The sequence below is a fragment of the Silurus meridionalis genome, chromosome 22 (assembly GCF_014805685.1).
Source record: "Silurus meridionalis isolate SWU-2019-XX chromosome 22, ASM1480568v1, whole genome shotgun sequence".
NCBI lineage: Eukaryota > Metazoa > Chordata > Actinopteri > Siluriformes > Siluridae > Silurus > Silurus meridionalis.
The window spans coordinates 19390010-19534188 of NC_060905.1; the positions used below are offsets into that span (position 1 = coordinate 19390010).

Genomic DNA, 144179 nt, shown 5'->3' on the forward strand with positions numbered 1-144179 from the left:
GATAAAAAATGCATTCTTGCTTCGTTCTGTCACCGCCGAGAGCAAACGCCTGCACAAGCTCATGTTTTAACTGGTTGAATGATTTCTCTTCACTGACACACATTGGCACTGCTGGGAATTTCACTGGCTTCGGTATTGCTAAGACATTTGGGTTGCATATCAAAAGACTACTTTGAGACCTATGAAGAGAATTCCTAAATACAAAATCCAAAGTCAGTGGCATCACCAACAACCTCTACAGAGAAGGATTTAAGGTCTCACAATTCACCCTTGAAGACATCAAGAGCAGAAATATAAAGGCCATATCATAAGATGCAACCTTCTAATCAACGGTAAGAATAATAGAATAAGACCGGATTGGAATTTCCAAAGCAATACAGAGATGTAAAGTTAAGCAAGTGACATGAAAGTCTGGGAACAAGTCATGAAATTACATGTGTCCAAACTCTCCACTCTATGATTTCAGGGAAATCAACCAGTGTGAGTCAGATGATCGGGTTATGTAGCAGCAGAATTATGGACACCAACAGGTAGTGTGTGATGATTTTCACCTGTGTGTGATTATGAAGAGATTTTTTATGTATGCTTAATTGTTTCCTTTCAGGTTTGAACATGTGCAGAGGAGGGACATGGGGTATATCAGTAGGAGAATGCTGAGGATGGAGCCTTCAGGAAGGAGGAAAAGAGGAAGACCAAGGAGGAGGTTTATGGATGTGGTGAGGGAAGACATGCCGGTAGCTGGGGTGAGACGGATGATCCGCTGGTGAGACCCCTAATGGGAGAAACTGAAAAAAGAAGAAGAAGAATTGTTTGCTTTCAGAATTAAAAAATAGTGTGTAGCCGAGAGGGAGAGCATACACACACACACACACACACACACACACACACACACACACACACAAATACACTCATACATTAAGGTGTGAGTTTGGAAAGTGCTGAGGGGCTTGAGTGAGCCCCAGAATAATACCACCAATTATTGCCAGTACATATCGCAAAAGTCCTCCTTCATACAGTACACACCACGTTCTCCATGCCCTGAGACAGGGAGTCACTCCTGAAGGTACTTCTGGCTGAGTAAGTGATCAGCATACCAGAGGTGTTTTACAGTCAGTATTGTCTCCACACGCTTTCATTTCACACAAGAATCTGCCACAGGATTGGGCAATGCTGCCTCTTGCACTTGATACCTTAGCATGCTGGAGATTCATGTTTTTTTTTTTTTTTATGTTTTTTTATAGCACTGCATGTCAGACAATATTGACCTTGTTCAAACCTTTTGCTTTAACACATATTTTCACAGTTAACGAATAGGCCTCAAATGCACTGAATGTAAAATAGTGATGTGCTCAGGATCGTAGAAAAACATAAAAGAAACTAATCACAATGTTATCCAGTGTTAGTCATCAACTGCATTTCTTTCCCCATCTCTTATCCCTGGCAAACATTCTTCTCATAACTTCCCTGAAAAATGGCAAAGCTTTAAAAACATTACCTTTACTTCACAAAAACCACAGAAACATATCTTTCCTGCTCATCTGATAGCGAGATCAGGAGATTCCACAGTAACAGTGAGAACAGCACTCGTGCCAGGCTTCCGCTCCATTCTCTAAAATATATTTCAGCAGATTATCAGAAGATTGTTTTTTTTCCCCCCCTGTATTTTTTTACTACGTTTATAACGAGCGTGCTCCTGTTTTTTGGCCCTGTGCATCATCCATGTGCGCTCATTTTGGCACAAAGCCAGCACCAGAAATTGAGACATGTCGGTTCTTGTCCTAAATTTGCTATAACTGAATTTGTAAAGATTGCAAGGCCATGCACTCGGGAAGGCAGGTTTTAGCACATTGCTGTTCTGCTGAGGTCTTAAAGTATTTGATAAGCTTTAACCGTGTAAATGTTAGTGGTATCTACAGTGCTTGTAGTCATTCTCTGGAAGTCTGCAACGTTTAGTGATGAAAGCACTGTCCTAGTATCTATGTACAAGGTGATATCAAAGAGTTTAGGGACTGAGGGTGTGACTGGTGCTATTCTGACTACGTGCATTACCATGTCTGGGATTTCATTACAGAAAGTTAGAACAAAGAGCAAACTTGAAATTCTACGTGAAACGTCACAAATGTGCACTTCAAGAGAGGAAGAACATCACCGGAAGATGATGAGAATCAGGAAGTCATTCAACAAGCTTCAACAAAATCAACCATTCAGCAACTCGTGCATGACGATCGTCGGAGGACTTGATCCCACTTCCGCACCTACCCTACCTGACAGATTTTTTTTCTCATTAGAACTTTGCCCTCTTCCCGGAAATCAAGATCCAGCTCGAAGGCTGCCGTTTTGACATCCGCAGTGAATCGCAGCAGGCGCTTCGAAAAGAAGACATCCAGGACACGTTCCAAAAGAATGCTGGGAGTGCTGTAATGTTGTGCAAAGGGACTATTCTGAAGGTGAGGAAGTGTGGAAACGTAGATAAATAAAGTACTTTCTTGTAAACCGAGATCTTCTTTATTACCACCATTCCAGTTAAAGGTTTAACTACTGTATCGTTACGAGGCCTTTACAGTAAGAGTTTGTATTGACCGCATGGGTCTTATCTCACAGTCTGCAGGGGCTGTTCTGCAGTTCCTGTTATTACAGTCTTGTGTCACGGTGGCTGAGCCATGCGCCTGACCCGGCTCACTTACCATCAGAGACCTTTTCTTTTCACTTCTTAACAATCGAGATGTAAAAATTACTATGGAGGAAAATACAAACGATGTGTATGTGGTTTAGCTTAGAGAACAATGACTATAAGAAAGAACAAAAGAACCTGACTAAAACACCAACCATCCAAACATCTCTACCACACCTGTTTTTGTTGTTGTTTTTTTAATTCAACCTTCTCAGATGTCTAGAAAGCTTGATTTGGTCGCTCAATACATTTTGCGTTGACTGAAGAGCCCCATGAGGGAATTTTAGCAGAGTAGCAGTGAGAAACACAAAATGCAAGGACGCAGGGCCATATTTAGAGATGACTTACCCCTTCAGGATCAGTATTTCTGCTTTCATTCTTCTGATTGAAAACTACTGAGCTACAATTGGCTTTTATGTGTTTGTTTGTTTATTAAATTATTTATTTAGTAATTTATTCACCAATCAATTTTCGAACATTCATTCATTTGCTTTGTGAGCTACACTATATTTCCAAAAGTATTGAGTCCCCTGATTTTTCCTGCTTATATGTGGTTCTTTTCCAAACTGTTACCACAAAGCTGGAGGCACACAATTGTCTTTAGATGCGCTACAATAACATTTTCGGATCATGGCAATGCTCCTGTGCACAAAGTGAGCTCCATGCTTTGGAGAGGATCTTGAGTGGTCTGCTGTAGAGTTTTGATCTCATCCCTACTAAACACCTTTGGGATAAATGTGAACGCTGACTGCACCCCAGGTCTCCTCACCTACATCAGTACCTGACTTTTGTAACACCCTTGTGGCTGATGAACACAAATATCCATAAACACACTGCAAAAATCTAGTAGAACATCTTCCCGTAAGAGTGAAGGGAATTAGAAGAGCAAATTGGGACTAAATGTGGAATGCAATGCTCAGAAAATCACACACCTTACCTATGACCAGGTGTCCCATATATAGTGTAAAATATAGTGTATTTATAAATAATCATATATAGTACTATAGTCGTCTTGTTGTACGGTGAAGTCAGTTCCAGTCCAGACAGAAGTATGGAGTGGGAGCCATTTTGGCTCAGGATTCTTTTCATTTTCTGGAATCTTCCCTGCTCCAAAACAACCCCGAACCATTAAGCTTCCATCTCCATGTGTGACTGTGTGGGTGAGGGAGTCTCATCACATCTTCTCTCCTGTTCTGCATCTTACACATGTTCTCCTGTTATTATGGTTTGATTTGATCCAATGCTCTCAGGGTCTAACATTCAGTTCTCCTAAGATTCAACTGGTCCTTCACAAGTTCAAAATCTGCCACAAAGGAGATTAAATTCTCTTTTAAGTCCCAGTGCATTCTGCATACTGAGTTCTGTTTCAGTTTTGTCTTACCGGTGTGTTTGCTCTTGTCTAAACATCACTGTGTTTGTGTTTTTTCAGCGAGACGAGATTAGCGCTTGAGGACTTTGAGAATGCAAATGATCGTGATGCTGTTCGTCGCTCATTGTTGTCTGATGTTCCTGTTGCTTTTACTTCATCCTGCAACTGGTTTCAGGTAGCTGCTTCGAGACTCTCTTAGCTTCTTCATCATTTGATTTTTTTTCCAAACTAGAGTCGAATTATTTAGGAATCATCTTGTTTGTCTTTATATTTTTTCCTTATAAAACCACATCTTTAAAAAAAAAAATTATATATATATATATTGTAAAGTACAATAAGTGCAGAAGACATCAAATGTGTATGTCTGTGTATTTGACATTATAATCAGACTGATTAGACTGGAAAGGTGTGTGGATGTGTGGGGGAGTGAAAGAGATGATGGCTGAAGTGCTGGGGAAACAACAGGAAGCCTCCTCTTCTTGTTTTGACTCATGAGGGACCAGGGGGAGAGTGGTGGACTGGGGTGGACCGGGGTGGACTGGGGTGGGGGTGGTTATTAAGAGGTGTTAAGAATTTGGAACTCCTGAATCTTGTGCCTGCACTCGGGCCGAACTCTGCACCCAGGACCAAATATCTGACATTCCTTTTATAAGTAGACACACAAGTATTGGCAAAAACCACTGCCCTGCTCTGATCAAGTGTTCCACTGACTAAATAAGGGTCCTCCGAATCGTCCTTGTGTCTATTATTATTGTCCCCCATATTATTCATCGAAAAGAATGTAGGTGTCTGAAAAGGCCTAGAAAGTGACATGCCCTCATTCTTTGTCAAAATTCATGAGGTCTTAGTTGTTTTAGTCAGGACCTTTGTGTGCAGGCTGTTAGGATGAGTGCATTCTTGAGACAAGGATGTCTTCTTATCATCCTTAACAGATACAAGTGAGTGATAGAATACAGCTAGCTGGAACTTGTGGGAAGCTGTTTATTTTTCGACACTGCAAGGCCAGGTTTTTTTTTTACTTGTTGTGGGATTTCTCTCTATCGAAGTCCTTGGTCGCTTTGCAGAACCTTTCCTTTCCCTTCCTGGCTTTCCTAAAGACATGTCTCACTAGTTAATGACACCTATTCTCCTGTACTTCCATCCCACAAACCTCTTTTCATCTCGTACTCCAGTGGCATGCGGCTTTGAAAGACTCTCTGGCTTCTTATCAGTCTGTATTGTTGCTAAAGACGGCCGGCTTGATATTAAAGTATTTTAATGCTTCCTTTTATTGTGAACACGAACTCGAAGCTGCTGTCGTATTTTTGAGGACATGAGCAGGAAACGTGAGTCATTTCAGTCTGTGATTGATGTGAATTTTCTTCTTTTTTTTTTAATTAGTCGCTTTTGTCTCAAATCACCACAGAATGCAGAACACAAGGCCATGTGATGCCTATTTTTCGAGTTTTGCTGATACACCCTGAACAACAATAGCTTCAAAAACTCTCTGGTGGATCGATGTCACTAATGTTTACGTACGCATTTTGTCACTCATGTTCAATAGCTTTGACCTTTAACCTCACAGAAGTGCTTCCAGGTGGTGGCACTCCAGCATTACCTTTCATGTCGTCCTGTGGCGGTGTCCGGCAGTCCACTAGCATGTCGCTAATTATAAATATTATGTTACCTTCTCACTCAAATATCCTCTCTGATTCCAGGCACTCACCAAATTCCTCGTGAAGATAGCAACAAATACTCTGCCCCCAATATGTGGGTAGAGGTGTGTGTGTGTGTGTGTGTGTTGGGGGATTAATCAGTTCAACCAGTTAGCATGTTAGCAAGCCTAAAGGGTGTTAGCAGTGCAAGAAGGATTTAAAATTGAAAGGAGATTATTTTAATTAGTTTAACATATACATAGTTTAATTTATTCATATATAAAAAGGTGTCACAAAGAAGCTTTAGATAAATATATAGATTTTATATTAAAGGTCACGTGTGTTGTGGTGAATTCGAGTTTCTTCATCATTTATTCCTCACTAAATGTTCTGCTTGATGTAGAACTGATGTTGAACTGTATGTTGGTGATCAGTAGATACACCAAATGCCGATCAGAACACGTGTAAAACAGAGCATGCACTCGACCCTAATTGGTGTAAACAGTTACGTTTTTATCCTCGTAAATAAAAAGGAGCAATTTGACTAAATGTAGTAAAAAGTAAAATATTTGAGTTTTAAATGAAGCTACAGTAAAAATCTCCACAAATGGAAAAACTTCAGTAAAGTAAAAAGCTACTTAAGTAGAGAAAGTAATAATCTTTTCTTCCTTCTGTCCACCAGTGATTTCCATTTAAAGTACACACTCTCCAACTTTCCCAGTGGCGTTTTCCCATACCAGTGTTTTTACCATAATGGTCACATAAATATTGTGGTCTTAGACCATGTCCACTCTAATAGGTTTTCGTTTTAAAAATGCAAATTTTCTCTCCATTTTGTCCTTTTGTCCACACAGAGACAGTGTTTTTAGTCAACAATAACATGGCTTCAAGCATTTCAGTGAGGATCAGCAACTTTTGAGAAACGGTTAGTGCAAACGCAAAGCGTTTTTGAGACACTGTTTTCAAATTGATCCGGATTAGCGTTACTCCTAGAGACTTGTCACCTGAGGTCAGGAATCTCTTACCGGACAGACACCATGGTTCACACAGCAAGTGCTAAGCTTTTCTTTTTCTTTTTTTGCTGCATTTTCCCATTAAGCAAGTATTTTGAGCACAGACACTTACAAACTAGATTCAGCTAAACAAGCTAACGCAGTGTGTGTGTGTGTGTGTGTGTGTGTGTGCATGTTAAATCTCCTCTTTGATTCACCCCATTAGTGTGCGATCTGATACGATTAAACACAATGCAGTATAATTCAATGAAATGTAATATTTAATATGGAACCAACAATACACGTTTGTATTCGTTTGGTTCAGACAGACAGCAAATCATCAATTTACTGAAGTGACTTCTGACTTCTGACGCATGGCCCCTTTTACACACACGCCTTTGGAGTGCAAAAATAAAGAAAAATATATAAAACCAGACGTTCTTTTCCTGTTCTGTCTCCAAGAAGATGCAGCTCTACCTCTGCCATGTTCTATTCTCAGGACCTGCCTTGGTCTCCGTAGTTTTGTGATAAGTCGAAATCAATCAACATAAAAAATATTGGTCACTTTCAAAATAATAAAAGTTTAGCGCATCTACTAATGATTCTAAATAAATTAGTTTTTTTTTACAGATGCCAATATGTTGCATTGTGAGTCAAATGCCAACTTGTATCTGATATACACTTTTTTATATCAGTGTATCACATCGTTAACTTACAGTGCATCCGGAAAGAACTCACATTTTCCCCATTGTTATGTTACAGCTTTATTTCAAAATGGATTCAATTCATCATTTTCCTAAAGTACATGTAAATAAATATTCACAGCTTTTGCTCAACACTTTGTTGAAGCTCATTTGGGACCAGTTGAAACCTTAAGTTTTTTGAGTTTCATGCTACAAGCTCACCACCCATTTTTGAGCAGTTTCTCCCACTGTTCTTTGCAGAACCTCTCGAGCTCCATCAGGTTGGATGGGGAGTGGCAGTGCACAGACATTTTCAGATCTCCTGAGATGTTTCATCAGGTTCAAGTTTGGACTCTGGCTGGGCCACTCGAGGACATTCACAGAGTCCTGTAGAGACTCCTTACGTTATCTTGGCTGTTTGCTTTAGGTTGTTGTCCTGTTGGAAGATGAACCTTTACCCCAGTCTGAGGTCCAGAGTGCTCTGGAGCAGGTTTTCATCAAGGACGTCTCTGTACATTGCTGCATTCATCTTTCCCTCGATCCTGAGTATTATCCCAGTTCCTGCCGCTAAAAACATCCTCACAGCATGATGCTGCCACCACCCTGCTTCATTGTAGGGATGGTATTGGCCAGGTGATGAGCAGTGCCTGGTTTCCTCCAGACATGACGTTTGGCATTCAGACCAAAGATTTCAATCTTTTTTTTGGGCAAACTCCAGTAGGGTCATCATGTGCCTTTTACTGAGGATTGGATTCTCCCCTGTTCACTCAGTTTGGCCGGGTGGCCTGCATTAGGTAGAGTCTTGGTGGTTCCAAACTTCTTCCATTTGGAGGCCATTGTGATCATTGGGATCTTCAATGCAGCAGAAATGTTTGTCTCCTTCCCCATATCTGTGCCTTGATACAATCCTGTCTCTAAAGTCTACAGACAATTTCTTGGGCTTCATGGCTTTGTGCTCATTGACTGTTAACTGCAGGACCTTCTATAGACAGGTGTGTGCCTTTCCAGATCATGTCCAATCAAATTAATTCTCCACAGGTGGACTCCAATCAAGTTGTAGAAACAGCTCAAGGATGATCAGTGGAAACACGATGCCCCTGAAATTTGTAATAAATTTGCACAGATTTCAAACAAACCTCTTTCATGTTGTCATTATGGGGTTTTATTTGTAGGATGTTAAGGAAAATAATAAATTGAATCTATTTGGGAATGAAGCTGTGACATAACAAAATGTGGAGAAAGTGAAGTGCCACAGGAAACTGTATCTGTGGTTGCCAAACTTGTAAAAAAAAAAAATTAAGTATTGTATGTTGTTTTGTTTAGCTGTGTAAAGGGCCAGGTTGTGCAGCTATGCTAGGCTAATATCAAATATTTTTTTATATCTCAAAAGATCTTTAGATCCTAGAAAAAGTTGCATGCTCATGTTTCTATCAGAAATAACATTTATGAAATGTATTAGTCAGGATTTAAGAGTAATTATACAGTAGCACAGAGACAGTGGTAAATGACCCGCTATTGCCCTCTGATCACTGATACACAGTTGTATGCATTAGCAAGGCCAGGTTAGAGAACTTTCTAATAATTCTGATAAGACAGAAGAACTTGGACCATCAGCCAATCTGCCATGTGTTAATCCCCATACAAAACAGCTCTATAGTGTAAAATAATCCTACAAATCTATTTCTATATCTAAATATATCAATTTCTTCTTCAGTGAAACCTGCTCCTCTGGGTTACATAAAATATATACAATAAAAACAAGACCAAAATAAGAAAGGTTCATATGCATTGCAGGGAGAGGCAGAAAAAACAACAGGGCCTCTACCTAAACAATAAAGAAATTAAAAACTAAACAATAAAACGAAATTCTAATAACAGATATGAAAGTGTAAATGACTGCAAAAACGCAGGAATAAAGAACTCCAAAAACAAATATAAAACGATTTATATTATAATAATAAATATACATCAAATAATAATAATAGAAAATAATAAAACAGCAATAATAGTACAAAAGTGGGTTTAATTTATTTGGTGTGTGCAGGTGCACTGTGCAAAATTCAGTCAGAAGTCATGTAGAAAATATTATGAAATATAGTAGAAAATATGAGTAAATGTCAGACAAAGATGTTGATACACATCTGCTGCCTATGTGGTTAAACACTTAAACACATGTTTGCATAATAGGGTGCATGAAGTTCATCCAAGTAACACAAGATAAGATATACACTGGCGATCAACATTAGAGAACAATTTATAAACAATTGAACAATTCTGAAATAATGTCATCTTCACTGCTCAACAGTTGAAGGAGTTTTTGTCCTGTCTATACCATGCTACCAGAACACCTTTTCCAAAAAAATAACTAAGGCATTTAAAAAAAAAAACATTATTTTGCAGAAAACACACTGATCAAAATTAGAGAACACTTTCAGATACCTCCCAGTTATTGGTTTCAATCTGGCACCTGGTGCTAATTTCCTTGATTATCTGTAAACCCCTATTTAACTGGCAGCCTACCTTCCAGTTTCACTGACTCTGCAAGATGGTGGGCCGTTCTAAAGTGACTGAAAGCAGCAGGTTGTCCAGATGAAGGCCAAAGGGATGACCCTATCAGCCATAGCAAGACAAGTTGGACGTTCCAAATCTGTGATTTCAAGAATATTGAATCTTTACAACATCACAAACTCATTCAAGTCCGCCAAGAAGGCTGGTCGTCCACAGAAGACAAATACAAGAGAGGACAGGATACTGCAGAGGATCTCAATGGGCAATCGTTTCCACACTGCAGCTGGAATTGCTCACCAGTTCAGCGCTGAACAGGGTAAGGATCTGTCCCGTCATACAGTCTCTCAACGTTTAAGAGCATTTGGACTGAAAGCCCACTCTGCAGTGACCAAACCTCTCATTAACAGAAAGGAACAAAAGGCTAGACTAAGCTTTGCTGAGGAGCATATTGTGTGGACAGAGAAGAACTGGTCCAAAGTTCACTTCAGTGATAAAAGCAAGTTTAATTTATTTGGGTCCGATGGGAAACGTTATGTTCGGCGACAAACTGGAGAAAGACTGAACCCAAAGTGTGTAAAGAAGTCAGTGAAAAGTGGAGGAGGAAGTGTCATGGTTTGGGGCATGTTTTCTGCAGCAGGAGTTGGGCCTCTTATACAGCTACATGGCAGAGTGAATGCAAATGTTTATCAGAACCTTCTTCAGCAACATATGTGTAACAAACTCACTGACCCCGTACTGGAAGAAAGACAGACAGGCAATAGTTCACCAAGCAGAGCCACATACTCCCACCGCCCGACTCAGGCCAGGGAACCGTCGGGCCTAAACTGACTCCCCCCTCGCGGCACGAGAGGCAAAAGGTAGCGAAGGGTGCTCCCAGATTCCGAGGAACGGGCAGGTGTCTGGGGAGAAGAAGAGAGAGAGAGAGAGAAACTGCCTGTCCCTGGGTACAGTGCCATCTGGACTTCCCTGAAGTGGCGTGGCAGACGATGGAGTGACTGTTGCAGCAATCCTCGTTGACCTGGTCCTGCTCCCTCCATGGCGTAGTCTCCCTGGCGTCATACCCCTCTTCCAGTCCCGGGTTTTGGCACCACTGTAACAAACTCAATGACCCCGTACTGGAAGAAAGACAGACAGGCAATAGTTCACCAAGCAGAGCCATCTTTATTTACTTTCGTTTTCACCCTGACGCTTTCCTCTCCAGTATTCACACCAGGGCTCACCCACACACTCACGGTTCGGGACGCCTTTCCTTCCCGACGTTTGCCGGCAGTCTCTCCCGGATTAGCACGCGCTTCCTTCGGCGTCTGCCCGTCTCACTCGCGGACCGGCCGCTTTCTCTCTTAGCGCGCCCGAGTTTCCTCATGGACCAGCACGCCTTTTCTCGCGTCCACCCGAGATCACCAGCCGGCTACCACGTCTCTTCTTCCTGACGTTTGCCGGCACCCGCTCGCACTTAGTCCCCGTTCGGGGACCCTTCTTCTCGTCTCTCTGCTTGGTGACACTCTCCTCGAGGTTGGCATCTCTCTCCTCTTTATTGGTGTTGCCGGACTGAAACAGAGTGCACTGATAACTCTCATCAGCTGCAGATGTTTCTTACCGCTCATTCCTTCCGGCTCCGCCCTTCACTCGTGCCCCGATGCCACAATATGGTTCTTTCCATGCGTTCATCACCCAATCAGCCTGCAGTGTTCATGCAGGACAACGCTCCATGTCACACAGCAAAACGGGTAAAGCAGTTCCTTGAAACTGAAAACATTGAAATAATGACATGGCCTGCCCAGAGTCCTGATCTCAACCCAATAGGGAACCCCTGAAAAATCCTTGGTGACAAAGTTATGGCCAAGAAACCCACTACAGTCACCAAACTGTGGAGGAGACTGGAAGAAGAGTGGACCAAAATCACACCAGAGCAGTGTGAGAGACTAGTGCTGTCCTGTGGCTGCAAATGTGCTGAAGTCATTCAGAGCAGAGGCCTGGACACTTCCTACTAATTGCTGACTGTTGTAACCTTCAGAAAATATTTTTGTAATCTTTTTCCATGCTACAGTCATTGTTGTTCTCTAATTTTGATCAGTGTGTTTTCTGCAAAATAATGTTTTTTTTTTAAATGCCTTAGTTATTTTGTGGAAAAGGTGTTCTGGTAGCATGGTATAGACAGAACAAAAACTCCTTCAACTGTTGAGCAGTGAAGATCACATTATTTCAGAATTGTTTATAAATTGTTCTCTGATTTTGATCACCAGTGTACCTTTATTCGTCCCACAGTGGGGAAATTTCTTATACAGCATAGATCAGCTTCAGCTATCAGTAGTAGAATCTAGTAATATATAATATCATTTAGCAATACCTTCAGGTAAAATATAACATTTCTTATATTAGTTTAAATTCAAGATTAATGCATATAACCATTACTCAACATTTATATAGTATAATACTCAGCTTTTCATAGAGAGTTCACAATAATCCTGCTTTAGAGTAAAGTTTAGTATAAATCAAAATCATATAATCAAAATGTTAGTAAATGTAATACATGTTATAAAGGCCGGTGGATTAGATTAGGGTTAAAAAAAATGCGGCAGTTGTACTCAAATAAAAATAGTAAAATAAGCAAACAGCATGCAGGCAACATGCATTAACTATACTCAAACAGCATATATGCATATATATTCAAAGCACAGGTAAAAACCTAAGTGGAAAAATCATATACAAAATATATAAAAAATAGGATATAGGATAATAGGCAGAACACCTCATCAGGTAATAAAGAATGTAGGAGAATAGTTGCAAGAACTTGTATAAGAGATCCAGTGCCCAAAACACACATTTTTTGATGATCCCACTAAGAAGGTGAACCTGTGAATTTGCTTTAAAATACATTCTAAATTGCTCTGGAATGTAAAACTTCGCTCGAATATATCTTACACATGAAAACCTATATTTAAAAAATATTATCATAAATAACACTTCTACAATAATAAAAATGTTTTGAAGTGTAGTAGAAACAGTAATTGAAAGAACTATATTACAATATGAAAGATAAATTAAAGCATAATAAAGCGTAAAAAGATGCCAAAGCCTCCTTATTATATTGGTAGATTTTTGTATTTTTCTTGTGTGTGTGTGTGTGTGTGTGTGTGTGTGTGTGTGTGTGTGTTTCTGGGTCACTGCTTCTGAAAGAAAGAATGGAAGACAAAGAAGGAGTCTTTTAAACTAATACTAACAGTACTGAATTTTACTTCTTAGAAGTTTGACCCAAGAAATGAAGTATCCTTAATTAAAGTGATTATTTGAAGTCAATTAAAGCCTTTAAGTCTAAATTAACTTTTCTTTTATTTATTTTTATTTTTTTTTGGACTAGCCTTAGCTAGCATAATTGAACCATAACATAATTGAAACAAAAAGCCGTGGTTTTCGTATTGGAAAATGAGATTGCTTTGGTGATCCTGCAATACAGCTTCCTTCCATCAGCCTCCTAATGAGCTTCATCCTCCCACCAGCGAACCCTCCCCTCTTAGACACACATTGCTTATGTGTACTGATCATTGTGAACGTCTCTCTTCACAGGTCATCCGTGAAAGGAAGCTGTTTGTTTTCTTTCTGCTAGAATCGTCCCTCACCATACAAGGATACAAGCACTTTGACGTGGAACGATGAGGGAACGTAAACAAAGAGCATTCCAGGGTGAAGGATGATGGTATGGTTTGCTCAGGACTTCTTTGAGTTTGAGGCATTTCTCCTTATTTTAGAGGAGTTTTAATATCCAAATTATTGTGGTAGAAACTTTGAGTTTGAAGAGGTAACGTGTATCCCTCTCTAACTTCACCCATCCAGGCCAGATGAAAAGGTGCCCCCCCATCCCCCTTGGGTGGACATGTCTTCATTGTCGTGGTTAAAGTGCTTGAGTTAGAAGATAAAAGCGTAGTCAACTGAAGGCTTTAGCGGATGTCTGAACGAGGTCTGAATGAAAGCAATGGATTTTTAGACAGGATGCGCTGACAAGGTAGAAATAAAAGCAAAAAGGCTGAAAGAGGTGTCAGGTTTTGCTCTCACTCTCTGTGTGGACAGGACAATTTGTTCCTATTAGTCCTGCTTAACATTCTGTCTTAATCTGTGTCACGCTGCTGGAATTGAAAAAATATTTCTTGCTTGTCCACAAATATAACCCTGTCCCTTTCAAGGCTTTTACTTCCTTCATTTTATCCAAAAATACAATAAATCTGTTTTAATCTGTTTTGATTCTTTGTGCTATTCAAATATTGTCTTCCCTGGAAAAACGAAATAACATGTAGTACATGAACATGTCAAAGCAATGATTTCAAAATTCACCGTTAAAATAGTTTTTAAACAGGTCTTTGTTTTCTGAATTTCACTGATGCTCATTGAAATGCTCCTGTAGCACTTTAGAACGTTTCTGTGGTGACGTGTTCTTTCTTTCACGAGCCCAAATGTATTGAAAAAAAAATCTTCTGAAAAAATTTTCTGTTATTAGAGCGAATCTTTCTTGGATTGTACCGCAGATGTAAAACAAATTTTATGTTGGGATATACGTTTTAAATTTCATTCTTAATGGTCTTAAAAAGTCTTACATTTGACAAATTCAATACAGCTATATGTCATACCACTTCATACTGTATCATACTTATATAAAACCCACACTATATATACCCTTATTCAGTTATATGTACATATTACTACACCTTCTGTATAACCACATACCCTTATTTATTACACTGCCACCTGTAAATAAGCTATTGTTAGGCGAGTGACTGAGGCGGAAGCCGATGCACCAAAACCCAAATCCTTTAATGGCAAAATGCAGCAAAACACACAGACACCAATGCAAACAATAACGGACGCTAAAGTGGGGTGAGAGAGGCGGTTATATGGGCATGACAAATGCGAGGCAGGTGGTTGTAATCAGTAGGATGGTGATGAGCTCCGAGCGGGCAGGGCACGCGCAGGCGAAGAGGAAGGGTGCTCCCTGACAGCTATCTATGCACTTCTGGTTTGATGCTAACTGCATTGTATTGGCTCTGTACATGTACCCTGCACAATGACAATAAAGTTGAATCTAATTTAATCTAATCTAATCTAATCCAAATTCAGCATCATTTCATAATTTATCTCTTTTCCTCATACCCGTACACTGGATCCCTTATTTTCACAGCCAGTATGCTCACACTTACATACCTACATCTATTGATTATACAATATAATAATAATTGAAGCGTGTCAAACACCTTCTGCGAGTTGCGCCGGATCTCCACAATGTTGTCAAAACAGCGACCTTTGAGCAGCATCTTCATCTGCGGTAACAGGACGAAGTCCGCAGGAACCGCATCTGGCAAGCAGGGTGGGTGCAGAAGTGAGATCATGTGGATCGTTCTCCGCCGATCATCATGCACCAGTTGCCGAATGGTTTGTCAGAGGCTTGTTGGAGCTCGTTGAAGGTCTTCCTGATCTCGAACGACTCGTTGCAGCAGCAACGTGTGTCAAGCGTAAATCTAGTGACTCATCTTCCCAGAAGAGTGGGGGATTATTATAACAGCAAAATGGGGAATAAATGTGAAACAGGATGTTCAAATAGGACATAATCTTATCCTAAGGTGTCACTTTTTCATTTTTCATTTTAAGTATTGCAATGTGTGATGCTTTTAATGATATTATGGTTATAGATATATATTTTTTCATTAATAACTATTAAAAATCAAGTTTTGGTCAAAACATGTTCTCTCATTTGAATTTTCAGTTTTTTGTTTACGCACTTTTGAACAGGTCTTTCGGGAAAATTAACTATCATATTTATTTAATAAAATAATTCATATTTTTGTCCAAACATCAATTGCCCTTTTACCATTTTGAAGGTGGAATAAATGGTAAAAGGGCAAATCATGTTTGGACAAAAATATGAATTTTCTTTATGATGAAAAGTCATATCTTTGTCAAAAAAATTCATATTTTTTCTCATTTTTTATATAAGAAATACAGTTATAAAAACACAATTTGTCTTGTCCCTTTTTTCGTTTAAAATAAAATTTACTTATGAATATGAAAATACATATTTTAAGAATATAATTTTTTTAGAAAAAAAAAGTTGTATTGTAAAAAAGATTTAGAATGTCACATCTTTGGTTTTCTGTTTCAAGTATTGCAATTTGTGATGCTTTTGATGTTCAGGTTCATTAGAAATCAATATGACATGCTTGAGAAAAAAGTACTATTATTTTGTGACACGAAAAGCAAACCACATTACACTTTACACTGCCAAACAATAAGCATCGAAATATAGGAAATGAATGCATGATTTAAGAAGATACAGTCTAGAACAGGAGTGGCCAACCAGTCAGAGACCGAGAGCCAGATTTTTGACTGTGTTACCGCAAAGAGCCACATCATACACATGGGCACACATGAACATCACCCATCCCTTCCTCTTACACTTACACACACACACACACACACACACACACACACACACACACACACACCTCTGCTCAGCCAGATATATTGTAAATGTCACACACCAACATAATGACAGAAATTGACTCCTACAGTTCTAAGACCACAGTCCAGTCATTTTTAACAATGAACATTGTGTGCACTGTCTCACACACACAAACTCTTAGTTTAAGCAAGTCCACAAACAAATATATAATAATTTACAATAGCGTTTTTCTTTTACTGTGCATGTTACTTAGTGGGACTTTCGGCATTCCCTGCCTTGAACAATCCCCTTCAAATCTGCCTCGTATTCCGTTGTTGCCACTCGAAGCAATTCTTTCACGTGTGTGTCAGTCAGAACAGATCGATGCTTTGATTGCACGTGTTTCAGGGTAGAAAACAGACTGTTTGTGTGTGTTTTTTATGTGCGTGTTCCCTTCGCTTGAGTTCAATACGGTATTTTCGTCAAATGCGCATGTGCGTGAGATGAATATACCGCAAAGTTTCCCAGTACGGGTAGGGGCAAGATCATTTAAGTCTTAAAAATACCGTATTGAACTCAAGCGAAGCGAACACACACATTAAAAAAAACACAAACACAAACTTCGATATGAACGTAAGAGCCGCATGAAACCAGCCAAAGAGCCGCATGCGAGCCACAGGTTGGCCACCCCTGGTCTAGAAACAAGATTTCAAGATTTCCTGAAATAAGAAAACATATCTAAACAAAAAGTCTTCAAATAAGCATCAAAGCGCTTCTTCCTAAAGGTCAATTTAGTCTAATAACTGGAAAGTTGATTGTTAATAATTTTTTGAAACAGTTTGCTTTTCTTAATTTGTGTGAAAAAATGTTAAAAAGAAAATCCCTCTTAATTTAAGAATCGTCATCATTTTATATTCTGTCTACAAAAATAAATTAAAAAAGAAACAAAGCAAAATCATTACTTAGATCTGAACACTGAAAGAACTTTAACATGAGGAACTGAAATCAAACTACAGAATTGTTTATTACTGTAATAAATACTTGGTATGAAGAACAAACTTCCAAAAAATAATAAGTGTACTGGCGTATAAATAATGTTTATAAAGAGTGTAGTGAATTAATACTACAGACTCTTATCATTTGTTATTAAGTTGTAAATAAATATGTTAAAACACGCGTTTGGAATAAATAATGCTAACAACAAGTCTAATTATTAAGCGTTTTTACTGGGCAACTGAACAAACTCAATGTACCGGTAAAATAAAGAATTTTAAGCTTTACTAACTAACCAAGAAAACCAAGATAAATAATCTTAAAACATAATAATAATCCTAATAATTTTACGCAATCTGCTTTTGCATCATATTTTATTCTTAAGATCAATAAGCCTAGAAATAAGATTGGAAGTCTTAAATAGATGATAGATCAGCTCAATCATGTCTAAAAAAGAGTGTTTGTTCCACCCAACTTGTGTTGGTAAGTTGTTATTGGTTGGATCCTTCTGCTTCAAGCTTGGATAAGTTGACATGACATTATTTCTGCTCACCACGTTTGCTAAGAGTAATTATTGGTTACCAAAGCCTTTCTGAAACTCTGGTTTGATTGAGGTCTGACGCATGTTTGTGCTGCTGCCATGTGATTGGCTAATTCAAATACCTCACTTTACTGGTGTTTCTATTAAAATGTACACTCACCGGCCACTTTATAAGGTAGACCTGTCCAACTGCTCGTTAACGCAAATTTCTAGTCAGCCAATCACATGGCAGCAACTCAATGCATTTAGGCATGGTCAAGATGATCTGCTGCAGTTCAAACCAAGCGTCAGAATGGGAAAGAAAGGTGATTTAAGTGACATAATTATGGTGCCAGACAGGCTGGTCTGAGTATTTCAGAAACTGCTGATCTACTGGGATTTTCATGCACAACCATCTCTAGGGTTTATAGAGAATGGTCCGAAAAAGAGAAAATATCCAGTGAGCGGCAGTTCTGTGGGCGTAAATGCCTTGTTGATGTCAGAGGTCAGAGGAGAATGGCCAGACTGGTTAGAGCTGATAGAAAGGCAACAGTAACTCAAATAACCACTTGTTACAACCGAGGTATGCAGAAGAGCATCTCTGAACGCACAACACGTCCAACCTTGAGGCAGATGGGCTACAGCAGCAGAAGACTACACCGGGTGGCACTCCTGACAGCTAAGAACAGGAAGCTGAGGCTACAATTCGCACAGGCTCACTAAAATTGGACAATAGAAGATAGAATACATACAAGTCTCGATTTCTGCTGCGACATTCGGATGGTAGGGTCAGAATTTGGCGTCAACAACATGAAAGCATGGATTCATCCTGCCGTGTATCAACGGTTCAGGCTGGTGGTGGGGATGTAATGATGTGGGGGATATTTTCTTAGCACACTTTGGGCCCATTATTACCAACTGAGCATTGTGTTAATGCCACAGCCTACCTGAGTATTGTTGCTGACCATGTCCATCCCTTTATGACCACAGTGTGCCCATCTTCTGATGGTTACTTCCAGCAGGATAACGCGCCATGTCATAAAGCGCCAATCGTCTCAGACTGGTTTCTTGAACATGACAATAAGTTCACTGTACTCAAATGGCCTCCACAGTCACCAGATCCTAATCCAATAGAGCACCTTTGGGATGTGGTGGAACGGGAGATTCGCATCATGGATGTGCTGCAGACAAATCTGCAGCAACTGCATGATGCTATCATGTCAATATGGACCAAAATCTCTGAGGAATGTTTCCAGTACCTTGTTGAATCTATGCCACGAAGGATTAAGGCACTTCTGAAGGCAAAAGTGGGTCCAACCTGGTACTAGTAAGGTGTACCTAATAAAGTGGCCGGTAAATGGCCGGTAAAGTAGCCAAACCAGAGCATTCTTGACGCTTTATCAATTTTCCCTTTGGTTCTTCTCCATAACCCCAATTTATTTTCCTTTCTCTCCTACACAATTAAACAAAACCATTTTTCCTAGAATCTCAGAATCTCAGGCAAAAGTCACCAGTTGCTCTGACATTCTCTGCATGTCTCTGATGTCACACTGCTATGCTTTTGTTTGGGTTGAAAGACTTTAATCAGGTTTGAGGAATAGTTGTTCAAATATTATGGAACAGGCTGCTACGGTCTGCAAGCAAAGCGAAGGAGTTATTTTATCTTCTTCTGTCATAGTGCTCACTTACAGTGCAGCATGTTACGTCATGTGATTGATGTGATATTATTATTATTATTATTATTATTATTATTATTATTATTATTATTACTCAAAGACGCCTCACAATAAAGAACAATAATATACAATCAGACAGTCATGGACGTGGACGTGGACGTTGTACAGACGGCTCCAAAAGCACACGCAATATAAGCACATAAACAAAATAAAAGGTGAAGGAAACAAATACACATTATGACTGTCATGCTGGGGGAATAAACAGGTCTTGATTTACATTGAGCAATTCTATATAGAGCACCAGGGGGAGTCGAGTCTCAGAAGATCGACATGATCAGATGGGATTATGAGGGGAAAGTAACTCAGATATTTAATCCTAACATTTGGATTCAATATAAAAATTTACTGATAATTCCACAGTCTGAAGCTCTTTCAGATCATTTCCTTATTTCTTTTCAAATCTGCCTCAATCATAGCATAAGTACCTTAAGCACAATCACGTCAACTACCGCATTATCAATACCCTTCCAGAGTTATCGACATTCTGAAATCAGAACGTGAATGGCGTCAAAACCAAATTGACAGTATTTCAAATAGCATTGAAGGAGAATCTCCTGAGTTCTAGAAAAGTCTCTTAGTGCTGCTAGATCAGCATATTTCTCCTCCCTCATAGAAAATAACAAGCAGAATCCTAGATTTTTATTCAGCACGGTAGCAAAATTAAAAGAAAATAAAAGCACTGCACTCACACGTTAGGTCGTAATGATTTCATGAAATTTTTTAATAATAAATTTCAAAATATCATTTTTAAAAAATCCAGACTGTTAATATAAATTTAAACTATTTTAAAAATAACCTTGTAGACAGCAGTGTAATTATACCAGACAATCAATTACAAACTTTTACTCCTATTTAAGAGAATGACTTCATTTCCTGTATTTCCTCATCAAAATCAACTTGTGTACTTGATCCCTTGCCTTCAAGTTTCTGTTCTAAAAATAATAAACTCTTCCATTAGCACTGGTTATGTACCTAAATCCTTCAAACTGCAGTTACAGAATCAACCCTCTAATTAGGAAACCTTGTCAGCTGTCCAACTACAGTCCAATATTGAACCTCCCCTTTATCTCCAAGATTCTAGAATCTACTGAGGAATAACATTCATGAAATGTATCAGTCAGGATTTCGGCCTCATCATAGTTAAAGTGGTAAATGACTGTTATTGGCCTCTGATCAAAATAAAACATCATTCAGAATAAGATAATAAATAAAACAGAAATAATGTGTTATGTATTCTTTCTATGCGGCCCGGTACTAATTGAAATGTAAGCAGGAGAATTTTTATATACAACACTAAATGCATAAAGTAGCCAGTGACGGTTTGATAAAATAGGAGTAATATGAGCAGAGTGTTTAGTGCGAGTTCATACTCTTATATAACGATGCAATCCAAAAAAAAAGATCTCATCAAAATATTTCTCTGAATAAGAAAACATTCATGAAGGGTCTGAAGGCTATGTTGTTCCATTCGTTGTCATCTTCAGCAGTAAAAAATGTTTGGGTTAATGCGAGCAGGGAGAGGTTTCGGTTGTTGGAGTTATTTTCGAGGCGAAATCTTGCAGGTGCGTCTGTTCATGTTTTGGTTCATTTGTGAGATAAGAGTGTCCCATTTTCCCTGCCAGGGTTGAATTCTAAATTGAGGAGCAACTTGTAGAGAACAAGGGGAGATTAAATAATTCCTGCTTTAGATCTGTTGAAATAATTGTTTTAACAGTTAAAAATATATACAGTGGAACCCGGTTATCTCGACCTCGGTTACCTCGACAACCCTATTAAGTCGACGTTTTTGAAGTGGAACCGCCAAATTCTCGCTTTGTCTAAGCATTTTTTATCGGTTATGTAGACTTTTTTATGTCGCTGAACCCTGATATCTCGAGCACAAGGGGGGAATTTTAACGTCAGTTATCTCGTTTGGCGCTGTGCAGCCGCAGAAGAACTCACGAAAGTGGCGGAAAAATCAAACCTTACAGATACTACAGGTGTTAGTAAGTGCACATATGCATTTTTTTTGTTAAATGTTATGCGGCGCTCCCGGCTTCAACTCCTTACCGAGCGCACGCGCGAGCAGGGTAAGGAGCACGGCTCTCTCGGTAAGGAGCACGGCTCTCTCGGTAAGGAGTTGAAGCCGGGAGCTTCAGAGAAAGCGGCAGAGAAATCACCTGCCACGCCCCCTTCGGCCGTTCACGTTTGAGACTTTTCTGTCCCTCGTTTTTGGTTTCGGGTTCGGTTTTGGATCTTCCGGGTTTTTTTTCCGGCTTCTCTCTCTCTCTCTCTCTCTCTCTCTCTCTCTCTCTCTCTCTCTCTCTCTTTCTCCCCCCCCTCGGCATCGCGGACGTAAGTTTTTTCGGACACTTTGCTTTGTGTGTTTGTGTGGATTACTTCAGCCTGATGGTCATAAGTTTTCAGAAACTTAGTTACTGTTTATTTTTCTTTTTTTCCACATGTGGACTAAATGTGAGACGGCACTGTGCAGCCGCTGTTTTTTTTTTTTTTTTGAGTGATCTGTGTGTTTATAATGTTGGAGAATATAATAAAGGTTTGGATGGAGAATGGACGGTGGTTTGTATTGTATACTGGTAAATCTCTGCTATTAGTAGGTGCACTTATGCCTTTTGTTGTTAACAAACGTATGTACATTTTTATAGCATGACTTCATCAAACAAATCGCAGCTACGCTGTTGTGTAAAAACCCCTCCAAAAACACGTGCATGCACATTCTCATTTATTAACGCACATCATGTACATAAAGAAATTTCAAGCACGTTAATATACTGCCGCCATTTTGTTTTCGTTTATCTCGATCATCGGTTACCTCGACGCTTTTGGCACCCCTAGGACATCGACATAACCGGGTTCCACTGTATATATAATTTTTGGAATATTACAGCCGCTGTACAAAACGAACACCATTTCTCTTCCAAAACTCCAGCAGCTAGTCTCCTCAGTTCTTAGAAGTATACAGTTTATTCTCTCCCCATCTCAAGGCATCCTGAGGTTGCTCCAGCTCCAGTCATGTCCCACCTCATGAAGATTGTGGACCTTTAAAGAAGTAGATGTCGAACTCGCAAACATCCTGAACCATCTAGAGACTTACCAGTGCCAATTGGATCCCACTACATGTGTGGAGTTTTTGGACCTCCTGCAGTGTTTAAAGGCTCTGGCATGGAGAAGCTGGTGTTGGATCTTTGATTATCTTAAATGTTGAGCTATTTTATGAGTTGCTCAGTAAATCCTAGTTTTATAACCATAAAGACTGTATAAGACTGTAGAAAGATCATTACTTATAATCTTATAATCCAGTGCTCATGTTAGTATTGTTGAAAGATTTATGATCTCACTCTTGATGTCACCCAAATGAGGATGGGTTCCCCTTTTAAGTCTGGTTTCTCTCAAGCTTTCTTCCTCATAACATCTTTTCATAACAAGTTTTTCCTTGCCACAGTCGCCACAGCTGCTCATCAGAGATAAAAACACATCGTTCACCTTAACTCTTAAAGCTGCTTTGAGACATTGTCTGTTGTGAAAAGCGCTATAGAAATAAACTTGACTTATTCAGACTCGTTTCTATTAATTTTTCCACTTCAATTCATGTTTATTTGTGTTGCGCTTTTACCAATGAACATTGTCTAAAAGCAGCTTTACACAGATAATGTGCTGATAAAAATGTATATGTTCTTTATAAGTGTAAGTTTGTCCCTGATGAACAAGCCGGTGGCGAATGTGGTGAAGGATAAACTTCCAGAGATGGCATAAGGAAGACATCTTGAGAGGAACCAGACTCCTGAGGGAACTCATCCTCATCTGGGTTACACCGAATGTCCATTTATTACAGATAAACGATGTTGAGGTGTGCAGTGATGGTGATCAGAAGCAAACTGTAGTCCTGAATCAGTGTAGCAGACTGTTGATATTAACTACAGTCCAAATCCATCCTCAAAGCTCTTGTCTTACTCCGGAATTTAACGGATCTTCAGGCTGTTGATGTGAAACATCCCCAGCTGCACAGAGTGGCCTCCAATCGAAGAAAACACCATCCAGAGGCAGACCAGGGTAAAGTGGGCAGATCCGAGAAGGGAAGAGGGGCAGGAACAGTGGTCACTGGAACCTCAGGAGCATGTATAACTCGACCAAGAGAAAGAAAGACAGACAGAGAGAGAGAGAGAGAGAGAGAGAGAGAAAGAGAGAGAGAGAGAGAAAGAGAGAGGGGGGGTAACAGGGAGAGAGGGATATGGATTATTATGTGTCCTTATTGAGGTATAAACATTAGGGACACTGTACAGTTGAGACTCTGGTAAGATTCACTCTGGCAGCAGAACTAAAAGGAAGAACCAGAAGGTAACACCAACATGACGGATCTCAGAGATAAGAGATGACCCACCACACCACCATCAACAAACCTGAATGAACGTGAGAGAGTGAGGGGACGACAGCATACAAATATCCTAGTTCACCAAACACTCGAGATCCATGATCCCTGCAGATCTGCTCCTTTACCTCAGAAATATCTACTGATTTGAACACTGAGACTGTGTCTGAGTCCAAACACTGATTGGAAGGTTGTTTCATAACTGTGGGGCTTATAAGAGAAACATGTCCTGCTGTAGTCTTCATTATTTGAGGTACCAACAAATAGCCTGCACCTTTTGATTTAATTAGGCGTACACCCCATCAGGGTTGAACTTGAAGTGTTACACAACTTTATACTGGTGAATTAAAGTTGTGTAAACACAGAGGATATAAATGGAACTAAGCCACACTACCAAGGGCAGGGTAGCTGTGTCCTTTACCAGACTAAACTAGAGTGCTATGTGTTTTCTCATGAGAGTAAGGTATAACCTGATAAGTAGATCCCACTGATAAATATCCACAGGGTCTTTCTTGACATTAATTATGCCCAAATAATCTTAGGGGCTTATTTTTCTTAAAGAACCAAGGAAACTTTACAATCTGCTCAGCAAACCTGTTCAGAAAGGCCACCTGCCATCCAGTATGGAGATCTGAGTAGTCCACCACCATTGTAGGAACAAGTCAACATTTGCAGTTAATCACCGTTAAAAAAAATGGCATTATCGCTTTACATGTTGCACCTGACCTTAAGTTTCCATTCCTCATTTCAAAGTGTAAAGTTTTTCATTTCCACTGATGGGGCAGTTTTTCAGTCCAACAAGTTCTAATGCTTGGGTGGTGGAAAGGAACAAAACAATCCAGCAGGAAACTTCACAGGAGGGAGGACATTTCACAGAGTCATTATCAAGGTGCCTCATCCAGTTAATAAACCTCCACTTGACAAGCACATTCTAAAGACTGCAAAATCATCAGAGAAACACAGAGGATGGTGCTGCCTGAACCTCTTTAGACTAGTTAAAGACACCTGATAACACTTTAGACTCTTGGCCATGTTCCTCAAAGAATTTGTGGATGTTAAGGGTGCTTTATCCTGCTAAAAGTGGTTCCTGCCATCAGGGAACACTGTTACCGTAAAGGGGTGTAACTAACCCTAACCCTAATCTAAGACCTAAGGTTTCCCAGCAGAACATAACCCGGAGCATCACACTGCCTCTGTCGGCTCTTTCTAGTGATCTTTAACTAAGTGACTGTCTAGAAAAAGATCTTATTAATCTGCCCAGGACACCTATTGCTCCTTGATCCAGTTGTGATGCTCACCTGTCCATTGTAGGAGCTTTTGGTGGTGTAGAGAACCACTCTGCAGCTGCACAGCATGTCTGGCTGGAACAGTGTTTGAGAAATAATTCTGTTAAACCTATTATTTTTATGTTGTATTGTGGACAAGAGCAGTACTGCAGTCTAATCTGTTCTTGCTGTTTGGAGTTTCTCAGCTCATCATGTGACAGAAAGGAATTCTCACCATGTTTTTCAGGGAAATTCCATAATAGCTTTTAGTGTATGCTTTACTGCTGATGGGCATGTCTACAGGCTGAGCAGAGTGTGTGTGTGTGTGTGTGTGTGTGTGTGTGTGTGTGTGTGTGTGTGTACATTGTAAAAATAGGATAAAAAATGTCCTAACTGAGTGTTAAATGAAATTTCATATCTAGTCCACATCATCGCTTTCAACAAGAAGCTGTGTCAGATCAAGCCGTTAGCATTCACATATTTGATAGACACTTTTGGGTTTAGATGTATCTGCTGTAGACCATGTTACCTGATGATTTTTGAGATGGGGTGCTTCTGGGCGTCGAACGTAGATGTGTCCTTGAGTGTTGAACGATTAACGGTAATTACACTGAGCGTACAGTAGATGCCTTACTTCTGAAGAATTTGACCTGTGTCTGCTTTCAGACAGTTTGTGTGAGAGTCAGGCAGTGTCTGAACAAGGGGGCGGGGGGGGGACTCGTTGGCAGCACTACGGAACATCGAAAGGTGAAAGCCTGACTGCCTCTCCCCAGCGATTCACATTGTTCTCGCCATGCGAGCAGAATTCCTGTTGAGGTGAAGACATTCCTCTGTGTGTAATGGGCTATTATGTTTGCTTAGCTCCTATTCAAACCCTAATGACTTACGCCAGAGCCAAGGTCCTCAGAGACCGCCGTGCTTGTCTTGATAGGAGGACAAGGTCTTTGTGTTTGGTTTCAAAGCTCGATCAGAAGGTATTTAATGCCGTCGATTACCACATCTCTGGAAGCAAGCTATACCATCTTAAGATTGTCCTAATCCCCTATTGGGAATACGGCTCTCATTGTAAGCGGTATTGTGGATATGTATTGGTATCGGAAGATTATGATAATGATAATTGTGTTGACAGCTTAATCAAATGTATGATTTATTGCTATCGCATCATTTCTTTAGCTAGTGGAAAAGCTTTACTGTATGTACAATATTGAACTTAACACCATCACCTCCAGCCGGATTATTTGATTCAATCGAATTTAATTTAAGTTTGATTTCAAGCCATTGTAAATGAATATAACATGGAGAAAAGTCACCTTCATTTTATATAATATTAATGATTTATTTCCTATAATGCAGACCACCATCGTGGCTACGTAACGACAGCATTTCACAGAAATATCACCACGGCTTGGGCCAATATGGCCTGCTTTTAAATGCATTCTTCCACAAATGCTTTTATAAATATGCATTACAGGGATTATACAGTAGTTTCAGCTCTATCGCTACACAGCTTGGAAAAGAGATCTGAACCACAGCAAAATAAAGGTCGAAGCACTGTATATGGATGTAGCACATGATTGTTCCTGGTTAAAAAAAAAAAAAAGTCTTGAGCTGTTGAGATTAACTTCAGGATTTAAAAAAAGGTCCTTGTTTTCTCCAAAAAAAAAAAAAAGTCCCAAAGCTTCCCAGTGAAAGCTTGTCAGGTGTGTCTGTGTGTGTGTCAAGGTCCAAGCATTAGTTCTTCAGGAGAACGTTGTCTACGTTCGGAAAAGCCAATTTCTCGGCGTGGCTCGTAAAAGTCCTGCGCCGTGCGTCCGCCTCTAGGATGGCATACTCTCATCAGTCCGGTCTCGTGCTCTGTGGGACAACCTCGTTCGCCATTTCTCCAGGAGAAGCCGGAGCTCCATAGTGGCCCTTTTGCGAACCCTGGAAACAGAAGGAGCACATCTGGGTCACTTCAGCTGCTTCACTTCAGTGCTTTTATGGCTTTATAGGATAATCGATAGAAACATTTAAGATTTGGAGAAATCCGAGTTCATCACAGATGAAACATCATTTCTCTTTCATCACAATCTAGATTTTGTTTATAAATGAAATCCAATGGCGGGTTGAAAAAGATTGTTTATTCTACTGTACATTTAGTTTCCCAGGGTTCAGTGGTGTCTTACCTTTTTCTCCCAGACGTCTTGGCAGCCAGATCGTATTTACACTTCTTCTCGGCACAGTCATGGCCTCCGGCGAGAGGGATCACCTTGTCACGCGCTGTCTTACGACTGAGAGAGAGAGAGATAAAGAGAGAACGAAAGAGAGAGAGAGCATGAACATACCAGGATATATGAGAAGAGCAGCTCAGTTGCGCGTGGAATGTCTCCGGTATTGAAAGCGCGATGCATAAATCCCCCCAAAACAGCAAAATAAAAACCTGCCCCTGCAAGCTCGCGCGCTCTGGGTTTATTTTCGGCCACGTTTGCATGTGGATGTGTGGAATTACCCCCTCCCACGTGCTTACCTCGTTGTGATGCGCGTGCGGCAGAACCACCCGCACGTGCCGTCGGTGCTGTCCGCGCACTCGCAGCGCGCCGGCTCTCGCGCTGAGCGCTTCCTGCGCACCGCGCTGCCCAGTCCGTACGACACCGTGCGCCTGGAGGAGGAGGAGGAGGAGGAGGAGGAGAGGAGCAGAGCACAGGTCAGTATTCATCAAACCTGCAGCCATCACATCTCTCCGTCTGACCACACACTTACTCCGGAGTGTTGACCCAGATGATGTCCAGGTGGCAGAAATACACGCACTCTTTATCCAGCAAAGTGGCGCACGAGCATCGCTTGGGTCTGGAGTGGCGCGTGCTGAGTGCGGCTTCACCCACAGACTGTAGAGCTGGGATTAAAAAGTAGAACATTAGAAAGAAAGAAAGTCTGCACTCCATCTCCTGATTGTCTCCAGCAGCATGCACAAAAATCTAGGTTTTAAAAAATATATAGTTTTCCTTAAGAACGTTATTGCATGCAGTATTTTGCTTACTATATAAAAAAATCTATATTTCCGTTTAATGTTCCAATAAAATCTAATCTGCAGGTGAAATGTAATTCCTAAGTTGAAGGTACATACCTGTGTGAAAGATTCCTGAAGAAAGCACAGACATCATGGGGAAAAGAATCCGTAATTCCATGATAAATAGGGAATTAAATAAATAAATAAATAATATCAGCTCTCTTTTTAATCCGATTTATGCATGAACGCATGCAAATGTAAAAAAAAAATGAAATGAAATGAGCTTGTTGGAGCAGTGTGTTATTTGCGCAAAGTATTCCTGTTGATGCGACCTGCTGTAAGACCTCCACCTGCCTCCCAGGCTGGCTTTATATATCCAGCGCCACGGACCACCTCCTGCCTCGCGCCCGTGCGTCGCGTGTAAACAGTCCTGTCCGAGACAATGTTGTTTGTTACCGGTCACTGACACGCAACGTGGAGGTCGCGATAAGAACTTCTCGAGTTCCAAGATTCCAGGCGCTGCAGCTCGAGCCAAAACTCTGCACCCTTCCCAAAAAACAAAACAAAATAAAAACATTGAGGTGCAAAGCTTAGGTAGGACCAGTAGGTGGCGTCCGAGTACATCAAGTAGACAGGTCGGGTCTGAAGTAATTCTAAACCAGTAGGATTGGTCATGTATTTGTAATAAATTGACAGAATACCTGCTGGTTCTCAGAGCTTCAGTACAGCACCATGAACATGATTACTGCTGAAACATCTCATACGCTTTCTAATAAAGCATTTAATAATCTAGTGCTCGTGATGATCACGTCCTGCTGCGTACTGGATGAGCTTTAGACTAGACACCTCACAGCTGTTTTCTTCACTCAAATGAGGAAGTCCAGCACTGGAGTGTAAAATGATCCTTTCTAATCTTTTGTTAGTAAAATAAAAAAAAAAAAAAGGATCATCCCAAATAAATGAGACCAGAAGACTTTTAATGACAAATTTGAACATCTCAGATGCTTTGCAGGTCATCATGTTCAGCACCAGTCCAACTAGTCCAAGCTAGCATCTACCACTACACCTGAACGTGTAGAAATTCTAGAAATTGGGGTTTTTAAAATCATTGTACTAAAAAAAAAACAGATGATGTGTTGAAGTCATCATAGAAGGTTTCATTAATGCAACAGCTTAGAAGCTTTCTCTTTCACGTATATGCCCAATGAGGAATCTCAGCACATCAAGGGAGGTTTGGAGTCAAATAAGGCTGAAGTTATACAACATGCCGTGTTTTGGAAGGTTTCAAGGGCGTTTTTTTAGATTTTTTCAATTGCGATTCCTGTTTTTGACAACTGTCGTCAACTATCGTTCTCAGATAAACCAAGCATTCAATAGTATTTAAGTGTTTCTCCCACTTACAGTGGGTCTGGTATCTAGGCAACATCCTCCCCACCCACTTGGGTTTAGGTTCTGCCTGTTCTGTACAGCATGTCCTCTGTGTTTGTGCTGCAGTAACACTTTCCAGCCACACAGTGTCACTATGGGCTAGCCTCAATGCTATGGAAGAGGCACGCACCGCCACCGGTATAGCAGCATGAGTCATGATCGAGCTCCATCATGAAGACATTGTTTAGGCGTACACCGTATATATGATCCGAAATGACCTTAGTGCGGGATCAGTGTTCAATCCTGAAAGAAGCTAGTTTTCTCGAAGAAATACAGAAACGTCTGCAAAAAGCTGACGAACACGGTTGAGTACAGTTGTAAACAATTTTTTTTACTGATACATTTTGATTGTGTAGATACATCCATGTAAAGTGACCATTTTACACATACTCATGGACTTATGGAGATCAACTGGGCACTAGATGTAATATAATAAATAGATGAACACAACATCTGTACACCAAAACACTTCCCCAAAAGCCATATAAATGTTCATATATCAGTACAACATTTATTTACCATTGACAACCATTTGAAAATAAAATGAATTTACCTCCATAGTTTTTTTTCTCTTTACTTATTTCCATGACTTCTAGGCTAATTAAGCACAGGCAAGTACTAGAAATGGAAGATAATATTTACAGTTTTCTAAAGAAAATCCAAAAAGGCACAAGTGTCTGTACAACATGTACAAAAAGAAAAAGAAAAAATCTCGAGGTGACCAAAATAAAAGTAAAAAAAAAAAAGAAATTGGTCATCAGTTATGATTGCACATACAATTATGAATGTCAGAAAGTGTGCTTTATCGGCGGCTTGCAAGGTGCAAAACCCCTTAAGTGTTTTCACTTTTACAAAGTGACTAAGTTTTACAAAAAAAAAAAAAAGAGCTAAAGCAATTGACAGAATGATCGAGAGATCGGTAGAAAGAAGGAAGTACCGAGTTTCCGTTAAGGACCCTCAGGTAGCAATGACAAGTCTGTCTTCGTCATCACTGGAGGCATTGTTAAAGTCATCAGTTACTTTTTGCCTGGTGAATTGTTGTCGTGGCACTCTTGCCTCACCAGCTTCCACAGCTGGTGCCTTTTGTGCACTCTCAGCTTCTCCCTCTGTGGAACAGGAGGGATGTGGTGGTTGTGTTGATTTTGCCTTTTCGGCATCACTTGTGCTAAGCACTGCATCTTTTCCACTCCTAGTAAGTTTGCTTGGCGAGGTCATTTCCACCAAAGGCTTTACAGCTACTGGAACTACTGCTACAGGTGTTGCTGCTGGCCAAGTTGTAGGAGAGCTGCCGGTGGGGGAAGATGCCGGGGGAGACTCTGCTACTTGTGAAACTATGGCTACCCCCTCTGGACTGCCTGGCTTGTCCGGGACCAGAGGGCTGATAGCAGAAAGGGGACTGAGGGAGGGTATCAGAGCAGGCAAAGCAATGTTGAGGATCTGCAGGCCAGAAATATGACCCGGGGAGGCTGTGCTGCTTTGAGGTGCTGGACTGGCGGCCAGGACCTGCATGCCCAGAGCTGCATTTAGTGCAAGACTTTGTTGTGGCACCAGTTGGGTGGAGTTCGCTAAACCCACCACACTCAGTGTCTCCAAGCCAACAGGTTGCAGTGTGGCCTGGGAAGCAGTGAGGGTCTGAAGCCCTGCCACCTGGCCAAGAGGGAAGCAGGGTAGAACACTATTTAGCGGATCCTGAACCACAAGTGGCTGACAAGGTGAGCCCAGAGGCTGGGGGGAGTTGTTAGACATCGGGAGAGGGCTACTAGCCTGTCGGTGGATAACACTGACTGCTGGAATGGTAAGCTGGACGGGCCCTGCTTGAATGGGCACAAATGTAGAATATGCCGCCAATCCAGCAGGCACCAGCTGGATGCCTCCTACCGGGACCATGCTATGAGGGGAGCGAGTAGGCTGCTGGGAGTGTAGGGGGAGGTGACTGAAGAGGCGAGTAGTGGCTCCAGGTCCGGTTTCTTGCTCTAGACCCAGAGATGGAAAGTGCAAAGATCCCTGAAGGGAGTCGGAAGTTGTCTGGGTGCTTCGGTCAACATTGAAGTTAGACTCGTTTGTGGTTTGGGAGTTACTGGTGGTTGATTCCTCCTGTAAAACAGTATTATAGATTTAGCTACTAGTTTTTTTTTTAACAAAACTTGTATACAGAAAAATTTTACTTTTATTCTGTCAGAAATTAATTAACCATTTTTGACCAATGTACCTTTGCATGCAAGATACCTGCCAATCCAAAACTCAATGCATAAAATATAGAAAGAGAAATGTATAGAAAGAGGAAGGTCAAGTGGAAAAGATGTAGATCATACCTGGCCCAATGAGGAGCTCTTGCTTGGCACAGGTGGACTTGGAGGCATATCAGGGTCAGGATAATCGATGGACATCTGTCTGCAGGGTGAAACTGGGCTCATCATGTGGACAGACTCCGTGTCAGAGGAATTCAAATCTGAGGTAGGCACCGGGTAAGAGACAAAGGAAGAGGTGCTGGGGCCATGGCTAGAGCAAGCAGCATAGCTTGACATTTGTCGGACCAATGACACAGAGCTGGTTATGGCCAGTGAATAAGTGTACGATGCCGGATCCTTTGATGCTGGAGGAATTTGATGGAGAGGAGTTGGGTTAGGGTTTGGACTGAGAGACATTTGTGCTAGGAGAGAGCTGGGTGCTGGATCAGCCTGGCTGGATGGGAGATGCTGGGGGCTTGCGGACACTGATGGCGTGGCAGAAAGGCCTGACTCTGCCTGGCTGTCCTCCTCATCTTCCTCCTCGCCATCATTATCCTCGTCGTCGGGGCCATCGGAATCATCGCCATCAGAATCTTGTCGATCTGCGTTGCCTGTTCTTCCATGATCACCTCCTGAGGAAGTTTAAAAAATAATTACTGTGGGAAATTACTGTGGGTAATTATCTTTCTAATCAAATCAAAATGTGTTTCGCACAATGCAACCAAAATGGACCTAATTTTATCCTTTAGGAGATAAAGAAAGTCTAAAATAAACATTAAAACACTTCAAACTGGCTTGTTCATTATTTTTTTTTTAAACAGTTTAAAAAAATTTGTGTGAAAAGATCTTAAAACCGGAGCTACTAAATGAGAGAATTCCTATTCCTAAGAATTTTAGAACCGTCATTATATATTCTGTCTTCAAGAGAGAAAGCATTTAACCAAAAACAAGATTACTTGTCACATATAATGCAAAAACAAAGCACAATCATGACTATTCAAAATACTTATTGGAACATTCAATAAGGTTTTATCGAGTATATTGTGACACTGAAAGATATTCAACATAAGAAACCGAAATCAAACCACGGAACTTTGTATAGGTACATCATACAATAAACAACTTTAAGCTTTACTAGATCAGAAAAAAAAGATCTTGAAACAAACCTAATGATCGAACACAATCTGCTTTTGCATGGTATTTTATTCTTAAAATAAGATCAATAAAATCATTCAGGATAGAAATGAGTTTTGATTTAATGAGGAGTTTTTGCAGTGTACAAAAAGAGCACCCCTCTACTTGAATGCCACCAATGCCACCATCTGCATAACCAGTAAATAGATCGATAGACAACATGAGAGTCACATTAGCCCCTACCATCCTAAAAAGGCCTCAATGTGGTAAAGCCTGTAATATGCAATAAAACTGAAACCGAAAAAAAGGAAAAGAAATGTTGTTGAGTGACTAGAACAAGAGAAAGCTTAGAGCTTTTATCATCTCTAAAATTAGACGTTGCAATTTCCCCTCGCTAAAGGCTGCTCATGCCGCCCACATGCGCTTACAGTTAACAAGGGAAGCTGCTGCATTTAGAATCTTTTAATTACACCACAGCACTGCAACTGATCAGGCCTGCTAGTGAACACAGTGCAGGACAATCAGCATTTAATGGGTGTTATTATTAGTAAACCTATTAATGGGCAAGTTGTTGTTACATGTCTTGGGGGGCTTTGGTGTAAACATACTGTATGACTGTATTTTGGATTTCTTTAATTAAGCGAGAGTTAAGTACGTGCTGCTTTCCTTCACGATAGAACATTTTCAGGAGCGGAATACTAAAAAATAAACAAACCTTTCCTTCATACAATCAGACTAGAAAATCACTTTTGTTTGCGTCAACTGGCATATATGTTCCCTAACCTTTTTATTTTGCATTGCAATGACATATCAGTGGTACCTGAGTCTTCAGTGTCGTGGTCCTCAATAACACCAATGGCAACTCCCATCTCCATACACTTCTTACTGTGGGCCTTAGATTTCATGTGCTTTGTAAGGTTTCCTGTGGAAGGGGTGAAACAGACGGGGTCAGCTGAGGGAGGAGGGCTACATGGCTGGGGGAGTGAATTGCATAAGTCAGACATGTCTCTGAGCCTCCATGTTTTGGTTGAGCAACTGTTACAGAAGTTCTTAAAGGAACGTAGGCTGTTCTGACAGCGTATGCCTCTCTGCAGTAAAACGTGGGTAGATGAGCATGGTATGAATCATGTAGGCCTTTTTTTTTTTTTGAGAGAGAGAGAGAAGATTGCAGGCATGAGAACACTACGTAGGAATAACACTGTATGTACAGTCTTGGTTATGTTTGTGTGTTTTTAAATACTGAACACGTTCTAGTTCAGGATCAAAAGATTGTCACGAGAACATTGATGAGTTTTCATTTCCTGATATTTACCCACATTATTAGTGTTTGAAGATAATATATCTTTAAATTCATTTACAGGTAAATGTACAGGATGATAATCACCATCAGAGAGGTCATTTGAGGCCTTGTATCTTTTAAGACTTATCACTTGTTCGTTAGTATTATTTATTCCAAACGCTTGTTTTATGTCGACGCCAACACATTTATTTACAACCTTATAACAAATGAAAAGAGCCTGTAGTATAATTCACTCTTTCCAAACATTTTTCACTTTGCTTATTATTTTGAAAAATTTTGTTCCTTTATACAAAGAACTTATTGCTTTTTCCTACAATAAGTTGTTCTGTAGTTTGATTTCAGTGTCTCGTGTTAAAGATCTTTCGTTTACGCAATAAGTTTAAGTATTTTAAGAAGCAGAAAGTAACAATTTCGCTCCGTTTTTGCATCATAGCTACTGTATGTTACAAGACGGTCTTCTTTTAAATAAAAAAAAGGTTGACAATACGCAGGTACGCATGATCTTTATTTATGGTGATCTTGTTTTTGCTTTAAATGCTTTGTTTCATTTAATGATGATTCTAAAATGAAGAGGAATGTTCTTGTTTAGTACTCTCTTATTAAATGTTTTCACACCAGTGATGGAAAAATTAACTGTTTGAAAAATGATTAGCGAGCTAGTTTTAAGTTAAGTAGACTAAATACGTGTTTTAATGCTAATGTTTTAAAGACTAGATATGTTTCCTTATTTAAAAAAAATCTGAAGTGTAATTTTTACTGCACTGGCAGATCATTTGGACACTTTTCTTTTTGCAGTGTGAGTAAAATTACTAGAACTACTACTACTTGGTGACATCACCAAACTGCTCTATTATTCTTTTGTAATGCTTTAAAAGGCATGTTTGCTGAAGCTTTATTTAGTTCTTGTTTGTTTTTTTGGGAGTATTCAGTACATCCCTCACAATGTTTCAGTTTTCAGCTGCTGCTGTTTTGCTTAGCTGCCCTGTTCCATGTCTATGTATTAGTAAATTAGTTGTTTCTTTCTTTTGTTTTTCAGGACATTCCAAAACGCTGTTTTGGCTATTTCCGTTGTTTTGGGCATGACTTTGTTTCTTTTCTCAGCTTTCAAAATAGATTTGCTCCCATAAACAGCTCTACGGTCTTCATGTTGGTTTGTCTTTTTTCTCAACAGGAGAAACCCAGAGTCCAAACGAACACATTCGGAACAGAACGCACTCACATGTTACTCTAATAAAAATAAAAAAACTAGTGGGTTAAAAGAAAAATCTGCCATGTTTATGTTGTTAAAATATCAGGAAATGAAAGCTGAAATTTAGATCTATATATATTTATTACATCCTGTTTCTCTGGAAACTTTGCATATTATGCTCAACTTTCACTACATGTACCATCTGCACTGAGCTAGTGAAGTTCCTGAGATAAGAAAAATAAACCTAAAAAAAAATATACAAGAACTCAAACAAATATATTTATTGAAGTGAAATTAATGTGCACCAAACAGACATACACTCACCTTTTGTTTTGAAAGAGAAATTGCATTGTGCGCAATGATAAGGACGGACATCGGAGTGTGTGCGGATGTGCTTGCGCAGCATGCTTGGCTTTTTACAGCGGATCCCACACTCTTCACAGATGTATTTCCCTCTTCCACGACCTCTCACATACACATATTCCTCATTCGATTTGTAACTGTTTAAAAGAAGACCATTTGCAGAATGTGACTTTCTACTCGATTTGAACGTGTCGGGAAGCGATAGCAAAGAAGATAGTTGAGGATACAAACCCTCCATCGAAGATCTTTACCCGCCGAGGTTCCGCTTTGGAGGAGTCTAACTCGTGGCTTGGCTGACTCTCGGGTTTTGTCTTGCCACAATTCTCGTTTCGCAAGGTGCTTTTTTGGGCCAAAACCTGTAAAATATTTAATTGAGAAACAAAAGGGGACAAAAAAATGAATAAATGAATGAATGAATGAATGAATAATAAATAAATTAAAGAAAAATTTTATTGACTTCATAGAATAAAAAAAATAAATCAAACCTTTGGCAAAATTTCCTTCAGTTTTCCAGAGTAAGTCAATATGTCGGATTTCAAGCTTGTTGTTATAGCTTGGGTATACAGTATCTTCTTGGAGATCTGCTTGGAGTCAAAAAGAGACATGACCACTTTGGTTGGAAGACCCAGTGGATTCGGATTTTTGGGCTTGACTGTCCAGTTAGAGTAGGCCGAGATTCTCTGGTCTGTCTGCTCAACATGTAGTGGTTTCCTTTTCAACAGAAAACACCAGGTAAAGGTTGTTGCCGTCTTCAGGCTTGGGAAAGACAGACGATGGCTGTCTCGTGTGTTCACAACCGAAACCGAAGCAGCTAATTTGATCTGCCCTTGAAAAGTTGGAGGCTTCACAGGAGATTTCGCTGGAGACCACTGATGCTCCTCAGGCTTTTCTTGTGATTTCAGTGTCATGTTTCCATGTCCAGAGTGGCTTTGTATACCCAGAGAGGAATGTGGGTCACATCCTGGAACTGTCTGCACTGGTGTGGTAGGCATCCTGCTCTCCATTTCTTGTTCAACTACGTCACACTTTGTTTCTACCAGATGATTTTTTTCCGGTTCGGCGCATTCAGGGAGCTGCTCGGGGGCATCTGTTTCTATTGGACTGTCTACTGGTTCAGTGGTGCAAACCTGCCGAACAAGCATTAGCTTTCGCTGTCTGGTCAACTCTGACATTTTTGAGTTCAGGTAACTGAGAGACCGGCCATCTGTAAGACACACCGCACCGTGGTCATCTTTTGCCCGTTTCTGTGTCTTTTCCATAGCGATGTCAAGGCTGTTGGCAGGCGAAAGCATACGTTTACTTGAAGCGGTGGGCTCTTGTTGTGGACAAAGGCTCACTGATACCAGTTTTTGGGTGCAGTGTAATGAACTATTAGATGATGAGCTTTGGATTTCACCAGTATGGTTTTGTCTAATTGCTGGGATAATGGTCTTCATTTGGAAGCCAACTGACCCGGCGGACCTTACATTTTGCCTGTCTGGTCCGATTTTTGCATTCACTTCAGAAAGGTTTACTTTGGAATCCATTGTTGACGGAGGTAGTGTATGTTCATGAGTGATGAGAATCTGTGGAACTGCAGTAGGTTCTGAAAAAGACTGAGAAGCGGAGACTCCTTCACGATTGGTGGGCAAAACAACTGCGCTCCCCCTGTTAGAGACACACTGCTGACCGGGATGGGTTTCATAAACTTTTTGTATTACATCGCTGTAGGTGGAAACTTTGATCTCGTCTGCAATTGGTACTGTAATAACAGGCAAGGTCATTCGTGCACCCTGCACACTAGTGAAAGTGTGTGCTTGGAGTGAATACTGCATCTGGTATTTAGGTATAAAGTTCTTGATATGATCTGTATCACCAGGCTTTTGAATATCTGCTTCATCTTGAACAACATGCAATAGGGACTCGAGCTTTGAGGTCTGGTGCCATGGATGGGGAAGACCATGAATTTGTGGTTGTTGTGTTTGGCTACCAAGGTTGATACTTTGCACCATTTTTACATTCTTCATCAGGGGCATTTCCCCAGAATGCAGCCCAACAGATTTATTAACATTTAATGATCTATGCTGGGACACTGAAAAAATGTTTGTAGAGGGGCATCTCTGGAGTGAGACCGTCGGTTTTCCTGTGGGTTGTTGAGCTTCTGGTCCAATTTTCAAAGACATCTGGCGTACAAGGGGCCCTCGTCTTCTTTCGATAAGGGGTACTTGGGGAGTTGAAGCACACTGTGTATTTTTTGGCACTGTAGTTACCATTGGTGATGTGGACCTGCTGGGAGATATAGCACTGCAGTCAAATGATTTGCTACGGTAATCGCAAGAAATCTCAACGGATTGTTGAGTACAGCTGATTTGCTCGGAGGCAGCTCTTCTCATCATTCCTGGTACTCCGAGAGTATTGCTTGCTACAGGAAGTCCTTGGACCTCTGGTGGTGGCCTAACACCTTCCACCCTGGATGGACTGTCTGATCTTGGAGGATCATCTCTGTCGAATGAGGCCGAAATACTGGAGCACCTTGACAAGCTACTGTCTCGGCTAAGGCTACGAGAGAGACTCGACTCAAAGCTAGATTCCCCTGAGGAGTGTTCCATTTGTGCCAGCCGTATCCGCTTCTTTTTTGGTGGAAGTTTTTCAGTTGGAAGTTTGGACAAGCTCTCACTTCTCTGAGGCCAGTTGAAAGTTTCTGAAGGCTTTTCTGTCGATTCGTTCACTTGAGATTCATGCTCTCGATCTGGTTCTTCTGTTACAAGAATTTCAGGAACTTGAATGTTGTTCTGCCGGACCAATCGAGACTGGGTAGGTGTACAGCTGCTGCTAGCAACTGATAAAGTTTGCTTTTCAAGTTCATTTATTCCCAAATTGGGACATTTCGGTGTGGACATTTTTTCATGGTAACTTTGCAAAGAAGAACTGATTGTGTTTTCAACATGCCTTTTCACTGAGCTATTGGCATCCTTTTCCACAGAATCAACTGGAGAGGCTCGGTCAATTGACTCTGACATTTCAAAGGAATTTGGTCGGCTGAGCGAGTTAGTGTGTCTAATGACTGAAGTACCGCTTCCATGTCTCTGAAGTTCTGCTCGTTCTTTACTGCATGAGCTGATATGAAGCTCTCGTATTGGAGACAATCTTGCCTCTTCAATGCCTCTTGCAATGAGCTGAATTTGTCCTACTGACGGAGGGGTTTTAGATGTAGGCGTGTGTTGGGTATAAGAATTTCCTGGAAAACTCATGGATATCTGGCTCAAATCAAAACTTCTTGAACATGGAGGCTGTGTTTCAGTCGGAGACTGGTCCTCATCATCCCCAACACTTTTCATCTTGCGTCTTTTTCTGATCAGTGGTTGATCCACAATGCTTGGATTAATGGCACCTCTGCTGATAACAGGTTGTTGTGGTCCGCGTGCGAAAACATCTTGCTCGACATCTCGGACTGGCATCGTTTTGTTTTTTGGACCATGCAATTCAGAGCAATAAAACTTTTTGTGGTTTTCAAAGTTTTCTAATTTGCGATAACGGTTACGACAGGTTTCACATTCATAAGTTGTCCCTTTGCTTTGCTGAGTCTTTCGGGTTCTTTCGGGTGCATGATCAAAAGACTTACTTCGAGCCTCGTGGGTAATGCTTGATCCATAATGGCCTTCATCCATGGAATGGACAGAGAGGAGAACATGACTCTCATTTGTGGAAAAATCTTCAACTGCTGTCTGCCTGACTAAGGTTCTATGTACAGCCTGATTTGGGGTGGAAGGTGCCGGAGAGAAGACATCATCATTTATTGAACTAAACTTGTCATCGAATGACTGGCATATCCTTAGCGGATGAGGCTGAGGGGTAGCATTCGGGAGGACAGCTGCCCGGCCAGGTGTTGAAGGCACCGAATTACTTCTTGTAATTGGTAAACAATCCATATTGGAATGTTGAGTTGGTACAGGGAGAAGAAAAATTGATTTTGACTTATCAGTAGGTGTAAAGGGAGATTTTGGTATTTCAGAATTGGAGTTTGACCTTCGCACTACTGGTTTTAGATCAAACTGAAAAGAATCTTTAAATATGTAGGATTTGGGGGAGTCTATACTACCTCTACGGGAAAGAGAAGTACGTCTTGGTTTGACACTATCGAGTTGCTTGGCATCCACAACAGCCTCATTGTCTGATATCAACTTTGTGATGCGCTCTTCTAAAGAAAGGGCTTTTGTCTCCAATGGGGGACGCATCTGTCCTGGCAAAACTCGAGGCTTTTCACTGGGTGCTACATGCATGACAGTGGCTACTGCAGGTGAAGATAAAACTTGTAAAATTTTTGGATCACTTTCTGTTGGAGGTGTGATCTTGACAAAGGGGCTTGGAGGACTCATAGCTTGATCTGCACTTTCAGACCTTGAAAAGTAACCAGAATCAGTACTTCCCAGACTTCGGGGGCTAAGCAGGCATTTTCCTTCGGGCTGCTGAGAATGGTCAGTTGCCTGCTGCCTCTGAAGTTGTGCATGTCCACTACCTGAAGGAGACTTGCACTGCTGATTGTCCTCCTCGTTTATAAAGTCTGGTAAGGGGCTTGTGCAATCCACTTCTTTCAGTGATGACAGAACAGTGACGTTGGACCTCTGGGTCTGGAAATCCCTTTGCCTCTGGGCTGTTGCTTGCTCTGGATTGGAATCTGTAACTCTTGGACTGTCCGCTCGCATGGGTGAAACATTGACGGGGTAAACCACGACTTTAGGGAGAGCTGCAGTTACTTTGGGTTCACAGCCCTTCTGACTGGACAAAAGTTTGATATTTTCATACATCACAGAATTGTCTGTGTCCCCTTGGCTGCCAGACACTGGGCCTGAACTGTGCAAGCTGCTTTCAGACAAAGCGGTCAAGCTGCTCAGTGAAGAATCCGGGTCCAGATCAGCTGCATTCCCCTCCTCATCACTCTCGCCGCTTTCCTCTACATCCGAATTGGTACCAAGGCCTTTATCAGATTCTTGAGATAGAGACCCAGTTCCAGAGTCTTTTGAAATGAGCCCTAGTTTGATGGCATGGGCATGAGACTTTTTATGCTTATAAAGGTTGCTTTTTGTTTTGAACGAGAAGCCACATGTCACACAGGGATATGGTCTTTCTCCAGTGTGGGATCGTATGTGCTTCAGCAATACACTAGGCTTTGCGCATGCTCTGTTACAGTATTCACAAACATACTTCCCTTGCTTTTTCATTTTCTGCTCCTTAGTTGTGACCTCACACATTTGATTCATGCCAAAGTTGACAACTGTTGCCACCTGTACAGGATTAAAGCCAGGTGTGACTGGAACTTGGATGGGGTTGGGAACAGTAGCAGAGAGCGACTGGCACGTCTGCACTGTAGGTGGCTGACTCTGAGGCAGGCCACTGGACCCCGAAGGTACTGGGGCATATGTCAAGTTAAAAGATGGACCTGCACTGTAGCTCTTCTGAAGTCCTGGTTTGTCATGCTGGCTATTAACTGCCTTGCTCAGGTGCTTCTGCGAGGTTTGATGTTGAGCAGATAGGACTCCAGTTGACGTACTGTTGTAGAAGTGTGGTTTAGCTGCAGGAAATGCCTGCACAACTGCAGGTTGTGACTGTGGGCCGAAATTAACGGAAGCCATTGCAATGGGAACATCTGACTCTGGAAGAGGAACTGAGGTGGCTTTCCCAAGTTGTCCAATTGGATTACAGTTCCTCTTCTCTGTTAAAGTGTTAAAGTCTGGCTCCATGGCCTTAAGCAGAACATCAAGAGGAGCAGCTGTGTGTGAGGCAGATGTGCCTTTGTTGCTCACTTTTTCACCCCAGGTTTTGGCTAGCACAGACTGTACAACACAAGTCTTATCTGCACCCTTTTCATGGACAAGCATCTCTGACTGTAAGCTAGTCAAATCCTTGCTGTCCACTTTTACAGCCTTATCTGCCAGTGTCCTTTGCTGATCTTCATTCTCAGAATCTCGAGCTGATTTGGAGGTACTGTGTGCTTGGCTCTTGGACAATAAAGTGGCAGGTGTGGCTTCCTTGGATAAAGCTGAAACAGATTTCATGGCTTGTGGCAGCTTCTTGATTGGAGACTTGGGTATTTTCTTCAGCTGGTTTTCAGCCAAAACCTTTTTCCTCTTTAGTCCTTTGATGCTATCAGAACTTTTGTCAGTACTTTCATTTCTGCCTGTAGGAGGAAAAAAAACACAAATATTAAAAGGAGCTCTTCGCTACACATTCTAGGTACACTACATAGTCAAAAGTAAGTCCCCAAACTGTTAACCCTAAAAATGTCTATGTACACTGAAGCAATACAATTTCTCTAAGATTCCCAAAACAGTGATGTCTGTTATACAAGCCTGTGAGGGAAGTGTTATGATCGGGGGTTGCTTCAGTAGATCAGGTGTAGTTTCAGCAAAATGAATGAAGTGACCTGAATATACCAAATGAACAGGTTTTAAATCAATACAGTTTTTTTTCTTTCCTAATGGCATATTCCAAGATGAAAATGCCAGGATTCAGCGGCTCAAATTGTAAAAGGGCGGTTCAGCGAGCATGAACTGATATTTTCACATGGAGAGTTCAGACCTTAAACTCATTGAGAAAATTTGTGAGAAATTAATAAATGATTAAAAAATTATTTTTGTGACAGTGCATAAGATTATTGAAACTTATCAAGTAATTTATTTACGAATAAGGAAATTGAATGAATATATAAATAACACTCGTGTGTGTTAAAGTGTGCTGAAATAAGTAGAACAGTTACGTAGAACTTATCTCTAGAAAATTAAATATTAAAATTCAATAAAAAACCACACACACACACACACACACACACACACACACACACACACACACACACACACACACCTGTATTACCTAAATGGTGTCTAACAAATGTAAATTCTTTACTTTAAATTTTATGCTTAATTTTATGCAATCAATTTAATTTGTGTATTAGAAAGTATTTGATATACTCAGTTTAATCGATATAATAAAAAAAGTGTATTGCATTCATTTGATTTATTCTCTTTTACTCTTTATTTAAACCAAACAGGCATTTTGTTTAAAATTGTTCAAAAAACGTACAATTTTGTTAATGTTCACAAATGTTATAATAATTAAAAACTTAAATAAAAAAGAATGAGGTAAATACAATCTTAGATGAACAACGTGACATTACAACGTATTTATTATTATTATTATGTATATTTTTTTTTTTTTACAAAAATCAAGCCACATTCAAGAAGCCATGTGTGAAAAACTAAGCGCACCTCACGATTCTTTAGCATGTAGAACCACCTTAAGCGGCAGTAACTTGAAGTAATGAATCCGAATCTTTATTGCCACGTATTATGGGTTGCATGTACAAGGAATTTGTCATGATTTGCTGCTGCAATACAAATATGAAAGAATATAAATTATAGGCAAATAAAATAACAAATAAAGGTAAAGATTTAACTATATAATTCGATATAATATGGTGCTCTGGAGGACATTATGAGGTTTGTGGATATTTGTTTATGCACAGCTCTCTTAAGGTCCTGCAGCATAATTTCAGGCCTGGATTTTGACTGGACCACCGCAACACCTTGATTCTGTTCTTTTTTTTTTTTTCAGCCGTTCCGTTGTTGATTTCCTGGTATGCTTGAGTTCATTGTCCTGTTGTATGATCTGATTTCGCCCAAGCAAAACAGTTACTTCAAGTTCTGCTAAAGGTGGTTTTACAAGCTATTGAATCATAAGATGTACTTACTTTTTCACACACGGCTTCTCCATATTGGCTTTTGTAAAATAACACTAGTAATTTGTCGTGTTTTGTTGTTGACCTGAGGTCATATTTACCTTATTCTAAGACCCGATAAGCAATTTTCATTAGTCCCCGATATGTCAAACAAGAGCATTCAAAGAGGGTGTTTTCTTTTTCACAACTGTATACATACACACGTATACATGATACTAAACAAAAGCCAGATCGAATGAGCAGATCCTGCAGTGAATTAAAAACGATTCTGTAAAAATGATAAAATATTATATTTACTTTATACACAAATTCACGTTTGTGTTTAAAAGGAGGAAAAAAAATTTTTACCCAATTTTTTAATTATTCAAATCTATTTTTCATCTTTTTTCCAGAGATGCACTAATGCAGTAGGTATAAAATAGGCATGTAATAAAAAAGATTATATACAAACAAAACAAAAAAAATCAAGTTTTTAAAATCTGCTATTTCCAATTTAGCGATGGTCTGCTGCGATATCTCTGAGCTACTGAGGCCCACGCATCATTATGCTGAAAACCCACTCTCTGTCTCCTGTTTCCTGCCTCTCTCACTGCCAGCCCTGCCCCTGTCTCACTCGGCTTCATGCCTCCGTCCTGCTTTGTCTAGCGCGATCCGTCTTAATAATTGTGCGTCGCTGTGAGAAACAAGAATTCGGATTTATTTGTCTTGCTAAATGTCCTATCGTCTGTTAGATGGTGTGTTATAATGGCTGAGGACTACAGTCACTGTATTCAAGTGTTCATCAATGATGGAACTGTAATGAATGGACACTCTTACTCACCACATTATCTGTATATGTTGCACACACTATTGCTTCTATATACTGTACAAAGTTTTATAGTAAACTCTCTCATCATACCTGGCACACAATACTGTCATTTGCACCACCATGCACTCCCACACTTTATGTACATTACTGGTCTGTATCCCTATTTAATACCCACACTGTCTATACTGTCTTATATTGTCTGTATTGTCTTGTATTGTCTGTTTTCGTCTTGTCGTGTCTGTTTTGTCTTGTATAGGTTTTTATTTATGTCTGTACTTTTGAGAGTAACAAACAGCTGGAACCAAATTCCTTGTGTGTGTCAACACACTTGGTCAATAAACCTGATTCTGATTCTGATTCTGATTCTGATTTGGTGTCGCCCGGATAAGGATGGGTTCCTCTCACGGTTTTCTGCTTGTACCATCTAAAAGGTGGCTGTTGTCACCGCTGGCTCATTAGCGATCGCCTCGTAGGGAGTGATTTATGGCACGAAAAATGTAGATCGTGATCTATTTATTTCTGCAGATTTGACAATGCCCCTTGTTAAAAAACTAATCATTGCATTGAATTTAGTGAACCATGAATCAATGAGCCTGGATTTAAACTGGTTTATTTGTAAATCATCTCTAATTGTTAATGAATATCCTGTATTTAAAAAAAAAAATTGTGTGTGAATTATATACATATACATACATATTAGAGACATGCGCATAATTCTATCAGGAATATCCTGCATTGTGGATGAGCAGATGTTTTTCAGCTCTTCAGCTCAGGAATTCGGTTGCATCCGCATCTTTGTTTACACTTTCACCCACTTCAAACCATTTTAGAACACCTTTCTCTCAAACAATTCCCCTTTTTTCAGCAATTCAGCTCCAGACTTGGGCCTTTTTTTTTTAAATACTTTTCTGGAATGTGAAAAAAACCTAAACCTAAACTCCTAGAAATGAACGGATGTCGCCAGAGTGAGCCACACACACCATCAGCCCACAAACTTACATCTATGCTTACATGCATACACACACACACACACACACACACACACACACACACACACACACACACACACACACACACACACACACACAAGTAAGTACACACGTGGGCACAAAAACACCAGTAGGCAGTGTCCAGCGTAAATACTGAAATGTTGATTGAATATATATTTACATTTGCATAGACATTTGCATTTATGGCATTTGTCATATGCATTTATACACTTATTTATATCTTACTGCTCATTGGTACAGCTGAGAGTGTTTGGTGGTGCTGGGATTTTATGATATAGGTTCAATGCGAGCGTTGCTGACAGAGAAACGTTTTTTAAACACCTAGGGAGTGAAATCTAGCGATTCTCGCTAAAGCGGTCCAGTCGTATATTAACATAAATACGGAAAAATTATGATGCCAAGAGCAAATGGGTCAAGTTTCAACTGCAGTTTCTGTAATGGACGAGTGAGTATTACCTTTCTGAGCACCTCTTTGCGGCTCCTTGAGCTCCTTCTGTGCTTCCTCGATCTTGTCTGCAAGACAAAATGGGAAACATGGATATGTTAGAACTTATCCCCCCAAAAAAAGAAATCAAACCTTTAGAGTTTCTCTTAAAAGGAGAAAATCCTGACGATTCCACAGGAGGGAATGAATGCATACATTTTTGGATAAATAATTCGAGCGAATATATAAATTCCTATCGTGTATAATTGAATGTTAAATGATAAACACATTTTATTAAAAATATTATGATTTTATTACACAGTTTATTATTCATGCCAATTTAATCGATTAATCCACTTTAATCAATATATTTTCAAAAGCGTATTGCGGTAATTTGAATTATTTTGAAAAGAGGAAAGCAAGAAATTGTATACGTTTCGCATTTCTTACCCATGACTGAGCCGAAATTAAATCGAACCGTCACTTAAAAACCAAGGAATGTACCAAACTGTGAATTTTGTGTACCGTTATATATAGAGATTTGCATAATAAATTGAATTTGAATAAATTGAAGGGATTAACCTATAAGCATTAACATATGATAACCTAGTTTTCTCTGTAAATCTGCTTTGGGACAATGTCTGAAACATTCATGAATATACATATTAAGATTGCCAATGATCTACAGGAAGCGGGGCTCGTTATATACAGAACTGCTACAGCAAATCCACATTCCTGATCAACAGTTAAAACATGCATGTTCATGTACAAGCCGATCACGCGATGTTATCGCAATGGTATCGTGATGTTATCGTGATGCCGTTGAGCCTATAAACATGATCAGGATGGTGTTGTGTGGTGTTTCAGGATTCCCAATGTGGGAGAAGATGGTCGGGCCATGACAGAGCTCGGAGGATGATGTCAGCACGAGGATTTTTCAGTCACACCCTTGTGCTCAACTGCAAACCCTCTGTTCAATAAACACTTTTTGCATGACATAACCCCACCATGCCCCAAGACCTGCCCCAACCGCCCCCAAACTCTACCACCATGGCAGATCTCACAAAACAAAATACCCAGTCACCAGGATTGCCAGTGTACTGATGTGTTTATGGTGGACTCCTTCTTTCCAAGAAAAACAAATATCCGTCCTCTTTAAAGAAAAGGATGAGGGACTGTACCCTGACCAGAGCAGTAAAGTCAGACATGTTTTATTTATTTATTTTTATATGATGTCAGGAGTGGAGCTTCATTTCCAGCAAAGGGACTTGGTGAAGAATCGTTTTAATCATGCCTGCTCAGCAGAACCTGGCAGGAAAATGTGGCTGTGAACAGATTTAGCACAGTTTGTGGATTTTACATTCAGGGGAAACTCAAGTCTTTTGGCCTCACATAAGTTAAACAGAAAGATTCAATTACGACTGCAGGACAACTACCGTGCTACAAGTTTACGCTAACAGTTTAATAACGGAATTAAAAATGATCTACGTTTTAGGCCATAATTTTTACTTTTTAGTTTTTTTTGTTTTGTTTTTTACCATTGCTACATCAAAGGCTTTCTATTAGCATTACCTCAAGGAAAAGAAATGTGTAAGAGGAAAAAATGTTGCCCCAGGGACACTGAGCTTCTCAATTCCTGCTAAATTTGTATTTATTTTGGATCTTCATAATTGTTGATGTTGGATAAATCTCTCAAAGGATTTTTTCATAGGTTTCTCTCAAGTTTCTCACACAGGATTCCCATCGGGTTTCTCTCACGTTTCTCTCACGGGTTTACCTGAAGTGTCTCTCACATAGGCTTCTCACAGGCACAGTGCATATGGAAAGTTTTCACAGCACTTGACTTTTTGTTAAGTTACAGCTTTATTCTAAAATGGATTCAATTCATAATTTTCCTTAAAATTCTACGATAAAAACCCCACAATGACAACGTCATTATTGTCTGTAGACCTCAGAGACAGGATTGTATTGAGGCACAGATTTGGGGAAGGAGACAGAAACATTTCGGCAGCATTAAGTTCCAAATTTCAAGTGGCCTCAATCATCCATAAATGTAAGAGTTACGGAACCACCAAGACTCTTCCTAGAGGGGGGGTCACCTGGCCAAACTGAGCAATCGGGGGGAAAAGCCTTCATTTAGGCAGGTGACTAATACCCCAATGGCCACTTAGCAAGCTCCAGCGTTTCTCTGTAGGGAGAGAAGGACCTTCCCTACAAGCCTATATGGTAAAGTGGCCAGGTGGAAGCCACTCCTCAGTAAAAGGCACATGAACGCCTACCTGGAGTTTCCAAAAGACACCCGAAGGATTCTCAAACCATTAAAAACAAAGACTGAACTCTTTGAGCTTGAATGCCAAAAATCATGTCTGGAGGAAACCAGGCACTGCTCATCACCTGGCCAATACCATCACTACAGTGAAGCCTGGTGGTGGAAGCATCATGCTGTGGGGATGTTTTACAGTGGCAGGAAGACAGGATTGAGGGAAAGATAAATGCAGCAATGTACAGAGACATCCTTGATGAAAACCTGCTCCAGAGCCCTCTGGACCTCAGACTGGGGTGACGGTTCATCTTCCAACAGGACAACAACCTGAAGCACACAGCCAAGATAACAAAGGAGTGTCTACAGGGCGCTGTAAATGTACCGACGATCCCCATCCAACCAATCTTACGGAGTCCTGCAAACCTCCACGTCTGGGGTAAAAGCGAGACGCCTTCCTGTCCCCTTTGATCAGGAAGGGGATTCCTATAACATCTCCTAAGCAGCTGCCCAAAAGCCCTTGGAGACGGGAGCTATCATTGGCACTTAAGTGCTTATGGCAGTTGCTGAGAGTTTAGCCAGACATTAATGCCAACAAGCACCACCACAATCCAAAAACCATCAAGTTTTTTTGAGCCGGAGTGAAGGCCGGACAAGGCCAACGAAAGCAAGCGGGCTAAGTACCAAGAGCTAGTTGAAGAATGCTTTTGATGCCATTGATTATAATCTTCTCCTTGCTAGGCTAGAAAATATTGTTGTATTGTTCAAGCATATGGAATGTAATAGCATCTATAATTAAAGCATGTACACTCACAGATGGAGAGGTGCCAGGACTGCAGCTGACATTCGGGAATGTGCAGCCAATGGATCTGCGAGCAAGTCTCCTATCCACCAGCTAGTGAGTGTGTGTGTGTGTGTAAGATAGAGATTGTGTACACATAATGGGAGGTACAGGTTTATATGGTGATGTACAGACTGTAATTTCCCTGAACAACACACAAAAGCAGAAGTCTTGTCTCACAGCAATATACGAAGCAGCATACTCCAGGCATCATTCCTTCACATCAATCAAAAACAAGAAGGCGTAAATGGAAAGCACAGCATTCCTGTCTGGAATTTCAAGAAACAATGAAATAAAACAGGCAGTATTTGCGCTTCCCCAGGTTTGACTTTCATCAGCAAAACACTGGACAGAGCTCAGGTTCTGGCTCTAGGACCGGCTCAGTGGACGGCTCAAACTCCATTACTGTTGAAGCTACACAAAGAGAAGCAGGTCTGAACGCTGCCATGCTCAGGCCAGGTCCACACTAATACATTCTTTGTTTCTGTCTTCAGAGAGACGTTGAGAGACTTTTATTGCGCCGGACCCTTCAGGCTTCACACAAAGCAAACCCAGCCCTCGTGGTGTAACCCATAGCGTCTGTTTGGGGCTCATCGTACACAGAAACGGCGCTGGTTAATGTGCTAAATGACCTGCCACTGATCGGTGTCTTCTTGCTCGTGTTAATTGACCTTAGTGCTTAGTGCTTGTGTCACCAATGATCCAATAATGTCTCCTTGATCGGCTGCAGAATATATCGTTTGAGCAGATTAAATATGATGCGTCTATAATTAGAGCATGCACACAGGACTGCCCGGACGTAGCAATGAGAGCACTAGCGCAGAGCGAAGCCCTCCAGCCCTCGCTGCATTCTGCACAGAGGAGGAAACGGAATCCCCCTTTTCACACAGGTGCAGAAAGCCAGCAAGACTGTTATTTCCTGTTCATGGTAATGTAGAATGGATTAAATAATGAGAATTTAATTTTAAAAACCTGCTGCATTCATTCGGGGGATAAAGGAATCTGAACTACTCATGTTCACATTACACGTTATACTGTAACACAAACAGCTTCAGAGTGTGTGTGTGTGTGTGAATGATCCTCATTACCTCCTCTTTCATCACACATGCTCATTTACCATGTGGCACTTTACAGCAGGCAATCCCTTCAAGACACAGCACACATACACACACACACACACACACACACACACACACACACACACACAAATAACAACACACCAGCCGAGTAGATGTCCCTTCCCCTCCCTTCCCTTCAAGCTAATGCCTGTCAGATAGAAGATGCTAGCGGTTTCATGTGCGGTGATGAGAAACTCGCCGCAGTTGTTGTGACTGTTGTCATGAGCCGAGTTCCGACTAAAAACACAGATTCTCACGTTCCAAACCACTGACTGGTCCAGAGAATCCAGACGGCTGTAGCATAGAACAGAGCTTTGAGTCGATATGAAACCACGCTCACTTGCACTTACTCATGGAAACTTGTTGCACTGAGAGCTTCCCCTAAGGGGTTAGAGACGGAGAACATCTAATATCGCGCACATCTCTACTCACATTTTGACACAGATCTGGGCGAGAATTTGACCTCGTTAGCATGAAGCTTGGTTTATTACACAATAAAGGAGCTGCCTCAAAGCTGTAATGGGTGTTAAATGGGGACCTTTTGTTGAATAGAAGCATCCAGGCTGTTCCTCAGCTGTTCCTAGTGGCTCCTCAACTGCTTCTTCAGTTCACGGTTCCTTCGATGCTCGTTCAGTGTTCTGTCAGTGTTCCTCAAAAACTTCTTCACGGCTAGTTCGCAGTTCCATCAGGTGTTCCTCTACTGCTCCTTCAGTGTTTCTTAAAAACTCCTTTACAGCTAGTTCACAGTTCCATCAGTGTTCCTCAACTGCTCCTTCACAGTTCCTTCATGGTTCCCTTCAGTGCTCCTCAACTTTTCCTTCACAGCATCAAATAAAAAATATGTCAAAACATGGATGGATGGATAGATGGATAGATCAATAGATAGCTAACAGCCACCCTTCTCTCGCTCTTCTCTCACTCTAGGGTTGTGAATCTGAACCAGAAAATCTGAAAGTAAATAAAAGGAAGAGAAACTGAGTAAAAGCAGCAAGGCTTCAGTGGCGTTTCCGTTCTGTGGCGTCTAGAGCTCTCGCTCTCCGTCTCGCTCTCGTGGCAGCCGTCGTGTCAGATGCAGCTGTCATGCTGTCGTGGTGAAGGAACAGAACAGCCACAGTCACAGCTCGGAGGTAAATCTGATTCACCTGCCTTTTACTGAAACTCCACGTTTCTCTGTAATTAACTGTACAGCTGAAATCCATCACACAGGTCCTGCTTTTTACTGTGCACCGAGATCATGACTATCACGCGCAGTAAGATGGAGCCGAGGTGTGGAGATTTACTGCAGTGGGTTTCAAAGCTGAGATCAGGAACAGTAGATCTGATCGTGAATTCGTGTGCGAAATAAACAGGGAATGATTAATTGAATTATTATACCTCCGAATCAGTTACATCGTTTGAACAGCAGAGGTCCCACTCCGCACCTCCCACCGAGTAGTGACGTAAGATCCGATGACTTTTATCTGTTAGTCATATAAAGTTATACAAAAGCAGATTGTTTACAATAGTGATGAAAAGATCGAACCATTTTAATGACTCAAAGTCGGAACGAACTAATATTTTTTTTTTTTTTTTTTTTGGAGTCATTTAGGTTATTTTGTTCCTTTGATAAAAAAATCGATAGAAAATGGAAAGTCTGATTTTCAGTTCGCAGATGTCCAAACACATCTACATGCACCAACTTTAACTAAAGATCCGATAATGAAAAATGTGACCGTGCACAAGTGATAATAAACAGAATGAGGAGCTTCACCTCTCATCGTTAGTCCTTTTGTCACGTGACTTAAATTATTGTAACAATAATGTCAATGTTCGGAACCAAAAAAAAAAAAGTATCTATTACTTTGTGTATTATGGGGGTCACGTGACAAAAGAAGGAACGACTCAGACCGGAGGACTGAGAGGAGGACTCGTGAGATGAAAGGAAATTTTGCGATGCTTTGCTTCTGCGCTTCCAGTCGGAAACTGGGAACGAATTGTTCGTCACCTTGAAGACTCGTTCGAAATGAAGTGTTTAAAAACCAACTGTTGCTACAATTCAAAGGTACAGAATGCACGCAGGCCCATGTTATACACGTTAAATTAAGAGCTGTAAATTTTTTTTACGTTTGACAAAAAAAACAAAAAAAAAACAAAACATTTGACTAACCGCCGACCTGTTTCCTTTCTATCAGCATCCGCGTCAAATCGTGCTCGGATCAGGTTCATGTTCCTGCTTGTCGAGCCGCACTTCCTGATTTGCCGGAATCTCCCAGGTAAACCCGACTTCCAACTAAATCCAGAGCGGTTGCAACACCCTGACGTGAGCGTGAGAGTGTCCTTAACGGTGCCACCTGTTGATGTTACGGACAAGTGGGCACATGTCTAAATCGAGCATGTGGCAATTATTAGCTTTAATGTTTTGATTTACCGGCTCTCCGCTAAGCAAAACACCATCCTCAAACGCAACACCACGCAGTAAACACATCGCCAGACCGACACACTGGTTGTTGGTGTGGAGAAACTCGAGTGTCCTGCGCATGACCTCAGGTTTGTAAACACACACACACCGATCACATTAAAATCAATGACGCTGAAAAAAATATTGTTGAATAAGTTTGTGTGTTGAAGTGAGCACATGAGGAGCGAAGGCCAGTGTGATCCCTCAGAAAATCGGCTGCAGCACATGCCGGTGATGAATCTGATGCCAGCTCCACAACAGGAACACGCCGAGCATCCATCAGTTAGTTGCATGTAGAGCTACTAGCTGTCCGTGCTGACCCCTGTAGACCACCCGAAGCTCTTACGATGGAAACTGTAACACTGGACAATAAAACGACAGCAAAAAAGATCTGATGAATCATGTTTCCTTTTAGATCAGTTGTTTACGAGTGGTTTACTCTGAGAAGATATGGACTAGGATGTCAAGAAGCTGCTCAGGAACTTGCAGGACCTGCCGCCGACATCATGTTGTCGGATACCACATCTTCAGAGGACCTGTGGATCAGAGCTGAGGAGCTGCACAATATAATGTATGGGGTTTTAAATGTTATGGCTGATCGGTGTTTGAACTTTAAAACAGTCTGACACCATGCACCAGCAATAAAGCGATCTCCTGGACGTTCTCTTTTCGTATCGTGTCAAGCTCCACGTGCTATTCACGCCGGATCTCCACAAGGGTGTCAAAACGGTGCCCCTTTGATCTGAATCTTCATGTTCGAGAAGAGGGTAGAGTCCGCCAAATCTGGCGAGTAGATAGTGCTGGAAGTGAGATTGTGAGGTCACAGGACCATGTACACAGGACCTTGTCTTTTGGAACACTGACTTATGCATGTCGGTGCTCCCTGTGACTGCGCGTACAGCCTGTTAGCCGCGTTACAAAACTCGTCTTGAAACGTTTTGCTGATTAAATTGTATTTTTAAATCGCATCACGCTGCCCGGCTGGACCGTTTGCAAAAGCATCCTTTTATCCCTCCCTCCGCCGCTGTAGCAAACTTGCGCAGGGACGCCGCAGGGGACTGGACGCCGTCCGTGGCTGAGCGTGTCCGGGTGAACATATGCCTCCATTTCCAAACCGAGATGTGCCTTGAAGCAATGTTTTTTTTTTTGTTGCCATTTTCCTGCGTCGGTTGAAGCCCAACTGGGGGCGCATTATGTAATCCAACACCCACTGTAAGCGTGTATAACGACAGCTCGTTCCCTCTCTCTCTCCATCCCTCCCTCCTTTCTTCTTTCCATCTATTCCTCCCCCACACAGTACCTTCATCTTCTGCACCTTATCTCTCTCTCTCTCTCTCTCTCTCTCTCTCTCTCTCTCTCTCTCTCTCTCCCTCTCCTTCTACCCACTCCAATTCTATTGCGTCCGTGCGTTATTTTTAATCTCTGCATCCGTCATCTCTTCCTCAACCTCTCCCTCCTTCTCTTATTAACCAGGAATCTATATGTGTATATATATATATATTTGTGTATATATATATATATATATATATATATATATATATATATATATATATATATATATATAAACACACATATACACACACATATATACACACTCACTCACACACACACACACACACACACACACACACACACACACACACACAATTATAAAAAAACGATGTATTTCTATATAGGAAGTAAGATTTAAGGTTATAAATATTATACTACAGCTTTGCACAGGATCTGGAAGTAACTGCGTGAGAACATTGATTTGGAATCACGGGTATGAACAGTCTAGAGCAGGGGCGCCCAATATGTCGATCTTGATCTACCGGTCGATTGCCAAGGTAGTGTGGGCAGATCGCATGACATTTAAAAAAAATTGAGATTTATTTATGCATTTTTATAGTAGGTAGATCATCCTGACGGTCATTTTCTAAGTGGCTCACATGCTGGAAAAAGTGTGTGCACCCCTGCTCCAGAGAGAGGAGACGACGCACTGTTGAAGCTGCTGTTGGAGTTTCAACTCCCGATGATCAATTCAACAGAGTGTTGTGATTTCCTGAGCTTCTGATAAACCGATCGGCAGAACAAATCCAAGAACCCACGACCAATAATCTCCTCGCTGAACTGATTCTCGAGCGCGTTCTCTCGGCACCGCTGCTGCAACACTACAGAGATGCACAAAGAACGGAGATTGACATGGCAGAGGTAGAGCTGCATCTTTCTGGAGACGGAACAGGAAAAGAACATCTGTTTCAAGCTATTTTTTGCACTGTGAAGGCGTGTTTGTGAAATAAATGTGTGTTAGAAGTCACTTGAGACCCCTGATGATTTGCTGTCTGTCTGAAACAAAGAAAATAAAAGTGAACAGAACCATATTGAATTGTGAAGCATAGATTTTTTTCCCCATTGAATCGCATCGTGTTGAATCGTGCTGCAAGGTAACGAGGGAATTGTATCACATCGGTAGCTGCAACCAGATCGATCGGGACCCCTCAATCAGGGGGTTCATGTCTTAATTTCCACCCTTTTTTTCACTGTACTTCATACCATTAAATCACTTGCATATCACTCCAATATGAATCCCCACACACACGCACACACCCACCTGAATCAAAAACATTTCCCCCAGTTCTTGTCTCCTGATTGCTCAGGAAGGGATGTGAGTTCATCATAAAAAAAACGCAGCAGGACGGGAGGAGATTTACTGAACACCGCTTCGTCTCCTCACGTGCTCGCCGTCTCACATCACCACGGCTCTGGATTGAGCTCTGGAGTTTTCACGAGGAACAGACTTCCCAAAGACACGCACCATATGAGCGATGCACAATTACACAATCATCTCACACATTTCCTGTTTCCTCACACAAACAAACAAACACACGTACGCACACACACCCAGAGCAGATTTCTTCACATCCTCTCTTTTATCCTGACAGAATCTCTCTCGTGTGTGTGTGTGTGTGTGTGTGTGTGTGTGTGTGTGTGAGTGTGTGTAAGTAAACTCAGTGGCACGCGCACTACCTGTTTACAGAGCGGAGTGTGGAGCTGCAGGCTGACGCTGACTGCTGGCTGGGATGCAGCTGAACCGGATTCCCCCGGAGCGAGGCAGTCCCATCGGGAAACACCTGGAACTCCCCTCACCGCAGATCTCTCTCTCTCTCTCTCTCTCTCTCTCTCTCTCTCTCACTCACTCTGAACTCTGAGACATCCTGCCACACCTAGAACCATAAAAGCGTACAGCTGCCACACCACCACCGCCACCGTCTCACAATATGTCCTTCTCTATTCTCCTTTCGCTTTCTACCTCAAGTGCTCTATGACTCTCTTTCTCTTTATCACTCCTTCGCTTCTCCCTGGCTACTGTTTACAAGCCACTGCCCCTCTCCTCCCTCCCTCTCTCTCTCACTCCCTCCCTCCTTCTCTCACTCCCTCCCTCTCTCTCTCACTCCCTCCCTCTCTCTCTCACTCCCTCCCTTCTTCTCTCACTCCCTCCCTCCTTCTCTCTTTCTCCATATCCAGCACTCTTTTATTTTAAATCCCTACGGTTAAACAAGGAAAACCCTAACGAACCTTCACGAGGGAATGAGTGTGTGTGTGTGTGTGTGTGTGTGTGTGTGTGTGAGTGAGAGTGAGAGAAAGAGACAATCCAAGTCAGATTATCTTCCAGCGCGCATGTTGTTGCTGCTATTAATACACCTCCATCTAATCAGCCTACACACACACACACACACACACACACACACACACACACAGCAGAGTGTAACTGCCTCCAGGCTATCAGCCATGATGCGCGCACAGACACACACACACACACACACACACACACACACGGAGATGTGCATCACTACACTAAGAAAAGCCCCATGCAACATGCATTCTCTCTCTCTCTCTCTCTCTCTCACACACAGACACACATTTATTTAAGAACACAAGAGGTCTTTACGTGCTTGTTAAAACCACCTGGGTTCAGCTATGATAGGTAGATGAGCAAGCAAACTAGAACACACACACACACACACACACACACACAGACACACACACAGACACACTCACACACAGACACACACACACACACACACACACACACACACACACACACACACACACACACACACTCACACACACACACACACACACACACACACACACACTCACACACACACACACACACACTCACACACACACACACACACACACACACACACACACACACACACACACACACACACACACACACACACAACTCTGAGGTCTGGTTTAGTCATCCTGCAGGCAGCAGGTTCCCACACTTTGAACACAAAGCCATGGAGCCTGGAGCAGGTCTGGACGCTGCAGCGGAGGGTTCATGTCCCGCCATCACGCCTCCTGCTCCACCGCTCTTACCACTACTGACACACACACACACACACACACACACACACACACACACACACACACACACACACTCACACACACACTCACACACACACTCACACACACACACACTCACCTCACACACACACACACACACACACACACACACACACACTCACACACACACTCACACACACTCACACACACACACACTCACACACACTCACACACACACTCACACACTTCCACCACTGCGTGCAGTAGACAACACTACCAAAAACAAGCAGCTCAAGCATGGATTCTGCTTTCTACTCTACCTTCTTTTAATGGTTCCGGAGAGGAATTTACACTGGTTTTGGAAGCCAGCATGCCCCCATAATATGAAAGTGTACCGGTGGTGCACGAGTGGAGGCGGAGCCGGCCAGAACGAGTGGTAAGAAACACCTGTAGTGTGGGTGAGCCCTGGCGTAAATACTAGAAAGGAAAGCTCCATGGTGAAAACGAAAGTCAGTAAAGAAACTCTGCTTGGTGAACTTTTGCCTGTCTGTCTTTCTTCCAGTGTGGAACTAGTGAGTTTGTTACACGCTCACCTGCTCACCCGCTCACCCGTACCCGCTCACCTGCTCACGCTTACCTACTCACCCATACCCGCTCACCTGCTCACACTTACCTACTCACTCGTACCCGCTCACCCGTACCCGCTCACCTGCTCACACGCACCCGCTCACCTGCTCACGCCACCTACTCACCAGTACCCGCTCACCTGCTCACGCTTACCCGCTCACCTGTACCCGCTCACCTGCTCACGCACCTACTCACCCGTGCCGCTCACCTGCTCACGCCACCCGCTCACCTGTACCCACTCACCTGCTTACGCTTACCCGCTCACCTGTACCTGCTCACCTGCTTAGGCTTACCTACTCACCCGCACCTGCTCACCTGCTCACACTTACCTACTCACACGCACCCGCTCACCCGCACCCGCTCACCTGCTCACGCCACCTACTCACCCGTACCCGCTCACCTGCTCACGCCACCTACTCACCCATACCCGCTCACCTGCTCACACGTACCCGCTCACCCGTACCCGCTCACCTGCTCACCTGCTCACGCCACCTACTCACCCGCACCGATCACCTACTCACATGAACCCGCTGACCTCATACCTGCCTCACCTGTACACATTTACCTGCTCACATACTCACCGTACCCGCTCACCTGTAACAACTCGCCTGTACCCACTTACCTGCCTCACTTGCTCACGCTTACCTACTCACCCATACCCAGCTCAACTGTAATGACTCGACAGTACCCGCTCACCTGCCTCACCTGTACACGCTCACCTACCTGCCTGTACCCGCTCACCTCGTACCTGCCTCACCTACCCACCTGTACCCGCTCACCTCGACCTGCCATTCCTCCTCACCTGTACCTGCTCACCTTGTACCTGCCTCACCTACTCACCTGTACCTGCTCACCTCGTACCTGCTGACCTACTCACCTGTACCCCCTCACCTCGTACCTGCCTCACCTGCTTACGCTTACCTACTCACCCGTACCCGCTTACCTGTAATGACTCACCTGTACCCGCTCAATTTGTACCTGCCTCCCCTGTAGACGCTCACCTACTAACCGGTACCATTTCCTGTACCTGTCCCAGCCATACCCGTTCACCTACTCACCTGTACCCCCTCACCTATACACGCTCCTCTACTCTACGCACCTTCACCCGCTCAGATGTACGTCCCAACTTTACCTGTCTCACCTGTACCCGCTCACCAGTACCTGTCTCAGACATACCCACTCACCAATACCTGTCTGTGAGCTGTGATGTTTTACAGAACTTCGGGTTGGTAATAAAAGCATGGGTTCGAGAACACAGCACTGCTATGGAACGTGTGTGTGTGTGTGTGTGTGTGTGTGTGTAGCGACAGTAAATCAGATGTGACCGCTCTTCTCTTATAATCTTACAGACATTTCATGTTTTTAACGTGAGTCCAGGCGTTTGTTCAACTCCGGTAAACAGAGGAGAATCACAGGGGGACTCCAGCACAAGACTGCACCCGCTCTCACAAATTCCATAGCAACAACCAGAAAAAGAGCCAAGCGTCTTGTGCAAGATTACCGAGCTTTGCCAGAAGACACACACACACACACACACAAATTCTTACTTTACTTAACCCTTTCTGTCCCTCTGCCACAACCCATAGAGAGAGTCTTTCTACTCTCATCACCTGGACGTGGATTTTTTCCACGTCCCACATGCTTCATGAGTGACGACCTGCTGTTCATGTTCTAATTCTTCACACTTTGATATAAACCGATTCATCAAGTCATTTCAAACAGGAAATGCCCATCACTTCTCTTCACTAACACAGTATAATACTGGCGAACACACGGCATTCAGGGACGGATTTTGTTTAAAAGTTCTTTGCAAAATAAAAAAAAAATCAGGATTTCAGAAAGGCAGGGGGGGAAAAGGGATAAGCAGAAAGGAAAAATGGCAAGTGTTTCAAATTTTATCGCAGGTGCTTGGGTTTAGCTAGTCAGCATAACTAACAAGCAACTCTAATAGCTGCCTGCTAGTCTACAAGTCCAATTCAATTATGTTACTAACTTGTTCATTAAATGTTTTTCCACACAGGAAAGAAGCTTATAAAAGGAGAAACATTAATTCCGTCATGACCTTGGTGTGACCTTGTCCCTTTCTGGATTTAATTTGTGCAGAAAACGCTTGGTGAGCATGAAGGAGAGGTCAGAGGCGACGGTCGAGTTTAATCTGATAGGTTTGGGTAACGATTAATCTCTCTTTCCAACCGCGGTGAGTAGAAAAGCATGCAGCATCAAATCCCGCTCCGAATCGGGATTCCAGACCTCATTACACACATACTCGGTTCTTATTTCGACTTCATATTCATGTAGATAGAGTTTGATGTAATTCTAATATGAACCAGAAACCACTGGACGTGAATTTTTACCTTAGTGACACATACACGATGCTCAAGAGGTCCGTAAAAAAAAAAGAAAATACACCACAGGTTTTTTTTCCTTCTTTGTGAGCACTCGACAATCCTATTTATTGTCATTTAGCTAACTAAGACATATTAGCTAGATAAACGTCTTATTAAAAACAGTGTTAAGGCTCCTGGAGGATTCTCTTGTAGGATTACCCAGTATTAGAGTCCATACCTCTCACCCTCAACCATGTTCACCGCAACATGATGCTACCACCACCATGCTTCACCATGGAGTTTGGCTTCTCGGGGTGATTAGCAGTGGCCACCTAATAAAGCTGTTCTAAGGATATAACCTGAGAAGATTTTTAACATGTTTTTGGAGTCCATCAACAGGATTCATCAAGCATCATTCAGACTGATCAGACTGACATGGTCTGAAATCACCTGAGTACTGTTACAGTCAGAAGACGTTCAGGAAAAAAGTCCCCGTATAAGTTTATGGAGAAATAATGAGCGAGCCAGTGGCGACTGAGGCAAGGAGAAACTCCCTGAGATGCTATAAGGGAGAAACCTTGAGAGGAACCAGTAACATTCTGTGGACTGATAAGAGTAAAAAAACTTTTTGGGCACGTGACTCCCTTCACACTTTACTTAAATGGCACAAAACTTGAACTAGGGACTTAAACTAACAACCTTTTGATCAACATCTTAACTACTAGGCTCACATGTCACGGGTCTCTGCGTGCCAAGACATTCACACAGACTACAGGTATGAAATGACAGGAATTAAAGAAAAAAACGAGTAAGAGAGAGAAAGAAAAAGGAGGAATCAGAAAACTGTGGTCTTAATGCAAATCGATTGCGCGGATGCAGTGTTAATTCACGGATAAGACGCGGAAGAAACACCATTAATGTCCACGTGTGTGTGTGTGTGTGTGTGTGTGTGTGTGTGTCTGTTACATCAATAGCATGAAGTGTGTGAATTCTCCTTAAATATAATCACACCCTCCTCCTGTATATCACACCAGCTAAAAGTCACTTTGCAATTTTCTGAATCAATGCACAACAGTGCAAGCAGGCACAAGCACACACGTGCAAACACACACACAAACACACACACACACACAAAGCTCTTTCAGCCTATGGCACGTGGGTGGTGTTGGTTCGTTATTAGTCACCCCAGTCTGATAAACAGTCAGAGCTTGACAGACACTCAAAATGAAAGTCTGAACAGGGTTCAGGCTCTGTGAGGGGGAGGAAGAAAAATAAAATAGACCGAGAGAAAGAGAAAGAAGGAGCGAACAAAAGAGGAGAGAGAGAGAGAGAGAGAGAGAGAGAGAGAGAGAGAGGAAGGCACAGAGCTTTGCTCTCGCGTCAGAGTTAACACCACGAGGATCCAATCTAACGGAATTAGACGGAATCGCTAATGAGCGAAAAAGGGATAAATTATTCTACGATTACGAAAACCGTCCGGTTGAACCGCACGTGTTCTCCTTCAATTCACGTTTTTTTCCACCTCGCTCTTTAGCATCGCCCTGGAAACTCCTCTGCCGCCACCCCCCAAAAAAAAACGTCCTAGTGACCTGCAGCCACCTTCCAAAGAGGAGTTCTAAAGCTAAGGGGTGTCACATGACGTGTCACATGACGTCATCACGTTGCCTCACTCCACTTTTTCACTGCAGTGAAAACGTATGGCTTTAGTACTTAAACAAAAAAAGTGCGAGATGTCCTCTTTCACTTTCCCTGGTCTTACACACACACACACACACACACACACACACACACACACACACACACACTCTGTATGTTCAAGCTGCAGAGGTTAAACATACGGAACTGAACCTGTTACAGTGCATCTGTTATAGTTACTGTTGCTAAAACAGAGGGTAATTCCAGCCTTTTGGAGGAAAAAAAGGAAGAAATAGAGAGAGAGAAAGAGAGAGAGAGAGAGAGAGAGAGAGAGAGAGAGAGAGAGAGAGAGGTTTCCTCTAGATCCATGCTGCCTTCACACACTAATTATAAGCTAGAGAGAGCGGAAATACTGGTTTGGCGTCACAATCATGACACAACATGTAAAAAAAATAATCCGGCAAATCCGGAGCCAATGCCTGACCTTCTCGTCTCGCTGCTCGCGCAGTCACGCTCAGCTGCACCACATCTGCTTTACAACCACATCTCTACCAAAAAAGTCAATATTTTCCTAGCGTTATAACTTGGGATCCGTCGATCATCTCAGACCTGGTGTCTATCAAGTCAAGTCAGCTACAGGTGGATCAGTGATCCCTTCACTCTCCATCCTCCCTAACAACGCATACACAAACCTGATATTCACTCTGTTCCTCGACTGCATGCCTCTGCTCCGAAACAAACGCCAGCCCTGTGGATTATTAACATGCTGCCAAGTCAGGTGGAACACTGTGGCAAAAAATAATTCACCTCCCGAGGTCCGGAACAGGGAAGTTCATAGTGCTGAGTGAGAAGTTCTTCTGGTTCTTCCTCGTCATGCGCTTTGCCTGGAAACTCCATGACACACACGCATTCCAGACACCGTGTCCTTCCCACCATGTGCTTCAAATCACTGGGAATCACGCAGACACGAGATTTAGCGCTTCCAGAGATTCCACAGCAGAAGGTCTTTCACATTCCAGGTGGAACTTGGCCCGGGATGGTAGAGAAAATTTCCAGGGTTCTCCAGGTTCATTACTGTCACTTAAAGCGCCACGATCCATCCGACAGGGTGAAGCAGAACGAGTTGAAACAAAAGGACGAAAGTTTGTGCACCCTTGCCCTTCACACCTACAGACGTGGACAGAAATGTTAGAACCCTGAAATAACTGACTGTAATAAGAAATACACATTTCCTGAAAATGAACAAATGAATATCAGACTTTGCTTTTGAATTGTTGTTCGACGGAAGCTTTTACAAAAAAAAAAAACGATGGAACCCCTGTAGAACAATGTACGTGTTAAACTGAAGTTTGCCATGTAATTAGCATTACAGGTGTCTTCAGACTTGTAATCAATCAGTCTGGCTATTTGAAGGGTGAAAAGTCGTCACAGTGTTGTTTGGGATCATGGTGTGCACCACACTGAACATGGACCAGAGAAAGCAGAAGTTAAAGGTTTACAGCACTGTAGCCGATGTCCCTGGACAATACGAATGATAACCAAAGAGCCCAGAACATCTTCCAGAGAGATTAGAGGTGAAGTCCAAAATGCATATCGACAAGCTTCTGGGAGGATGTCCTTCAGACAGATGAGACAAAAATAAAGCTTTCTGGCAGGTCACATCAGCTTTATGTTCACAGATGCAAAAACAAGGCCTACAAAGAAAAAAACACTGTAGCTACTGTGAAACATGGAGGGGGTTTGGTTATGTTCCAGGGATGCTTCTCTGCATCTGGCACAGGGTGTCTTGAATCTGTGCAGGGTACAATGAAATCTCAATATTATCAAGTCATTCTGAAGTGAAATGTGCTGTCAGAAGGCTCTGACTCTGTTGGTCCTCCAACAGGATAATGACCCAAAACACACGGAACTACGAGCCCTGATCTAAATCCTATTGAACATCTGTGGAAAGAGCTGAAAAATGCTGTGCTTCCTTTAAGAGCAGAGCGGCATTTGGGAATAGCCTGGCACTGCATTTTTCTGCTATTACTGCATGTGTGCAAGAGCGAGGATTAAGTCCTTATTATTTTCTGATGCTCATTTCTAAGTTTCTTTGACTAACCCATAACGCTGTTGCCAAGAAAAATAAAAAAGCAGGAGTTTTGGAAACCTGTCTGTGCTTATATGATTTCTGTTGTAACTGGAGTTAGCGAGCTCTCCCTTCACCCAGACTCAACACGCTACAACGGCTTGTATCTAAACAGTAGCCGACCAAGAAAGTCATTGTTCACTGTCTTCCTCCTTCCTTTCACAACTATTTCTCTCTGGAGTTTATCTTTTGGCATCGTCGTGCGTTTAAAAAAAAATGTTTTTTCTCCCGATGCCGTGAAGCTCAGAACACAGGTGAGGTGCGTTTTTTCATTTCCGTTCGGAAATTTCATTGGTCTAATGTTATGGGGTTCAGTTTTTTGGCTTGAAGTTTGTGAAACCAGGAAAAACCCAGGAAAAATCCATAAATAAGCCGCTTCGTTGTTTAAGCTGCGGGTTCAAAACGTGGAAAAAAAGTAGCAGCTTATAGTCAGAAAAATACAGTAGTTAATTTTCAGTACATTTGTATTTTTTATTACTTTTGTCAGTTTCGAAATATTTCAGCGACCCTTGTGGGTTTGTCTTTCCTTAATGGAATGGTCACGTCTGTGTCTGAGGTTGTTCTCTAAACTGTCTCTGTGCGCTGCAGCGTGATGACTTCCCACAACTCGAAGCGACACTAAACGAGCTCCGTGGAGGCGTAGCTGCTGATGTGAAGGTTGAAGGGGGAAGAACTCCTGCACAGATGTGTACAGGTGTTGTGTGCGGATGATTTCTCGTACGGCTACTACGTGAATCGATTTTGGAACGCCCTGTGCGTAGAGACAAGCTGCTTGTGAGACGTAAACACAGGTGCACTCCTCACTTCCTGTTTGTTTGCCCACAGAACAGATCACATGTACATTCCTGCAACCACACACACACACACACACACACACACACACACACACACACACACACACACACACACCCACACCCACACACACACACACACACACACACACACCCACACCCACACACACACACACGACTTCCACCTTTCAATAAAACATGACAGCAAGGCTTCAATACACGCTGGCTGACAGAACAGTAAAAGCTTTGTATTTTGAGGCTGCAGCAATTGAGTGTGTGTGTGTGTGTGTGTGAGAGAGAGAGTGACTAAGTGAGGGAGGTTCCCCTCTCCATCCATGACATCAGAACCCAGCAAACTCTCAGCTCTCTCAGAGTGTTGCTATTATTGTGCTGTAGCTCTTCGTCACGTCGTTTCCGTATACACTACATACTCTACATACGGTCCGAACCAGTTTTAATACATTTTAAAAATACAGACGTATATAGGATGCAGTATCAGAGTGTGTATTACTCTTCCAGGCCTTCAGTGATGTTCTACCTGAACCACCTCTTAATCCCATTATTATGACGCCATGTCTACAGAACCCATCAGTATTATAGAGAAGTGCAGTAGAGCAGAGCGCTGCACCACACACAGGAACCTCATACCGTCAGAATGAACATCATCAATAAAGCAAGAAGCCCACTGAACACAATTCAACATGTCTCCTTTCACTGTAGCCACAGCTACATGAATAGATTTGAGTTTGTGCAGTTCGATACGGTTTGTGAGCTCTGACTAGTGCGCTCTGACCATTCGATCCGATGTCACAAAAATGCAGACGTCATTGTAGGACCGGTTAATGGCCCCCCAGAGTGACCAAATTGCAATCTTGTAGCCTTTTGAGCAGCATGGATTTGAAGCTCCAGGGTGAAGTGTTTATTGTGAAGGGCTTTTGGCAACACGTGATACGACGGCTGAATTGAAGAGAAACTTTAGCCTAAAATTGCACTCGATTTGTAATAATTGAATAAATATTCACGGAAAAAAAAATCCCCCCCCACACACACACACACACACACACACACACACGCACACACACACACACACAGAGCCAGCATGGGTTCACCCCCATTCAGCCGGGCACCACTCAGAGACGTTTAACCGAATCCAGAAAAGCACTGAAGTGTTCAGGACTCGAGTGTGACTGAAAGCCTGCTTACCTTTAAGATTTTTGGGGTTGTTCTGTTTGGTGCGAGGCATTATTCCGTCTCTCCTCTGGTCTCTCCCACTCACTTATACATCGTAGGGCAGGACTCTGATGTTCACTCACTCTTGTCCTACGCACAAATAAAAAATGGCGCTCAGGAAATGTATGAAATGATTGGATTCTAATGTATCTCGGAAGGTTCCTCCTGAAGCAGACCTTCTTTACCCTTAATCTGCTGGGGCAACTCACTCCAGTCTTTACATTCAATCTAAGATTGGACTTATCAGTGCCTCCGCTGGTCAATGTGGGAAGTCCGACTGATAAATGAGAACCTTGGCCTCCACCTCAGCTTTCATCTTCTACTTGGTGTTACTGGGAACGCTCGCTGAATGTCATGTAAAAGTGAGAAACACACGCACACGCACACCCGCACACACGCACACACGCACACAGAGGAAAAGCGGAGGTGAGCGTGGTGTTTGTGCTAAATGTAAATCAACCTCAACCTTTAAAAACAAATAACCGCAACTTTTCATTACACTAAAAATACATAGTAATTACCAGTGACATGAAATAACACCAAATTCCTCATTATCACTGTACACTAACACCATTATCACTGTACACTAACACCAAATCCCTAATTATCACTGTACACTAACACCATTTTCACTGTACACTAACACGATATCCATCATTATTACCGTACACTAACACCATTATAACTGTACACTAACACCATTTTCACTGTACACTAACACCATATCCATCATCACTGTACACTAACACCATTATCACTGTACACTACACCATAACCCTCATTATTACTGTACACTGACACCACTATCACTGTACACTACACCATATCGCTCATTATCACTGTACACTAACACCATTATCACTGTACACTAACACCATTATCACTGTACACTAATACCAAATCCCTCATTATCACTGTACATTAACACCATTTTCACTGTACACTAACACCATATCCCTCATTATCACTGTACACTAACACTATTATCACTGTACACCAATACCAAATCCCTCATTATCACTGTACATTAACACCATTTTCACTGTACACTAATACCATATCCTTCATTATCACTGTACATTAACACCATTTTCACTGTACACTAACACCATATCCCTCATTATCACTGTACACTAACACCATTATCACTGCACACTAACACCATTATCACTGTACACTAATACCAAATCCCTCATTATCACTGTACATAACACCATTTTCACTGTACACTAACACTATACCCTTCATTATCACTGTACATTAACACCATTTTCACTGTACACTAACACCATATCCCTTATTATCACTGTACACTACCACCATTATCACTGCACACTAACACCAATATCACTGTACACTAACAGCATACCGCTCATTATCACTGTACACTAACACCATTTTCACTGTACACTAACACCATATCCTTCATTATCACTGTACACTAACACCATTATCACTGTACACTAACACCATATCCCTCATTATCACTGTACACTTACACCATTTTGACTGTACACTAACACCATTATCACTGTACGCTGACACCATATTTCTCATTATCACTGTACACTAACACCATTATCACTGTACACTAACACCATATCCCTCATGATCACTGTACACTCACACCATTATTACTGTAAACTAACGCCATTATCACTGTACACTAACACTATATCCGTCATTATCACTGTACACTAACACTATATCCGTCATTATCACTGTACACTAACACCATTTTCACTGTACACTAACACCATATCCATCATTATCACTGTACACTAACACCATTATAACTGTACACTACACCATATCCATCATTATCACTGTACACTAACACCATTATAACTGTACACTACACCATATCCATCATTATCACTGTACACTAACACCAATATCACTGTACACTAACACCATATCCCTCATTATCACTGTACACTAACACCATTATCACTGTACACTAACACTATATCCCTCATTATCACTGTATACTAACACCATTATTACTGTACACTAATACCAAATCCCTCATTATCACTGTACATTAACACCATTTTCACTGTACACTAACACCATTATCACTGTACACTATTATTATCACTGTACACTAACACCATTTTCACTGTACACTAACACCATATCCTTCATTATCACTGTACACTAACACCATTATCACTGTACACTACAACCAAATCGCTCATTATCACTGTACATCAACCCCATTATCACTGTACATTAACACCATTTTCACTGTACACTAACACCATCATCGCTGTACACTAACACCATATCGCTCATTATCCCTGTACACTAACAACATATCGCTCATTATCACTGTACACTAACACCATTTTCAGTGTACACTAACACCAAATCCCTAATTATCACTGTACACTAACACCATTTTCACTGTACACTAACACGATATCCATCATTATTACCGTACACTAACACCATTATAACTGTACACTAACACCATTTTCACTGTACACTAACACCATATCCATCATCACTGTACACTAACACCATTATCACTGTACACTACACCATAACCCTCATTATTACTGTACACTGACACCACTATCACTGTACACTACACCATATCGCTCATTATCACTGTACACTAACACCATTATCACTGTACACTAACACCATTATCACTGTACACTAATACCAAATCCTCATTATCACTGTACATTAACACCATTTTCACTGTACACTAACACCATATCCCTCATTATCACTGTACACTAACACTATTATCACTGTACACCAATACCAAATCCCTCATTATCACTGTACATTAACACCATTTTCACTGTACACTAATACCATATCCTTCATTATCACTGTACATTAACACCATTTTCACTGTACACTAACACCATATCCCTCATTATCACTGTACACTAACACCATTATCACTGCACACTAACACCATTATCACTGTACACTAATACCAAATCCCTCATTATCACTGTACATAACACCATTTTCACTGTACACTAACACTATACCCTTCATTATCACTGTACATTAACACCATTTTCACTGTACACTAACACCATATCCCTTATTATCACTGTACACTACCACCATTATCACTGCACACTAACACCAATATCACTGTACACTAACAGCATACCGCTCATTATCACTGTACACTAACACCATTTTCACTGTACACTAACACCATATCCTTCATTATCACTGTACACTAACACCATTATCACTGTACACTAACACCATATCCCTCATTATCACTGTACACTTACACCATTTTGACTGTACACTAACACCATTATCACTGTACGCTGACACCATATTTCTCATTATCACTGTACACCAACACCATTATCACTGTACACTAACACCATATCCCTCATGATCACTGTACACTCACACCATTATTACTGTAAACTAACGCCATTATCACTGTACACTAACACTATATCCCTCATTATCACTGTACACTAACACTATATCCGTCATTATCACTGTACACTAACACCATTTTCACTGTACACTAACACCATATCCATCATTATCACTGTACACTAACACCATTATAACTGTACACTACACCATATCCATCATTATCACTGTACACTAACACCATTATAACTGTACACTACACCATATCCCTCATTATTAGTGCACACTGACACCACTATTACTGTACACTAACACCATATCGCTCATTATCACTGTACACTAACACCATTATCACTGTACACTAACACTATATCCTCATTATCACTGTATACTAACACCATTATTACTGTACACTAATACCAAATCCCTCATTATCACTGTACATTAACACCATTTTCACTGTACACTAACACCATTATCACTGTACACTACTATTATCACTGTACACTAACACCATTTTCACTGTACACTAACACCATATCCTTCATTATCACTGTACACTAACACCATTATCACTGTACACTACAACCAAATCGCTCATTATCACTGTACATCAACCCCATTATCACTGTACATTAACACCATTTTCACTGTACACTAACACCATCATCGCTGTACACTAACACCATATCGCTCATTATCCCTGTACACTAACAACATATCGCTCATTATCACTGTACACTAACACCATTTTCAGTGTACACTAACACCAAATCCCTCATTATCACTGTACACTAACACCATATCCCTCATTATAAGTGTACACTAACACCAGATTTCTCTATCACTGTACACTAACACCATTTTCACTGTACACTACCACCATATCCATCATTATTACTGTACACTAACACCATTATAACTGTACACTAACACCATATTCCCTGTACACTAAGACCATATACATCATTATTATTGTAGACTAACACCATTATCACTGTACACCAACACCATTTTCACTGTACACTACCACCATATCCATCATTATCACTGAACACTAACACCATTATCACTGTACACTACACTATATCCCTCATTATTACTGTACACTAACACCACTATCACTGTACACCACACCATATCCCTCATTATTAGTGCACACTGACACCACTATTACTGTACACTACACCATATCGCTCATTATCACTGTACAGTAACACCAGTGTCACTGTACACTAAGACCATATCGCTCATTATCACTGTACACTAACACCATTATCACTGTACACTAACACTATATCCCTCATTAACACTGTACACTAGCACCATTATCACTGTACACTAATACCAAATCCCTCATTATCACTGTACATTAACACCATTTTCACTGTACACTAACACCATTATCACTGTACACTAACACCATATCCCTTAATATCACTGTACACTAACACCATTTTCACTGCACACTAACACCATTTTCACTGTACACTAACACCATATCCTTCATTATCACTATACACTAACACCATTATCACTGTACATTAACAAAATTTTCACTGTACACTAACACCATATCCCTCATTATCACTGTACACTAACACTATTATCACTGTACACTAACACCATTATCACTGTACACTAACACTATATCCCTCATTATCACTGTACACTAACACCATTTTCACTGTACACTAACACCATATCCCTCATTATCACTGTACACTAACACCATTTTCACTGTACACTAACACCATATCGCTCATTATCACTGTACACTAACACCATTATCACTGTACACTAACACAATATTGCTCATTATCACTGTACACTAACACCATATTGCTCTTTATCACTGTACACTAACACCATATTGCTCTTTATCACTGTACACTAACATCATTATCACTGTACACTAACACAATATCGCTCATTATCACTGTACACTAACACCATATTGCTCTTTATCACTGTACACTAACACCAAATTTCTCATTATCACTGTACACTAACACCATATCTCTTATTATCACTAACACCATTTTCACTTTACACTAACACCATATCACTCATTATCACTGTACACTAACACCATTATCACTGTACACTACAACCAAATCCCTCATTATCACTGTACATTAACACCATTTTCACTGTACACTAACACCATTATCACTGTACACTAACACCATATCGCTCATTATCACTGTACACTAACACCATTTTCACTGTACACTAACACCAAATCCCTCATTATCACTGTACACTAACACCATATCCCTCATTATAACTGTACACTAACACCATATTTCTTTTTATCACTGAACACTAACACCATATCTCTATTACTGTACACTAACACCATATCCCGCATTATCACTGTACACTAACACAATCACTGTACACAAACACCAAATCCCTCATTATCACTGTACACTAACACCATATCTCTCATTATCACTGTACACTAACACCATTTTCAGTTTACACCAACACCATATCCTTCATTATCACTGTACACTAACACCATTATCACTGTACACTAACACAATATCGCTCATTATCACTGTACATTAACCCCATTATCACTGTACATTGACACCATTTTCAATGTACACTAACACCATCATCGCTGTACACTAACACCATATCGCTCATTATCCCTGTACACTAACACCATATCGCTCATTATCACTGTACACTAACACCATTTTCACTGTACACTAACACCAAATCCCTCATTATCACTGTACATTAACACCATATCCCTCATTATAACTGTACACTAACACCATATTTCTCATTATCACTGTACACTAACACCATTTTTACTGTACACTACCACCATATCCATCATTATTACTGTACACTAACACTATTATAACTGTACACTAACACCATATTCACTGTACACTAACACCATATCCATCATTATTACTGTAGACTAACACCATTATAACTGTATACTAACACCATTATCACTGTACACTAACACCATTTTCACTGTACACTAACACCATATCCTTCATTATCACTGTACACTAACACCATTATTACTGTACACTACAACCAAATCCCTCATTATCACTGTACATTAACCCCATTATCACTGTACATTGACACCATTTTTAATGTACACTAACACCATCATCGCTGTACACTAACACCAGATCGATCATTATCCCTGTACACTAACACCATATCGCTCATGATCACTGTACACTAACACCATTTTCACTGTACACTAACACCAAATCCCTCATTATCACTGTACATTAACACCATATCCCTCATTATAACTGTACACTAACACCATATTTCTCATTATCACTGTACACTAACACCATTTTCACTGTACACTACCACCATATCCATCATTATTACTGTACACTAACACTATTATAACTGTACACTAACACCATATTCACTGTACACTAACACCATATCCATCATTATTACTGTAGACTAACACCATTATCACTGTATACTAACACCATTATCACTGTACACTAACCATTTTCACTGTACACTAACACCATATCCATCATTATCACTGTACACTAACACCATTATCACTGTACACTACACTATATCCCTCATTATTACTGTACACTAACACCATTATCACTGTACACTAACACCATATCGCTCATTATCACTGTACACTAACACCATTATCACTGTACACTACACCATATCGCTCATTATCACTGTATACTAACTAACACCATTATCACTGTACACTAACAGCATATCACTCATTATCACTGTACACTAACACCACTATCACTGTACACCAACACCATATCTCTCATTATCACTGTACACTAGCACCATTATCACTGTACACTAATACCAAATCCCTCATTATCACTGTACACTAACACCATTATCATTGTACACTAACACCATATCCATCATTATCACTGTACACTAACACCATTTTCACTGTACACTAACACCATATCCCTCATTATCACTGTACACTAACACCATTTTCACTGTACACTAACACCATATCCTCATTATCACTGTACACTAACACTATTTTCACTGTACACTAACACCATATCCGCATTATCACTGTACACTAACACCATGTCGCTCATTATCACTGTACACCAACACCATTATCACTGTACACTAACACCATTTTCACTGTACACTTCCACCATTATCGCTGTACACTAACACCATATCCCTCATTGACACTGTACACTAACACCATATCCTCATTATCACTGTACACTAACACCATTTTCACTGTACACTAACACCATATCCTCATTATCACTGTACACTAACACTATTTTCACTGTACATTAACACCATATCCCTCATTATCACTGTACACTAACACCATATCCCTCATTGACACTGTACACACCATATCCCTCATTATCACTGTACTCTAACACTTAACACTGTACACTAACCATTATCACTGTACTTTACACCATATCCCTCATTATCACTAACACTAACACCATATCCCTCATTATCACTGTACACTAACACTATTTTTCACTGTACACTAACACCATATCCCGCATTATCACTGTACACTAACACCATGTCGCTCATTATCACTGTACACTAACACCATTATCACTGTACACTATCACCATTTTCACTGTACACTAACACCATATCGCTCTTTATCACTGTACACTAACACCATTATCACTGTACACTAATACCAAATCCCTCATTATCACTGTACACTAACACCATATCGCTCTTTATCACTGTACACTAACACCATTATCACTGTACACTAATACCAAATCCCTCATTATCACTGTACTAACACCATTTTCACTGTACACTAACACCATATCGCTCTTTATCACTGTACACTAACACCATTATCACTGTACACTAATACCAAATCCCTCATTATCACTGTACACTAACACCATATCGCTCTTTATCACTGTACACTAACACCATTATCACTGTACACTAATACCAAATCCCTCATTATCACTGTACACTAACACCATTATCATTGTACACTAACACCATATCCATCATTTTCACTGTACACTAACACCATATCCCTCATTATCACTGTACACTAACACTATTTTCACTGTACACTAACACCATATCCCTCATTATCACTGTACACTAACACCATTTTCACTGTACACTAACACCATATCCCTCATTATCACTGTACACTAACACTATTTTCACTGTACACTAACACCATATCCCGCATTATCACTGTACACTAACACCATGTCGCTCATTATCACTGTACACCAACACCATTATCACTGTACACTAACACCATTTTCACTGTACACTTCCACCATTATCGCTGTACACTAACACCATATCCCTCATTGACACTGTACACTAACACCATATCCCTCATTATCACTGTACACTAACACCATTTTCACTGTACACTAACACCATATCCCTCATTATCACTGTACACTAACACTATTTTCACTGTACATTAACACCATATCCCTCATTATCACTGTACACTAACACCATATCCCTCATTGACACTGTACACCATATCCCTCATTATCACTGTACTCTAACACTTAACACTGTACACTAACATCATTATCACTGTACTTTACACCATATCCTCATTATCACTAACACTAACACCATATCCTCATTATCACTGTACACTAACACTATTTTCACTGTACACTAACACCATATCCGCATTATCACTGTACACACTAACACCATGTCGCTCATTATCACTGTACACTAACACCATTATCACTGTACACTATCACCATTTTCACTGTACACTAACACCATATCGCTCTTTATCACTGTACACTAACACCATTATCACTGTACACTAATACCAAATCCCTCATTATCACTGTACACTAACACCATATCGCTCTTTATCACTGTACACTAACACCATTATCACTGTACACTAATACCAAATCCCTCATTATCACTGTACACTATCACCATTTTCACTGTACACTAACACCATATCGCTCTTTATCACTGTACACTAACACCATTATCACTGTACACCAATACCAAATCCCTCATTATCACTGTACACTAACACCATATCGCTCTTTATCACTGTACACTAACACCATTATCACTGTACACTAATACCAAATCCCTCATTATCACTGTACACTAACACCATTATCATTGTACACTAACACCATATCCATCATTTTCACTGTACACTAACACCATATCCCTCATTATCACTGTACACTAACACTATTTTCACTGTACACTAACACCATATCCCTCATTATCACTGTACACTAACACTATTTTCACTGTACACTAACACCATATCCGCATTATCACTGTACACTAACACCATGTCGCTCATTATCACTGTACACCAACACCATTATCACTGTACACTAACACCATTTTCACTGTACACTTACACCATTATCGCTGTACACTATAACCATATCGCTCATTATCACTGTACACTAACACCATATCCCTCATTGACACTGTACACTAACACTATATCCCTTATTGACACTGCACACTAACACCATATCCCTCATTGTCACTGTACACTAACACCATATCCCTCATTATCACTGTAGACTAACACCATATCCCTCATTGACACTGTACACTACACCATATCCCTCATTATCACTGTACTCTAACACTTAACACTGTACACTAACATCATTATCACTGTACTTTACACCATTTCCTCATTATCACTAACACTAACACCATATCCCTTATTATCACTGTACACTAACACTATTTTTACTGTACACTAACACCATATCCCGCATTATCACTGTACACTAACACCATGTCGCTCATTATCACTGTACACTAACACCATTATCACTGTACACTAACACCATTTTCACTGTACACTTACATCATTATCACTGTACACTAACACCATTATCACTGTACACTAACACCATTTTCACTGTACACTTACATCATTATCACTGTACACTAACACCATTATCACTGTACACTATCACCATTATCACTGTACACTAACACCATATCGCTCTTTATCACTGTACACTAACACCATTATCACTGTACACTAATACCAAATCCCTCATTATCACTGTACACTAACACCATTATCATTGTACACTAACACCATATCCATCATTATCACTGTACACTACCACCATTTTCACTGTACACTAACACCATATCCCTCATTATCACTGTACACTAACACCATTTTCACTGTACACTAATACCATATCCCTCATTATCACTGTACACTAACACTATTTTCACTGTACACTAACACCATATCCCGCATTATCACTGTACACTAACACCATGTCGCTCATTATCACTGTACACTAACACCATTATCACTGTACACTTACACCATTATCGCTGTACACTAACACCATATCGCTCATTATCACTGTACACTAACACCATATACCTCATTGACACTGTACACTACACCATATCCCTCATTATCACTGTACTCTAACACCATCCCTCTTATTATCACTGTACACTAACACTATTAACACTGTACACTAACATCATCACTGTACTTTACACCATATCCCTCATTATCACTAACACTAACACCATCCCTCTTATTATCACTGTACACTAACACTATTAACACTGTACACTGACATAATTATCACTGTACTTTACACCATATCCCTCATTATCACTAACACTAACACTGCACACTAACACCATATCCCTCATTGACACTGACACTACACCATACCCCTCATTGACACTAACACTAACACTGCCCACTAACACCATATCCCTCATTGACACTGACACTACACCATACCCCTCATTATCACTGTACACTACATCATATCCCTCATTATCACTGTACACTAACACCATATCCCTCATTGACACTGACACTACACCATACCCCTCATTATCACTGTACACTACATCATATCCCTCATTATCACTGTACACTAACATCATACCCTCATTATCACTGTACACTAACATCGTATCCCTCATTACCACTGTACACTAACACCATATCCCTCATTGACACTGTACACTACACAATATCCCTCATTATCACTGTACACTAACACTATATCCCTCATTATCACTGTACACTAACATCATTATCACTGTACTTTACACCACATCCCTTATTATCACTAACACTAACACTGCACACTGCACACTAACACCATATCACTCATTGACACTGTACACTACACCATATCCCTCATTATCACTGTACACTAAAACTATTAACACTGCACACTAACACTATTGCAATGCTTCCCCTGACCCCATTGCATAACACTAAAAGTCTCTTTACCATGTATACCCTGTGCGTGTGTGTTCGCGTGCGGTGACGTCACCCCGCAGTTTGCAGCGCGCACGCGCAGACGCTCTTACTAGGACGAGCAAAGTCACAAATACCGCCAGACAATAAACACCGACGAGAGAGAGGACTGAATGTACCGCAGTGCACTGAATACAAAACGCATGAAGTCAGTGTGTATAACCGGAAACAGGGTGCAACACGACTGACAGGACGTGCAACAACTGCTTTATTACCACCACCACACACACGCGCGCGCGCGCGCATCCCTCCCAGTATAATTAACGTGATTACTGCTGACAGAATTACTGAGCGCGCTAAAGAGAAACACAAACACACACACACACACATGAATATTCACCTCCTCCCAGGAGTGTGTTAATGATCCCCCCAGCTGCTGATCGCAGACCGGGCAGGGGGCACGCGCACCGCTCCGAGCTCCACGTGCGGAACCCCGCAAAAAAAAAGAACAGCGGCTCGTTTGATGCGCCGAGATCAAAGCGACAAGCGGCGCGTGCGTGCGTGTATACACGTGTTTTCGCGCGTGCGTGCGTATGTGTCTATAACAAGGTGTGAAGCGACTGCAGCAGCGGTGCAGGATAGTGTGTGTGTGTGTGTGTGTGTGTGGAAGAGCCTCGTGAACGCGCAGCAGAGGGAGGGAGGAGTCGGGGAAAACCCCTGCGAGTCCTCCGCAACAGGACGCCGAGAAGAGAAAAACATGCGCGCACACGCACGCACACACTTCCTCAAAGACAGCATATACACAAACAACAGCTTTAATTACCCCCCAAAACACACCTAGCTTATTACCATCGTCCAGAAGGGTTTCCCGTGCTGCAGGCTTCATAAACATCTCGCGCGCGCACACACACACACACACACACACACACACACACGGGGAGAGAGCGAGCGCGCATTAGAATGCTGCAGACGTCTCCTCCTGGACGCAGGCGCTCCTCCGGTGAGCTGCAAAATACGGGCCGGCTCAGAAAACAGGAGAAGCGCAGAGCAGGGGAGCAGGAGAGCCGCTCCACAGGCCATTTAAAGTTCTACAGAATTTCTCACCACGGTTCAGCAGACCACCGGAACATCCGGGCACTTTACGTGTTAGTTAAAGCTCATGGAATGTACAGCATGGAGGACACACACACACACACACACACACACACAGAAATAAACTAGCACATGTCCCTGTATATCTGAGCGCTTACTTTATCGTGAGCACTTTCAGGTGCAGTCTGGAGAAAGTCCTGATCTCCTTCACTTTAACGCTTAGAGGCAAAGCTCTGTGTTTCTCTCTCTCTCTCTCTCTCTCTCTCTCTCTCTGTGTGTGTAACTATTGCAGGAAACCGACAGGCCCACTGACGTCAGCGGGGGTCCCGTCTCCGCCTCCCGCCCAGAGGAAGTGAATGTAGGGAGTTTCCTGACAAACGACTTTTCCAAGTCCCTCTTTACATAAATTCGTCTTTTTTGTTATATTTTCCCGTGAATTTTCCCTCCAGTGTGTGTTTCTGTTCGGCTTCGTGTCTCTGCTCCGGTGTCTTTCCACCTGTGTCTCCAGAAACCAGACAGCGCGAATTCCGGTCCATGATGTGGATTTACACGGTTTCGTTGCTCGCTCTCCCCTTTATACCCCCATTACACAGAGTTCAGGACTGGCGGTTTTCCCGGAGGTTCCTTGTTGTCAGGTCACGTTGTGTCCCTCAAATACAGCCACGGCTTTCCCTCCTACACCTCACAACAACCACTACAACCATCACCTCACAAGAACAACACATCAACATCAACATCCAACACAACAAAATAACCACAACAACCTCAACAACAGCAACCAACACAAGAATAGCCAATACAACAACCTTAAAAACAGCAACCAACTCAAAAACAACCAAAGCAACAACCTCAACAACAGCAACCAACACAAAATCAACCAAAACAACAACCTTAAAAACAGCAACCAACACAAAACAACCAAAACAAAAGAACAAGCTTAAACACAGCAACCAAGACAAATACAACAACAATCCCGTAACAGCAAACAGCAGAAAAACTACCAATACAGACTAGGAGTAAGGGCCGTGGTTAAGGGCCCCACAGTGGTAGCTTGGCGATACCAGGGCTTGAACCAAGACATTCAATCAGTAACACATTCAATCATTAACAAAAACAAGCTCAACAACCACCTCAACAACAGCATTCACAACAACAACAAAACAACCTTAACCTTCACAACAGCAACCAACCTCAACAAAACAACCACAACCTTGACAACAGCAACAACCACCACCACAACAAAACTACAACACAACAACTGCTACAACAACCACAGCAATACCAACAGTCATAACAACCACAAGAACATCAACCACCACAAAATACAAGAATAACAACAACCACTGGAGAACCACATCCATCAAAGAACCACTATAACACAACAACCACAACACCAATCTATCTACCGAAAACAGAACTGTTCCTCTACTTTACCCTTTTCATTTATTCATCTCCTCCACACACACACACACACACACACACACACACACACACATTAAGTATGCACACATATATACATAATACAAGTAAGTAGTGATATGTTTTATATTTTCCGTTTAGCTTTAATGCAGCTTTACAAACTCATGACGACAGCTAACGGTTAGATATCGTACGTTTGAGAGCTGGACAGGTAGGTTTTAGAATAAACTCATAGTATTTCCCTCTGCGACAGAGTTTTTTCAACTTCTTCCTGCTAGCAACTTCCAATAAATCATTATTATGATATTAATTTCTTCTCATCATTTGCTCGTGCAACAAAAAAAAAACCTGACTGCAAAGAACACTGCTCCTGTGTCTTGTGTGTAATCGTAGTGAAGGAGATGCTTCACTTACTCCCAACTGCACACCCTTACACACACTCTCCATGCCGAGACTCGGCGTGAGTCACGTTCATTTATCTGCTGCATGTAACAAAATGGCCTCCTGTGCAACAGATCCACACACAAAGGGACAGGATTCATTTGGGTATGTGGGAGTCTTGCTGGTTGGTGGGGAATCAGATACTTACTTAATTCTGAACTGCTCCAGATGATGTAGGTGCACAGTTGCGGTTGTAGTGTAGGTTTGGAGTCATAACTGGGTTTCTTGCTTTAGTAAAATGTGAAATGTCTCTCACTCTGTAATGCCACACATTGTTATATTGTGTTTTTGTATTGTATTGATGGTTTCTATAATCGTGACGTGATTGTGGTGGTATTAAGAGTAACGGCCCGCCACTGCCCAAACTACAATCTAACATCGCCCACGTCACTACAAGTTGTTTTGGAAGGGTTTAAAGAAAAAAACTCTTCCCTCATTTATAAACAAACTCAAGCATCTTTATCCAGACACTACTAGAACTTTAGTGAGATCAGGTTCAATGTTCCAATGTCAAAGTTTTTTTGTTTTTTGGCAGGAAATTCCAGAGGTTGGTTTGGTGCACAGATGGAGGGCCTTGCTCAAAGACCCAACAGTAGTAGCTCAGTGTTGGTGGGATTTGAACCTGTGACCTTCCGATACAAAGTCCAATGCCTTAACCACTAAGCTACCACCTCCCCTCGCTAAGCTACCACCTCCCCTCACTAAGCTACCACCTATTCTCAACAGATATTAAATGAACACCTGACTGCCTCTACCAGAAAACTTCAAATGGGCATTGATTGGATCTTCCAGCAGGACAATAATCCAAAACGCATTACCCCATGGAAAACCTGTGGGTTGAACTGAAGAGTGTGGACCTTGAATTTCTGGAGGATCTGGAGATATTCTGCTTGATGGACCTTGCTGAAACGTTGACTGCCATGTCTGATCACGGTGCCTTGCTTATTCTGCTGTGAGAACACTTTTAAGCAGGGGTCCCCAAACTCCGGCCCCCACATGTGGAACAGCGCTCTGAACGAAGACGTATTTTGAAAATGTAATTTAAAATATGTTTGACTCATTATAATATATATATATATTTTTTTAAATTCGATTTTTTTTACTAAAATGTCCCTTAGTTATAAATAGAGGTCGGGGAACTGATATTTGATCGCTGAAAATATAGGCAAAAATCCACACCGATAGTTTTTCCGGCTTCCAGTCCGCTGTCATTATGAGAGCGACCCCTAGAGGCGAATCACTGACACCACGTGCAGTTTGTTTTTAAATGTGAGGCTGCTTGCTGCACAGAGAGCGCTATATTATATTTATCATTTATAATTTATTCATTATATAATTATATTTATTAATGAATATATTCATATTTTAATAAAGTTCAGTTCTATATTTTGTTTGTTTTTTTCATCCAGTATCCATTTTAAAAACTATGCAACTTAGCCATCGGTAAAATCGGTCAACCTCTGGTTATTAACATAACCCAATTATTTGTTAGATTCACTCACCAACCACATGTAAGTAAATGTTTTGATTTCAATATCAAAGAATATGAAAGAATGTCTTTATTATAGTAAAAATGCTCTTTCAACAGGTGATTTTTGTCTTGCTCATTTGCTCATTTGTCTGTACGACACAGAACAAAATAATAAACTAATCTAGCATTAGGAGGCAAAATACATTTATTACAGGGACAAGAAGAACCTAGTGAAATAACAGACATAATTAAATAATTGAAATGAAACAGGTAATGTAGAGTAGAGAAACACAATCTGACAAATCATGTCAGAACTTGATGGTCTTTACATCTATTTCATCTATGTCATTTCAGAAATTCTTCAGCTCCCCTCTTCAGATCGTTATCTTTCCACATGCTCTTGAGGACCAAGTCCTCAGATAAAACCAAAATGTTGTAAAGAAACTCCTAGAGATCTAGCAGATCTATATTCATGTAATGGTACAAATGGGGCCTAAACAACATTGAGCAGGTTGTATAAATGTTATGGATTTTAATAATAGTTTATCGCTGAATCCTTTGTATATCTTCTTCTTCTTTTGGCTTCTCCCATTAGGGGTCTCCACAGCGGATCATCCGTCCCCATACCCCCCTGTCCTCTACATCTGCCTCTTTTCCGGCTTCCTGGTAGCTCCATCCTCAGCATTCTCCTACTGATATACCCCATGTCCCTCCTCTGCACATGTCCAAACCATCTCAATAATCTCAAGGTTGCTACTATAGCGACAAGCAAGCTCGTGTATAGTCTCAAGCATAACTTTGTGACTCCGAAAACACTGGCCTTGGATTAGGATGTTCTGAAACCTTGTGTCTGAATGTCTACTGAAACCTTCAGGGGTACGCATACTTTTGTACATCTAGCGTACGTTATATGCATTTTTTGTGTTCATCTACAGCACATGTCGTAGGAGATACATACAGCTCCGGATAATTGCTTTGCCTTGATCAATTAGATGCCTTTCTTCACACCCCTTAGAGAGAACCCAAGTCGTGTCCTTTGCTCTATTTTAAAACGTCGTCTTTTATGAGATTAAGCTCAGAGGCACTACACAGCTGCTCGCCTGAATGTGACTCATGTCTGGTCAGTATTTGTCATCTGGATTTTACATACAGTAGGTCAGGTGAGCCCTTGTGTTCAAACCAGTTGTTGTTATGATCTATTGTGGAGGCAGGCAATATAATAATACTTAAATAATAGTATTTAAAAATTAAAACATGGTGAATATCTTGGACTGGAGGCCAACTGAATGAAATCACATGGTTTAGAAAGGTAGCTGTGTGTATAAGATCCAATATTTACATTAGTGATTTGAAAGTTGAATCATTTTAGTTACTTGGTTCTTCGAATCAAAACAAACAAATCTTTTTTGAGTCATTTAGTTAATTTGGAACGAAAATAATATAAAATGTTACATTTTCAATAAGAAGATCTTAAACAGGTCTATAAAAACCAACTAGTGTCAATAATTTATGTGAAAAGTGTTGGCCCTCTTCCTGATTTCTTTTTTTTTTTTGCATGTTTTTCACACTTTAATGTTTCAGATCATTAAACTTATTTAAAGATTAGTAAAAGATAACACAAGTGAACACAACATGCAGTTACAAATGAAGGTTTTTATTATTGTGGAAAAACAAAATACATCTGAGAGAGTTGGAGGAAATTGAGATTTATCAGTCTGGAAAAGGTTATAAAACCGTTTCTAAAGCTTTGGGACTCCAGTGAACCACATTATTCACAAATGGCAAAAACATGGAACAGTGGAGAACCTTCCCAGGAGTGGCCGGCTGACCAAAATTACCCCAAGAGCTCAGCGACAACTCATCCAAGAGGTCACAAAAGACCCCACAACAACATCCAAAGAACTGCAGGCCTCCCTTGCCTCAGTGAAGGTCAGTGTTCATGACTCCACCATTAGAAAGAGACAAAAGTTAACTTTTTGGAAGGTGTGTCCCATTACGTCTTGTGTAAAAGTAACACTGCATTTCAGAACATCATACCAACAGTAAAATATGGTGGTGGTAGTGTCATGGTCTGGGGCTGTTTTGCTGCTTTAGGACCTGGAAGACTTGCTGTGATATATGGAACCATGAATTCTGCTGTTTACCAAAAAATCCTGATAGAGAATGTCCGGCCATCTGTTCCTGATGTCAAGCTGAAGCGAACTTATGTTCTGCAGCAAGACAATGATCCAAAACACACCAGCAAGTCCACCTCTGAATGGCTGAAGAAAAAGACTTTGAAGTGGCCTAGTCAAAGTCCTGACCTGAATCCTATTGAGATGCTGTGTCATGACCTTAAAAAGGCAGTTCATGTTCGAAAACCCTCCAATGTGGCTGAATTACAACAATTCTGCATAGATGAGTGGAGCAAAATTCCTCCACAGCACTAAAACAGACTCAGTGCAAGTTATTATAAACGCTTGATTGCAGTTATTAGGTTTAGGGGCAGACACTTTTTCACACCACTGTATATATAACTGCATAGCATTGATGGAGGTCACATGATAAGATAAAAACGAACGATTAGGACTAGAACAGTCGAGAGGTAAAATGAACAAATCACTCTTTGAGACGACTCGTATTTCTGACTCACATAAAAGACTCGTTCAAAAGGAACAAATCACTCAAACGACTCGTTCTACTAACTCACAATAAAGACAAATTTAAAAAGAGCGAATCACTGTTTGTGACGACTCGTTCGAGTTGCATTGAAGGCGATCCATCACTAATTCACAGTGCAGTTGAGAACGAAAAAAGCAAGCCACGTTTTCCAAGAAACTCTCTGTAGATCTCCATCATCCAAATGTGTCAAGGAATAGACCCTGGCACAGGAAATGAAACTAATTCTGAAACTTTGGTTGTTTCCAAAGGTACAGTGAACTTCATTGTAGTAAAATAAGAACCAGGTTAGTCATCAGTGAGTTACCATCCATATTGTGAAGAATGGTGGAGGAATTATCATGGTATGGTTGTTCTTCTCAGTGGCAGGGAGGGAGAGACAAGTGGATGAATACAGATACCCTTGAAGAAAACCTGCTGTAGAGTGCACACCACCTGGTTTGAAGGTTTACCCGTCACCAAGACAACCACTCAGCCAAGCATAGAGTGGAGATCAATGCTTCTTAAAATCAATTTAATCCTCACAAAAAGTGAAAGGACCTGAATACTTTTGGAAATCTTGGTAGATCTTTTATCTGGACGGTCGTAAGATTTGTCCTGACACTGCAAATAAATATCAGCTGGTTCACTCCCAACTGAGGGCCTGTATAAAGGTGTCCCATTACCAAGGTGTCACACAAGAAACATTTCATGATGGGTAAAAGCGAAAAGCTCTCTCAAGACCTTCGCAACCTTATTGTTGCAAAACATAATGATGGCATTGGTTACAGAAGGATTTCTAAACTGAAATGTTTCAGTGAGCACTGCTGGGGCCATAATCCAGTAGTGGAAAGAACATTATTTCACCATAAACCGGCTACGAGCAGGTGCTCCTCACAAGATTTCTGACAGAGGAGTGAAAAGAATGATCAGAGGAGAGCTTTTTTAGAGATATTAGAAACTCCACCACGCAGTACTCCACTGCTGAAGAACAAGCATGTAAAATACTGAGAGAATAAAGTCTGGTCAGATAAGATCAAATTGAACTCGATGGATGCCATAATACACACCATGTTTAGAGAACAAATGGCACTGCACATCACCCAAAAAACACCTGACCGACAGCGAAGAATGGAGGAAAGAACATCATGGTGTGGGGCTGTTTTTCAGAATACGGTACTGATAAACTTCATACAATTATAGGGAGGATGAATGGAAACATGTACCGAGACATTCTTGAAAAAAAAATCTGCTGCCATCTACCAGGATGATGTAGATGAAATGAGGGTGAACATTTCAGCAAGACAACGATCCCAAACACATGGCTGAAGAAACTCAATTGGTTTCAGAGAAAGAAAATAAAGCTGCTAGTATGGTGCAGCCAATCACCTGACTTGAATCCCATTAAAAATCTATAGAAAGAACTAAAGATCAGAAAGTTCATAGAAGAGGCCACAGATCCTTCAAGATTTGATGATCACCCCTGAGTAATGCGTGCAACCAGATTCTCCATGCAGGAGGCGTCTTGAAGCCGTCATTAACAACAAAGGCTTTTGTACGAAGTATTCAATACATTTCAGTAAGCGTGTTTAATACTTTTCCCCGTGTCATTCCAAATTATTTTACATAACTTCATTTCTGGAGATCTATGGTTTGATGGGTGGATTGCGTGGGTTGTTAACAACATCTGGTAGAAATTTTATGTCAATAGCACCATAAGAAATATATTTACTGCGAAAAATGGTGACGTGTTCAATACTTATTTTACCCGCTGTGTCCTATTATACGGGTTAAAATCTAACATGTGACAAATGCTTGACTTCTAGGCTCGGAAAACATTAAGCAATGCAATTGCTATATTCATATATATAATTTTTTTTGGTAACTATTGACCCTGTCAGCTGTCCACCTACAGGCCAATATAAAACCTCCTCTCAAACAACTTTCATTTCCTTCTGCATTTATACATTTTGAACATTCTGGTTTAGACACTCCCCAAAACTGGGCCCTTCCCAGTTACCAATAGCTTGGGAAACATCCTGTATTTGGACCTTCCCACAAGTATTATAATTACCATTAACATTCAAAAGGTTTACTCTTATTACCATTATCTTCAAGATTTTAAGGGTTGGACTAAAAAAGTGGGGACGTATATACCACTTTTTCACTTCTTTATTTCACTTCACTTGGTAAACAGTGCAATTTGATCATGCGTGAGTACTTTGCTCTTTTCCTTATTTCATAGATTATATTATATTATTATTTTGTTAGCAATTTTAGTACTTTGCATAAGCTGATTAGTATTTTTAAATATATTATTAAATGTATTACGTTGATAGTTTTAGTAGGCTGCTTAGGTATTCATTCATTCTAAGTTTACTCTTCATTTCTTTTAGCTAAGCAAAAGGCTGTCTCCACTTTGAAGCAGAGATACCGTTATTTTATGCTATCCCAAATTGCTAATGATTATTCACTTTTCCTGGAGACTTTGATGTCAACTACACCTGCTCCTGATCCAATAATGTGGCCATCTTATCGTCTTGTGCGTATCCCCCAAGTTGCCAATGCTTTTACCCAGACGGACCTTTGTCTAGCCTCTCCTACCTCTCCCTTAGATCGTGCTACTATTCATGATGATAGTGATGGTGCAGCTTCTTGTGTCAGAGAGGGTGGCCATAACTATGGTCATACTTCAACTGTTGGTGACGTTGACAGTAGCGTTGATTGTTCTGGGGCGGGCAGGAGCAGATGCAGCAAATGCCCCTCCAGCTGCAAGGAGGGGCGAGCTTCACTGAAGATATGTTATCCCCTTTTATGGCATTTATAATAAACTTCCTCATTCATGATTCCTGCTTGGTCTTTGTGTGTTATTTTCGTTTGTGTTGGGTGGGGCCCTATTTTGCATGTTTATGAGTGTTATGGGCACTGCGGATTTCTCCTTTGTGACTTTCCTATAGGTTATGTTTACTTAAGCATGAATAAGCTACTTTTTATTCCTACAGTCTCTTTACTTGTTTTGCTTGATCTTAGTGCAACTTTTGACACCACTGATCACAATCTCCTGCTTGCTAGACTAAAGAATAAAGGGAACAGCTCTCTCTTGGCTCAGGCCTTATCTGACTTAGTTTGTTGATGTAAATAGTGAGTTCTCCACACTCTCTAGTTTGGTGTTCTGCAAGGATCTGTCAAAGGCCCACTGCTCTTTTGTTTATATATGCTGCCGCTGGGTGAAATTATACATAAACATGGTATTTGTTTCCATTGCTATGCTGATGATACACAGCTTCATATTTCAGCAAAGCCAGATGAGAGAGATCAGCTTAACAATGTTGAGGAGTGTGTAAAGGACATTAGACAGTGGATGCTTGATAACTTCATTCTGCTCAACTCGGATAAAACGGAAGTACTTTTACTAGAACCACATGCAGCTAGAAGTAAATTACGTAGCATCTTTATGTCTTGAAAGACCTTTGTGTGATTATTGACTCTAGTGTTTCCTTAATATATTAGAAATATACAAGATAAGAAAGTCTTTACATGATGCAAAAAAAAAAAAAACTAGTTTATGGTTCTGTTACATCCAGGCATGGTTATTATCCATAATGATAATAATAAAACTGTCATAAAATATAACACTATATAAGAAAAAAACATGAAATATGTGATTTTTCCAATAAAACAAAAACTATAACCATTATGTACACTTGTAATACAAATGGAAACTTAATGGAAGTTTTGAGAAGAACCAGTGGTGGACGAAGTACAAAAAGCATGTAGTTGGGGAAAAAAAAGTAGAGATTCAGTAGGTAAATTATGACTCCAGTACCAGTAAAAGTGTTCCTTTAAAATTTCACTTGAGTAAAAGTATAAAAGATTTTGCCTTCAAATGTACTAAAGTATCCACAAGATACAACATCGATATCTTTGTAATATATGACTTATAAATGAGTCTTTAAGCAGCACTGGAGATTCATATTACTGACCTCAGTTCAGGATCTTTTCAGTACAATCACAGAAAACGTTTATGACGACACCTCAGTTACAGGGAACCAAATCCATAAATGCTGTTTAACTCCAATCCAATGACCCTATTCAGGCTGTAATTGTTTTGTTGCTACACCCATGCTGCTTTCCTATTTTTCTGAATTGGGCTCCTGGGGGTTTTTAACACTAGCTTCCAGAGAAAAATAGAAACAAAAAGAAAAAAAGGAAAATGACAAATTTCAATGCTTTCAGAGCATTCCATGTTTTGGAAAACATTATAGTCTACATTGAGCCCACAAAAAAGCACATGAAATATACATATTTCTATTGCACTTTCCATGTTTCTATTAATGTAGAATTCTGTATCCTTCCAAAATAATCTTGAGTAAATAAAATGAAAAAAATTGACCACAAAATGCACAGATATATTAAATATTCAGCTTAAATCTTTCCAAAACTGTTTAGCAGGATCAATTCTATGGTCCATAATTTTTGGGTAAAAAGTAAAATATTTGACTTTAAAATGTAGTGAAGTAAAAGTAAAAGTCTCCCCAAACAAATATATACTTGAGTAAAGAACAGATAATAGAGTGAATGGAGACTTTCAGAATCGTACATTTATTTGAGTGACTTACAATTATACAAAAAGCTGTCGAGGGTTAAGAGCCTTGTTAAAGGGCCCTGGAGGGGGGAGTTTTGATGGTGCTGGGATTTGAACTTGTGGTTAAAAAATGTTAAATAAATTACAGGTTGTCCAAAATTCAGCTGCTAGGATTCTGACTAAGATCAGGTTGGGTTAAAGAGGCTGTATTGCTCCAGTTTTGGAGTGATTCCATCGGTTTTCTGTCAGATTGATTTTAAAATCTGAATGCTGACCTATAAGGCCCTACATGGTGCGCCACCTCATTATTTGACGCCAAATTTATTTGACTTTATTATCGATCTCCGTTCCTCCGATTCCGGTCTTTTAGTTGTTCCCACTACACGTTTACGCTCTACGGGTGATCGGGCTTTTTCCTCGCATGCAACAAAGCTGTGGAATTCTCTCCCAACTGAGATTCGACAGGCCGAGGCTTTTACGGTTTTTAAATCTGCTCTTAAAACCTTTTTAGGACAGCTTTTATGGGATTTTATGTTTATGTGATTTATTCTGTGATTTTTATTTACTGTTTTTTATATTATAAATTTTTTTATTGTATTTTATTTCCTCATCTTTATTTTTATTCTTTTTTTCTTTTATGCATTGAAAGTGCATTGAGGTGCTACTTTTAAAGGTGCTATAAAAAAATTATTATTATTATTATTATTATTATTATTATTAATAACCACTTCCCCAGTATATAATACAAATCTGCAGGTGGCAGAGTAATGAGTATTAGAGCTCATTCACACAGCGGTAAAAAAGAAGTGGTAGCACAGTAATGCACATCCTCACTGCAGCCTGTAGCGTATTAGATTATTAGATAGATTAGATTGTATTGATATATTAGATTAGAGCCGCTAGCAGCTGGATGTTGTAAGTCTCATTTAGAAATAAAGCCATATTTGTTTATTTGATTTGGGCCATATTTATTTACTCTTGATCACAGGCAAAAACGAGTGAACTAATTGTGTAGCAAGCATCGTTTATTAAATTATTTACACAATTTAAGAGTTTAACACAATTGTGCTGAGTGCAGTGAGAACACCAAACACTAACTGCCAAAATAATAGGTAGAAAACAACAGAGCCATTTTTTGTTTGTTTGTTTGTTTGTTTGTTTATTTGAGTACGACAAAAAAAAGGAAATTTAATACAGATGAAGAATCTACTGAAATTAAAAGAGCATTTAAGAGTGAAGCAAATGTGTCTTTCATAAGATTTGTATACAATGTCCAGTCATGTGAAACAGAAAGTACACCTTCTTTGACTTCTTTTTGACTTTTTTAATTGTTGTTAAATAAATAATGTCACGGTGTAATATGTCATGTGTCGTTCGTGGGCTGTATGTATGTAATTCTAAAACCTGATAAGGAACGATGTGACTTTTATTCAGCTTGTATACCATGTACTGTAGTTACACATTTACAAGAATCAAGGCTTTTACCATAATTCAGATATTAGTAGCTTAAACAATATTAAAATCAAATCAAAAATGAAAAATAGTGATTTTCGAGATGAAAAACTAAATCTAAATTTATGCCCCAGAGTGAAATGAAATGAAAAAAAAACTAAATGTAAAATGAAATAAAAACCAGTTCTATTTTTAAAACTATAATAACTCGATCTCTAGGTTGGATAATTTAATGCCTTACTAGTCTGGATGTTCTAGTTAGTCCAGAATGCAGCAGTTTATGTTCTCCACAATACATTCACCTCCAATCAAAGTTCACCCTGATTTTAAAAATAGCGCTAGTAATTAAATTATAAAGCAGTAAATAATCTGATACTGCAGTTCCTGAGTGGAGTTTGTCATGCCAACTCCAATCAAAAGGTGCAGGCTATTTGTTGGTACCTTGAACAGTAAAGACTAAAGCAGGGGATGTTCTCTAATATAAAGCCCTCAGTGCTGAACGCTCCATTTATATTTGTTTAGTGAAGCTTTATGTTAAATAGTTGATCTCTTAGATAAAATGCAGATCTGGATGCTTCATGGTCATAGAGAGTTCTCTTAAATTTAGATCTTTGGATACTGTTTTCCTCACACCCACTTCCCTGTGGATGAGTCATGATTCATATTTGCAAGATCCGGTGTCACCCAGTTGAGAACAGGTTATCTTTCAAGTCTGGTTTCTCTCATGATTTCTTCTTCACGTCATCTCAGTCAGTTTCTCCTTGACACCACCGCCTCTGGCTTGCTCATTATGGATAAAATTAAATCCATACACAGATTCTGATAAAGCCGTTTTGTAACCATGTCCATTGTTAAAAGTGGAATAGAAAGAAAATGTAATTGAGTGGACTGGGATGGCAAAAATCATTTTGATGTATAAATATTTGGGCAATGGAATAGAATTGAATGTAAGGTAACTATATTACTTACTTTTTATTCTTCTTACTAAACCTGTTCATTCATTCAGGCACTGTAGACTTAAAGCCACATTACCTCTAAACCTGGTGCGATAGTTTTCAGAAATAAAGCAACATGGCTAAGGTGAATCCTGACTTCCAGGTGAAGCTTCCATGGATCTGACTTTTTGTCCAGCCATCAAGTGGATTGAGATCGGGGGAATTTGTAGTTAAAACCCTTTTTGTCATGTTCCTCAAACCATGTGGATGTTTTAACCTTGTTCTGCTGAAAGAGTAACATTTTTAGTCACGCCATCACCTAGAGCAGTGCTCCCCAACCTTTTTTGTGCCACGGCCCGGTTTAACGTCAGACAATACAATGGGGCAAAAAAGTTCTCCCAATTAAAAAAGATGAGAGAGGCCTGTAATTTTCATCATAGGTACACTTAAACTATGAGAGACAAAATGAGAAAAAAAAATCCCAAAAATCACGTTGTCTGATTTTTTAAGAATTTATTTGCAAATTATGGTGGAAAGTATTTGGTCACCTAAAAAAGATTTCTGGCTCTCACAGACCTGTAACTTCTTCTTGAAGAGGCTCCTCTGTCCTCCACTTGTTACCTGTATTAATGGCACCTGTTTAAACTCGTTATCAGTATAAAAGACACCTGTCCACAACCTGAAACTGTCAGACTCCAAACTCCACCAGGAGCTGTGAAAGGACACCAGAAACGAAATTGTAGACCTGCACCAGGCTGGAAAGACTGAATCTGCAGTAGGTAAGCAGCTTGGTGTGAAGAAATCAACTGTGGGAGCAATTATTAGAAAATGGTAGACATACAAGACCACTGATAATCTCCCGCGATCTGGGGCTCCTCGCAAGATCTCACCCCATGGGGTCAAAATGATCACAAGAACGGTGAGCAAAAATGCCAGAACCACACGGGGGGACCTAGTGAATGACCTGCAGAGAGCTGGGACCAAAGTAACAAAGGTTACCATCAGTAACACACTATGCCACCAGGGACTCAAATCCTGCAGTGCCAGACGTGTCCCCCTGCTTAAGGCAATACATGTCTGAAGTTTTCTAGAAAGCATTTGGATGATCCAGAAGAGGATTGGGAGGATGTCATATGGTCAGATAAAACCAAAATAAAAATTTTTGGTAAAAACTCAACTTGTCGTGTTTGGAGAAGAAAGAATGCTGAGTTGCATCCAAAGAGCACCATACCTACTGTGAAGCATGGGGGTGGAAAGATCATGCTTTGGGGCTGTTTTTCTGGGACCAGGATGACTGATCTGTGTAAAGGAAAGAATAAATAGGGCCATGTATCGTGAGATTTTGAGCAAAAACCTCCTTCCATCAGCAAGGGCATTGAAGATGAAACGTGGCTGGGTCTTTCAGCATGACAATGATCCCAAACACACCGCCCTGGCAACGAAGGAGTGGCTTCGTAAGAAGCATTTCAAGGTCCTGGAGTGGCCTAGCCAGTCTCCAGATCTCAACCCCATAGAAAATCTTTGGAGGGAGTTGAAAATCTGTGTTGCCCAGTGACAGCCCCAGAACATCACTGCTCTAAAGGAGATCTGCATGGAGAAATGGTCCAAACTACCAGCAACAGTATGTAAAAGCCTTGTGGAGACTTACAGAAAACGTTTGATCTCTGTCATTGCCAACAAAGGGTATATAACAAAGTTTTGATATGAACTTTTGTTATTGACCAAACTTATTACTTATTCTCCACCATAATTTGCAAATAAATTCTTTAAAAATCAGACAATGTGATTTTCTGGAGGTTTTGTTTCTCATTTTGTGTCTCATAGTTGAAGTGTACCTATGATGAAAATTACAGGTCTCTCATCTTTTTAAATGGGAGAACTTACACGATTGGTGGCTGACTAAATACTTTTTTGCCCCACTGTATTTTTACGGACCGGCCTATAAGGTGTGGTGGATAAATACAACAAAATAAAATGATACAACCATAAAAACTGGTATTTTCTAAATGTATTAATAAACATGAATCCACTGTGTTGTTTTTTGGTCATTTTGCTCGCTTGGTGGTTTGAATTTAGCGGTAATGTATTATGTGTTAGCGGCCGGAGCAGCCCCTGTAAGAAGGTAGTGGATGTAGGTAAGACATGTGAACGAGGGAAGCATCATGGCATGCATCAAGAGTGAGTCATAGACAGATGTGACGGAGAGAATCCAGTCATTTTCCAAAATAAAACATTGTTCAGAATCAGATAATAAATAAAAAGGAAGTAATGTAAGTTATTTATTCTTTCTATGCGGCCCGGGACCAATTGGGGTTGGGGACCAGTGACCAAGAGCATCACAATGAGCATCACCTTCTTCCCATATGTCCCATTCTGGTGCCATCTCTTTCCCAGGTAAGGTCCATGATCCATTGATGCTCACATGTCTATTATAGGAGCTTTGGTTCTGCAATTACGGAGCTCCATAACAAACAAGCTTAAATATACGTCTGTCCTGAATCCTTTCTATCAGAGCAGGCTTTAACTTTTACAGCAGTTCCTGCTCCAGTAAATGTTTTGTGGAATAAGACAAGAAGGACCTTCTGCTGCATCAGTAAACCTCAAGCACCCATGAATTTGACCTTGGAGCACTTTTAAAGGGTGCTTACCCTAGCTGGAACTCAACAACAAAATGAAAAATGTTGAAAAGTAAAAATGAAAGAAAAAGTGGGGTTTTTTTTAGCAATTAACAAAATAGAAAGAAAATTAAGACAAGAATTGTGTAGGAGTCAGTTGTGTGATGAACCGATTCTACCAAGCAGGTGCTGATGATAATCAATTTCATCCTGAAGTAAACAGAAACAGCTGTGTGGGAGCTTCAAACTGGGTGAGGAACAACCTAACTCTACTACTAAGGTGCGGTTGTGGGGGACAGTTTCATGTCACAGGTCCTACACCATGGCAACACTGAGCACAGCAACAAGACACAAGGTAGATCCAAGGCATCAGCAAAGATCTCGAGCTCCTTAAGCTCTTTTAAAAATGCTCGAAGAACCAGGCAATGTTAATGAGCATCGACACAGTGGTCAGCCAAGGAGACTTAGTGTAGTAGATTAAATACACATAAGAGTCCTGGAAGTGATTGTTTGGCCCCACAGAGTCCGGAGAATTAAAAGGATTTGAGAACCCTACATCCACAGAAGATCTGTGCTTAGTTCTCCAAAAAGTTTGGAACAACTTACCTGCTGAGTTCCTTCCAGATCTTTGCAAATGATAAAAATAAACAGTCAGGTATGTCTAGTTTATGCACATTTTATCCTCTACTGTGTCCTGTGCAGATCTATAATGCTCTTTTAATGCAATTATTCCCTTATCTATTCAGCCAATAGATCTCCATATGGGGCTGAATGTGACAGGGGTGAGAGGTTAAGATGGTGCTATGCTGTAATGTTTTTACAATAAGTAGAATTTTAGCTCCCCCTTTGGGTGACTCGAGCTAACAGGATCGTGTATTGTCTTATTTTTCTTTGTGCTCTTCATGAATTGGAAAAGGTCTGCTTCATCTAAACTCGTGTACAATAACGCTAAGAGAACGCAATTCTCCTCACGATTCTGAGAAACGGAGGCAGCGATGTAGGGTAGCTGGGGTAGAACACAGGGTGTGGGGGGTTTAGGGCTCGTGACACATCGCTGTTCAACTGAATCCTACAGCGATGAATTAAACATACCAACATATCCCACAACCCACGGTTGAGTTTATGTAATAACTCCTGACTGTGAAAACTGTATGTGCTTCATTCTCTGTGTGTGTGTGTGTGTGTGTGTGTGTGTACAGACTGGGTTGGAGGATAACGATGACTCATCGGCGTTGCACTTTTTTTAATCCCCCCGATACAGCCAACAATAAGGCTTTGAGGAAATGCTGGTTGAAATATTTCCCCAGTGCACCAGGACCACAACGCTGCTATCTTTAGCTGTGGTCGTTTTTTCTTTTTTCGCCAAACGATTATAGAAAAATGAATCAAATAATTGGAGCCAAACGACAGATTTTCTGGAGATGATGTCGCGACTTTTCTCTCCAGCATTCCAGAGACAAAAAAACTGCCATTGTCCTGAAATATCATATTTATATAACCGTGGCTCGTTCCAGCCAACAATACTAACATTGAAATAATTTTTATAGGTCATTGGAAAACTGCAGCGACTCCCTGGAATGCCACAAGTTCATACAGATTGCTGTATATTGTGTGTCTCGAGTCAGATTGGTTCAGGAAGGGCTCTAATACAGTACGTGTTAGTGAAACTTGATTGGCCAGTCTAAATATCAGACCAGGGCTGTGCAGGAAAACAGGGTCCAGACAGCAAGATCTGCCAGTGCCTGATTAAAGTTCTCCATTGTAGTGGTGACAGGATTTTACTCTTAGTTTCTTAGATTCTTGGCATGAGAAATGATTTTCAAGACAAATGAAGCAAAGATCGGCGTTCTATTCGCAGACATTTATAATGTACACAATAAGATAAACATGAGAGAACTCCCTCTACACATAAAAATCCTCCTGCTGCTTTGCTCAGCATTCAAACCATCAACAAATCCAACACAATCGACCGTAGACGTAAGATCATGAGCAGATCCTTTCCTTATCCATTCAGCAATAAGTTCACATTTGGCTCATGTCTCTATATAAAAATCTTTCAGAACTGTACTGGATTTTATGTAAGATGTTTTTGGGAACTTGGTCTTCCTGTTTTTAAGCTGGAATGATGGTGGAGATCTTGAGTAAAGCCTCTGTATTTCCCTCAATGATGTTCATCATCTGGTCAGCTGTTTAATGAAGCCAGAAAAAAATTCTTTATGATGGTTTCACATCTACAGCTTAAAGATCCATGAAGATCCTGGGAAACTCAAACTTTGAGGATGGATTTGGACTGGAATTCATATCAACAGCCTGCTATAATGGTTGGTTCAGGACCATGAACAGTTCTGCATTTAAGCGTCCATCACTGAACAGTACACCTCAACAATGATGGAACTGTAACGAATGGGCTTTTTGGTGACGAGAACGAGTCTGGTTCCTCTCAAGGTTTTCTTCTTCATGCCATCCCATGGAGTAAACACCGACTCGCCCATAGCGGGATACATTTATAATTATAAGGAACAAACATATAGGCACTAAACTTCTACATTCTTTTATACAATCATATTATTTACGTTTAAATCTGATGCAGGCAGCTCTTAGCCAGTGGAGCTACGATTGCAGTGGAGTGGACATGGGAGAACTTATGAAGGTTGAAAGAAGTCGTGCAGCTGCATTCTGGATCAGTTGCAGAGGTCTTTCCAAAAGTGAGTGTTGCAGTTATCCAGTCTTGATGATCACCTGAGTGGCCTGTTTGGACAAAACCAGATGAATTCTCCTGATGTTCTGAAGAAGAAATCGACATGAGCATGTTAGATTAGCAATGTGAGAAGAAAAGGAGAGTCCATGATTCCCCCAGTTGTTGCCCCCAGTGGAACATGGAACCATGGAACATCTGGGCAACCAACTGTCCAATTAGTTTTGGTGTCTCAAATAAAGGGTGAGGTCAGATGATTAAAAGAAAATGCTGTAATCCCAAAAGAGTTCATCTGATTTAAATGTAGGTTCAAGCCGGACTTTAAACAGATGCTAAAGTGATCCATTCATCAATTCGGGGCTCCAGAGAATTTCATGTGCTGAGACTGTGGTACAAGACTCTGGTCTCTATGGCAACCACATAAATGTATATTCCAGTCTTACTGGTGTGGAGGAAAAAGTCTGTGAGGTTCTTGATTTTGCTTGTATACTTTCGTGCATGCTTATTTTATAGCATGGTCAATGTGTGTGTCTGCCCCCTGGTGGCACGACAGAGAAATGTCTCTGCAGTAAACGCATCATTTAAACAATAAAAAAGGTGAAGGTTAATTTGGTGAATTTTGCTGTAGAGATTAAAATATTAAATGTAGTCATTCAGTTGGTTTCATTTCTATTTGAATGTTCTATAAGGCTATATGCATCTTCTGTAGAGCTTACACAGGAGTACAGAAAGGCCGGGAACTGATCCTAGGAAACTTGGGGTACCAGGGACCCTGGACAGAATGCAAACCCATCACCTACACATATACAATAATAATAATAATAATAATAATAATAATAATAATAATAATAATAATAATAATAATAATAATAATAATAATAATAATAATAATAATAATAATAATAATAAAATGTAGAATTCCCACTGATTCGATTTTCTCTTCAAATGTACAAGACTGCCACCTGGTGGCTTCTCGCGAAAAAGCTCACATAATTCTGGATTGATATTCCCAAGATGATACACAAAATTTAAATTTAAATTTAAAGAGAAAATCCTTAACTAAGGTATAGGGAGTGTGAATGCAGTGTGTTTTTCTTTTCCTTTTTTTTAGCCTGATAGGTGAGTGTGAGATCACGAGTGAGGGGTTGTGTGGGGTGTGGAAACAGGTAGTCAACCACGTTTTCAGTTTAAATACATTGTCTCTTTTTAAGACGTAAAAATATAATGATGATGATTGTTAAATTAAGAGGAATTCTCTGAGAGGTAGCTCTGGTTTTAAGATCTTTTCACACCAAAAAAACAAACAAAAAAACAAAAAGAAAAGCAAATTGTTTAACAAATGAACTAATAAGCTAGTTTTAAGTTATTAAATTGATAACTTTGACTTAATTGACTGTTATAGACAGAATACGTGTTTTAATGCATATTTTTCGAAAGCCTAGATGTTTTCTTATTTCTTATGTTTTCTTATTTCAAGAAATCTTATTGTAATTATCGTTTGACTTGTTTCTAGGCTGTATCTTTTGCATTTACTTTGAATATTTAGAGTTAGTTAAAAACAAAAAAAACATCGTCCTCAGAACATTACACCGCCACCACCAGCCCAGACACAGGGCATAGAACACAGGACAGGTCTATCCAGGGATTCCTAATGTAGCCTCAAATCATTTCCATATTAAATGTGATTGTATATCCTTGTACTTTTATAGACTTTATAAAGTGTATTATTATTTGAGCGGAATAAAACACCTCAGCAGGCGGCGTCACAGACAGGGCGAGGATCAGACATTGTTCCAAATAAAGGGCCGTGAAATTTCAATTGAAACAATGGAAAGTTAAAGGCCTGCTAATGCGATCCTAAAGATAGCGCCGTGACAGGCTGAGTAGGATGGAAGGCGCCCCTGGGAACCACCTCATTCATTGACAGATCACGCCGAGGCTGATTCCTCTCTTTATGTTTCCGCATTGAAGAGCGTCAGGTTGTCTGCTGGTGTGACTTCAGTCATGCAGGTTTCCGGAGCAGGAAGCAATAAGACAATGGAGCCACATGCCTGGGCCTCTAAATACGTGTCTCAGGAGACGTATATATCAGAACCCGGTCTTATAACTGTGCCGCCTGCACATACTGACTGTACTGAGAACATCTACAGCGTGACCATTGATTGTGATACATGTGAGCAGCTCATGTATTTTATCAGGTGATTAATGGCCTGCTTTATGAAGATATTTATTTGTATAGCGCTTTTAACAATGAACATTGTCTCAGAGCAGCGTTATACAGATAATGTGGTGATAAAAATGAAGATGTTCTTTATAAGTGTAAGTTTGTCCCTGGTGAACAAGCCGGTGGAGACTGTGGTGAAGAAATAATTCCCTAAAAACCAAACTCAAGAGGGAACTCATCCTCATCTGGGTTGCACTGAATGTCCATTTATTACAGATAAACGATGTTGAGGTGTGCAGTGATGGTGATCAGAAGCAAACTGATATCCTGAGTCAGTGTAGCAGACTGTTAATATTAACTACAGTCCAAATCCATCCTCGAAGCTCCTGTTCTTACTCCGGAATTTTATGGAACCCCAGGGCGTTGATGTGTAACATCTCCAGCTGGACAGAGAGCCCTCCAATCGAAGAGGACACCATCCAGAGGCAGACCAGGACGAAGTGAGAAGATCCACAGAGGGAATTCCCTTATAGAATATGATATAGAATATCCTGCCCATGCTTCAGATTGGAAATGGTGTTCTTCCTGTTTGTTCTCACCAGTCAGGACTTTATATTAGGTGAACATCCTCCCAGACCTGATGCCTTCACCAGTTCCTTTGTTGATGTTTTGGGGGTCAGTTGAAACTTTCAGATCCACGTATATATATATATATATATATATATATATATATATATTTACATTTTTATCACAAATTTTATACGTATATATTTCACGTGTATTTCTTTATGTTCTATTTCTTTCCACGAATGTGCATGTGACATAATTATAGATTTGATTTCATTCGATTTGAACTGTAAGGTGCCTTTGTGCTGCTCTGATTCGTATATTCGGATACGCAGGACTCACGGAGGTCCACCATTTTTGTTGATTTTAATTTATCCGGATGTTTCCGTGGTTACATCGTCAAATGTGCACAAAACTGTACACTCACTCTTTACGGCCTCGCATGCTCCCGGTTAACTCCTAATTATTATAATTGGCCAATTAGAAGGTTCTAATAGGTTCTCATTTCTCTGGAGGTCAGTTCGGTGTATGGGCTTTTTGATCCAGCTGAACAACTATGCCAAAAATAGATTTATTTATATGTAAGAAATACCAAAAGTAAAATAAATCTCTACCTCAAGAATAATAATAAAAATAATAATTATTATAATAATAATATGGAAATGACCACAGGACCATGTTTTTATCAGAAATTGTTTTTTTTATTGAGTTTTGATTTTAAACGGCAGCTCATTAGTCCAGGAAATCCAGTGTACAATAAATAAACCTGTTATAAATGCCAGCTGCCTGCTAATATATAAAATTAAAAAAAAAAGAACTTTATGGTACATTATCTACATTTCATCTGTACACGGACTGGGCTGAGGAGCAACTCTCCCGAATCCCTTCTGCTTTCTACCAGGAGTTTCAGAGCATAAAGAACAATCAGTTCAGGAACAACAGGTGTGTAAATACACTGCACACACTGTAAATTCATATAACCTCTCTCTCTCTCACACACACACACACACACACACACACACACACACACATAGGATGTGGAATTCACTCTTATTCAGCTTTAAAGGAAGCCCAAACTGACATCTGTGAGAAGAACATTACTCTCTCTCTCTCTCTCTCTCTCCATCCTCATCATCCCAACTCTCCTCCACTATAATCCACTCCTTTCTAAAACACTCTGTCAAAAGTACACTTCTGACAGCGTATTTTCCAGTCGCCTTTTTACCGACATATGCGTTTCTTCCACAAACTCAGAGCAACACCATTGTGTAGGACGTCTTTGGATGCGGTATCATGGGATTCTCCCTTCACATGAACTAGGAGACCCAAACCTGTTCCAGCATGACATGAAGTGCACAAAACCAGCTCCATGAAGATCCATGGGTTGAAGTGGAAGATCTCCTGCTATAGAGCTCCAACCCTATTGAACATTATGAATGTGAACGCTGACTGCACCCAAGGAACCTCCTTACCTTCTCACCTACACCAGTGCCAGTACCAGTAACATCCTTTTGGCTGAATAAACTTTCTTTCGGCTTCTCTTGTTAGGGGGCGTCACAGCGGATCATCCGTATTCATGATCCGCATGTTTGATTTGGCACATGTTCTTATGCTGGATGCATTTCCTAACGCAACCCTCCCCATTTGGGACCGGCACTAAGAGTGCACTGGCTTGTGCAACCCTAACCGGGAATCGAACCCGGGCCGCAGCGGTGAGAGCGCAGCCATCCTAACCACTAGACCGGCCAGTACCAGTAACATCCTTTTGGCTGAATAAATCTCCATAAAATCTAGTGGAACATCTTCCCAGAAAAATGGAGTTTATTATAACAGTAAATAGGGATTAAAAGTTGTTCAAAAAGAAGCTTATATTAATCTTATGCTCAGATGTCCACATGCGTTTGTCCATCTAGAGTCTGCAAAACTGAACAGGCAAAATGTGAGAGAGTGATGTCAAGGTTACAGACCTGAATAGATAAAGCAGACCAGTTAGAGATACTGGTTTTAAAGAAAATCTTTTGACTGGAGATGATCAGGTCTGACTTCATTTATAAAACGTAGAAAATGATCAATTGGTGTGAAGTGTTTTGTAGTTGCGCTTTCACACACGTAATCAACCTGCTTGTGATTAATCACAATAAAAATATTTTAATCACATGATAGTGAGCCATGATACTGCAAGAAATACTGAACAAAAAAATACTGGATCCTGAAAAATTATGGATACAGAAAAAATACTAGATCCTGAAAAAAATGCTGGGTACTGCAATAATACTGGATCCTGAAAAAATACTAAATATAAAAAAATACTGGATCCTGTAAAAAAATGTTGATACTGAAGATATACTGGATTCTGAAGAAAAAACAAAAAGGATCCTTAAAATAATTATTGGATCATGAAAAAAATACTGGATGCTAAAAAAAATGATTGGAGACAAAAAAATAAATGTTTAAATAAATACTGGATCCTTGAATATTATGGATACAGGAAAAATACTAGATCCTGAAAAAAATGCTGGGTACTGCAATAGAACTGGATCCTGAAAAATACGAAATATTAAAAAAAATAGTGGTTCCTGTAAAAAAAAAAAAAAAATGGATAATGAAAAATTCTGAATACTGAAAAAAAATTGATAGTAAAAAATATACTGTATTGTGAAGAAAAAACTTAAAGGATCCTTAAAAAAAATACTGGATCATAAAAAAAAAGGATCCTGAAAGAACCTGGGCCTCATTTTAAGATTTTGTTGAAAACCCATTATAACAGTTTGCATTATAAATTAAATAAATCTGACGTGTTGGAGGATATAAGAGTATAAAATATCAGGAAGTGCTGCAGAAAAGAGCATCCAGTCAGAGCTGTAATAAACACTAGCTGCGAGTGTCTGTAGTGTTTGAAACACTGGACATTTGAACATTTGATCGACTCTGAAATATCAAGCGAATACACATCTGCCTTTCGCTCCTGTTTTTGATAAACACACACCAAAAACATCACAATTCCTCCTACGCATGAACAACATGCTACATGTTAATGAGATCTCAGGAGTCAGACGAGTCTCGCGGCTAAACCCGGAGTCATCTGCAACAATCCAACAGACAGAACATTTTCTTTCCATTAAAGATTATTTTAAACCAAAACAAAACATTTTTTACAGGTTTTCAGGTTCAGGTTCTCTGAACACTGGGAAGGCAAACATCAGCAGTGCAGATTTCAGGGTCATTAAAGCTGGATTGAAAAAAAAGAAAAGAAAAAAGGAAGAAGCACTCAGAGGAATTCTCACCTTCTCAGACGGTGAGGAAAACATGATGTTCAGGGAGGTGAGAGATGAATTACACGTCCATCTGCGTATGTAAAAAAGGTACACAGTGATCTACAGGAACCACGTGAGCAGCAGTGCACCTGATTAACTTCCCCCCCCCATCCCTAGGAACCCAGTGTGGTTAAGGCTTGAGGGCAATAAATAAATAAATTCATAAATAAATACATACATAAATACATGCAACAGAGCCTCATGGACAAACTGCAAAAACTGAAAGAAAAAAAAAAAGAAAAAAAAAACAGCAATAACAGCATTTTAATACAGAACCTTCCCGGGGAAAAAATAGAACCCTTAAAAACAATCTTTAGTTGAGCTGAGTACGGCTTTCATTGTAAAAAAAAAAAAAAAACGTCCGTTGAGTGTGTAAAGTCGTCTGGATGAGCCGTGAGCGAGTCCAGATGATACAGCGTCCAGGAGCCTCAAGCTGATTTTTCCGATACTTGGCGTAAACACTGTGAAACCGTCCTGTTTAGGACGCAAGTGTGGTTTGGAGGATGCTGCTCCTCAGGTGGCTTCATGCAGGACTTTCCAGGAAAGCAATGGAGAACCCACAGATGAAACGCAGCGGCTTCCCGGCGATCCATTTCCTTTCCTTGTGAGTCAGCAATGCTGGTGCCACTACACAGCAGTTTTTTACCATGCTAACCTTCTTAGCATTTGCTGTAGCCTGCACTGCTAACCAGAAAAGCAGTGAAACCATTTACCTCCATCCCGTTGATAAGGAGGAGACAGGCACTAAAACTCTGTGTCCGGTCAGAGAGTGGCCAGGATGCGGGAGAAGGAAATGAGAAGGGTGAGAGTGGTCTGGCCCAACCCGAACACCAGCGCCTCCAGGGGGGCCATGTCCTTTCCTGCGACGCGGTACACCCAGGCCACCACTGCACCTGAGACCCACAGGACAACGGTGCTCATACACATCCCACACGAACAAAACATCCACTATGAAATGGAATTGTAGTTACAGGCTCATGGAGAGATTTTGAAGGAGTTACTAAGGAGTAAGTGGAGGAGAGAAAAAATAGAGGTTCGAGGTGTGAGTACTCACTGGTGAGGACACCTCCGATAATGGAGGCGAGGAATCCCGTGCTAATGAGCACCAGGGTGATGAGGCGACCTCGCTTGTGCCTCTGCAGCATCACACACATGAGCAGCCCTGCAGCTCCATGTACAAACAGCGAGGAGAAGAGACACCACAGGAACACCCAGTACCACATCTCTGCAACGCACAAACACACTTTCAGATTCCATCAACACTGTGGAACATCTCAAGCTGTTTCAGAGTTTAATCTGGTTATAATTAGAACATTCAGTCTGGAGAAGCTTTCCAGAGGTTATTATATTTAAGGTCACATCACACTTTTCCTCACACCAAAATATTCCAGCTTTTTTGGTGAACAAAAAATCTACAGGGCAACAAACCTGTAATACACATCATCCCCATACATTTCATTACAACACAATGAAGACTTCACACACTGGACAGGTCAGGGGGGGGTGAAGGAGAGCAATATGGACAGTCTCCAATGGAAGAGAGAAAAAGACAAGGCTACAGAGGTGACACAAAGCATCAGTGTTAGCATCATTCCGTGCCAGCCTCAGTGCCACGCTGGCACCGCACCGCCCCGGGTTCCCATCTCTCATCACTGACTTACAACCGAGCTCTAAAAGAAGGGCACGAAGGACACAATCTCTCCATTCTTGAGGTGTAAAAGGGGGACAAACATCATAGATTTGTTAAGAATTTCCTGCCATATGTGATTCTTTTCCAAACTGTTACCTCAAAGCTGAAGGCACTCAATTGTATCCTGTATTGTATTGTATTGACTGCACCCCAGACCTCCTCACCTTCTCACATACATCAGTACCCGACTTTACTAAAACCCTGGTGGCTGATGAACACATATATCTACACCACACTGTAAGATCAACATCTTCCCAGAAGAGTGGAGGGAATGCAAAATGCGCATACCATATTTATGACCAGGTGTCTGTAAACTTTTGGCAATCTATTATATATGACTGAAATCTTCCATTTGAGATGAATGAAGCAGTTCCTAGTCATGTCTTTATAGACAAATGTTTAAATCAAAACAAAATAGACCAAGCTAAATTATTTTGGGAATGTTCCAGAAATGGGCATAATGACCTTTAAAACTTCTAATTATGAGCATTTGGAGTTAACTGAGAGCACCTGAAGCTGTACTACCTTTCGAGCCATAAGACTTTTGAAACCATGGTAACATCCATTTTTTTTTCTTTACATATGCTACTTCTGGGTAAAATTATTCGTAAACATGGTATTAGCTTCAGTTGTGGTGAAATTCGGGTCTTTTAATATCCACCACACGTATTTCTATCAAAAGGTGCAGGTTATTTGCTGGTACCTACAGTTTCAGTGTTTAATACATATTTATTTTGCAATTCTAAACCGAAATGTCTTCAGTTCACAGAATAAATAAACTTTGTTCTAATGGCTTTCACTCCAGTCAGCCTTAACCTGGGCTTTCTGATCTTGTGGTTCACCAGTGTTTTGTAGCTTGTGGTTAACTGCTCTGGGCTCAGACGGGTCCCATGCGACATACTCTATATTACAAGAACTATAAATGGAAGTGCCACAGAGCCACAGCAACAAACACTGTCCTCGTCCACTTCCATGCAACTCCATCCGCAGTGTCAAGTCTGCACCTAGATATGATTTTTGTGAGCTAAACATCGGATATAGCTTTCACTTTAGACCAGAAGCGAATGAGCGTGGAGGCAGATCAACTCACAGGTCAGATCACGAAAGGTCACACAGAAAAGTGTATGTGTGTTTGAGTGAAGAGCAGAAGATTCGTGAGAAGGTTGGCAGTAATTACTAGGGATTCTTCACAGTGTTGCCACACCGGGCGGTTCCCTGCTCTGTCTGGATATTTATAACCATGTGTAAAAAAGGTTTCTCCTCTCACAACATTTCCAACAGCCATCTAGCTCTAGTTTAAAGTGATAAGGACTTGAATTGCATTTATTTTACAATTTTATAAAACAATTAACACAGTGTGAACGCTTGAATGCTTTTTTCTTTTATTCTGCCCTAAATAATATTGTCCATAGTCATAATATATAATTTTTGTGCAATTATCCTTTGTTTGTTCTTACATTTTTCTATTGCTGCTGGTCTCTGAGAGCTACCAAACTAATTTCATTGTAACACTAAAATAACACTAAAGTTTCTAAGTTTCTAATGGAACCAATCTGGCAACCCAGATGTGTAGCAGAGTCACAGCATAGCACAGAGAGACATGCAACAGAGGTAGATGTAACAGAGAGACATGCAACAGCTATACATGCAGCAGAGAGACATGCAACAGAGAGGCATGTAACAGAGAGGCATGTAACAGAGAGACATGTAACAGAGAGACATGCAACAGAGAGACATGTAACAGAGAGACATGCAACAGAGAGACATGTAACAGAGAGACATGCAACAGAGAGACATGCAATAGAGAGGCATGTAACAGAGAGGCATGTAACAGAGAGGCATGTAACAGAGAGACATGCAACAGAGAAACATGTAACAGAGAGACATGTAACAGAGAGACATGCAACAGAGAGACATGTAACAGAGAGACATGCAACAGAGAGACATGCAATAGAGAGGCATGTAACAGAGAGGCATGTAACAGAGAGACATATAACAGAGAGGCATGTAACAGAGAGACATGTAACAGAGAGACATGTAACAGAGAGACATGCAACAGAGAGACATGTAACAAAGAGACATGCAACAGAGAGACATGTAACAGAGAGACATGCAACAGAGAGACATGTAACAGAGAGACGATTAACATATTTCAGTTCTATTGGTTGTTTGCGACATATACAGATATATATAATTAAATATAATTTACCTTACTATCTAATGTTTCTATACATATGTAAGATACATATTCTATAATATATTGTATAATACAATTCCTGCTACATTAAAGTGCAACATCATATATGAGATACCTGATGTTGACTTATGGAATTAATTACTATGTAAACCCTGGTGGTCCCTGGTGGTCTAGTGGTTAGGATGCGGCGCTCTCACCGCTGCGTCCCGGGTTCATTCCCCGGTCAGGGAACCAAGCCCAGCCATTAGGGAGGCACAAGCCAGTGCACTCTTAGTGCCGGTCCCAAGCCCGGATAAATGGGGAGGGTTGCGTTAGGAAGGGCATCCAGCGTAAAACATGTGCCAAATCAAACATGCGAATCATGAATAAGGATGAGCCGCTGTGGCGCCCCCTAATGGGAGAAGCCGAAAAAAAGATTTTGTTACACTCCTAGAGTGTAATAATTCCTGCAATACTCCCTGCAATATTTCCTGCATTGCTGACTCAGCAACAAGGAAGATTTAGGGGAAAAGATGTGGAGATTTTACAAGGTAAGATATTTATAAACATACAAGGTAAGCTATATAAGACATTTATAAATGATTTACACTTCAAACATCAACAATTTTTATGGTTTAATAGTTAGTTTTGCCGTGACTGCGGTTATGGGCGAATTAACTATTTCCTGACTTATATTAAAAAAAAAAAAAAAGAAGAAGAAATAAAGTCATTTTGATCGTTATAAGATGTACTGTCCACTCACTATTTTACATATGACATGTTTACATCTATAAACAGCTTTTCCGTCTCGACGTACATTTTCCTTTGCTAATATTCTCTCTCAATCGAACATGCGAATGTTCTCTAAGCGCATCATTTGCACAAACACGAGCACAATGAACTGACTTGGAACTGAGCTGTAACTTAATTTCCATTAAAAAAAAAAACCATTATTATTTATTTATTTATTTAGTTTTACTATTTCAGAGACCTCACTTCAGAATGACATCATTTCACATTTTTGTGTTTTTGACTCAAGGTGTTATTGGAAAAGAGTTAATTTTATGTATCACATAAATCACAGTTTATAAGTTTATGTAACATTTATTTAATTAGAGACATTTAGCAGAGAGACATGTACTGTAGCAGAGAGACATTTAGCAGAGAGACATGTACTGTAATGGAGAGACATTTAGCAGAGAGACATGTACTGTAGCAGAGAGACATTTAGCAGAGAGACATGTACTGTAGCAGAGAGACATTTAGCAGAGAGACATGTACTGTAGCAGAGAGACATTTAGCAGAGAGACATGTACTGTAATGGAGAGACATTTAGCAGAGAGACATGTACTGTAATGGAGAGACATTTAGCAGAGAGACATGTACTGTAGCAGAGAGACATGTAGCAGAGAGACATGTACTGTAATGGAGAGACATTTAGCAGAGAGACATGTACTGTAGCAGAGAGACATGTAGCAGAGAGACATGTAGCAGAGAGACATTTAGCAGAGAGACATGTACTGTAGCAGAGAGACATGTAGCAGAGAGACATGTACTGTAATGGAGACATTTAGCAGAGAGAGACATGTACTGTAGCAGAGAGACATGTAGCAGAGAGACATGTACTGTAATGGAGAGACATTTAGCAGAGAGACATGTACTGTAGCAGAGAGACATGTAGCAGAGAGACATGTACTGTAGCAGAGAGACATTTAGCAGATAGACATGTACTGTAATGGAGAGACATCTAGCAGAGAGACATTTAAAAAAGAGAAATATAACAGAAAGACATGTAACACAGAGAGAGAGAGAGAGAGAGAGAGAGAGAGAGAGAGAGAGAGAGAGATTGGATTCTATTTTAAACAGATGCGCAGCTGCGGGTCTTCATAAACCGGCATTGCCTTCACATGCTGCAGAGGTGAATGAATGGATGGATGGATGGATGGGTGTGTGGAATGAGGGATAGATGGACGGATGGAGGGAGCGCATGGATGAGGGTCAGTAGCTGTACCTGTGAAGTGCTGCAGGGTGGGCACGGTGCCCTGCACCCACAGACTCAGGACGCGTTGCACCGACAGATTAATAGAATAATCATTGCTCATGGTTCCGCCGGCGCCGCCGACCCCCGGGCTCGCGCCCCTCTTTGTCAACCGGCAGAACGTGGCTTTGGATGGAGGAGACGCGCCTGACATGAGGAGCTTCTACCCCACTCTGGTACCTGCGACGCCCTGGCTCGGGCTGAAGGAGTCTGGTGGCGGCGGCGAAGGAGAAGGAGCGCAGTTTCCTCTCTTCATCGCGGGGAGAAGTGGAGGCTGCTTGGGGGCCATGATGCTCCAGCAGCAGCAGCAGCAGCAGCGCTCCATCCCCTCAGCCTGAGCGCATCACAGCGCTTAAAGGCGCAGTGCACAGGAAGCAGCGGTAAAGCTCATAACACACCCGCCAATATTTAAATCCACATCTCCTCATGCTCCATCATCTACTTCATCATCTCCACATTCTTTATCTCCACATGCTCCATCATCTTCTCCATCATGTCCACATGCTTCATCATCTACTCCATCTTCACATGCTCCATCATCTACTCCATCATCTCCACATTCTTCATCTCCACATGCTCCATCATCTTCTCCATCATGTCCACATGCTCCATCATCTACTCATCATCTCCACATTATTTATAAATGACAAATACTCCCTAAGCATGAAGAACAGCTTTCCACACTCTCAGCATCAGGACAGTTCAGCTGAAATACTTTGCTGTGTAAAACTTTTCAAAAAATGTTCCTCACTAGTTGGAGATTTTCTTGCTCATCCCAGAGTGAGAAGGATGTAGGTGAGGTGACTGAGCAGGTCGTTCCATGATAAGGCAGGTCATTCATGGACTTTTCTGCAGATCATTAATGGTTACCACCATCAATACCAGATAAATAAATACAATATATATTTAATACATTTGTCTGAATCAGCTTTACCAGAATATTGAGCAGAAAAGTACACTGACACATATCTTCATACTTACCATCATCATCATCTGCTTCATCATCTTCTTCATCTCCTTCTTCTTCTCTCCCAATGTCTCCACTGCAGCATCATTTCTCCATACAGCCCTAAGAGCTGTCACTCACACTGAATAATCGTATAAAGAGTATAATAAGTGTACTAGTGTAGGGCGCAGTACTCTTCCCAACCAGCAGGGGGACCAGCAACCCAATCCTGCAACTCTTTTACTTCCTCTGCGCTCTCACTCATGTCCTGTCCGGTCACGCATGTCTTCTCTTTTAAACAGTTCCGAGTTGTATAAGGGTTAAAATGTGTAAAAATAAAAATAAAAATAAATATTATTCAATTTTTTTACGGAACATGGCGGTACTGATTTGCATATGGTGACGTTTACAAAACTTCTTAAATGGTCAAGTGCATAAAGCGGAAGTCAAACAATGGCGACAAAAGGGTTTTAAAAAAGTTTTAAATTGACAATTATTTTCACATTTTGTTTTTGTGTTATACACGAGTTTATAAATAAAAAGTTTGTGTGATTATATATAGCGTCACATTATTCATCGTCCGAGTGTAGGCCACGCCCCCGGGTTGCCAGGTTGATTGATTATCAGTGTGTGAGAGGTTTTCAACATTTAAACGCAATACCCTGCCTTTAAGGCACAAAAACTCGGTGTATAGAAAATGTTGGATGGATAGAGTAACATACACACACACACACACACACACACACACACACACACACAATTCCTCAGGAATGACTCACTCACCCCGTCCCCTTCTCTGTCATGTCTGCAACCTTGAGCAGTTTTACAGGAATGAAAGAGGTTTTCTTCGGCGTGACTCAATACAACGGAACTCACCGGAACCACACACACACACACACACACACACACACACACACACACACTATGTCTCATCCGTCATTCTGGTCCACTTCTCCACGTGGGCCGAGGTTTTAATGTCATTGTTAGGGGCTTTGATCAAATCAGGTGCAGGACATGTGGCGGCTTCAAAGCCACATGTTTATAAAGGATCACACACACACACACACACACACACACACACACACACACACACACACACACACACACACACAGAGGTTCAGAGAGAGAAAAGAGAAAACACGGCTCACCTGGAGCCACACTGATGCGGGAGGTTATGAGGTTTCATGTAGATCATCGGAGGAGATAATCATTTGAAGAACACTGGAATGTGGACAAACATCTGGCGCAGGTAAACTCTGGGTCCATGTGATCTCTCTTTGCTCAGAGACTTTGGATTTTAGGGTTGTGAATTCAAATCTCAGCCACACCAAGCTGCCACACCTGGGCCCCTGAGCAAGGCCCTTAACCCCATAGCTGCTCAGATGTATATAAAATAAATGTGGTTCTGGATATGGGGGTCTACCAAAAGACGTAAATATAATCCCATTTTCGAACACGATCATCTTCAAAACAGTCCCCTTGCACAGCAATACAGCGCTCCCAGCGTTTCTCTGGAACGTGTCCTGGAAGTCTTTTCGAAGTGGGCGAGAGTGAGACCGTGCGGATTGTTCTCCGACGATCATCATGCACGAGTTGCCGAACGGTTTTCACATTTTTGTTCTAACTTGCTGTTCGTGATAAAATCGCAGACATGGGAACGCACGTGGGTCAGAACAGCACCAGTTACACCATCAGTCTCCAAACTTCACAATACCAACTCATAATGATGATGTCGGATAAAGAGCTCTTGAAATTATACGCTCGATTGCAGCTCGCATTTCTTGTGACACAGAGACGGGCTTTGGTTTGTATTCAATTGGGTTTCAACGCAAGTGAAAATGACATCTACATCAAACAAGGTCTTCTCACACACACACACACACACACACATTGGGACAATGGTTTCTAGGCATTAAATATCACACTGAAGAAAACAGGAGCCTGTGATCACATTCCTCCTGCAATGATTAGAGTGACAGTCAGGGCTGAGGGAACCGAGGCCTGGTCTTGTTCCCCGATGACTGTAACTAAAGAGTGACTAAACATGCTCCTGAGGTTCCAGTGACCACTGTTCCTGCCCCTCTTACTTCCGTGGATCTTCCCACTTCATTCAGGCCTGCCTCTGGATATCGTTCTCAGCTGGAGATGTTTCTCATCAATGCCTTGGGTGGTTCCATGATATTCAGGAGTAAGAACTGGAGTTTTGGAGATGGATTTGGACTGTAGTTAATATCAACAGTCTGCTACATTGACTCAGGATATCACTTTGCTTCTGATCACCATCACTGCACACCTCAACATCGTTTATCTGTAATAAATAGACATTCGGTGTAACCCAGATGAGGATGGGTTTCCTCTTGAGTCTGGTTCTTCTCAATGTTTCTTCCTTATGCATCTCGGGGAGTTTTTCCTTGCTTTAAAAGGATTTCTGAACCATTTAACAAGAAACTTGGTTATTTGGAGTTTGTATGTAGGTGAGAAGGGAGATTAAACATGTCTAGGTTAGATGTAATGTGATGTTGTAACATTACATCTATTAAAGGTAATAAAGAGATGATATAAAGTTAATAATAAGGTGATATTAAAGGTAATAAAGAGATGATATAAAGTTAATAATAAGGTGATATTAAAGGTAATAAAGAGGTGATTATGAAGGTAATAAAGAGGTGATATAAAAGGTAATACGAAAGTGATGAACGTAGATGAAGGTTAATAACGTAGGAAAATAGACACCTTTAAAGAACTTCAGAAGAACACACTTCTAACACTGTCTATATCCAAAATAATCTTTTTTTTTTTTGCAATTAATTCAGCTCTTATCTTTTAATCTCCACCATCTGTCTTTCCTCTTCTATTCCTTTCAACACCCCTCTATTGTTCATCTAATGCTGGTTTCTCTTTCATCTTCCTGTTCTCCTACAGCTGGACACAAAAGAGTAAAGGAAATGGGATGAGAAAGGTGAAAGGTATAGCCATAATCTCTTTTCAATTCACCTGGGATTAGTATATATGGATTTTCTCCCAAAACTTAAAAAATATAATTTATTTATTTATTTGTTTGTTTGTTTGTTTGTGTATTTGCACCTACATTTCAAACCTTAATTCATTTAGTCAGTTATCTTAAAAAAAAAAAAAAAAAAAATTTAGAATAAAATAACACTTAACCCTGAAGTGAGTTTAAAAGTCAGAAACAGTAATAGTTATTTATCTAATTGCTCTAATTTATATGGCAGAATATTTGTGAAGACTTTTTCTTCTTCTTTCGGCTGCTCTAATTAGGGGTCTCCACAGCGAATCATCCGTCTCCATACCCCCCAGTCCTCTACATCTGCCTATTTCACACCAACTACCTGCATGTCTTCCCTCACCACATCCATAAACCTCCTCCTTGGCCTTCCTCTTTTCCTCCTTTCTGGTGGCTCCATCCTCAGAATTCTCCTACCGATATATCCCATGTCCATCCTCTGCACATGTCCAAACCATCTCAATCACTCCTCCCTCACCTTGTCTTCAAAATGTCCTACATGTGCTGTCCCTCTAATAAACTCATTTCTAATCCTGTTCATCCTCGTCACTTTTAATAAAGACTATGGAGACTCCTGTCTGACCCCATTCGTAAACCTGTCCATCACCACTGCAAACAGGAAAGGGCTCAGAGCCGATCCTTGATGCAGTTCTGCCTCTACCTTGAACCAGTCTGTTGTTCCTACTGCACACTTCACTGCTGTCACACTGTCCTCATACATGTTCTGCACCACCCTCACATACTTCTCTGACACACCTGACTCCCTCATTCTTCTCTATAACATCCGAAGGATTCGACCATTTCTGTCCATACAGGTTGCCCAGGTGCTTGTTCAGTCTCTTGTCATTTCAAGACTTGACTACTGCAACTCTCTGCTGGCAGGTCTTCCCCTGAACGCTATTCGTCCACTGCAAATGATCCAAAACGCAGCTGCACGACTTGTGTTCAATCAGCCCAAGTTTTCCCACACCACCCCACTCAATTCAATTCAATTCATTTTTATTTGTATAGCGCTTTTAACAATGAACATTGTCTCAAAGCAGCTTTACACAGATAATGTGGTGATTAAACGTAAATATGTTCTTTGTAAGTATGTTTGTCCCTGATGAGCAACTGTGGCAAGGAAAAACTCCCCGAGATGGCATAAGGAAGAAACCTTGAGAGGAACCAGACTCAAGAGGGAACCCATCCTCATCTGGGTTGCACCAAATGTCCATTTAAAGCAGATATACAATGCTGCGGGGTACAGTGATGATGATCAGAAGCAAACTGCACTCCCAAGTCAGTGCAGCAGACCGCCGACACCAACTACAGTCCAATCCATCCTCAAAGCACCCGTTCTACTTCGGAATTACATGGAACCACCCAAGGTGTTGATGAGAGACCGTCCCAAGCTGCACAGAAGTGTGAAGATCCACGGAGGGGAGAGGGGCAGGAACAGTGGTCACTGGAGCCTCAGGAGCATGTTTAACTCAACCGAGAGAGAGAGAGAGAGAGAGAGAGAGAGAGGTGACGGAAGAGAAGGATATGGATTATTAAGTGTAACTATTGGTGTATGAAAGTTAATGTCACTGTGCAGTTTGGACTCGCAAGACTCGCTATGGCAGCATAACTAAAAGGGAGAACCAGAAGGTAACACAGACATGAGGGATCTCTGGGATAAGAGACGACCCACCACACCACCGTCAACAAACCTGAGTGAACGTGTGAATGTGAGGGGACGACAGCATACAAATATCCCAGTTCACCAAACACTCTATATCCATGTTCCCTCCAGATCTGAGCCTTTACCTAAGAAAATCTACTGATAAAAGGCTTGATTAAATAAATAAGTTTTCAACCTCGACTTGAACACTGAGACTGTGTCTGAGTCCCGAACACTGGTTGGAAGGCTGTTCCATAACTGTGGGGCTTTATAAGAGAAAGATCTGCCCCCTGCTGTAGTCAATTCATTATTTGAGAACCCAACAGATAGCCACCTTTTGATTTAAGTAGGCGTGGAGGATCATACTGGTACAGAAGTTCACTCAGATACTGCGGTGCGAGACCGTTAAGTGCTTTATACGTCAGTAGTAATATTTTATAATCAATGCGAGATTTGATTGGGAGCCAGTGTAGATTGATTAAAACAGGGGTGATGTGGTCATATTTCCTAGATCAAGTGAGGACTCTTGCTGCTGCATTCTGAACTAACTGAAGCTTATTTATGCACTTACTTGCACACCCAGACAGTAAAGCGTTACAGTAGTCTAATCTAGAAGTAACAAAAGCATGAACTAGTTTTTCTGCATCCTGTAACGACATCATATTTCTAATTTTAGCAATATTTCTAAGGTGAAAGAAGGCGATCCTGGTGATATTATTCACGTGAGACTCAAAGGAAAGACTCGGGTCAATAACCACACCAAGGTCTTTGACAGCCGTACACGCTGAAACAGAAACACCATCCAGAGATGCTACGTTCTAGCTGCATGTGGTCCTAGTAAAAGTACTTCCGTCTTATCTGAGTTGAGCAGAAGAAAGTTATTAAGCATCCACTGTCTAATGTCCTTTACACACTTCTCAACATTGTTAAGCTGATCTCTCATCTGGCTTTGCTGAAATATACAGCTGTGTGTCATCAGCATAGCAATGGAAGCGAATCCCATGTTTATGAATAATTTCACCAAGAGGCAGCATATATAAAGAGAAAAGCAGTGGGCCTAAGACAGATCCTTGAGGAACACCAAACTTCACCTCATAGAGTGTGGAGAACTCACCATTTACATCAACAAACTGATAGCGATCAGTCAAATAAGACCTGAGCCAAGAGAGCTGTTCCCTTTATTCCAACAACGTTCTCAAGCCTAGCAAGCAGTATAGTGTGATCAATGGTGTCAAAAGCTGCACTAAGGTCGAGCAAAACAAGTAAGGAGACAAAACCCTGATCAGAGGCCAATAACAGGTCATTTACCACCTTAACTAGCGCCGTCTCTGTGCTATGATGAGGCCGAAATCCTGACTGATACATTTCAAAAATGTTATTCATAAATAAGTAGGTGTGAGCAGAACTGCTGTGCTACAACCTTTTCTAAAATTTTGGATATAAAGGAGAGATTTGATATTGGTCTGTAGTTGGACAACTGACATGGGTCAAGGTCAGGTTTCTTAATAAGGGGGTGGAAAACTGCCAGTTTGAAGGATTTAGGTACAAAACCAGTGCTAATGGAAGAGTTAATTATTTTTAAAACAGGTTTAATTACCTCTGGAGCTATCTGTTTAAAGAAACTTGTAGGCAAGGGTTCGAGAATGCAGGTTGATGATTTTGATTAGGAAATTAATGAAATTAAGTCATTCTCATTAATAGGAGTGAAGCTTTGTAGTTGATTGTCTGCTATAATTACACTGCTGTCTACAGGGTTACTTGTAAAATAATTTGGATTTATATTAACCGTCTGGATTTCTTGCCTGATGTTTTCAATTTTATTATTAAAAAAGTTCATGAAATCATTACTACCTATTGATGGTGTGCATGTGAGCGCAGTGCTTTTATTTCCTGTTAATTTTGCTACCGTGCTGAATAAAAATCTAGGATTATGCTTGTTATTTTCTATGAGGGTGGAGAAATATGCTGATCTAGCAGCGCTAAGAGATTTCCTATAATTTAGGAGGCTCTCCTTCCATGCTATTTGAAATACTGTTAATTTTGTTTGACGCCATTTACGTTCGAATTTTCGAGTGGTCTGTTTTAAGGTGCGCGTATGATCATTATACCACTGTGCTAATTTTTTCTCCCTGATCATTTTGGTCTTAAGGGGCGCTACATCATCTAGAGTGTAACGTAACGTTGTTTCTAGATGTTCAGTGGCCCAGTTGAGCTCTGCGGGGTCTGACGGAGATCTATCTAATATCGTAATTTCGGGAAGATTATCAATAAAATGCGGTGCTGTAGCTGACGTGAAAGTACGCTTAACACGGTAACGTGGTGACGTAGAAATGCAATGACTGAGGCAAATTTTAAACAAGATTAGATAATGGTCTGAAATAGCTTCAGACTGTGGAATTATGACTAAGTTTTTTATTTTTAATCCAAATGTTAACAACAAATCAAGAGTGTGTCCACCACTATGAGTGGGTCCCATAACATTCTGATTAATTCCAACTGACTCTAGAATGGACACAACTGCTGCTCTTAAGGAGTCTTCCTGATTATCAAAATTAATATTAAAGTCACCAACAATTTATGCTTTATCTAAAGAAGTAGCTAAATTTGTAATGAAATCTGCAAATTCTATCAGAAAATCAGAGTAGGGCCCCTGGGGGTCTATAAATAATAATTAGTGGAATTAATTGACTTGACCTGCTTTCAGACACTGAAATTTGTTTTGTTGGTGTAAAGAACTTCAAATGTTTTACATTTTTGTTCAGTCTTTTGTGTGACGTTTAGATTATTATTATAAATAGCTGCTACTCCGCCTCCTCTGCCATTTAGACGGGGTTGGTGTATGTAACTATACCCAGGAGGACCTGCCTCATTTAATGCTACATATTCTTTCGATTTAATCCACGTTTCTGTCAAACACATTATATTAAACTCCTGGTCGGTAATAATTTCGTTTATAGTAAGCGCTTTTGGCTTGAGAGATCTAATATTCAACAATCCAATTTTTAGATCAGAGGTGCTGCTGTGCGTTCAGTCCTATTTAATTTAATGTTAATCAGGTTACTTAAACAGACTTTCTGATAATTCCTATATTTTGGTTTTGCTCGGGGGACAGACACAGTCTCAATATGGTGGATCCTGAGTGACGACTCTGTGCAGCTAGCAGACGGTCGGTTTAGCCTGTCTGTCTGCTCCCTGGCCTTGGCTCTAGACAGTCACTTGTTAACTAGTGCTGTTCTGAGACTATTTACCTATACTATAAGAAATGAGAGCAGCACCTTCCCGGGTGGGATGGATACTGTCCCGCCCTAACAGGCCAGCCTTGCCCTCAAAAATGCTCCAATTATTAATGAAGCCCACATTATTTTTGGAGCACCATTTGGACATCCAGCTGTTCAGCGACCACAACCTGCTGTAGGCTTCTTCTGTAGGCTGCTGCGCTCCCTTCACTGGCTTCCAGTAGCTGCACGTATCAGATTTAAAACACTGATGCTTGCCTACAAGGCCAAAAATGGACCAGCACCATCTTACCTCAGTGACCTCATCACATCTCGCACTGCACCACGCTGTCTGAGATCTTCCAGCACTGCTCGACTGGTACCACCTTCTCTCAGAATGAGAGGTAAGTACACTTCAAGGCTCTTCTCTGTTCTGGCACCGAGGTGGTGGAATGAACTTCCCCTAGATGTCCGTACAGCAGAGTCCCTGAATATCTTCAAGCGACGACTGAAGACCTACCTCTTCCTTAAATTAACACTTTCCAAGTTTGTAGAATTCAAGTTATAGTTATATTAAGTTTGTAATCTTGCATACCAGTGTAGATTTATTCATTACTAGAGATTTAAAGCACTTTTGTACGTCACTCTGGATAAGGGCGTCTGATAAATGCCGTAAATGTAAATGTAAATGTATACAATACCACAACTCCTTTTTACACCCTGTCCTACACTTTCTCTAAATCCACAAACACACAATGCAACTCCTTCTGACCTTCTCTATACTTCTCCATCAACATTCTCAAAGCAAATAATGCGTCTGTGGTGCTCTTCCTCAGCATGAACCCATACTCTTGCTCACAGATGGTCACCTCTTCTTTCAGCCTGGCTTCCACTACTCTTTCCCATAACTTCATGGTGTGACTGATCAACTTAATTCCCATGTAGTTACTGCAGGTCTGCACATCTCACTTATCAGTACAAGCACACTCCTTCCCTATTTATCAGGCATCCTCTCACCTTCCAGGATCTTGTTGAACAATCTTGTTAAAAACTCCACTGCATCTCTCCTAAACATCTCCATGCTTTTACTGGTATGTCATCTAGTCGTTCTGACTTTCCACTCTTCTTTTATCCTTTTAATCGCTGCTCTCACTTCCTTCTTGCTAATCCTATCCATTTCCTGCTTCACCTTCTCCACACCATCCAACCTTCTCTCTCTCTCATTTTCCTCGTTCATCAGCTGCTCAAAATACTCCCTCCACCTTCTCAACACACTCTCCTCACTAGTCAACACATTTCCTCTCCATCCTTTATTGCTCTAACTTGCAGTACATCCTTCCCAGCTCGGTCCCTCTGCCTGGCCAATCGCTACAAATCCTTTTCTCCTTCCTTAGTGTCCAACCTCTCATACAGCTCCTCATATGCCTTTTCCTTGGCTTTCGCCACATCCTCTTCACCTGCTTCCGCATCTCCTTGTACTCCTGCCTACTTTTCTCATCACTCTGTTGATCCCAATTCTGTTTCTCCAACCTTTTTCTCCTTATGCTTTCCTGCACTTCCTCATTCCACCACCACGTCTCTTTGTCTTCCTTTATATTTTCAGATGTCACACCAAGTACCTTTTTAGCTGCCTCCCTCATCACTCCTGCAGTAGTAATCTAATCACCCAGCACCTCTTCACCACCACCAAGCCCCTGTCTGACCTCCTCCCTGAACCTCACACTACAGTCTTCCTCCTTCAGTTTCCACCATCTAATTCTTCTTCCAGTCTTAACTCTTCTCCTCTTCTTCTTCACCTTCAAAACCATCCTACAGATCACCATCCGATGCTGTCTAGCTACACTGTCCCCTGCCAACACCTTACAGTCTCCAATCTCCTTCAGTTTGCATCTCCTGCATAGCACATAGTCCACCTGTGTGCACCTTCCTCCACTTTTATACGTCACCCTATGATCCTCCTTCTTCTTAAAATAAGTGTTCACCACTGCCATTTCCATCATTTTAGCAAAATCTACAAGCATCTGCCCTTCCACATTCCTCTCCTTAAAGCCATACCTACCATCACCTCCTCATCACCTTTGTTCCCTTCACCTACATGCCCATTGAAATCCACCTCAATCACCAATTGTCCCAATCACCAATTGTGGTGGAAGCAGGTTCACCTTCTACCACTTCATCTAACTCACACCAGAATATTTTCTTCTCCTCCATCTCGCTTGTGGAGCATAAGCACTGATGACATTTACCATCACCCCTTCAACTTCCAGCTTCACGTTCATCACTCTATTAGAAACTCTCTTCACCTCCACTACACTCTTACTGTATTCTTCCTTCAGAATCACCCCTACACCATTTCTCTTTCCATCCACACCATAAAAGAACAGTTTAAAACTCAACCTCCAATGTTCCTAGTCTTACTCCTTTTCCACTTGGTCTCCTGAACACACAACATGTCAACCTTTCGGCAACATTTAAAGTACCAACCCTAACCTTCACTCTCCTACACTTCTCCTTTTCCTGCCGTCTCTGTAGACGTCTTCCTCCTCTCCTTCTCCTACTTTGGCCAACAGTAGCCCAATTTCCACCTGTACTTTGTTGTCTAACGATACCTGTGGAGGTATTTGGTAACTTGGGCCTCGACCAATCCGCTATAAATTTCTGGTTCGTGATCCACATATTTGATTTGGCACATGTTTTACACTGGATGTCCCTCATAACACAACCCTCCACATTTTTCCGGGCTTGGGACCAGCACTAAGCGTGCACTGGCTTGTGCAACACTAATGGCTGGGTTTTATTTGTAGACACCTAAGTATTAGATCATGTGCTTCTTTTTGAAAACCTCATTCCACATTAAGTCTCCATGTGCTGTTAGAGGAAGCTCCACTCTTCTTGGAAGATGTTCCACTAGATGTTATTGAGGTTTTGTGAAAATTCATTCAGCCACAAGGGTGTTTGTAAAGTCAGGTTCTGATTTAGGTGAGGTAAGAACGTTCACTAGGGTTGGAGCTTTTTTGCAGGAGATCTTCCACTTCAAACCATGGAAAGCAGATCTTCATGGAGCAACGCTAAGCTCACAGCACTAGCTCATGCCTTCATAGCTGATGTTTATCCATCAATATGGAATGTACAGTGTATGGTTTTTCTTTTTTTTTTTTACATTCGGAACCCATGGACACCATTAATCAGTTCTTTCCCGTGTAACACGTACCTGTTCGGACATGTTCGACACACCTTTTTTGTTCAACACACCTGTTTCAAGAGTTGAAATGTTAAATGCGGTTTTAGAGGTTTTTATTAAAAACACACAAAGGAAGACAACGCCTTGCTTTCTCCACTCCCTCATTCTGGAAAGCAAGCGCAGGAGCAGGAAGTGGCAAGACTGAGGTCATGCCATGATTGCCTTTCAGGTTAATACTGTAGAAGATGGCAGAGCTCCAGGGAAGGGAAGGCAGTGTGAGGCTGTTACATGATGTTCTAAAAATCAGGCAGCATTTGAAGAGCAGCCCATTTATAACAATGTGTTGCTGTAGAGGCGCACTTCCACGTTATCTCCCAGGTTAGTATCTCTAATGAACATGTGGAAAGGACGCTGGAGGTGTGTGAAATTCCTGCTTCTTAATTCTGATCATTTTTCCTAGGACGTCATTTAGGGCTTTCTGATTACAGAGTGTCTCTGGATGCTCCTTGGATCATGTGCAGCAGTAAAAAATTTAGTGAAGAAATTTGATATTACTCAGGTGTTTTGACGATCGTGTGGTGGCGTCATTTGCCCAGTGGCATCTTTTATCCCAGAGATCCCTCATGTTTGTGTTACCTTCTACTTTTCCCTTTTAGTTCTGCTGCCATAGCGAGTCTTGTCCCTACTTACACCCTGATCACATTGTCGTGCCTCCCTTCTTTCTTTTCAATTACAGACCACTCACCAACGAAGTTACTGCTGAAGGGTAACTCAAGAACCATGAGGAAGAATCTTTACTGTAAACAGTTTTACACTTGAGCCTTCATCACTAAAGTAAAAAAAGTACACCTCAACAATGATGAAACCGCAATTAATGGACATTCTGCGATGAGGATGGGATCCAATTTGAGTCTGCTTCCTCTCAAGGTTTCTTCCTTATGCCATCTCAGGAAGTATTTTCTTTACTTATAGTAAAAAAAGTATTTGAATTGAACTGAACTGAACTGAATTATATTCAGTGAAAAGAGCTGTTTTCAAATGGAGAGCCTTGAAGATAGTTGCCAATCTTTTAAGAGTCACAACAAAATTGGTCCGAGGTCAGACTGTTTAATACCTAAAGAGAAACACAGGAGCTACTGTACATCATGTGACTTACACACTTCATGGTAAATGCTCATGGAATGCTCATTAAACCTGGTCATTAAAAGCTTAGGTTTGCAAATTTGCATCTAAACAAACCATAAAAGTTCTGTAACAACACCCTGACTGATAAGATCAGGGTGGAGATCATGGCTGTTGGTGCTAATGCATAATATGCATAACATTACAATTGATGAAAACCAAATGCAGCCTATCATTACAAACACCTTGTACCAGATGTGAAGCATGGTGGTGGAGGTGTGATGAGTTGAGCTGTTTTGCAGCCACAGGAGCAGAGAAACTAGCATTCATTTGAACACACACACACACACACACACACACACACACACACACACATACAATAATGAAATCACTTTATTTGGGCCCTTATTGTACAGTATACCAGAGGTTTATGTTTTTCCTCATGTTACAGCTGTAATGTGGAGTGTGATGTTTACAGTCTCACATTATGGCTCCGTTAGAATTATTACAATAAAGATCCAATAACCTACAGTTACTACTGCAACCAAACGTTATGATTTGTGTTTAAATGCCATGCGTAAACTCTGAGATCTGAGTCATGTCCAAGTCCAATAGAAGTGTTTTGTTCTGAATTTCACGAGGGGTTTGTTCAATTCAGGCCATTTTATAAAGTACTAAATTTAACTTCCACCTCTCTCTCTCTCTCTCTCTCTCTCTCTCTCTCTCTCTCTCTCTCTCTTTCACTCTCTGAAAATAGCACTCTCGGGGTTTTCTGTGGTACATGGGTAAGTGTGTGTGCATGTGTGTGTGTGTGTGTGTGTGTGTGTGTGTGTGTGTGTGTGTGTGTGTGTTGTAAATGATGTTTGTATGTGTTTTGGAACAGTAAATCTGGACCACTGAGTGGTTAGCAGTGGTGATGGGCGTCATGCCCGAGGAATGTGAGCTCAATTCTGACGTAACCTGAGCTGCGCCTGAGCAAAAAAAAAAAATAAAAATATATATATATATATATATATATATATATATATAAATCCTACAGTAAGTTCTATATCAGTAGGTAACATAATTAGAATTTTACATAAAGTCTTATTCAAGTGTTCTACAGATAATTGAGATCAGACTCATTAAACTCAGACTCATACCTCCAGCTTCATAAGCTCAGGTTCATACCAGCTTTACCAATTAACATTGAACAAGGTATAACACACACACACACACACACACACACACACACACACACACACACACATATATATATACACACACACACACACACACACACACACCATAGACTCTTTAAAGGTTGAAGGTTTGGCTCGTTCAGCCAGAACTCCTCAGGCCCTACAGCCTATAGTGGAATATGAAGCTTACGTACCTTCCTGTAGGAGAACTGCAATGAAGTTCTCAGAAAGAAGATCTGAAGAACATTGCAATGGCATCTGCACAGTGCTCTGCCATGGTTCTCGATCATGCCATCGTATCCACTGTTTTCCACCGCTTTCTATAAATGATGTGTGACCATGGCACTTGTGTTTCTTTAGGTTTGTTTTTCAAAATTTTTTTTTTTAATAGCACAAAAAATTCCTGTCCGTCTGGGTGTGTTTTTATATCCCAGTGGGGACATAATGCGATTATTGGGGACGGGAATCTCTGACAGGTTTGACCTTGAGGGGACATTGCAGCTCCATCATTATAAACAGATGAAAGGGTGTGTTATAGACATTCATTAGGGATAAACCCCTTCAGATGGAGTAGTTTATGTTAAAGATACAAAGAGAGAGAGGGGGGAGAGAGACAGACAGAGAGAGAGATAGAGAGAGAGAGTGGTCAAGTGAAGTGGTCTGTGAGGTTTAAAAAAAATCTAAAGAACATTCTGTTCTCTTGAGGCAGCAAAAAGCTGAGACGAAAAAAGATCAACCAAACCACACAAAACACACACACACACACACACACACACACACACACACACACACACACACACAGGCCTGTTAGGATTATGGATTATACCAGCAGGCCTGATTATTAAACACAACTCTGGTTATACTCTGAAAGAACACAACACATCCATCCATACATACATTTACACATCTATCTATCTACCAGAAGCCAGTGGAGAAGCAACAGGGGGGTGGTGTGGGAGAACTTGGGCAGGTTGAACACAAGTCGTGCAGCTGCATTTTGGATCATTTGCAGTGGACGAATAGCCTGGAGAGAAAGACCTGCCAGCAGAGAGCTGCACTAGTCCGGTCTTGAAATGACAAGAGACTGAACAAGCACCTGGGCAGCCTGTGTGGACAGAAATGGTTGAATCCTTCTGATGTTTTAGAGAAGAAATCAGCATTAGCAACATGTGAGGAGATAAACAGGTGATTGTCTATGGTGCGCTCGAGGTGGCAAGCAGGGGCTGAAGGGGACAGCAGAGAGTTGTGTGGAGTGATTCTAGATAGAGAGAGTTCTGGCCTTGAGATAAATCACCTGGGATGACCTGCAGTTCAGTTTTGCTGGGATTAAGTTACAGTTGATGGGCACTCAGCCATGATGATATGTCCACCAGACATGCTGAGAACTGAGCAGAAGTTGTGGTATCTGAGGGAGGAAAGAAAAAGATTTGGGTTGAGAGTCATCAGCATAGCAGTGGTAACAAAACCCATGTGAGGATATTACTTCAGCAAAAGAGTGACTTTAGAGGGAGAAAAGGAGAGGGCTAAGTAGTGAGGCTTGTGGGACATCAGTGTGTCTATGTTACCTGGTATGAGCGACCTTGCAGGTAGGAAGAAAACATGATGCTCCATGGATTCTGAGGCGGTTGCAGGGAGAAGAGGTGGAGAAGGTGGAGGAGTTCAAGTACCTGGGGTCAAAAGTGCAAAGTAATGGAGAGTGTGTTAGAGAAGTGAAGAAAAGAGTGCAGGCAGGGTGGAGTGGGTGGAGAAGAGTGATAGCAGGAGTGATGTGTGATAGAAGAGTATCTGTGAGAGTGAAAGGGAAAGTTTATAGGACTGTGGTGAGACCTGAGATGTTGTATGGTTTAGAGACAGTGGCATTGAGTAAAAGACAGGAGGTGGAGCTGGAGGTAGCAAAACTGAAGATGTTGAGGTTTTCGTTAGGAGTGGCGACGATGGACAGGATTAGAAATGAGTTCATTAGAGGGACTGTGCAGGTAGGACATTTTGGAGACAAGGTGAGAGAAGCACAGTTTTGATGGTTTGGTCATGCTGAAAAATGCTGAGGATGGAGGAAAAGAGGAAGGACAAGAATTAGAGGACAGAGTTGTATTTTACTTCATTAATTATTTATCGGACCACTTTTTACTTTCAATTAATTACATTTTTACACAAATATCTGAACTTACTACGTCTTACATTTTCAAAACAGACTCAAAACTTTAGTTTTTATCTATTTAGTGAAATGTCGATATGCCGTTTTCAGCCTGTCAACCTGTTTCTTGTTATTGTGTGGCTTTTTTAATTTACCACTGGTGTATCATTTCCTGTATCTCACACCACAGACATACACTAGTTTCTGAAGCTCACAATGAGCTGGCAGAAGGCAGTAAGAAGTCTGGGGTTAATGTGGATGAGACAGAGGGAGTCAGTGATGTAAACATGACAAAGATGTTCCTGATTACCTGATCATCATCATCTTTTCTCTGATTGTGTTCTATATAGTGAAAGTTCAGCCTGGGTGCATTCATTAGATATTAATATATGTATGAATATATTACAGTTTTTACCAATTGCTTACACACAAAATCTTTTCATGTCACACGATTTTTAAACCTCTCACTCAAAGTGCAAAACTACGTCAAATCTCCAAAACTATAAGCTATTTCTCAGCCTTTGACTCAGTCTTCAATTGCATAAAACACTTTTTTCAAAACACTACACACAATTCTCTACCTAAAACACAAAGATCTATCAGAAAGTAACTTGCATTCCTTTTCCAAACACAACCGATCAAAATGCTACACTTAGTCACCAGGTCACACAGACACATCGGCAAACACTAACTGCTTAATTGATCACTAACCAATCACTGCTTTACTTTACAGTAGTATAGAGAGGCCTATAAATAGGTCAAAGATCAGATGACCTGTTTTGAACAATGGATTCTAACAATGAACAGAGAGCAAGAGGAGTAGGAGGAGGAGAAGGAGGAGGAAGAGGAAGAAGAGGATGAGGGCAAATAAGAGAAGGAAGGAGAGCCATCTCTGATAAGATTAGGGCAACACTTGTTGATCATGTAATCAACCATGGTTTGACCGTGAGAGACTGAAAGTCCAGCCCAACTTGAGTCGATTTCCAGTGGCGTCCATAATTTGAACCTTCAGAAATGAGAACAGGTATGCAACTATGTAATGACTATTTTAGCATTATAGTAATGTAGTGTAAAATACGTATGACTGCATAGTATTGCATAAACATTTGTAACTCTAAGCCATCCATTTACTACACTGCATTTAATGGATGCCCATGTAATTCGTCATGAATTTATTTATGTGGATGAGGTTGGCTTCAACCTCACTAAAACCAGGCGCCGTGGACGAAATAGGACGTAATAGGACAGAGGGCAATTACCAATGTACCTGGACAGCGTGGGGGTAATATAACCATGTGTGCTGCCATCACTCAAAACAGGGTCCTCCATCACAATGCCACACTGGGTCCATACAACACCGGCCATATACTCACTTTTCTGGATGCAATTCACACAATGCTTGTCCCTGATCCAGATCAGGCGCCTTCTAGGTTTGTGGTTATATGGGACAATGTTAGTTTTCACCGGGATGTTCTGGTCCAAAACTGGTTTGCCACCCTACCACAATTTGTAGTTTTGTACCTACCCCCATATTCACCTTTTCTAAATCCCATAGAGGAATTCTTCTCAGCCTGGTGCTGGAAAGTGTATGATCGCCAACCCTTGGCCCGCATGCCACTTCTCCAGGCAATGGAGGACGCATGTGGGGACATAGAGAAAAAGTAGTTTGTGATGTGGACGAAGTATTGTGGCCAGACCCAGCTCGGTGAAGAGATGAAGCTTAGCACTGGGGACTGCACCCCCCTCCCCCTGCCAATTCCTGGACCAGGACCCCACACACAATTTACTGTATTCTACTGTAAAGAATATACTTTTGGTTTACATGTTTATTGTTTTGTTGTATGCTTATGTATACAACAGTAATTTTTGGCCTAATACATATTTTCTGTTTCTACATTGCATTGCCGTTTCCGGTGTACTTGTTACCCCTCTCAGCAGATTACTTTCACTGTAGAACATATTGAAATGTAGATATAAGCCTATAAAAGACCAAAGAGCTTTATATTTAGAACAGCAGTGTTTACATGGTATATTTAGAAATGTATTATTATGAAAGAGGTGTTTGCCATTTGATGCAAATGCTTCATTCTGACACGTGTTTATGGCATTTTGTGTGTAGAGTTTTGAAAAAAGGAGACTTGGTTTTGAAAACGTGTGTAAGCAATTAATATGATGTGAGGTGCAGTTACCAGCATAACTATATAACTATATACAGTTGTGTTCAAAATTATTCAACCCCCACTGAAATTGATTGTTTTGGTCGGTTTGACATTGATTATGATCATTCAGTCATCCTGCTTACAATTAAATCAAAGAGGCACGTGTAGGTCAGACAAATATAACATAACATTTATAATGAAATAACCACAAATGTCTTTTCTGAGCTCACATCATTATCAGTTTTATTCAACCCCCAAGTGACATTCAATCTTAGTACTTAGTACAACATCCTTTTACAGTTATAACAGCTTTTAAACGTGAAGCATAGCTTGACACAAGTGTCTTGCAGCGATCTACGGGTATCTTCACCCATTCATCATGGGCAAAAGCCTCCAGTTCAGTCACATTCTTAGGCTTGCGCACTGCAACTGCTTTCTTTAAGTCCCACCAGAGGTTCTCAATCGGATTTAAGTCTGGTGACTGCGATGGCCACTTCAAAATGTTCCAGCCTTTAATCTGCAACCATGCTCTAGTGGACTTGGAGGTATGCTTGGGATCATTGTCCTGTTGAAAGGTCCAACATCTTCCAAGCCTCAGGTTTGTGACGGACTGCATCACATTGTCATCCAATATCTCCTGGTACTGAAGAGAATTCATGGTACCTTGCACACGCTGAAGCTTCCCAGTACCTGCAGAAGCAAAACAGCCCCAAAGCATGATTGACCCCCCGCCATGCTTCACAGTAGGCAAGGTGTTCTTTTCTTCATAGGCCTTGTTCTTCCTCCTCCAAACATAGCGTTGATCCATGGGCCCAAACAGTTCTAATTTTGTTTCATCAGTCCACAGAACACTATCCCAAAACTTCTGTGGTTTGTCCACATGACTTTTGGCATACTGCAGTCGACTCTTCTTATTCTTTGGGGACAGCAAGGTGCGCCTGGGAGTTCTGGCATGGAGGCCTTCATTACGCAGGGTGCGCCGTATTGTCTGAGCAGAAACTTCAGTACCCACATCTGACAAATCTTTTCTCAGTTCCTCAGCAGTCACACGGGACTTTTCTCCACTCTACGCTCAGGTAGCGCACAGCAGTTGAAGTCAGCATCTTCTTTCTGCCACGACCAGGTAGCGTTTCAACAGTGCCCTTTGCCTTGAATTTGCGAATGATGCTTCCTATGGTGTCTCTTGGTATGTTTAACATCTTTGCAATCTTCTTATAGCTATTGCCCTTCCTGTGAAGAGTAATCACCTGTTCTCTTGTCTTCCTGGACCATTCTCTTGACCTCACCATGTTTGTAACCACACCAGTAAATGTCTAGAAGGAGCTGAGTATCGCAGTCATTTTAAAGCTGCCTAATTGGTGCTTATTAGGCTTTATTGCTGCTCCCTGATATCCACAGGTGTTTTCAATACCTGATTGAAAACACTTCATTGAACCTCTGTTCTTCAGAGTGGTAGTCTTTAAGGGGTTGAATAATTATGTCAATGAAGAATTCACAAAAGAAACATTTACTACTGTATTACAAAACTAATTGATGTCATTTTAGTTGCATATGGTTCTTTAAGAAGTCCTTGTAGGATTTTATTCTGAATACAATTACAAATGTACACTAAATTCCCTAAAACCATTTACAGCATTGGGGGTTGAATAATTTTGAACACAACTGTATATATATATTCAGTCGAACCCACTTATCTCAACCTCGGTTACCTCGACAACCCTATTAAGTCGACGTTTTTGAAGTGGAACCGCCAAATTCTCGCTTTGTCTAAGCATTTTTTAATGGTTATGTCGACTTTTTTATGTCGCCGAACCCTGATATCTCGAGCACAAGGGGGGAAAAATTTGCCATTTAACGTCAGTTATCTCGATCGGCACTGTGCAGCCGCAGAAGAACTCGCGAAAGTGGCGGAAAAATCAAGCCTTACAGATGCTGCAGGTGTTGTATTGTATACTGGTGAATCTCTGCTGTTAGTTAGTGCACATATGCATTTTGTTGTTGAATGTTATGCGATGAACGGGAGGCGAAAGCCGCGCTGGGTAGGAGCGCAGCGCAGAACGTGGGATGAGCAGCAAAAGCATAGAATGAACAACGGCAGGATCGGGGGGGAATCCGCGATGCGCATTGGGAAGAAAAGCGCAGTATATATGCGATTTGTTTGATGAAGGCATGCTATAAAAATATACATACATGTTTGTTACCTGTCAGGAATCCACCTGCCACGCCCCCCTTCTGCGCCCCCTTCAGCGTGGCAGGTGCTTTCTCGGCCGCTTTCTCTGAAGCTCACGGCTTCAATCGCGCACATATGGTGCTCTTTTAGCATCATCACCAGCTCCTATTCAAACTTCCACACTCTCACTGTCCGTTATTGTTGGTATATGCTGGTTCACGGCGGTTGTTGTTATCGCTCATGCGTATCCCGGTACGTGTCTTCCCACCGGCACTCTCTCAACGGCTGCTCTTTTCTTCCCAAAGCGCATCGCGGTTGCTGCTCATCCCACGCCTGCGCCGCCAAGCCGCTTTCGCCTCCGCTCATCGCATAACATATAACAACAAAAGGCATATGTGCACTAACTAACAGCAGAGATTCACCAGTATACAATACAACACCTGCAGCATCTGTAAGGCTTGAGTTTTCCACCACTTTCGCGAGTTCTTCTGCGGCTGCACAGTGCCAATCGACATAACTGACGTTAAATGGCAAATTTTTCCCCCCTTGTGCTCGAGATATCAGGGTTCGGCGACATAAAAAAGACATAACCGATAAAAAATGCTAAGACGAAGCGAGAATTTGGCGGTTCCACTTCAAAAACGTCGACTTAATAGGGTTGTCGAGGTAACCGAGGGCGAGATAACCGGGTTCCACTGTATTTAAACCAGGATCTGTTAGGGCTTCACATTACAATGTCACATAATGAAGACAAACAGAAGAAATTTTGCAGATTTCAGTAAACCTAAATATTTATGGGTTTGTGCTGAGGGCAGAAGAGGTTCTCCAAGATACTTTGTGTGACATCTGGATTTGAAATGTGTGTGTGTGTGTGTGTGTGTGTGTGTGTGTGTGTGTGTGTGTGTGTGTGTGTGTGTGTGTGTGCTCTTTGAAGTGGCAGACCTTCTGTGTTCACGCCAATCACTTCCGCACTAGAAACAGGGGTAAGTGCTAAACACAACACACCACACCAGACCACAGTGCTGTAGTCCCTGCTGTGGGTTCTGGTGGTTTGTCTGTGGATCTGATCAGTAGAGTGAAAGTGAAAGCTGCATGAACATGACAACTGAAATGAAAAACATAATGAAGCATAATGGGAAACAATAGGGTCTTTTTTTAATGTTTGTGTGTGTGTGTGTGTGTGTGTGTGTGTGTGTGTGTTTGTGTTTGTGTAGTTGCACCACACCCTCCATAATCCTCTAATCTTGGCCTCCTTACAGACCTCAGTGCCGTGATTTCCAGTGATCTAGGCAGCAGCGGGAATTCCCATGACACAACCCCACTGTAAGCCTGATATTAAATTTCTAGTCCTGAGGCTATGAGGTGTTGTGAAGGCACGGTTCCAAAATACTGGTTTGGATCTGGAAGGTTGTTGTATAAGAGGTAGACAGACAGTTGATTAAAAACAGTGCATTCCAGAGATTTAGAAAGAAAGGAGAGACGTGATATCGGTCTGTAGTTGTTGATGTCCGATGGATCCAAAGTAGGTTTTTTCAAGATGGGAATAACCCTGGCCTGCTTGAAGGTAGCTGGCACAAGGCCAGATGCTAAGGACCCGTTGATGATCGTGGAAGATGAACGTGAGATGGTCTGAAGCATAGTTGATGGGATTGGATCCAGTGAGCAGGTGGTGGGATTGCAAGATTGGATAATGTGCAGTATCTCTTCTTCTGCTATGGTTGAGAAATGAAAACAAAGAAAGGATGAAGCAGGTGGAGCAGGGGTTGAGTAAAGAAGAGAAGATGTTGTGGAGCTTACACAAATCTTGTGTAGCGGTCTCAAGCTTTTCCTTGTAGAAGGCAGTCTTAGCAGAAGTCACATCCGAAGAAATTTGGTCGGGAGTGACCAGTAAGATGCGAGGTCTGCCTCGAGTTGTGATTTTTTTCCACTTCCTCTCTGCTAAACTGAGTTCTTGCCGATTGCTGCACTAAACTTCTGACAGTCAGGGGGAGAGGCAAGAAGTCTTCTTGGGTTTAGTGATCCTGGGGTAGAGGAAGTCCATTGTTGAGAAAAGAGAAGAGAGCAAAATATCAGTGGCAGAGTCCAAGGGTAGAGAGGAAAGGGAGTCAGGTTCAGGAAGAGATGAAAAAGTACAGGAACTACAGAGGAGGGAGAGATGGAGTGAAGGTTAGGAGACAGATGTTGGAAATTGTTTTTAGGTAGAATAGGAAGTGATTGTAATGAAAAACAGGTGATGATCAGAAATTTGAAGTGGTGTATCAGTCATGTCTGTAGCTGGGGAAAGGTCAGTAAAAACCAGATCCAGGACATTTTCTCTTGTGTGTGGGAGGGCAGCTGTTTAATGTTAAGGAGAAGAAATTTCTGAAGAGTCAGAAGGTAAGATGACTAAAGTTTGGGAGGTCAGATGGGAGGTGAAATTTACCAAGAACTGTCAACTGGGTGCTGTCAGAAGGGAACGTACTGAGGGGTGTGTCCATCTCTCTCCAAGGGGACCAGGAGGGGGGTAGATGACGATAATTGAGATTGAGATAACAGATGAGAGTAGATGAGGTTACTGGCAATGTGACCTCTTTTCTGTGCATGAGAGCATCTGTGTCTGTAGAAGGTGACTATAGAGATGGGTTTAAGACACATGAGTGGTCTGCCACCCTGAGATCATTGTATGATTTTAAATTGATGCAGATACAGACGGCAGGCACAGGCACAGGCACAGGCGCAGGTAAAGACACAGATATAGATATAGATGCAGGTGCAGACACATATACAGTTGTGTTCAAAATTATTCAACCCCCAATGCTGTAAATGGTTTTAGGGAATTTAGTGTACATTTGTAATTGTATTCAGAATAAAATCCTACAAGGACTTCTTAAAGAACCATATGCAACTAAAATGACATCAATTAGTTTTGTAATACAGTAGTAAATGTTTCTTTTGTGAATTCTTCATTGACATAATTATTCAACCCCTTAAAGACTACCACTCTGAAGAACAGAGGTTCAATGAAGTGTTTTCAATCAGGTATTGAAAACACCTGTGGATATCAGGGAGCAGCAATAAAGCCTAATAAGCACCAATTAGGCAGCTTTAAAATGACTGCGATACTCAGCTCCTTCTAGACATTTACTGGTGTGGTTACAAACATGGTGAGGTCAAGAGAATGGTCCAGGAAGACAAGAGAACAGGTGATTACTCTTCACAGGAAGGGCAATAGCTATAAGAAGATTGCAAAGATGTTAAACATACCAAGAGACATCATAGGAAGCATCATTCGCAAATTCAAAGCAAAGGGCACTATTGAAACGCTACCTGGTCGTGGCAGAAAGAAGATGCTGACTTCAACTGCTGTGCGCTACCTGAAGCGTAGAGTGGAGAAAAGTCCCCGTGTGACTGCTGAGGAACTGAGAAAATATTTGTCAGATGTGGGTACTGAAGTTTCTGCTCAGACAATACGGCGCACCCTGCGTAATGAAGGCCTCCATGCCAGAACTCCCAGGCGCACCCCCTTGCTGTCCCCAAAGAATAAGAAGAGTCGACTGCAGTATGCCAAAAGTCATGTGGACAAACCACAGAAGTTTTGGGATAGTGTTCTGTGGACTCTTCTTCTTCTTCTTCTTTCGGCTGCTCCCATTAGGGGTCGCCACAGCGGATCATCCGTCTCCACACCACCCTGTCCTCCACATCTGCCTCTTTTACACCAACTACCTGCATGTCTTCCCTCACCACATCCATGAACCTCCTTTTTGGCCTTCCTCTTTTCCTCCTACCTGGTGGCTCCATCCTCAGCATTCTTCTACCAATATAATTTATGTCCCTCCTCTGCACATGTCCAAACCATCTCAATCTCGCCTCCCTCACCTTGTCACCAAAACATCCTACATGCGCTGTCCCTCTAATAAACTCATTTCTAATCTTATCCATCCTCGTCACTCCCAACGAAAACCTCAACATCTTTAGCTCTGCTACCTCCAGCTCCACCTCCTGTCTTTTACTCAATGCCACTGTCTCTAAACCATACAACATCGCAGGTCTCACCACAGTCCTATAAACTTTCCTTTCAATTTTGCAGATACCCTACTATCACAAATCACGCCTGTCACTCTTCTCCACCCACTCCACCCTGCCTGCACTCTTTTCTTCACTTCTCTAACACACTCTCCATTACTTTGCACTGTTGAACCCAGGTACCTGAATTCCTCCACCTTCTGAAGCTCTTCTCCTGCAACCGCACCACTCCACTGCCCTCCCTCTCATTCACACACATGTACTCTGTCTTACTCCTACTGAGTTTCATTCCCCTTCTCTCCAGTGCATATCTCCACCTCTCCAGGCTCTTCTCAACCTGCTCCCTACTCTCACAACAAATCACAATATCATCCGCAAACATCATAGTCCAGGAGACTCCTGTCTGACCTCGTCCGTCAACCTGTCCATCACCACTGCAAACAGGAAAGGGCTCAGGGCCGATCCTTGATGCAGTCCAACCTTCACTCTAAACCAGTCTGTCGTACCTACTGCACACTTCACTGCCGTCACACTGTCCTCATACATGTCCTGCACCACCCTTACATACTTCTCCGACACACCTGACTTCCTCATACAGTACCACAACTCCTCTCTTGGCACCCTGTCGACGCCTTCTCTAAATCCACAAATACACAATGCAATTCCTTCTGTCCTTCTCTATACTTCTCCATCAACATTCTCAAAGCAAATATGGCATCTGTGGTGCTCTTCCTCGGCATGAAACCATACTGTTGCTCACAGATGGTCACCTCTTCTCTCAGCCTGGCTTCCACTACTCTTTCCCATAACTTCATGGTGTGACTGATCAACTTAATACCCCTGTAGTTACTGCAGGTCTGCACATCTCCTTTATGCTTAAAGATCGGTACCAGCACACTCTTTCTCCATTCCTCAGGCATCTTCTCACCTTCCAAAATCCTGTTAAACAATCTGGTCAAAACCCCACTGCCATCTCTCCTAAACATCTCCACGCTTCCACCGGTATGTCATCTGGTCCAACCGACTTTCCACTCTTCATCCTCTTAATCGCTGCTCTCACTTCCTCCTTACTAATCTTATCTACATCCTGCTTCACCATCTCCACATCATCCAACCTTCTCTCTCTGATTTTCCTCATTCATCAGCTGCTCAAAATACTCCTCCACCTTCTCAACACACTCTCCTCACTAGTCAACACATTTCCTCTCCATCCTTTACTGCTCTAACTTGCAGTACATCCTTTCCAGCTCGGTCCTCTGCCTGGCCAATCGGTACAAATCCTTTTCTCCTTCCTTAGTGTCCAACCTCTCATACAGCTCCTCATATGCCTTTTCCTTGGCTTTCGCCACATCCTCTTAACCTGCTGCCGCATCTCCTTGTACTCCTGCCTACTTTTCTCATCCCTCTGTCTATCCCACTTCTGTTTTGCCAACCTCTTTCTCCTTATGCTCTCCTGCACTTCCTCATTCCACCACCACGTCTCCTTGTCTTCCTTTCTATTTCCAGATGTCACACCAAGTACTTTTCTAGCTGCCTCCTCATCACTCCTGCAGTAGTTGCCCAATCATCCAACACCTCCTTAACACCACTGAGCCTCTCTGACCTCTTCCCTGAACCTCACACTACACTCTTCCTCCTTCAGTTTCCACCATCTTATTCTTCTTTCAGTCCTCACTCTCCTCCTCTTCATCCTCGCCTCCAAAACCATCCCACAGACCACCATCCTATGCTGTCTAGCTACACTGTCCCCTGCCAACACCTTACAGTCGCCAATCTCCTTCAGGTTGCATCTCCTGCATAGCACATAGTCCACCTGTGTGCACCTTCCTCCACTCTTATACGTCACCCTATGATCCTCCTTCTTTTAAAATAAGTGTTCACCACTGCCATTTCCATCCTTTTAGCAAAATCTACCACCATCTGCCCTTCCACATTCCTCTCCTTAAAACCATACCTACCCATCACCTCCTCATCACCTCTGTTCCCTTCACCCACATGCCCATTAAAGTCCGCCCCAATCACTAACCGTTCTTTCCTAGGTACACCATCTACCACTTCATCTAATTCACTCCAGAATCTTTCCTTCTCCTCCATCTCACAGCCAACTTGTGGAGCATAGGCACTGATGACATTTATCATCATCCTTCAACTTCCACCTTCACGATCATCACCCTATCAGAAACTCTCTTCACCTCCACTACACTCTTACTGTACTCTTCCTTCAGAATCACCCCTACACCATTTCTCTTTCCATCCACACCATGATAAAACAGTTTAAACCCACCTCCAATGTTCCTGGCCTTACTCCCTTTCCACTTGGTCTCCTGAACACACAACATATCTACCTTTCTCCTCTCCATCATATCAGCTACCTCTCCCTTTACCCGTCATAGTACCAACATTTAAAGTACCAACCCGAACCTCCACTCTCCTACACTGCTCCTTTCCCTGCCGTCTCTGTAGACGTCTTCCTCCTCTCCTTCTCCTCCTTCGGCCAACAGTAGCCCAATTTCCACCGGTACCCTGTCGGCTAACGATACCTGTGGCGGTCGTTGTTAACCCGGCCTCGACCGATCCGGTATGAAATTCTCATTTGTGATCCGTGATATTTGATTTGGCACGTGTTTTACGCTGGATGCCCTTCCTAACGCAACCCTCCCCATTTACCCGGGCTTGGGACCGGCACTAAGAATGCACTGGCTTGTGCCTCCCTAATGGCTGGGTTAGTGTTCTGTGGACTGATGAAACAAAATTAGAACTGTTTGGGCCCATGGATCAATGCTATGTTTGGAGGAGGAAGAACAAGGCCTATGAAGAAAAGAACACCTTGCCTACTGTGAAGCATGGCGGGGGGTCAATCATGCTTTGGGGCTGTTTTGCTTCTGCAGGTACTGGGAAGCTTCAGCGTGTGCAAGGTACCATGAATTCTCTTCAGTACCAGGAGATATTGGATGACAATGTGATGCAGTCCGTCACAAACCTGAGGCTTGGAAGACGTTGGACCTTTCAACAGGACAATGATCCCAAGCATACCTCCAAGTCCACTAGAGCATGGTTGCAGATTAAAGGCTGGAACATTTTGAAGTGGCCATCGCAGTCACCAGACTTAAATCCGATTGAGAACCTCTGGTGGGACTTAAAGAAAGCAGTTGCAGTGCGCAAGCCTAAGAATGTGACTGAACTGGAGGCTTTTGCCCATGATGAATGGGTGAAGATACCCGTAGATCGCTGCAAGACACTTGTGTCAAGCTATGCTTCACGTTTAAAAGCTGTTATAACTGTAAAAGGATGTTGTACTAAGTACTAAGATTGAATGTCACTTGGGGGTTGAATAAAACTGATAATGATGTGAGCTCAGAAAAGACATTTGTGGTTATTTCATTATAAATGTTATGTTATATTTGTCTGACCTACACGTGCCTCTTTGATTTAATTGTAAGCAGGATGACTGAATGATCATAATCAATGTCAAACCGACCAAAACAATCAATTTCAGTGGGGGTTGAATAATTTTGAACACAACTGTACAGACACAGGTGCAGACTCAGATATAAATGCATATACAGACGCAGGTACAGGCACAGGTACAGGCACAGGTAAAGATGCAGATACAGATGCAAATACAGGCAGAGGTACAGACGCAGGTACAGGCACGGGTAAAAATGCAGATACAGGTGCAGGTACTGATGCAGGTACAGACACAGATACAGGCACAGGAACAGAGACAGATACAGACGCAGGTACAGATGCAGGTACAGGCACAGGTAAAGATGCAAATACAGGCGCAGGTATAGATGCAGGTACAGACACAGATACAGATGCAGGTACAGAAGCAGGTACAGATGCAGGTGCAGATGCAAATACAGATGCAGATACAGGCGAGGTACAGATGCAGATACAGACGAGGTACAGGTGCAGGTACAGATGCAGATGCAGATACAGACACAGGTACAGAAGCATGTATAGATGCAGGTACAGACACAGATACAGATGCGGGTACAGAAGCAGGTACAGATGCAGGTGCAGATGCAAATACAGATGCAGATACAGGCGCAGGTACAGATGCAGATACAGACGCAGGTACAGGTGCAGGTACAGATGCAGATGCAGATACAGACACAGGTACAGAAGCATGTATAGATGCAGGTACAGACACAGATACAGATGCGGGTACAGATGCAGGTACAGGCGCAGGTACAGAGGCAGGTACAAATGCAGGTACAGATCCAGATCCAGATGCAGATACAGGCACAGGTACAGAAGCAGGTACAGATGCAGATACAGGCACAGGTAGAGAAGCAGGTAAAGATGCAGGTACAGGGACAGGCGTAAATACAGATGCAGGTACAGACATTGATACAGATGCAGGTACATACGCAGGTACAGGCACAGGTACAGACGCAGTAGAGGTAAGGACAAAGGAGATGTTAAGTTTGCCTTCTGAGGTCAGGTAGTCCACTGGGCATTCATCTCTGTGTTGTGTTTCAACCAAACCTGAGATGTTTCATTATATGGACATAAGACATTATATGGACATAAGACATAAGAATTCTTACCTGGGGAAGAAAAACATCTTCTCAACAGCTGGCCAGATGAGGAACATCCAGGAGGTAGGAGGATATCTGTAAGTACAGAGGCTTTATAACAAGATGTCCACCTCAAAAACAGGAAGAAGGATTACCAAAAGACTCTTACATAAAACCCTGTACAGTTCCTACTGGGATATGAGATCAGATTGTAGTAGAACGATAGAAGAGATGAGTGACAGGAGCAACAGCAGCAGCTTGAACCCCTGACCTTAACCCTTAACCTTGACCACTGAGTCACCACTGAGTCCTGTTCCCAGGGTTCAGTTCATGCTTAGATTCAGCACAGAATTGCAGAGAAAACTGGTGTGTGTGTGTGTGTGTGTGTGTGTGTGTGTGTGTGTGTGTTTGTGTGTGAGACAGCATTCCACACTGAAGCGTAAATTTCACACCATGATGATCTCTGTGTGTATCTCCTGAGCAAACAAAGGCCAAGCAGATACCATGGGCTGCACCAGTTTCTAAATCATATAGTTCACTGTTGTAGCTGGCTCGTAATGTTAGCTAACTACCCGTATATCTAAGCTTTGCTGTTATAAGAAGCTCCACTCTTCTAGGAAGATATTCTGCTGGATTTTGTGAATATTCATTCAGCTACAAGGGTGTTAGTAAAGTCAGGCACTGATGTAGGTGAGAAGATGAGGAGGTTCCTGTGGTGCAGTCAGCATTCACATTCATCCCAAAGGTCCTCAGTAGGGTTGTAGCACTATACAAGGAGATCTTTCACATCTTCCAAACCATGGAAAGCAGATCTTCATGGAGCTGGCTCCTAGGTCAAATGAAGGCACAATTTCATGCTCCTGCCTCATTGGTGTCCCAATAATTTTGTCCTTAAATTGTATGTGTCAGTTGTAAATAGCAGAAAGTTCTACCTCCAGGTCATGAACTGATCAGTTACATTGGTGCTCAACTGATTTAAGATCTGTACTTAGGGATACTGAACTTCTACTCAGGTTTCAGGTCTGTCTCTGCTTCTTCTGCATGATGGTTATGAATCTGAAGCGTCCTGCTATAGAACTCAAACCCAATTGAGCACTTTACCTCGGGTCTCCCCACCTATATCATTACCTGACTTTACAAACTGAACAAGCACAGAATCTTCACAAAAGCTAGTGGAACATCTTCCCAGAAGAATGGAAGAAGCTATTAGAGTACATTTGTAGCATTTGGCAGACGTTCGCATCCACTTACATTTATTTGTTAGAATGTCAGGTCAGGCTACCACGTCACAGTGGGCCACTTTATATCCGAGGCTTTTAGTTCTGGTGTCCTGGCTGGTCCTTATGGAGTCCTGGTCCAGCTCTCTGTACTTGGACAAAGATTTGTTTCAAAGAGCGTTGAGCAGGAAAGGTTCCTCCAAACAAAACAAGAGTTAAAGGAAGCCGCCAGGTTGATCGATCTGGCAGTGCAGGACTGAAAGCTGCACAGTGGCTTTGACCTGTTTTTCTTCCTCATCCTGCAGAAGAGGAGCTAGCCAGCTTGGCCCAGATGTTTTTGCAATATTAGGAAGGTTTTATGGGCTCTGGAGGGCAGAATTTCTTACTCACACATGCTCACAGTACTGCGAAGAAATAATAATCTACATCTAAGAGCACTTATAGTTTCTTCTCAGCTGCTTTGGAGCATTTTGTCGAATCATCCTCAATATTTGCAAACCAGGAAGTGAATTTCTCAAAACAATGTGTACGAACAGCACAATACATTGGACTTCATTCAAAAGCCTGTATTTCCCTCTAAATCCTCAGTTCATCTCTCAAAATTAAGTATTTGTGTGAATAAACAGCTCATCCCCATTCGAATGAAAAGTCTCTTTGACATTGTTCACAAAAAAAGATCGTCAAAATGTTTAGTCATGTTTTCATTATGATGCTGCACAGTTTCAGTGTTTCTTGATGTCTGATCTCCAGTTTTTCCCATGCTTCCCAGTATTTAAAGACACAAAACTTTAGCTCAGGGCTAGATTATCTCACCGGCTTCCTAAAGTCCCTGGGATTATTCGTGCCACTCTGTCTGCTCTGGATATTTGCTCCTGTTCTTGCTCCTGCTCATGTTCCTGTTCCTGCTCCTGCTCCTGTTCCTAGGAACAGGGGTTCCTAACCCCTGCTCCTGTTCCTGCTCCTGCTCCTGTTCCTAACCCCTGCTCCTGTTCCTGCTCCTGCTCCTGTTCCTAACCCCTGCTCCTGCTCCTGTTCCTGCTCCTGCTCCTGTTTCTTCCTGTTCCTGTTCCTGTCCCTGCTCCTGCTCCTGTTCCTACTCCTGCTCCTGCTCCTGTTCCTGCTCCTGCTCCTGTTCTTTTTCCTAACCCCTGGTCTGCTCTACCTCCCTAGTTAACTCTGGACTGTTTTTTTGGTTTTTGTTTCTGCTGCCTATGGTGTTCTGTTTGCTGGTTTTTAGATTTTTTTGGCTGTTTTGGTTTTTGTTTTTGTGTTTTGACCCTGGACTGTTTTTGGGCTGTTTTTGCCTTTGCCCCTTTGCTCCATTTTTTTCATATTAAAGCTTGTTTTCTCCATACCCCTGTGACATCCTGCATTTGGGTCCTCACATCCAGTCACTCAGTCACACCCACATTTCACTAACAGAAACTAGCCATGCATCGTGTTCCACAAGAGTTTCTGACCCTTGATATAAACTACCGTTTGGGTTACGAATATTACAAAAGCATAACATTTTACTTTCTTCTGTTTGGCATCTATGAATTTCAGCAGCACAAATGTATTTATTTGATTGTATATTTGATTGATATTAATTTGTTTCTTAGTTCTTCATCCAATTTTTTGCTCTGACTGTATTCACTCTCCAACTGAAGTTTCACGAGATTCACCTTTGACCTGTTTTAGAGAACTGGTTGATTATTGGTTGATCTGATGAAGTTCACTCGCCTTCATTAGTGACGTTCAAGATTCATCTGCACATTTCAGTAATTCAACACATTTACACAATAAAAAGTTGAATAGAAATTTTACATGACGGATGATGACAACTGGTTTAACCATTTTCCATTCAATGGCTCATACAGTGAACTGATGCTGAGATGTTTTGGGGTAAAAACTATTCAGGTAAAACCAGTAGAATATATTTTGATCAACATAACCATAAACAACTGATAATGTAGGAAACAGCAGACACTCCACACAATCCATTAAATTAATGTACAAAAGCGTTCGCAATTCAATCAAAGCAGCAAGAAATGTTCTTATGATGAGCACAAATGACTAAAGTTTTAGAAAAAATAATTTTGAGAATTAAATTTCTGATATTAGAAAAACTGTAAATGTAACTTGCTTCACTATAAGGAATGAACATAGTCTCAAAGCAGCTTTACACAGATAAACACATGGATCTCCAGGTCGTTAATGTAAAACCATCCCCAGAGAACGTCGGAAAGAGGAAAGGGCAACCTCAGCAGTTTTTGCAGACCTATCATAAACTACACACTCCAATACTTTTGGAATTCCATTAAAGATCTTTGGTTGAAGAAAGAGTCATGATTCAGCACCACAAAGATGTTTGTGAATAGTGTTTTTCTGTACACACTGTGAAGAAGGAGATGTTTCCTCACACAGTGCACCTCGGCTGGAAAAAATCCATAATCCATCTCCGAGCAGGACATGTTTCTGTTGTTGTTGTTGTTGCAGATAAGGTGCGATGATCGATTTTGGATGGTTTCAGGTTATTTTGGTGAGAGTTTGTTCCCCGGTGGTGGTGGTGGGGGCCAAAACACATTATGAACATTATCTTTATGAACAGCACCATATTCGTTGCTGTTATTTATCTTCAGTTTGCAATCTAGTGTACCAGTGTAGATTTATTCATTGATAGAGACACTTTTGTAGGTGGCTCTGGACACGGACGTCTGCTAAATGCTGTGAATGTAAATGTATTTGCTTCAGAGCGACTCTGGATATTGCTAATGTCATTTTCTGGCAACCTGTAGACAGATTGGGTGAGGGGTTTGAGATCTTTGCTCATGTACTGTACAAAAGAAGTTATCCAGATGTTCAAACACACCTCTAGTGGTGAGACGGAGAAAACCAAAGGTAAAGTATGGAGACTGAATTCAAGTAAATAGGAAGACTAACAGAGAACAATAGTCCTGAAGAAGAAGAAGAAGAAGAAGAAGAAGAGCATGCATTACATGTTTTGTTGGGAAAAAGATATTGGCACTAATCAAACACTATGTTCCACATCTGCATGATCCATCTTGACGTTCTACAGGAGAGAATCCCTCAGTGCATCCTGGATGAACCCTGATACTTCTACTGAAGATCTTTCCAACACACTCAGCACTGTGTGTGCGTGTGTGTGTGTGTGTGTGTGTGTGTGTGTGTGTGTGTGTGTGTGTGTGTGTGTAGTATACTGAGGAATCTGGCTCCCAGATGAGGATGGATTCCCTTTGCGTCTGGTTCTTCTCAAGGTTTCTTCATCATATTGTGTTTGTCCTTGGCATCATCACCTCTGGTTTGCTCATTAGACATAATTATGGATAATTATTCAGATTTCTTTAAAGCTGCTTTGTAGCAAAGCCATTTTTAAAAACACACAACCACACGCACACTCACACACATGTTTTAAAAGAGACTCTCATTCACAAAACAGCTGTGAGGTATACAGTACACTTTCTGTTGTTCACAACCTGGTTTTTGTTCTCTTTTGACTGTTTTATAAATTCTCCTGAACTGTGACTGTGGTATTATGTCTGTTTTATTTTTTTTTATTTGAGTCTGAAATCTTAATGAAAGGAGGCTTGTGTGAAGGTCATATTTATGACCCCTTTATTCTGCAGTGCTTTAGATGTGTGGCATTTCTACAGCAAACTGAGCGAGAAAAAGAGGCATTCAGACAGACAGGCAGAGATACAGGTAGGCAGGTAGACAGACAGACAGACAGACAGACAGACAGGCAGACAAACAAGCAGGCAAACAGACAGACAGGCAGGCAGAGATACAAGCAGGCAGAAAGACAGGCAGTGAGGCAAGTAGACAGACAGACAAGCGGGCAGACAAACAAACAGAAACATGCAGGCAAACAGACAGACAGACAGACAGACAGACAGGCAGGCAGGCAGGCAGAGATACAAGCAGGTAGAAAAACAGACAAACAGACAAACAAGCAGACAGACAGACAGACAGACAGACAGACAGGCAGGCAAACAGACAGACAGGCAGGCAGAGATACAAGCAAGTAGAAAACAGACAGACAAGCAGGCATTCAGACAAACAGATCGACCCAGCAGGCAGACAGACAGACAGCAGTGGGAGATTTCAGGGGGAGTTGGTCTTTAAATCTGTCTGCTAAAAGTTTGTGAGAGTCTTTAAAGGGGCTTAAAATCTGCCTAAGGCCACTGATCTCACACAAACACACACACACACACACACACACACACACACACACACACAACGTTGAGGAATGTAGACTTCTCAGTGCATGTTTACAGCTGATTCTGTAGTGAAACGCAGTGTGTTTTCTTCAGCAGACTTTTTTGCTTCGTCTGAAACTGAACACTGTGCTGCAGCACGACCACACATTCTCTGGCAGAAGAGCTCGTTGTTATGGAAGCATCAAGTAGACGATGGTTGTGTGCTGAACATTAACCACCACTGTACTGGGGCTCTACTTCCATTCCTACACCGTCCTTCAGAGAGAGAGCGGAAGAGCAGACGTATAGTAGATGGTCAGATGATAGAATAGATGATGATTCTTGGGTGAATCTCCAAGTCTTGACGGGATTCTCGTTCTGGATCCGGCGTGATCCTGACCATTACCTAAGAAGAATGAACGACTTTATTAATGTAACGAATGATTTTGCTACACAAAGCGGTGTATGTGTGTGTTCGCAGCTGTGGCTGGAGCGCTGATGAACGCTTGGTGTTGTCTTTTTGTCAGAAGGCATCAGTGTTTTCCCGAAACAAAGAAGCCTGGTGATGTCACGTGCCAGAGACAGGCAGAGTTGACACAGTTCCACTCGTTTTTTGTATGAAGAACTCGTCCACAATAATTTCATCTTGTCATAACGATTACAGAAAAACACAAATATGGTCACACTTTTGTGCAGTGCGGATACACTGCCTTCCTGCTTCCTCCTCACATGTCTGGGTGTTTCCTCACAGCTTGAAGACGCCTCAGACATTTCACTCTGCAGCACCATTATGCATCACATATGCTGTCCATGAAGATCTACCAAAAAGGTTTCTGGGCGTATTCATTAATATGATTCTGTAAAAATTATGGAAGTTAATAGATAATTTCGAGCGAAAGACACGTAACTTTAAAATTGTACCTTTGAGCAGATCTTCCTCTTCTGCATCCTGTGTGGCTCAGATGTCGTGTTGGATCATCTAGAGCTTATATCCTAAATATAAGCAGACAGAGAGAAAAAGCGCTCAGGTCATCAACATCTG

At 41.3% G+C, this 144179-nt stretch overlaps 4 protein-coding genes and 2 long non-coding RNA genes across 17 annotated transcripts in view; 3 read left to right on the plus strand and 3 right to left on the minus strand.

Annotated features, from left to right (window-relative positions):
* Positions 1 to 1830: 1830 nt before the first annotated feature.
* Positions 1831 to 14087, plus strand: LOC124376190. Its single transcript, XR_006923790.1, has 3 exons — positions 1831 to 2447; positions 4101 to 4215; positions 13422 to 14087. It is a non-coding gene; the product is annotated as an uncharacterized LOC124376190 (long non-coding RNA).
* A 12339-nt stretch (positions 14088 to 26426) lies between these two features.
* edn1 (endothelin 1) lies at positions 26427 to 28680 on the minus strand. The gene is made up of 5 exons (XM_046835077.1): positions 28265 to 28680; positions 27901 to 28033; positions 27668 to 27799; positions 27327 to 27431; positions 26427 to 27084 (listed from the first exon to the last, which is right to left on the minus strand). Exons 1-5 carry the CDS (start codon positions 28323 to 28325, stop codon positions 26979 to 26981), a joined length of 537 nt encoding a protein of 178 aa, XP_046691033.1. The 5' UTR covers positions 28326 to 28680; the 3' UTR covers positions 26427 to 26978.
* A 1205-nt stretch (positions 28681 to 29885) lies between these two features.
* hivep1 (HIVEP zinc finger 1) lies at positions 29886 to 78483 on the minus strand. 9 transcript variants are annotated; one of them, XM_046834328.1, is made up of 10 exons: positions 78375 to 78479; positions 65651 to 65819; positions 65448 to 65564; positions 45775 to 45831; positions 36275 to 41943; positions 36021 to 36145; positions 35751 to 35926; positions 33758 to 33859; positions 31888 to 32435; positions 29886 to 31669 (listed from the first exon to the last, which is right to left on the minus strand). In XM_046834328.1, the coding sequence occupies exons 3-10, from the start codon at positions 65485 to 65487 to the stop codon at positions 30533 to 30535; spliced, it is 7854 nt and encodes a 2617-aa protein (XP_046690284.1). In that variant the 5' UTR covers positions 65488 to 65564; positions 65651 to 65819; positions 78375 to 78479; the 3' UTR covers positions 29886 to 30532. The 9 variants fall into 9 exon arrangements, with proteins under 9 accessions (XP_046690284.1, XP_046690283.1, XP_046690282.1 ...); XM_046834327.1 differs by lacking the exon at positions 78375 to 78479 and adding an exon at positions 77525 to 77769 and having other exon boundaries at positions 65660 to 65819; XM_046834326.1 differs by lacking the exon at positions 78375 to 78479 and adding an exon at positions 77525 to 77769.
* Positions 78484 to 86186: 7703 nt separating this feature from the next.
* On the plus strand, positions 86187 to 87030 carry LOC124376263. Its single transcript, XR_006923807.1, has 2 exons — positions 86187 to 86397; positions 86581 to 87030. It is a non-coding gene; the product is annotated as an uncharacterized LOC124376263 (long non-coding RNA).
* Positions 87031 to 101792: 14762 nt separating this feature from the next.
* On the minus strand, positions 101793 to 109894 carry tmem170b (transmembrane protein 170B). Of its 3 annotated transcripts, XM_046834390.1 has the most exons (4): positions 109397 to 109894; positions 108389 to 109264; positions 103566 to 103736; positions 101793 to 103404 (listed from the first exon to the last, which is right to left on the minus strand). In XM_046834390.1, exons 2-4 carry the CDS (start codon positions 108567 to 108569, stop codon positions 103274 to 103276), a joined length of 483 nt encoding a protein of 160 aa, XP_046690346.1. In that variant the 5' UTR covers positions 108570 to 109264; positions 109397 to 109894; the 3' UTR covers positions 101793 to 103273. The 3 variants fall into 3 exon arrangements, with proteins under 3 accessions (XP_046690346.1, XP_046690347.1, XP_046690345.1); XM_046834391.1 differs by having other exon boundaries at positions 108596 to 109894; XM_046834389.1 differs by having other exon boundaries at positions 108389 to 109894.
* Positions 109895 to 144102: 34208 nt separating this feature from the next.
* The window catches only part of nedd9 (neural precursor cell expressed, developmentally down-regulated 9), a 15663-nt gene continuing 15586 nt past the window's right edge, over positions 144103 to 144179 (plus strand). The window contains exon 1 of one of the 2 annotated variants that reach the window (XM_046835094.1): positions 144103 to 144179. This exon is cut by the window's right edge and continues 25 nt beyond it. The gene's annotated coding sequence lies outside the window, so the exon portion shown is untranslated. The other variant, XM_046835093.1, reaches the window with a different exon arrangement.

What these genes read in the sequence shown, in the direction of transcription:
- edn1 (XM_046835077.1), bottom strand. Translation starts at nt 28,325, where the DNA reads ATGGAATTACGGATTCTTTTCCCCATGATGTCTGTGCTTTCTTCAGGA. An exon ending in TTCAGGAATCTTTCACACAG is followed by an intron (nt 28,034 to 28,264) that starts GTATGTACCTTC and finishes TTTTAATCCCAG; the next exon opens with CTCTACAGTCTGTGGGTGAA. An exon ending in AAGACGTCTGGGAGAAAAAG is followed by an intron (nt 27,085 to 27,326) that starts GTAAGACACCAC and finishes TTCTGTTTCCAG; the next exon opens with GGTTCGCAAAAGGGCCACTA.
- hivep1 (XM_046834325.1), bottom strand. Translation starts at nt 65,487, where the DNA reads ATGCCTCGCACCAAACAGAACAACCCCAAAAATCTTAAAG. An exon ending in CAACCCCAAAAATCTTAAAG is followed by an intron (nt 45,832 to 65,447) that starts GTAAGCAGGCTT and finishes TTTGTCTTGCAG; the next exon opens with ACAAGATCGAGGAAGCACAG. An exon ending in GCAAAGAGGTGCTCAGAAAG is followed by an intron (nt 41,944 to 45,774) that starts GTAATACTCACT and finishes TTCCTCCTACAG; the next exon opens with GCAGAAATGAAAGTACTGAC.
- tmem170b (XM_046834390.1), bottom strand. Translation starts at nt 108,569, where the DNA reads ATGTCAGGCGCGTCTCCTCCATCCAAAGCCACGTTCTGCCGGTTGACA. An exon ending in CACCCTGCAGCACTTCACAG is followed by an intron (nt 103,737 to 108,388) that starts GTACAGCTACTG and finishes TGTGCGTTGCAG; the next exon opens with AGATGTGGTACTGGGTGTTC. An exon ending in TATCGGAGGTGTCCTCACCA is followed by an intron (nt 103,405 to 103,565) that starts GTGAGTACTCAC and finishes TGTGGGTCTCAG; the next exon opens with GTGCAGTGGTGGCCTGGGTG.